At 42.3% G+C, this 144,179-nt stretch overlaps 2 protein-coding genes and 1 pseudogene across 2 annotated transcripts in view; 2 read left to right on the top strand and 1 right to left on the bottom strand.

Moving 5' to 3' along the window:
* The window catches only part of MARCHF3 (membrane associated ring-CH-type finger 3), a 148,548-nt gene extending 107,002 nt beyond the window's left edge, over positions 1–41,546 (top strand). The window contains exons 2-5 of the mRNA XM_059919441.1: positions 3,106–3,349; positions 6,206–6,410; positions 33,330–33,539; positions 40,597–41,546. Coding sequence (XP_059775424.1) covers positions 3,162–3,349; positions 6,206–6,410; positions 33,330–33,539; positions 40,597–40,755 — 762 coding nt within the window. The 5' untranslated portion in view covers positions 3,106–3,161 and the 3' untranslated portion in view covers positions 40,756–41,546. The remainder of the gene's footprint in view (positions 1–3,105; positions 3,350–6,205; positions 6,411–33,329; positions 33,540–40,596) is intronic.
* A 22,152-nt stretch (positions 41,547–63,698) lies between these two features.
* LMNB1 (lamin B1) lies at positions 63,699–131,059 on the bottom strand. The gene is made up of 12 exons (XM_059919440.1): positions 130,892–131,059; positions 130,286–130,788; positions 98,542–98,698; positions 97,774–97,899; positions 94,608–94,778; positions 93,064–93,189; positions 79,013–79,233; positions 77,928–78,153; positions 76,198–76,302; positions 73,354–73,473; positions 67,661–67,768; positions 63,699–64,305 (listed from the first exon to the last, which is right to left on the bottom strand). Exons 2-12 carry the CDS (start codon positions 130,642–130,644, stop codon positions 64,264–64,266), a joined length of 1,761 nt encoding a protein of 586 aa, XP_059775423.1. The 5' UTR covers positions 130,645–130,788; positions 130,892–131,059; the 3' UTR covers positions 63,699–64,263.
* On the top strand, positions 114,378–116,253 carry LOC132362062 (protein S100-A2-like; annotated as a pseudogene).
* Positions 131,060–144,179: the final 13,120 nt, after the last annotated feature.

Here is a 144,179-nt window from a genome sequence, read left to right as displayed (position 1 = left end):
GCAGCATGTGGGATCTTAGTTCCCTGACCAGGGATCGAACCTCTGCCCCCTGCATTGGAAGCACCACGGAGTCTTAACCACTGGATCGCCAGGGAAGTCCCCCTGGGCTTCTTTTGACTGAGGTTGGGAAGGTGTGCTTCCTTCTCTCCTCCTCCACCTGATTTGATTCCCTCTCTAGGGCTGGAACCAACTCAGTGCTTCCCACCAGGATCGAGGTGCCCATCCTCTGTGTAGTTCCTCCCACCCCACTTTCAATTCAAGACATGGTCTTTGAGGAGTGTGCGGACTCACCGTGGCATGCAGGACTTAGTATCTCAGGGTTATTCTGGTGTGTGCTGGTCAGTGGATGTGCTGGCATGTTCTTCAGTGAAGTGCTGGACTCGAGTATCATTTCAATCCTAAGTTGGGTTCAGGGTTCTGCAGAGATGGCACGAGGGAAAGAGCCAGGGCTTGCTTGCAGAAGAAGGCAAGGTAGAGGAGCCTTTTATTTCTTTATGCCCAACTCAATGCCTGGCAATCTCTGTGAATGGAATAAACTGATCAGATGGTGGGTAATATCCCTTTCGCCTTTGAGAAGACAAGTGAAATGAAGAATATCATCCAGAAGTGAAACTACAGTTTTAAGGAAACTCTACTTCCACAACTGTTTTAAGGGCATTTTATTGCAGATTTAGGTCAGACATTTAGAACTACTTCCTTTGGTGAGGACTTAATCTAGTCTAGTTATAAGTGAATGAACTTGGGAACCTTGTGTGTCTGAGTGGCATTCCCCTCACTAAGGGCAGCCTCACCGTTGACCAGCCTGGCCTCCTTTTCTCACTCTGCATCCCTTCTCTGCCTCCTTCCAGCTCCGTGGAGTGGAGGGAGGGAATGCTTGGCCCTCTGAGCTGGAGTTAATGCAAAACCCGAAAATAAACTCTCAGACTGCACCCAGACATAATGATTCCGTGCGGCAAGAAGGTCACTGTGTCTGCTTTTCCTGCCAACACACCCCTGGCTCTTAATCTGTGGTTGCCTTGTGAAGCAAGAGAGCTGTGCCAGGAAGTTACACTTTGTGACTGTGAGGCATTATGAGAATTTAAAATCATGTCAATGGGGATTTATAAGGGCAGGCCAGGGGAGAGGGGTTAGACATAGATTTCGAAGCCGACCTTTGAACATCCTTTTTGTTCTGTGGCCCCAGCTACAAATCAACTCCACCCTGCCAACCCTGCCAAAAATTAAAAAGTTTACTGTGGTTATTCAAGTGGTGGGGTTTTGAGTGATTTTTATTTTCTTTGTGCTGTTCTATACCTTCTGTAACGTATATTCTTGTTTTTGCAACGTGGAAAAAAAAGAAGCAACAAATCCTATTTAACAAGGAAAAGTATACTAGCTAATCATCTCACTGTGTTTCTTGAATGCTTGGTACCCGGGGGTTGAGAAGCCCACCGGAGCCGTGACAATGACATGGAAGGGGCAGCCCTGCCTCTGCCCCACATCAGGCCTAAGACCTGGGCTGGTGTCCACAGCCCTCGCCCCATTGCCAGGTTCCAAAGGGCTCCTGGAAGAGGCCAGACCGCAGACCTGAGAGGGCTAGAGGCAGCCTAGGAGAACAGGAAAGGGAGCCAGCCAGACACCTCGGCAGGAAGGAGGGGATTCCGTTCCCATCCAATGGTCAGGCCTGTGGGATATGTGCTTGTCAGCAGGGACAGTGTCAGCTCAAGTTCATCTGGAAACACTGCATTCTTCTCCTGAGAACATCCAGTTGATGCACATTGTTCTGGAAGTTGGGCAGATCCTATTTTCCAAACCTGTAAGAGTCGAGTAAAATGTAACAAATACGTGGGAGAAAATAACCCTTTGAGGAATTCCAAACATGCTCTTAGGGTTGGGAAGCAAATTTATTTAGACTTGGGGCCTTGACCACCCAGACTGGTTATTGACGGGAACTCAGTCTATCCATCAAGCCTGCCACTGTCCACTGAGTCCAGGCTGTCCCAGGCTCAGGAGCTCCAGGTGAGCAGACCGGGCAGAGATGGTCCGTACGGAACGTGAAACTGTGTCCTCTCACCTTTAGACATAAAGAATTCCTCCTGCAAGTTTCTCTTAAGTCCTCTGTTTCTTACACATCACATGCAGCTCTATTATTGGATGCAGTGGGGTTCCTTACTCCACTGGATCTGAATGCTTTGAACTTGAGGTCAAGTTCAGGCCCACAGCACACAGATTGGGAACAGAATTTCTTGCACTCTATATGGTAGACTATGTGTCAGCGAGGTAAGGCCCTTAATTAAGAATGGATTATTCTTAATAGGTGGTAGAGATCTCATTCATCAGTTTCTTGCATTTGCCTATGTGTTCCCCTATGATAAGGCAGTGTCCCTGGATTTTAAGTGGTACACAAAAAACCAAAAACTTAGTACTAATGTATTTATTGTAATGTCCTTTACAAATATATATAACAAGCTCGTCAAACTTATCATTTCATGAATAACTTTAAGACAAGGCTAACAGGTTAACTTTTTAAAGGAAAGTAATTTTCAAGACACATTGAGCAGATAATTGTGTTATGGAACACAGATATGGGAAAAGTCAGAAAGGTGGTGCATTTTTTTTAATATATATTTATTTATTTTGGCTGCGCCGGGTCTTAGTTGCAGCATGTGGGATCTAGTTCCCCAACCAGGTATCCAAACCCAGGCCCTCTGCGTTGGAAGCGTGGAGTCTTAACCACTGGACCACCAGGGAAGTCCCCCCAAACGGTTTTAATAATGGTTCTAGTAACTTTGAGAGAGTGTTAACAAAGACTTACTGCTTCTCTGGCCCAGAGTGGGGGAAGTGCTTATCTTCTCTTCAGATCTGGCTGCAGGGCCATCGTGCCCTCCCCTCTCTGATCCTCCATGTTTACGGACACCGACACGCTCACCTTCCTGTTCATAACCACGTCCACTGTTTCTTGTGGGCTGAGTGTGCGCACGCGCTTTAAATGGTAGCAAGATAATGTGCCGCGTCTAGGCCACCGCTGTTATTTCTATTAAATAATGACATGATGGTGGTGGCCTGTAATTGTCCATTTTCTATTAACCACCCTGACCAAGTAAACTGTTTTCTGATCTCTCTTAGATGGAAATCCTGTATGAATGTGGAAGCCATTAGCAGAGTAATTGCCGTCCGTTACCATGACAACCAGCCGCTGCAGTCACCTGCCCGAAGTGCTGCCAGACTGCACCAGTTCAGCTGCACCCGTGGTGAAGACCGTGGAGGACTGTGGCAGCCTAGTGAATGGGCAGCCGCAGTATGTCATGCAAGTTTCAGCCAAGGACGGGCAGCTGCTGTCAACAGTAGTGCGGACTCTTGCCACCCAGAGGTAGTACCACAGTTAAAATCAATGAATCAGTAATCAATCCGGAGGGCTGTCAGATGGGAAATGCTAAAGGGAATGTAATTAGTGCTCAGGTCTTTGTGTCAGGTGAGAGGAGGTACTGGGAGAAAAAAAAAAAAAAAACTACACACGTTCTGTCATTGCCGTTTCTATAGCAATGGGGCAAAAAGATAAAACTCATGTTGTGGACTTTTCCGCTTAAAGTCACACTTGCAGAGACCCAGGCAGGGGAGTATCCCACAAGGCACAGGGTAGCTTGCTTAACATTTGTTACGTTGACCTTACTACAGTAATTACATTCTCGTTGTCTCCAGGTGCTAACAAAGGTAGCCCTTTGTTAGAATAGAATGAAGGAGGCACCTGGTTTCAGATGACTGAGCCAAAGTGATTGGATATGTGGGCAAAACTTTTGAAGTGACATTCTGATGTGCATGCTAATCAGCATGCCATGATGGGGGCTGTCCACAGCTACTTCCTGGGGGAGTCACCTCTGGCACATCCCCACGTGGGGGCCTCTTTGGCTGCTTCCTCCTTCACTCTCCCGGCGTCCCAGCCATGATCCTTCATATACACTGTGCCCCGTGAAGTACTATTGTCTCCCCCAAGTGATAAACCGGAGCCAGAAAGAAGGCTCTGAGCAGCCCGGAGACGGCTTATCCAGGCCGGCACTTTGTCCCTGGAGGTCTCCTCTGGTGCTCTTGCTGCCCACTGGCAGGTTGAGAGCCACAGGCTGCCTGGCCTCTAGGTCCTCCTTGGCTTCTCCATTAGTTTCAGAACGGGTAAGTGAGACTGTGACTTACGACTGTAAAATACTGGACTTGCCCGCTGGTTTCAGTGCTGACACTTCTGGCCCTGAGACTTTGGGTCAGTCACTCAGACCTCGACTGCTTACCTTGGTCTGAGCAATTCAGCCAACCCCTCCGGTGCAGATACAGGCCCACCTACGTGCCCCTGCAGCAGAACTCCTAGTGACACCACAACATTCTCTGTCCCCCCGCTCCTAGCCCCGGACGTGGCGGCCACCAGACACGGACTCGCACACCGCCACGTGTTGTAAACATTATCCATGTGCCATCTACTTTCAATCCGTGCGGCTATTGCAAAGGGAAGAAATAGGGGAAAAAAAGGTCAATATATATTTTTCCGCCTCTGGGAAAACTTGTAACAATCAGTTGGGTAGAACTCAGTATACGATGAGGCAGTGAGCATCATTGCTCAGCTGTGAACTGAGACAGACAGTTATCTGTCTGCATATGCCCCCATCACTCTTGAGCCATCAATCACCTCATTTGATCAGGAAAAACAGTCTGCAGAGCTGAAACAACTGAGACCTGTGAGCCAATGTGCGTGTACGTGTGTGTTCTCCTACCACATAGAAATGTAAACCAGAGCTTTTACAGTTTTACACACATTTGGCTCAGTGTGAATGACGGAGACCAGTAATAATGAGAGAAAAAAGTCAACTCTTTAAACTTTCTTTTCCCACCCCTGAGCATGAGGGGGTCTTTTGGCAAGTGGGAAGGAGATCCTTTCCTCTTTTAATCCCCTTTTAGCCTTCACTCATTCCCAGGATCATCCCCAGAAAGGCCTTTCCACAAAGATGGAGTCAAAGAGAGTGGTGGGCATAAGCCTGGAACACTGTCATCTTTGGGGGACAGGAAGAGGCGGGAGAGGGTGGGTAAAGGGTATGGTCCTTGGGTTGGCGCATACAATGATGACATTTTAAAATCTAATACCCAATAAGGACCTCTAGCAATATAAGAAGACATTAATCAGAGAGGGATAGTCCTCCAGTATCCATTGAGAAGTGAGGCCATCTTGGTTTGAGCCTTCCATTGGCCTCTGACTTATGTGATGAGGGCCATGTTTTTTGATTTTCCCCGACCTGAGTTTTTCTACAAGTGAAAATAGTTACCATTAACTAGGCACTTACCACATGCTGGTCCCTCTTCTAAGCTTGTAATCTGGACTATCTTTTCTCATCCTCACAGTCGCCATATGAGGAAGGCACCATGCTTTGTGCCCATTTTACAGATGAGGAAACTAAAGTCCAGAGAGGTGATGTAACTCACCCAAAGTTAGCCAGCTGGTGAGCAGCAGAGCTGGGGTTCGAGCCCAGGCAGCTGTACTCCAGAGCCTGCCTCACAAACCACTACCCTGTGTGTCCTCACAGAATGTGCAGGGGTGGTGTTTCCAAGTTAAAGGCCAAGCTCTGGACTGAGGCCACCTTGGTAGCACGTACCTTTACTCGCTTTCAGCTTACTGTCCTCAGCGTCCCAAAGTGCATCCTAGGAAAGCTCCAAGGACCAAGCTGCCACAGCGTCATGCTCTGGCTCAGACTGCAGTTCTGTGTGGCAGCTTCAGGGTTGGCCACCAGTCCGTTTCCCTTCTCTCACTCGCCCATCCCACTAAAAGAAGAAAGGAAAGGAACCTCTGGGTATTCAAAAGTGTCCCAGCCTGGTTCAAAAGATACAGTTTGTCTAGAAACTACAGTTGGTGTCGTTTCAAAACAACTTCTTAATAGCTAGGGATGATGTTTATTTTTTGATTGGTAGTTTGCCTGAACTACATCGATGTCTAAGGTAAAATTAACACGTTGCTCCTTTTCACTCACTTATGGCCCTGGGCCCACCTGCTCTGGTATTGGTCACCCCCTATTTCTTTGTATTGACAGAAGTAGATGCCCACTACCGAGTGCCAGTGTAGATCTCGGGTTGTAAACCAGGTGTCTGTTCTGAGCAGCTGCCTTGGGGGAGGGTCCGAAGGACACAGAGCCAGAGGACCACAGCATGGTGGTGGTTTCCAGCCCGTGACCAGCAGGTGCCCCTTCCTCTCTTGCAGCCCCTTCAATGACCGGCCAATGTGCAGGATCTGCCACGAGGGCAGCAGCCAAGAGGACTTGCTCTCTCCATGTGAATGTACAGGGACCCTGGGGACAATTCATCGGAGCTGCCTGGAGCACTGGCTGTCATCCTCAAACACCAACTACTGTGAACTCTGCCACTTCAGGTTTGCAGTCGAGCGCAAACCCAGGCCGTTAGTGGAGGTCAGTAATTGGGACACGTCTTGAAAACTTAACTCTAATGAGCAAATGATGTCTGCTTTTATGCCCAGATCACAAACCCTGTGCAGCTTCACTGAAGCACAGTAATAGCTCTGTGTGTGTGCATGTGTGTGAGAGAGAGAGAGAGACAGACAGACAGAGCCAGCACTCAGGAGCCAACAGTAGAAAGGTGACCTCCACGAGGTGGAGACGAGAGAGTGGGAGAAATCAGTGTGAGGAGAAGGGACGTTTAGAGACTTGATCTCCATTTCCCATTCCTGTGACGTGGAGCAAACAGGTCAAACACACTGTTCTCTTTGCACACCATCTCTCACCTTGAAGCAACAGATAAATGGGCATTTGGGTTGCCTAGTCTGAGAAGTCTTTGTGAAAAAAAATAGCTGCATTGTATAATGCATATAGACCTAGACTTCTGGGTCTGAATAGTTCTACGACCTTAGGTAAGTGACTTCACCTATTGGAATTACTATGAGGGTTAAATGAGTTAATATTTATTATACACTTATAATACCAGGTACATAGTCAAGTGTTTGAATAAGAAAAGTCTCAGTCTCTCCTAGGAAATTACATGCAAGCTTTTTTCAGCTAATAACCTGAATCTCTTTTCCTAAAGAGATTCTTAGGATTGGAATCTCTTTTCTTAAAAGTGATGCTGTCAACTCGGCCATTAAAATGTCAGGACATTCCTTTTCCTATTTTAGGGGCCATATGATGCTTCTTTAGACCCAGGGTCTGGTCTTGTATTAACTGGGGAAATTGGAAAAAATGATTAGATTATTTTTGCCTTCTCTCCTACCCCCAACTTCTAGTCAATCAAAACTTGGATATTGGCAACAATAAATATTCTAATACATTATGAAGCACAGCTAGTTGAAAGGGACCAACACATTGTGCCTATAATCCAGTCAGGCTGATAACCTCCTCCTTATTTCAGCAGCTGACCCAGTGGAACTTTGACATTACACTAGAGCTAGAGCTCAAGAAGCCCTTCTTGGAGGCTATTTAAAATGGTGTATTAGCGCCCTGGCACTAAGACTCTAGGGAGCTCTGCTTAAACATTCTTTTGGTTTTGACCTTGAAAATTTAATCAGGACCTGTAACTGGGGCCTGTTTTAACTATGACTTGCTTGCCAAATGGCACAAAATTTATTTGACTTGCCCCAATAAACACTATGCTTCTTTTTAAGATTCTGGATCAAGTGGCCTCTTAATTTAGGCATCTTGCTGCTTGACATCGACTTCCAGAAATTCGTTTTTGTTGAGTGCTGTGAGGGATTTGGCCCAATGCCGCATTCATTGGGATTTGCATTTCGGAACTTCTCTGCAGAAGGGGAAATATAATTAAATAATAAACAAAGGAGGTGAAGATTTCCAAGCCCAATGGCAAACGTTAAAAAGAAGCCTATTTCTCCTTTCTAGAAACTTTTTGGAACCTTCCCAAGTTGATATTGCAGCTTCTTCCAGGGAAGCCGACTTCCCAGAGTAAGGAAACCCTGCTTTGAATGGGCTGCATCCAGTGGTCTTTTTTTTACCGGTCTCTCCCCAGTAAAGAAGACTTTTGCTTGGTAAAAACCCCAGTGTGTGTATGCATAATACAATAGATAACAAAGGAGGGGGTGCATGTGCGTGCGTGTCAGATAACACACACGTGTGAACCCTTTCAGTCTCAGAGAGGGACACGTACCCCAACACAGAGGTTTCTTCAGAGCTGCTGATGTCAGTCTATGGACGGACTCCAGCATCTTAGGCAACTGTCATTAAACAAGGAAACGAGGCAAATGACCTTGAGAATGTGTGAGGTGCTCTGCAAGATTTAGGCCCTCGCCTACAAAAACTTCACCCAAACGGTCACTGGTGGTGAAATTTTCATTGCACAAATGGAATGTGACATTTTTCAGAGTTAATGATGATTGAACAAGTTGAAAGTGAAAGGCAGACCTTCTCAAGCCGGGGAGGCTGGCCATTTGATCATCCCATGGCGAAATGAACTTGCTGTTTGACCACAAGCAATAAAAAGAAATTGTCTTTGGTTTCTCAGCTGGAGGACAAATGAGAACCAGGTGCAGGCAGATTTTTAAACAAATGACATTACTAATTGACTTTTATCCTCTTACCAAAGGGTGGGTTTATTCACAGTGAGCATTGCTTCTCAATATGTTTACCTCTAGATGAACATGAGTCTTTTTAGTAAATCAGCAAAACCTGCCTATTTGGGTTAAGCATTAGGAGTACTGTTACTTTATTTCTCATTTTCACTCTTTTAATTGCTTTAATCATTACTTTATTTACCAGTTGGATCTGCCTTCTCATTAAAGCAAGAAAATTCCGTAACATTTCATTTCAAAATCAATGGGATAATAACAACTCCATTGCTAGAGGAAGTGGTTGAAAAAGTCATTTATAAATTTTATTTGTCAGCATCCGGACGTTACATCAGTCAGAATTGTTGTAACACCTCAGACTCCCATTCTTTAGTAAACTCTCAGTCCTTCATTCACCGTAAGCCTTCGTCTTCCTCAGTATCCTGTTGGGAAGACACTTCCCCTTCCATCCTTTCCTACGCTCTCTGCAGCCAGCAGTTGGATGTTCATTTTTAACATATCAGGAACCCAGAGCCATCTTCTACACAGGCTGCTACATAAAGTCTTTCCTCCCTTTCCCTGCAAAATGGTGAGTTTCTACTCAAAATGGCCAAATCAATGGGCTGGTTACTATTAGCTTCTCCAAATAGGGCATCACCTCTCCACTTACCACTGACCATCTGGGTGGCGTGGCAGTTTCTCTGAGCTGCAGTGTGGAGGGTGAGCCACAGGCTCTCTGTGATCTCTTTGGCCTCTATAAGCCTCAAATTCTTGGGCAAAAAAATATATTCTACACTTAAAATGAGTACATTGTATGGTAAGTAAATTATACTTCAGTAAGTTGCTTGTGTGTGTCTACTTACCGACCTACCTACATGGCGGAACTAAATCTTTTAGTCTTTTAAGTTCATTGCCAGTTTTATACCCTAAATATTTTCTTGGTGCTAAGTAAGCAAGTATAACAAGAGTTAGTTTCAACCCAAGAGAGCTACATTGCGATCATCCGGTTTATTCAATTGTGGATGAATTTCCTCTATTGTCCAGCTAAGGTAAATCTCCTAAGATCTGTACCTACTTGGGCAAAGCTTGAAAGGAAAGCATTCGAACCGTCCATAGCAAAAAGGAGGAGCAGACATAACCCACATACATTTCATACCTACACAGCCAGCACTTCTCTCATGAAAGCTACATATTTTTTGTTGATGATGGAAAATGTACCCAGTGGCGATTTGTCAGATGAATTAGCTCCAAAATATTGACCTGGTATTGGCAGTAAATAGACATCAACTGACCATAAAAGGATTCACGGAATGACCAGCCTGGGTAGTTTCATGGTCTCCTCCCTGCTCATTTTCAATTTTACTCATTTCTCGGTGTAAGTTGAACTCTAATACCATTCTTTTATAAGGGTGAAATACAGCAAACCAATAAAAATATCACAGTTTGTTCCCAGAAATGTGTGCCTTGACTTCAGCCTGTTGCCATGATTGCATATCTGATTGAGCAGTTTGCCAAGGAAGCCCAGGTTGCTATGTGCAAGTAGCGTGCTTGCAACATCAGCTTCCAGTGATGAGAATATCTGCCAGTGGGCTTTCCTAAGACGTGTATCAGTAACACCCACCCTTGCCCGGGAAACTCATGAAGTAATAGGTCAGCTCAACAACGTCGTGATTAAAGTGAAACAGCCAGGAAATGGTGGAAATCTGCAGGAAAGGCTTCCTAGGATCTGATCTTCCTCCAATCAGGGAGACATGGTGATTTTTCTCAGAAGGAGTGATTAGGTTTCCGTATTCCTATTTCCTTTACCCAACCCCAGCTGACTGATAAGAATTGTATGAACAATTTAAAAGCTCTTCCCTGTGAGTCAGAGGTTGAGCTAAATTGAAACAGACTGTTTTCACACATATCAGTTACTCAGAATAATGGGATATAAAGGGAGCTGAGGATTAAGGATTTTTTTTTCAAACTTTTTATTTATAATTTTTTTTTAAGTCACTGGAGGAAAATGGTTTTAAAGTGTGCCCTGGATTCACTGTCATCTCCAGCTATACCACAGGGAGCAGAGTTGAACTGCTGTGAAGAAATGCCTTTGTACCTTGGCGCTTCACTATTTAATAGATTTGAGACTTCACTGAAACCCTCCTACTGTGTTTCTTTCAGACTTAGGTGAGGACGTTGCTCGCTTCGTTGTAGTGGGTTTGGTTTGGTTTTGATTTCCTTTTAATATTTATTTATTTTATTTTATTTTTGGCTGCGTCAGGTCTTAGTCGCAGCATTGCGGGATCTTCATTGCGGCGTGTGGGATCTTTCCTTGCGGCACACGGGCTTCTCTCTAGCTGTAGCGCACGGTTTTCTCTCTAGTTGTGACATGTGGGTTTTCTCTTTCGTTGTGGCGCACGGGCTCCAGAGCGCGTGGGCTCTGTAGTTTGCAGCACGCAGGCTCTCTAGTTGAGGCGTGCGGGCTTAGTTGCCCCACGGCATGTGGGATCTTAGTTCCCCGACTAGGGATCGAACCCACGTCCCCTGCCTTGGAAGGCAGATTCTTTACCACTGGACCACCAGGGAAGTCCCTGGTTTTGATTTTTAATGTATTCTTGTAAGTAAAAACATGAGCTTTGTGTTTCAGAGTATTCATTTTCATCAGCAAACCCTTGTAGCATTGGGATAATTAGGGAATGACACCAGAGGGGATATAAACTGATTGAGAAAGCTTCCCAGGCATGAGGACCACCTACTTCCTCGAAGGAAGGCAGGCAGGCTCCCCTCTTCATTCCAACCCGCAAGCGAAGGGCAGGCCAGTGAGAAAGGTGGCTGGACCATAATCACAGCATGTGATAGGCAATCATGAAGCCTCTGTTCGTTGAATAAACGGATGAATGGAGAACCTTCCTCCCCCAGTTGCAAACCCTGTATCGTATTTGGGGCCTGTGGTTGTAAATCAAAGAAAATGACCCTTTGCCCTTACAGTTCAGGACAGACACAGTTGGACAAGGGCTTATATAACACAAACTAGCACCACTGCTTTGAGCCACACAACAAATGTGATGATTCTCACAAATCCTGGCTTCCGTTTGGTCATCAGTCCTCCATCAGGTTTTCAAGAATGGCAGGTGGCAGGAGCCCTGTACCACTGGTAGCCAATGGGGAGAAAACATGTGCTTCAGGTCTTGGCAGGGAGACGCTGGCCCGAGTTAGAGGAGGGTTTTGGGGGATGGGGAGGATCAGACCATTAGGAAAGATTCAGGCCCAGCTGGCATTTGTCAAGCTTTTCTGAATCCAAACTCTGGGCAAGCAAAGGCTTCACCATAGTATTGGGGGGAAACGATCGTCTTACCCATTTGGTAGATGAAGACACAGGTTTCCGGTGGTTATGTGAGGTCAGGATCCCAACGAGGAGGAAGGAAGGTCTCAGGAGCTGCACTCAGGCCTCGCTCTCTCCTCCTGTGTTCTGGAGGGACGAATGGAAGAGAAGCACCGTGGCAGCATTTGCGCAGTGGGATGGGGGAGGGATTTACCTGAACCCACCAGGAGTTCCCACTTCCCACCTTCCCGTGCACTGAGCACAGGTCCTCAGCTCCCCTGGTGCTGATCAGGCCCCTCCTCTCTGGCTCCGTCTCCCAGAGGCAGCTCTTCCAGCCGCTCCAGGCCGGGCTAAGGCCTCCCAAAGCAGAGTCAGGGCTCGTAGCATGAAGGACAAAGGAAAGATTATGTACCAGAAAGGGGAGCGTGTGGAGGGACTTTGTGTCTGTTTTCTGGACAACACAGCAAAGACCCACTGAGTGACATCTGTGCCGGTGACTTTTCCTAGCAGGGCTTAACATCCTGGCTGGGGCTGCTGTTCTAGAACCGTGAGACAGCCAGCTGGCTGCCCACCACCTCAGTGAGAACCTGAACAAGTCATTTCTCCTCTTAATGCGTCAGCTTCCTCACCAGTGAAACAGAGCAGAACTAGCCAACTGGTGACCTCGTTCACGCACACAGGTGTGCTTTATTGAATTAACACTTTTTTAGTGTGAATGCCTTCAGGTGGGACATGCATGCGCTTTCCAGTTCCCCCAGGCCTTGCCTTTTGCTTACGCCCACCCAGCCCTCTTCACCCTCTTGCATTATGTGCCTACCATTTACATTTGAGATTCCAGAATTGGGTGATGTCTTTCAAACAGTTTAAAAGGGTTCGCTAATGCTGTGTGATTTCTTTCTACCAACATCTTTCTTCCAGGGTAATACAGACTGAACTTAATGATCTCCCTCCTATTGTCCCCACGTTATTAATGAGCTGAAATGGCTGGTTCAACATCACATGATAAATGAACCACTAAGAGACAGGGTACCAGCACCAACAGTGGTGAGAAGTACGTTGCACTGCAGTATCCCTTAGTGTTGGCCAAGCATTTCCTTGACCTCTGATCAGGTTGCTGAGCAAGACACCAGCCTCCCCATCCTTTGTCCAGCAGTTGAGATGACCTGCCTGATGACCGAAGTCCAGCAATGCTTGATCCTGCAGTTGTTCAGTCTTGGATTTTTCTCTTGGTTCTGGTGATTAATTTGGCAGTTGCTTCGTTACTTAAAGCTTAGTTACAAAGAAGCTGTTTTAAGGTACCTATTAAATTCGCAGCTTGCTTCATTAAAAATCACTTCATTAAAAAAGTAAGCCAACTGAAGTGTTCACATGGCCATGCCAGATGGAAGGGAGCTAACTGCCTGGTGCCTGGGTTTTCAGCCCATCCACCACTGGGAAAGGACTAATTTGGGGGTGGGGTGGGAAATCCTGTTCCTTGCACAAAAAGAATTACATGACCAATTCTAGTATTTTAAATTGTATTGATACTTACAGTAAGCTTGGGTTGAAATACAAATTAGAATTCACGTTTTCAAGAGGACCTTTCTTGGTCCTAGTAGCTGCCCTCAACCCCTCCCCATCTGAGGGTTTCCTGCAGCAAGGCACAAAGATGCGAAACACCAAGAATTGTTTCACACAACTTTTTAATTTTAATTATTCTGTGCTTTAACACATGCAGAGGAGGGCAAAGAACAATATATAAACAGGTTTGTATCTACCACCTAGAATTAATAAATGTCACCATTTTGTGAGTGACATACCTTTCAAAGAACAGCCTCTTGAGGGGGCAGGGAGGAAATGTCTAGAGTCGTCACTAATTCATCCTCAGGTAGTCTCAAAGATAGGAGAAAATTCAGCCAGGTTTCCCTGAAGCACATCTGGGCCAAGAACAAGAAGTAAACAGAATGAGAGAGAGAATCCCGAAGGATTCCAGCCCCTTTGAGCTACCTCCAAATGTAAGAACAAATAGTACAGGTAGTGCTGGCCACCAAGGGGACCACTTCTTGGAAAGGCAGACAATTCGAAGTTACTATATGGGAGTTCGGGGGGCAGCGGGTGGAGGGGAAAGTGTCCCTGGGCAGCTGGCGGGAGAGCTTTGTAAAGGCGAGTGTGATCCAGGAGCAGTGAAATGTCACTGAATGACTACATCCAGTAATCATCTCTCTCCTAAGTCCTGCCGAAATAACAAGGCACAATTAGCTCACAGGAGCTGCCCTGTGCAGGTAGAAGGCACCAGGTTGAACTGAAGTGAGACATAAGTTGCATCAGGCCTGGTGCAGATTTCAGGTGCAGAGTTACCAAATATGCATGAAACTCCCCGCTGAGGGCTTCTGCCTGCCCTCCTCTTGCCTTTTCAGTTTTAAGTGCCAACACCTGACACTTTTAACTCCAGAGAAAGAATACACACTTTTAAACACATAATAGTGTGAAATATTGTGAGCAGTACATGATTATGGTTAAATGCTGCCTAATGGGCAATTATATTCGAATGAGCCAAGTGGAGAAGTATCCTCAGTTAGGCAGTGGAAGCTCAGTGGTCATTTATTCACTGAATAACACCCTGCTTTGCCCATTTATGCTAAGATCTTCGTTTTCTAGCACAGGCACAGATCTTGACATGACACTCCAATCCAGTGGCATTCATTAATTTCACTGTGACTCCATCTATTTTTATCCTTAAGATGTTCACACCCCAGAGTTTTCTCTTCTTAAATTATTTAACCATTTCCTAGGCAGAGGGGAAATATTATATGCTGTACACTTTATATAGTCATCTTATTTCAATGTCTCGGGTATCCCTAGAATGGATATTATCCCATTTTGTAGATAAGGAAGCTGAGATTCTGAAATGTTGTCACCCTTCAGAGATCTTAAAGACTTTCAGCCACAGGGCTAGTAAGCAGAGAAGGCAGAAGAAGAATGCAGGTTCCTCTGGCTCCAGAGTCCATGCACTTGCCACCATACCTGGCTTCTTCCTTCCTGGCTCAAGACTACTTTCTTTCACTTGCTTATTGACGCACACAGGTACAAGCACACACAGAAGCGAGGGCTTCTTCACCAACAGCCAGCCTTTCTAAGGGACTAAATGTCCCTTAAAAAGGGGAGAATGCAAAAAGTGATGATTAAAGCCCTGATTTCCTCTTGACGTTGGCTTCGTCCATGAAATCCAGAGCTGTTAGCGGGGAGGGAAGGATGAAGAGGCAGAGCAGAGAGAATTTTTAGGGCAGTGTACACCACCGCAATGGTGGCTGCCTGTCGTTATACATGTGTCCAAACCCATAGAATGTACACCGGGAGTGAACCCTAATGTAAACTGTGGACTTGGGGTGATGATGACGTGTCAATCTAGGGCCATCGATTGTAACAAACGTACCAGTCTTGGGGGGAGGATGTTGATAATGGGGGAGGCTGTACATGTGGGGAGGCACTGGGTATATTGGGCCTCTGTACTTTCCACTCAATTTTGCTGTGAATCTAAAACTACCTCTAAAAAATGAAGTGCATTAAAACAACACAACCACAACGAGCTGTGCCAGACTGTGTGCTGGGACAGTGGAATGGCAGTTCTTCTCTGTGCTCCTGATACCCTGGTCTCGGGGAAACAAAGCTCTTAGGTACACCACCCTGTTAGAAGCCAGAAAACTCATTCTTCATTTCCAAGGGACTTTACACACCCTGTCTTTTTCCCTTTTCATCTAGTTACTTTTTCTCTGCACTTGCGTCTTCATTTCCGAGAGTCATTATGTCACCCATTTCTTCTGAGATCTCTCCTAAGGGAGAGATGTTATTAGAAAGCCTGGTGAACTCAAAATGTTTGAGCCTTTTCCCTCCTTTCAGGAACAGGTTGTGAAGGTTAATCGGTCATAATATGGTTGTACACACACGCGAGGTAAATTTCTTTAAAGACTGTCATCTACATAACTCGGATTGGTGACACTGGTTCTGCAGCTCATGAAGGAGAACCCTGGTTTTTCTCTTGAATTATGTATGTAATTGCCTCGGTTCTTCGCTTCCCTTTCTTGACAGGTGCCGCAGATTTGGGGAAAGATAAGAAAGACCCTGTCAGGTCTTGTCGCTTTGCTTTCCTCCTCCATATTGTTCACTAAACTTACATTCCTGTGCGGTGCCTCATGGCTGCCTGACTTCATTCGTGAAGAGACAGGGACCCCGTGAGATTGTCTGGGATAAAACTGTTTCTTTGCCATCCATTATTACAGAGCTAGAGGGATAGGTTTATGCTGTGATGGATACATGAGAGCAAAGTTATGTTTGTGTGTGTCTAACATGAAAGAGAAAAAAAAAGTCTTTTGAAGCTTTTAGTTTAGAATACTGAAAAGCAGCCTTAATTCTTCGGTGTGCCACCTATTAAAATGTGTAAAACATCTGTTTGTGAAGACTGAGGTCAGATTAAAAGAAGAAAATGAAATATTTTCTACTCATTATTTTATCATCACTTCACCTCCAGCGATCCTATTAGAGACAGAAAGTTGGCATAAATGGTGAAGTTCAAAATCTTTTAGGGCTCTGAGGGAAAATGGCTAGTGTAGTATACGTGAAATGCTGCTGGCAGGTAGGAATAGCAGGAAAGTTGTAAAATAGAGTTTATAGGCATTAAGGACATATCTGTGTAGAATCAATAAAAGCAGAAATCGGCAGATGAAGAGAAAACATTCACCATCCTAGAAAATTATGCAGCCCCTCCTAACACTTTTCTTACTTCCAAAGGCTAGATCTTTGCGTTAAAGCTGGCAGATGATGGGAGACAAGGCCTGAGAGGTGAAAGTAAGAAAAAGGCTCTAATATTTTGCTAAACACTGGCTCATCTGCTTAAAAGCTATGAGTTTAATGTTGAAACCCAGAAATCATTCGTTCATCAAAATATACACATTTTCGGCTGCTTGTAAGATGTACCTGACAGATGCATATGTCTGAAGAATGATCCTGTTGGATGAAGCTATGGCAAGGTGGAAAGAAATATCTACAAAACAGGGTTCATGCAAGAGTTGGGGTGGGGAGTCTGTAGGGAAATCTACAAGACACTTCAAGTCACTTTTACCAAGGCTGTTTTTCGGAATCAGATTTTTAAAACACGGTTTATTCAGATACAATTCATTTACCACATAGTTCACGGATTTGAAGCATACAATTCAGTGACATTCAGTGTATTCACAGAGTTCAGTAACCATCACCACAGTCAATTTTCTTTTTTTAATAAAAAAATTTTTTTTAATTTGCCTACAGAAATTTCACTCCTAGGTATATACTTACAGAAATACATACCTATGTTCACCATGAAACATGTACAGCAGTGTTCAGAGCAACACTACCTATACTTGCCAAAAACTATAAAATTCATGTGTCCATCTCTAGCAGACAGGGCTGGAACCAGAGTGAGGTAAGTGAAGCACTCACCTCAGGAGCAAAATTTAAATGGTACCCAAAAATCTAATACTCAAGATAAATAATATTTTAATGCAATGGCTTTTTTCAATCAAAAGTAATGCAAAAACTCCACAATGAACAAAATATCAAATTTTTAAATAAAAGCAGGATCAGTATTACTGATTTTTCCTCAGGCTCCAGGATGGCTTGGCACAGAAATGACAGTAGAATAGACAAATAAATTATGCTATACACAGTGAGAATAAATGAACTACCACTACAGCAATAGCATAGATGAATCTCACAGATATAATGTTAAGCAAAACGAGCCAGACACTAAAGTGTATGCACTGGTAACTCAAAAACAGGCAAAGTTCTTGTTCAAAAGTAGGTGAAACTAATCTAGGATATTAAAAATCAGGATAGTGATTTCCCTTGGAAGGGGGCATGGGAGGGGGAGGAGGGTTCTGTAACTCTAGGAATATTCTATCTCTTGATCTGTATGTTCCATGGGTTTTAAACTTTGGGAGAATCCATCAACCAGCTTATTAATGATTTGTGTACTTTTTATATGTGCTAAAAAAATTTTAGGAGTTGTCTTACTCTAGACCTAGAGATTATCATACTAAGTAAAGTAAGTCAAAGACAAATATCATATGATATCACTTACATGTGAAATCTTAAAAAATGATACAAATGAACTTATTTACAAAACAGAAGCAGACTCACAGACATAGAAAACAAACTTAGGGTTACCAAAGGGTAAACAGGGGGAGAGATAAATTAGGAGTGTGAGATTAATTTATACACACTACTATATTTGGAATTAACAGATACATACTATTACAGATAAAATAGATAAACAACGAGGACCGCCTGTGTAGCACAGGGAACTGTATTCAATATCTTGTAATAACTGATAATGGAAAAGAATCTGAAAAAGAATATAGGTATACATATATGTGTATATATATATATATATACACACACACTCACATATATGTATAACTGAATCACTTTGCTGTACACCTGAAACATTGTAAATCATCTACAATCCAATTTTTTTTTTTTTTTTTTTTTTATGGCTGCGTTGGGTCTTGGCCGCTGTGCGGGCTTTCTCTAGTTGCGGCGAGCGGGGTCCACTCCTCGCCGCGGTGCGCGGGCCTCTCACCGCGGTGGCCTCTCCCGCTGCGGAGCACGGGCTCCAGGCACGCGGGCTCAGCAGCCCTGGCCCGCGGGCTCCAGAGCACAGGCCCAGCATCTGCAGCACACAGGCCTAGCTGCTCCACGGCACGTGGGATCCTCCCGGACCAGGGCTCGAACCCGCGGCCCCTGCCTTGGCAGGAGACTTCTTAACCACTGCGCCACCAGGGAAGTGTCTATAATTCAATTTTTAAAATGTGTAGGAAAAAGAGAAGTATTACAAAAATAAAATTGAAAAAAGAATTCCCCTACTTAGAAGTGACAATATATACCAGCGACTTCAAGATGAGATGAGCCCCAGGAGGAGGAGACCACAGTCAATTTTAGAACTTTTTCATCACCCTAAAAAGAAACCTTACACACTTCAGCCTTCACTTTCCAGTCCTCACGTCCCTGCCCCCGCCCCCTCCCCCCAGCCCAGTGCAACCAAGAATCTATTTTATACCTCTATGATTTGCCTATTCTGGACATTTCCTATAAATGGAACCCTGCAGTGTGTGGTCCTTTGTGACTACTTTCCTTCACATAGCATAAGGTTTGCAAGGTTCAGTGTCAGATTTTATAGAAAACGTATCTTAACCTTCCTTGCTATCATTTTTATTTGACTCCTTCTCAACATCCTATTTACCTTAATATACTACCATTTACTGAGTCCTTACCCTGTGCCACTGTTCTAGGCACTTTCGTGTTCTACTATTTGTATGTACAACCTTCTCCATTTTAGAAAGGAGGAAACTAGCACAGAGGTATGGATGGTTTATTTCCCTTTTAAAGTTTTGTCTTTTGCCTATCACAATTTATGTGATGAAACCCTGTTTGCTTTTTTTACTCTTTTATTGTGTGGAAATCATCTGTGCATTGATTTTTTTATGTGGTCTGAAGTTTTGCCATCTTTGTCCAGTAAAAGTCCTTTTATTCTTTAAGCCCTTTAATTTAATATGGCTGCTTTCATGATTCTGCTGCCCTACAACTGCACAATTAATTTTTTAAATATTATAGTTTGTGCCCTAGGTTGATTTTTTTCTTAAACCAGGGTCTAAGGAGAGATTATGGATTCTCAGAAGGCAGTCAAATCCTACTGCCCATATTCTTATATTCATCAAAGCTCAGAGAGTTGGATTAGACCAAAGAGTGTCTTAAGACAGTTTAGGAAGATACTCTGGAACAGTGCTTCTTCTCTGCAGATATGTTTGAGAATCAGATCAAAGCTTGAACTCTCTCCCCTGAAATGCACAGACAACCAGTGTTCAAATAAAGTCACAAAGGTTTTCTGAAGCCCTAGGCCCAGGGTCAAAGACCCCTGACCTAGAAGGATAGTTATATAAGCTGCAAGGGAACATGTAGATTTTCCAAAAGTGTCTCTTGCACCCTTAAAATGTTTTAAGCATGAAAAGTAAGGGAAACTTATCAACCCTTCACTGTAAATTCCTTCTTCTGTGAGGAGGCCACATTATAATTCTGGGGCGCCACAACAGCGGATATGACTTGCTAGTCTTGATGGGAGGGCTGCTGATTCAGTTCTGCACATATACAGGACTGGGCTAGTTATTAACTTGGGTTCTTCCATGGTTGGCTTGGTTCTGCCATGAGGGCACATGTCTCAGGATCGCTCAAGCTAAAAATGCATGTGTGTCTCCCGATTGGAGTCGAGCTTTCCCACAGGCAGCAGCTGTGTTCATCCAGCCAGTCTCCTGCTTGCCTGTCTGTAAATGCCAGTCCCTGACGTCATGACCCCTGTCATGGAGCCGTTGCCTCTACCCATTAAGAATGCCTTCCCTGAAGGCAGCTCTGGGAGATTTGTAGCAAAATGGTCTACAAACATTGAACATAATCAAAAGAAGTAATGCCAGCAAAATGGAAACCATCACCCTCCCCTCACGTGACACCGCAGCGTATTTTTACCTGGTGGTCTGATATTCCGGGCCCCATACCTAATGGAGGGTATCTGAAGAGTCCAGGGGAGCAGTAAAAACAGGTGGCTGGGGGCTTCCCTGGTGGCGCAGTGGTTGAGAATCTGACTGCCAATGCAGGGGACACGGGTTCAAGCCCTGGTCTGGGAAGATCCCACATGCCACGGAGCAACTAGGCCCGTGAGCCACAATTACTGAGCCTGCGCATCTGGAGCCTGTGCTCTGCAACAAGAGAGGCCGCGACAGTGAGAGGCCCGCGCACCGCGATGAAGAGTGGCCCCCACTTGCCGCAACTAGAGAAAGCCCTCGCACGGAAACGAAGACCCAACACAGCCAAAAATAAAATAAATAAATAAATTAAATTTTTTTAAAAAACTGCTAAGATTATAAAAACAAAAAACAGGTGGCTGGGGGAGCCTGGACAGAGAGGGGGAGACTCTTTCACCTGGATGTGAGGAGGCTAAGGAAGGGCATGTCTGAAATCTTACAAATCATGAACAACTTAGATAACGTGAGCATGACGTTCGTAGCACGATCCAAATTACATGAATGCTGGTGGGCTCCCCTTGAAATTTGAGGGCAGGAGTGTCAAACAAAAATAAAGAGGTTCCACCAAATACTGCAACTCATGAACTTAAGCCATTGCCTCCGGTGGAGCCTTGAGAGATTCCAGATCCATTCGTTGCTAAGATGGGTCTAACGTCAACAAGGTCAGACAGGCCCTAAATATTTGGGGAACTTTTTGGCAGCAAAACATTGGCCTGTAAGCACTGTGAACGTAAAAGTTCTTCTGTTCTCACAGTCGTCCATCTAGCAGAAAGTTCCTCTTTTCACAGTATTCCCATCCTTGCTGACTTTGGGAATATATGGCCCTGGTGAGAATGTCTCTTCTGTCCTGTATTTTACGCGTGCATCATATTTCATTGAAATCCCTCCACCACACTCTGCTTGGATAGCTTTCATACTCACATTCTTACTACATCTGAGGGACACAGATTTTTTAATGTGGTCCCATTTTGAGGACCTGGTTGTGAATTTGATTTCTCCCTCTCTATTCCTTTAAATATCCCCAATTCTTAAAATAGGGATGTATTATCCTTATTCATGTTATTCATCATATTCTCATCTTCTGTACAGTGTTCCAACTGGGGTTCGTACATGGTACCCTGTCCTGGCACCTTTTACCCCATGATCCTGTCTTTCTGCTGGAAGTAATTATTCGAAGCTCCAGAAACCTGGGCTCCAACCACAGACCAGCAGAAAGGGTGTTAGATGCCAGCAGCTTTACCAGCTGGAGGGCCAGGGGCCCCATAAGAGCCAAGAGGAAGCAGAGCTCCAGGAACTGGGAGCTGCTGTATGTGTCCTGTTTATAGTAGACTGCACGGTGTGATTCCATTGGCTCCCAGAGTAATCATTTTTATTGTTGGCACTATGCGTTTTATTGATTAATTTCTTCTGCAAATTTCTGTTTTCTTTCTCTTCATCCTCTCTTGGTTGTTTATCTCATCTTCTTATGTTTCCGGCTTTACATGGATCACATATGCCACATAATTCTGCAGTGCCTTCTCATATTTTGTTTTTGTTTTTTTTTTTTAAGATTTTTTTGATGTGGACCATTTTTAAAGTCTTTATTGAATTTGTTACAATACTGCTTCTGTTTTATGTTTTGGTTTTTTGGCCGCGAGGCATGTGGGATCTTAGCTCCCCGACCAGAGATGGAACCTGCACCCCCTGCATTGGAAGACGAAGTCTTAACCACTGGACCGCCAGGGAAGTCCCGCTTCTCATATTTTGGATAAGCAATCTCCATTTGGCTGTGATCACACAGTGATGATCTAAACTAATTAGAGCCAAATGATTCGCATTTTACTTATATCTGAAATTGCAAGTGAATATATAAAATTATTTTGCCATCTAATCCTGCTATGCTGCTAATCTTATCATTGGAAAATTTCAAACCATTGGTGTGAGTGTGTGTAGCATTTGTTTAAATAATGCTGAAGCCAAATTATAATGTTCCAGACACAAATATAATAATTATGGAGCATTATATTCCATTAACTGGCTTACCGGCCTGAGGACTCCAGGGAGCGTCACAGATCTCTAGGGTGTCCTTGAATATGATGTACACTTCAGCCAGATCACAGCTGTGAAGGCCCAGAGCAACTGCTAAGCATGTGTCTGTGACAGGAATTACTTTACTGGATTTGATCAGAAGAGTCGGGGAAGTGATTTTATATATGTGTGTATACATTTCAGTTAAACCCATCTGATTTCTACTCAAAGCCATCCCCAGGTTAAGAAGGATTTGTGTATTTCTTCGGCTAGTATTTATCAAGCACAAACTAAATATTTTAGGAAATGGGGATATAACTGTGAATAGGCCAGAAGAACGCTGTGTACTAATAGAGTTTACCTGCTAGGAAGAAAGACAGAATAAGCAAGTAAATAAATAAAAAGATTATCTGTGATGGTGATACAAGTTATAAAGGAAGAAACAAGCTCTTGTGGTAAAGGATGACTGGAGAGAGAGAAGGTAGGGGTTTGTGAAGGCCCCTCTGAAGAGGTGACAAGTGAACCCATGACCCATGAGAAGGAACCAGATGTGGGAAGAGTAGCAGGCAGAAGCAACAGCCACTGCAAAGGCTCTGAGCCAGGCCAGTTCGGTATTTCTGAAACAGGAAAAAACACTGCAAAGGAGCACTGTTTGAGGGGTCAAAGGAGCTAGATTTGAAGGTGCTTCAACTTTTCTGTTGTGGACTCCTTGGCAGACTGTTGAAGCCTACGGATAGATCTCTCCTCATAATCGTGTTTTTCATTACATAAGACAAAAATACATAGGAATGCAAAGAAGACCAATTACATTATAATACAGCTATCAAAATATTTAAAAGACAAAGCTGTGACATAAAATATAAGTGCTGCTTTAACACGTTTTGTAGCAGATCTAATAACTAACTATGAAGAACAATTTGTCTGAAACAGTTGTAATGTGATATGAAATGTCTGTGGTTTCTCTAGGTGACAAAGTCACAGGTACTGCTCATACCACTAAGATTTTCTGCATTACTCAATGAAATACTAAATTTCAATTAGAGGCTGTGAAAATAAAGGTGTGATTTTTTTTTCCCCCCATTGTAAAATCACAGATCCCGTGAATCCTCTCCTTGGACCCCTTGGGGTCTGTGGAGCCCTGGGTACAAACAGCGGGGCTACATCACGCAGGTTTTGTGGGCCACGGCAAGGCGTTAGACTAAGCGCTATGGGGAGCCGCTGGGGAAATCTAAGCAAGAGAAGTGGTGTGATATTGCTGCTTTATATATAGAACCTGGATTCTAGGATAACAGGAGTAGCAGAGTGGGGCGACTATTACATGGTTCAGGTGAAGGACAAGGGTGGCTTGGAAAAGAGTAGTGGCCCTAGAGAGTGAGATGTGAACGTGTTCAAGATGTGTTCCAGAACTGCCAGGACCTGCTGATGGATTGGGTAGAGGAGGCGGAGAATGAGGAAAGGGAGATATGGACTTCACGGAGGTTGCTTACAAGAGCTTTTGGGTGTTGGTGTTGCCGTGTACTGGTGTGGTACCACCTGGGAGAGGAACTGGTTTGTGGGAGAGTTAGGGTGGTGGCGGTGAATCCAGTGTAGCATTGTGGACCTGGTGAAGTGTGAGATGTTTATTACACAAATAGAGAGAGATCTAGTACGCAGCAGGATCCACAAGCCTGGAGCTCGGAAGAGAGTAGGGCCGAAAGATGACATATCCACTCTACAGTTGAACCTGACGTTTTGAACAAAAGTGGGAAGTTAAGATAACCTGAGAGGGGCTTTCACCACTCCCCTCAAAGCTGCACCTTCCCACTCCTTTGAGGGAGACCCCCCCCATTTGTCACTCCCCCCAGAGAGGTGACGGAACTTGATAAAGGTCACACAGCATAAGGGGCAACCAAGAGGGGGCACCTGGAAGCAGTGTCCCGTCTCCTGCTTCCAAGCATGTGTTTTATCTCTGCTCAGTGCTACTTCTCCAACCTTATCCATTGTAAGAGCAAACAAAAATTAGGATCAAGGTTTTATGTAGCACAAAAGTAAGCTGAAGGGAAGATGTGAAAGGACAGTAGGCTGCAGATTTCAAATACTGGTTCCTCCACCATGTAACCTTGAACAAGTCACGTAACCTCACTGAGGCTTAATACCCTAATTCAAAATGGGAATAACACCACCACCTGGTGTGATTAAATTCAGTAAAAACATCTGGCACATAAGAGGCACTCAGTACATATTTTTGGTTGAACTCGAGTTGTATATATTTTTTTAAATTAATTAATTTATTTATTTTTGGCTGCATTGGGTCTTCGTTGCTGTGTGCCGGCTTTCTCTAGTTGCGGCAAGCAGGGGCTACTCTTCGTTGTGGTGCACAGGCTTCTCATTGCGGTGGCCTCTCTTGTTGCGGAGCACGAGCCCTAGGGCGCGTGGGCTTCGGTAGTTGTGGCTTGCGGGCTCTAGAGCGCAGGCTCAGCAGTTGTGGCGCACGGGCTTAGTTACTCCGCGGCATGTGGGATCTTCCTGGACCAGGGCTCGAACCCACGTCCCCTGCGTTGGCAGGCAGATTCTTAACCACTGCACCACCAGGGAAGTCCCAAGTTGTATAATTTTTAAGTGGACACTTGGTATTGTCTTTTTCTCATATATTTCAAGGTAGTTTTTTTCTAGAAAGAAAAAAAGATAGTAATGGTGACGAAAACAGTACAAAGGACCTTGAATAATTTACTGGATTTCTCATGCTATTTCATGACCTATGGAAAAATAGATGGTATTCCACGGTTATTTACATCTTAGGAAAAAAAAGTTTGAACAGAAACTACAGGTTTTTCACCTTGTAGCAACAAAACACTATGTAGGGGCTTCCCTGGTGGCGCAGTGGTTAAGAATCCATCTGCCAACGCAGGGGACACAGGTTCGAGCCCTGGTCCGGGAAGATCCCACATGCCACGAAGCAACTAAGCTCGTGCACCACAACTACTGAGCCTGTGCTCTAGAGCCCACGAGCCACAACTACTGAAGCCCACGCGCCTATAGCCCGTGCTCCGCAACAAGAGAAGACACCACAGTGAGAAGCCCACGCACCGCATCGAAGAGTAGCCCCCGCTTGCTGCAACTAGAGAAAGCCCGCGTGCAGCAATGAAGACCCAACACAGCCAAAAATAAATAAATAAAATAAACAAAATTTTTTTAAAATTTTTAAAAAAATACTATGTAGATATTTCTCTTGGGGACCTAAAAGGAGTGATACATAAAGAATGCTATCTCTAACCTAGAGGGCTAAAAGCAGTGAACTTCAGGACTTAATGTTCACCTGCCAACAAAGTTTCTCCTCACCAATTGATTTGATTAGTCTAACTAATATTGTAAGATCATTTCTGGTCAGGGTTACTGGCATCTCAGATGTTTATTCATTCATTTTCATGAAGCATCTACAATGTTCCAGCACTGTTCTTGGATCGAGGCATCCAAGAATGAACAAAAATGAAGTTCTGCCATCATGGAGCTCTCACTGAAGTGGGGAGCAAAAAATAAACAAGCAATCAGGCAAATAGATAAGCAGCATCATTTCAGAGAGTGTCGTGCGCTCTATAGAAAATATAGCCAGGTAAAAAGAAAAAAAAAAGGAAATGTAGCCAGGTAGTGCTCACAGGTGCAGAGAGCATTTTCAATAAGAAGGTGCCATTGGAGCTGAGACCCAAATGATGAGAAGGAGCCAACCGTGCAAGAATATGGGCAGAGCCCGTTCCCCATGTGAGAACAGCCACGTGTAAAGTTGAAAATGAAGGGGGAGAGGTAGTAGGAGAGACACAGAGGAAGGCAGAGGTGAGGTCAGGTTTTCTTGTAGTCCCAGGTAAACAGTTTGAACTATATTCTAACCACTGGAGAATTTTAAGCGAAGGAGCAACATGGTCTGATTTATATATTTACAAGGTCACTGTGACTGCTGTTTTGGAACTGGACTAGGAGGTGACCAGAGTGGAAGCAGGAAGGCTGTTGCCTCCCAAGTAGGAGGTGATGGTAGCCCCGGGATGGCAGCAGTGGACATGGAGAGAGGTGCACAGATTCCAGATGTATGTCGAAAGAGTGCCGACCAGACTTACAGAAGGGCTGGATGTGCAGGATAAGACACAGAAAGGAAACAGGATGACAGAGTGACTGGGTGTTTGGTGGTGTCATTTACTGATACGGGCTGCAGAAAAGAAAGGTCGTGAGGTCCGTGCTAAATCAAGAGTTTGTTCGTGGACAGATTAAGTTTGAGTTGTCTGTTAGTCACGTAAGTGGAGCTGTTGAGTGGGCTGCTGAATATGCACATCTGGGGCTTTGGAAAGAGGCCGAGGCTGGAGATTGGCATTTAGGGTCATGAGCAAATCATCTGTGAAGTTTTCATTTGAAGTGCGTTGTTTCCAGTCGGGGTTGATGGATGTCTGGAGCGAGCATCTCCTTAGCTCCCCCGGAATCAGAATCTCCTTCTGAGCAGCTTCAGCTGTCCTGGAAATTCACTGACAGACTGCGGAGTTGGGGGGATTTAAAACACTGGCGGGAGTTTGTTTGGTTTTGTTCTCTGCTGTTTCAAGTTAACTGAAATGCATGATTTTCAGGTTTCATCTTCAGTTTTAAATCCTGCAGAGGACCTGTCACATGTCTTCTGATCGTCGCACTGCCCCTTTCACATTGCAGCTCTCCAGGAAAGCAAGACAGCTCAGTGCAGGCTGTGCTGGACTTCAAGAATAAGCCCTGTCCCAAGAAAGGCAAGCGCTTGGTAAATAACTCTGCCAAGTGTCAGATTAACAGGAGAAGCTCAGGCAGATAAACATTCTGAGTAAACATTCTGAGATCTTGCCTTTTTTTTTTTTCTTTTTTTTTCTACTCCATAAATTTGTTATGGTTCTATCACTTTCATCCCTCCTATCAGTTTCTTTCATTCTCATGATGGTTTCTCATTAAGGAGATTCATGGGGAAGGTTGTAATCGATCAGAGCTATTAGCCACCAGAGTGTAATCTGGTTCCAGTACAAACTGACCTGCCCGATGTCCTGTCTGCCTTGGAGATTTAAGCCGATTAATTTAGAGTCTGGGAGGCAGGATCTAATGTCCTGTAGCACTGCACCCTCTCACCCTTACCCACGCGTAAGGGATTTAACAAATTGACACTGTAATTAGAACTGAACCCACAGTTAACCCACCTTGAAAGTAACCACTAGTGCCTGGCTCACCTTGGATGTACATTTACAGCCAGTGAATGATGCTGTGTCCCTGGCAATGGAATGCTGCTTTAATTCCCTCTGCTGTCTCAGGCCCTATACTGCTGATTACGGTGGAGGTTTCTGTTTTGTTTCATTGGTTGGTTGGTTGGTTGGTTGGTTTTTGTACCTATTTCCAAGAGTAGATCAATCTCATGGTTCGGAAACAAGTCAGGTGATTGGCATGAGGTCGCCACAAAAAAGGGCAGCTCACTGCCAGGGCTTTCAGTAGCACAATCTCTGTCTGCTTTATGTTTTTGATGGAATCAGAGAACAAAAGGCAGGAAGGTGCCCTGGGCTGCCCACAGATCCCCTGGCAGCCATATGGGTGGACCTGCCAAGTGAAAGATGCCATGCAAATTAGCATTCTCGATCACAGACCTCTGCTCTTAAAATACAGCTAACCACCAAGTACAAGCTGAGGACTAAGGTCAAACTAAAGACTCTTCAAGAATGATATTTTAGCTGCAAAAGCTGTCCACAAGCAGCAGGATAAATTAATGGGTATTTTGCACCAGGGGAACCATGATAAGTAAATATTCCTTCTTGCACTGATAACACCAGTTAAGGTGCAACCTTCCTCCTCCTCCCCCCTTCATCCACCCGCTCTTCTCCCCCCCCCCTTTTTTTATTGATAATGATGATATAATAGGAGCACAGTCCTTGGAGCTAGACCACATAGATAAAAGCCAAGGCCAAACTTCTACAAGTTTTTTAACTTCTCCGAGCCTCAGTTTCCCTATCTATAAAATGGTGATGATAATAATGATACCTCTTTCAAAGATTACTGAAGAGTAGATCAGTTACTACATGTAGCAGATAAGAGAGTGCTTGGCGTGTTGTAAGGTCTGAGTAAACATGTAAACTTAAGCTACTGTCATTCATTCAACCTTATGAACATTGAATGTGCTATAGATGCCAGTGACATAAAGGTAAGGGCCCACCTCAGGTCAGTGGGAAGACGGACACACCAACAAACCTGCCATTCTGCCTCAGCAGGCTCTTTACTGAATGTGTGGGAGATGAAGATGCTACTAAAGAATAGGTATAATACTCTCTATATAATAAGTATAACTGGTAAGAGAGGCAGAAGACATAGAAAAGCAAGAAATGTAATTGAACAATAATTGAGATCAACCTTTTGCCTATTAAGAATTAAGCTAAGGGCTTCCCTGGTGGTGCAGTGGTTGAGAATCTGCCTGCCAATGCAGGGAACACGGGTTCGAGCCCTGGTCTGGGAAGATCCCACATGCCGCAGAGCAACTGGGCCCGTGAGCCACAATTACTGAGCCTGCGCGTCTGGAGCCTGTGCCCCACAGCAAGAGAGGCCACGATAGTGAGAGGCCCGCGCACCGCGATGAGGAGTGGCCCCCGCTTGCCACAACTAGAGAAAGCCCTCGCACAGAAACGAAGACCCAACACAGCCATAAATCAATAAAAATAAATAAATTAAAAAAAAAAAAAAGATATGGCCTCTACCTACCTTGCTAACTGTGCTTTAGGTCTCCCCCTCTTACTTGCCACGATCAACACTAAAAAATAAACTTTCAGTTTCTGGAACCCACCATTAAAAAAAAAAAAAAGATTTAAGCTAAAATGCATGACAATGTAGCTGAGATTAAACGCCCAGAAATTGGACCTTATTGTGGTTTAGTAAAAGAATTAACATAGAACAGAACAGCAGCCTAAAAATATTTTATAAAGTTACCATGATAACATCCTGGCCAGCCAACCATTCAGTTATCTGATGTACCGATAAAACAGCAGGACTTAACGTATTCCACCAAGCTGAAAATCTGCAAAACATCTAGTGTGTGCATGTGCAGGCATATACACACACACACACACACGCACGCACACATGCAAATGCCATTTGGTGCAGAAAGAAAACATAAATATGGATAGCAAGGAACAGAAGTGAGGCTGGTTTCAATCTCACCTCTAATACCCACTTGCAATCTATCCTTAGGTGAGTTACTAAACTCTGCTCCCCAGTGTTTGCATCTGTAAAATGGGGATAATGTTAGCACCTGCCTCACAGGGTTATTGTGAAGACTCAATGAGACATTGCATAAGACACTCCAAATAGCTAGCAGTGGCTTGCCCCAGCCTTGGCTCAGTAATAGTTTATTTTATTGCTATAGTTTGCTGTGCACTAGACACCTCCCTCCCCTGACTCCCTCCTCTCTCCCTGTCTCTCTCCCTCCCTCCCTCTCTCCCTCTGGATGTATATATATATATTTACACAAGTAATCCATGTTCATTTTAGAAAAACAAGAATATACATACAAAAAGGAAAAAATTAAAGACCATTCTGATTCCACCACCAAGAGTAGCAACTATTTTGCTAGTATCCCTCTGGTCTTTGTCTATGTAAATTCACTACATCTATGTAAATGTCCACGTGTATGTAAATACATCACTACATATACAGGATCATACTCTACATTCTGTCTAATAGAATTCTTTTCCTGTTCAGCAATATATCATGTCAGTAAATATAAAATATACATTACCATTTCAGATTACTTTATAGTAGTCTGTTTTAAGTAAATTCCATATCGTAGTTAGACAATCCCCTATTGCTGGAAACTTGAGGCAAAATCCCATTTTCTCTGTTATAAACTCTGTTTGTATAAACATCCTGTTATCAGCCTATTTGGATACTTCGGCAGAGGTTCTTACCATGGCACAGGGCAAATTTTTCCTCAACAACAGACGTTACCAGTGGTCTTATTCATGGGGCCTGCATTTGTGTAGGAGATAAATTATACTTAGGGTCCTGAAGAAGTCACAGATTTTAACATAGCAGTACCTGTTTGAAGAACCTCATACCTAAGTGTGACCCAGCAGCAAACCATACAAAGAGTAAACTGAGCCAAAGAAGAACATGTATAGTGTTAATAAGGTGCAGAATCCAGGTACTGGTGGTCATGGACATAAAAAGTGGCCTGGAAATTTTTCAGGAATATAGAAGATCAAAGAACAATTAGAAAATAGGAAACTGGGAACAAGCAATAGCAATTTCTAGTTTGCCTTTGCAATTTATTTAACATCAAGCAGAGCTCAGTAGTCATCCACAATTACCTCCTTGCATTCCTGAGTCATTTCATTGAGCAATGTCAAGGGCCACATAAAGTGCTAAGTTAGTTTTAATAAAACGTACTCAGAATTCCCAAGGAACGGAAACTGAGGGGAGTCTTAGCCAATGAGGTAAGCTTGTCTGTGCACATCTGTCGTGTAGTTATTGAGAACCTACTATGTTGCAACAAGTGGGGACACAGAGAAAAGTAGGCCAGGCTCCCAGATCTGCTTCCAGGGAAAATCTAAGCTGTCAGGGGGTGAGGGAGAGAGCACGGGGGGGTCGGGCCGCTGCTAGGTCGGCACTGTTGTTAAAGAATCTGGACTTCTTAATGTCTTGCAATTTCAATTTTCAAATATTTTACTGACAGGACATCTGAATAAGAGTGGAGAGATTCTGATACCCTTCTCAGTATCACCTGGAGCAGTCATTCTCCCTCGCTGAGCCTCCGTAAAGCTGGGATAACAAGGCCTCATTTCTACTCTCCACAGAGATAGTGCCAGTATTTAGATAAGAAAACGTTAATAACTAAGAGCTCTTTGAATTTCTTTGAAGCTGCCCAGATGAGGTAGCACGACAACACGTAGCAGGGTTAATACTGTTTGCACTTGATCATTTTGGTATTGTATTAAATTTTTATAACACTGCGTTTATATTCACAGACCAGTCAACTCCCCATAATCTGTGTTTTAATATGTATTCAGCTCCATTTTTGAGCTGAGGTGACTTCTTTCAGCATCTCAGCCCATTTTTAAAGTGGATTGTCACTGGAAAGGGGTAATTTAGGCATTCGGGGTCATTTACTATTCGCCTCAGGCAAACATTCAAGGGAGGGAACGTTCCAGAAAACTGTCTTCTGTGCCTTTGACCTCCCATCTCTTGTGCTCACTCCTTGAGGCCTTTGTTGGCCCTTACACAGCTCTTGCCTCAACTTGCTCGCCTTCTTCGCAGCTCGTATGTCTCTTGTCTCTGCCCTGAGCTTGGCCTTCCCCCTCTCTCCAGTCAGTTCCATCCACTCTTGCCTCCCCTGTCATGGTCCCTTCCCTCCCACCAGCGGTTTTGTAGGAGACGCTGTGCTGGCCCCTCGGGGTGTCTGCTCGGCAGCCCACAGCGCTGCCAGAGCCCGAGATGAGATGGAAGCCAGCCAGCCAGTGTCTCTCCCACCTCACCCTGTCATCTGTGTGTGACCTCACTCCTTCCCTGGACTCCTTGGCCTCTGTCATGACTACAAGGGATAGTGAGATGGGAATGTCAAATTACTTGGGCACATTTCCATGCTAATCCAAAGGAAAGCCACCTGGCTTCATTACCACTCTGCGCTGACACCAATAGGTAAGCATGCCATTTCCTAGAATGGATTATGGAAAACATCTCAGCAGACATTTAGCAGTCCCCCAAGTGGGAGGACAACAACCCTCCTTCCCGTCCTGCAGGAATGCTCATCTCTAGTCTTTCAACAAGCTGACGTTTTCCCCACCCTTTCTGGAGCTGGTTCAGTCAAGATGGTAGCACAATTAAGATGTCAGAGATGGTCCTACGTAGGAGGTTCAGGGTCCTAAAACATAAGGCAGGGGCATTACAAGACACATGGAGTCAGATGAGTGTCATTCCCCAAGACCACCCTCAGACTCAGTGATTGACTAGAAGGACCCACAAAGCTCTTAGAAAAGCTCTTAGACTCATGGTTACGGTTAATTACAACAGAGGGATACCAGTTAAAACCAGCAAAGGGAGAAAGTGCATGGGGCAACGTCCGAGAGAAACAAGGCACAAGCTCCCAGATGTCCCCTCCAAGTAATATCACACAGATGTGCTTAATTTTTCTAGCAACGATTTGTAACAACGTATGCAAAGCGTTATCTGTCAGGGATGCTCACCCGAGCCTCAGTGTCCAGGGTGTTTACTGGGATCAGTCACAGAAGACATGCGGCACCTGCACGAAAGACCTCAAGCCACTCAGACTCCAGCCCCTACAACAAAAATAGGTGTTCAGCATAAATCACACTGTTGGCATAAACTATCTGCTTACACTGGCACCATGTGGCCCGAGGCCTCAGGCATACAAAAACGCTCTTATGAGGCACATTATTACAAGGACTCAGAGCTCTTCTCTTAGGAGCCACTCTTAAAAAACAGGTCTTTCTTGGGAACGTGCAGGATTTGAGCAACCTGGGCCTGCTGAGTTAACCCTTTCCTGCACACATTCCCAGGGTCAAGACACAGGAAGGCTCTGGCACATGACAGTACCTCCTGCACCTCAGTGACCTTCCAAAAATAAGGTCCTCTCTGCCTTCCACATAGGGTCACTGTGATATCAAAATAATAATCATTGAACTCTTTTCAAAACCAGCAGGACATCTACAGCAAGGATGCTTTTATTATTATTATTACTATTTCTATCATCATAATCACTATTGTCATATTATACTCACATCATAATCACTACTGTTCATGGGACAGGGCATGGGAATGAGCCCTTAATGCTTCTGTGTGATCTCAGAACAGGTCAGAAGTGCCTTTTTCCAGATGCTGAAGACAAGGACAACCTCAGAGTAGTGTGTCTTCACTCCTCCCTGGCATTTAACCCTGTCCTTGCTTTTCTCTGTCTCCCTTCCCTTGGCAGTGGCTCAGAAATCCAGGCCCCCAGCACGAGAAGCGGACTCTGTTTGGAGACATGGTGTGCTTCTTGTTCATCACTCCTCTGGCCACCATCTCGGGCTGGCTCTGCCTACGGGGCGCCGTGGACCACCTGCACTTTAGCAGTCGGCTCGAAGCCGTCGGACTAATTGCACTCACTGTCGCACTCTTCACTATTTACCTCTTTTGGACACTAGTAAGTATGGCCCAGGGCCCGGGAGTTAGGTCGGCGGGAGCTGGCAGCCCCCCAGCTGGCACAGCCTTCCCTCTTGTCTGTAGCTCATCTCCCCCACCCCGGAGCAGACAGACCTTCAAATGCTGGCGAGAGTGTGTGATTCGGTCTACTACCGCACGTGAATGTGTGTGTGTGTGTGTGTGTGTGTGTGTGTGTACGTGTATGTGCACTGCTGGGAAGAGGAGATGAAGTAAAGAAAAAGCCCCAGCTTCTGAGAGTTCCTCAAAGACATGCACCCCAGACATCCCTCTCCTCTCGTAGCCAAGGACTCCATCTGTGAGGAGGCCTGGCCTTTTCTTTCTCTCGTTTATGCTCCTCACTCTTGCCGGGATTGTGATGTATGGTGAATGATGCACTTGGCCACCGTTGCTGTCGCTGCCTGCACAGATCATGAATCCTCCTGCTGGTTATTTTCTTTTTATGTCCTGACACAGCCTAAAGTCCTTGTTGGACGTGGAGCTTCACTTCGTCTGATGATTATTCTGGGTTGGGATATTGACTCTGCTGCCCATAAAAACACTAATTCATCTAGCTGAGAAGCTGTCACTAAAGAAAAACCAATTCCCAATAAGTGTTCCTGCTGTATATGAGGGGAAAATCTTTAACCCTCTCTGGTTCTTTATTGTTTTAACCCCGTGATTGCTCGGGTACCAGTTGGCAGAGCCCACAAAGCACAGCATCTGCCGTCTCTCGATGCTTCCCTCTGAGACCTGCAGGGAAGAATGTCACGATCCTCTAGAAGGTTTTCAGAAACCGGGCCCCGTGCTTCCTGGCATGACTCTCCTGTGCCTGCTCATCTCTAATCCGAGCACATTCCATTGTTATTTAATATGTATTTCCTGTCTAGACTGTCCCATTCCCATGCCCGCAGCACAGTGTCGCATGTAGAAGCTTCTAGTGCTCACACTTGCTCCCTTGCTCTGTCTCCCGAGTCCTGCGCCACCAGCTGCCATTCCTGCCACACTGACCAACCGCAACCCCCTGCTCATCGCGTTTCCCTCTTGTCCAGCTCTTTGCCTCCTCTCAAGGGGGGATTTCAGACAATAAATGGGGGACACATTTCAGTCTCAGTGAGAGGGGCATGACAGGAGCCTTGGTAAACAGGTAGTGTTCCGATGCTTGGAGCTTTATCAGAGGCCTCTGGTTAAGGTAGGCATTCTGTTCCCAGCCTAATGAAGCCCCCAAGCAAAACTATTACTGTCTCCTTTAAATGTCTATGCTTCCAAAGTGTGTCCTGATTCATTGTGAATCAAGCAACCAGGCTGACTCAGAAGCCACAAGGACACGGTGATGGGAAGAGGGTTAAAAATAAGAAATTAGGGAATACCCTGGCTGTCCAGTGGTTAGGACTCAGAGCTTTCATTGCTGAGGGCCCACATTCAATCCCTGGTCGGGGAACTAAGATCCCACAAGCTGTGTGGCATGGCCAACAAAAAAAAAAAGAAAAGAAAGAAAGAAATTGTCTGTCTACTACTGTCTTAACTACTGAACCACCTTGGGAAGTCATTTCACTTCGCTGAGCCTCAATGTCCTCATCTGTAAAGTGGGGATGAGATTAATACCCATCCTGCCAACCTCCCCTGGTCTTACGAGATTGAAGTGAAAGTGTCCATGGGAAAGCTCTTTGGAAAATAATTAAGTGTAAGTTTTTACCATGTTTAGAGGTTTGCTAGTCTCTGATTTTTCTTATACAAGTGCCTAAGATGAAGGACGGATGAAGATATAGACTTAAATGCTGGGCATTCAAACCAACTTAAGGCCTTTTTGAAAATCTGCTTTGTAAAGCACACACCTAACAAGAAAGAAAAAAAGAGGGGGGTGGGCAAAAGAGGGAAAGAAAAAAAGAGATTACCTAGAGAAAAAATGGATGTGATCCTATTTCATCTCTCATCCCAGGTGAAAGGAAAATTTGGGAGGGAAGGGTCCCCAGAGTGGCTCTTTCAGGAGACTGATAACATACGTCGTTCCAGAAATGCTTCCAAAAGGCAGTGCTGCGTGGTAAAAAGCACATCCCTTCAGAATCCAAAGGCTCTGTGTTTAAACCCAAGATTTAGCATCCTGATAGCTGTGTAACTTCAAACAGGTCCCTAACCTTTCTGATCATCCTTCTCCTAATGCAAAAACTTGGGGAAACGACTGCTAACCCCTGGGCCAATGTGCTATTGTGAGGATGAGGTGGGATAACTTCGGGAACATCCATCAGAGCACCTGGCAGAGGACGGGTTTTCTTCCTCTGACTGCTGTGCTCCTACACATCCCGCACTGCCCCCCGGCTCCCTGTAAAATGCCGAGCAGCTGGAGGGAAAGAAGGGCTCTTCTCCCCTTTGGTGTGAAAAATGCGTGGCCATAGCTCAGCAGCAGGTTATCGAATCTAGACTAACTCCTTCCCAGATAAATGCAGAACTGAGCGGCCCTAGCAAGAGCCGTAATTCAGAAGCCGACAGCACTTGGAAACTGCCCTCCAGCAGAAACCCACTGTAAACAAGCTGTCAAGCTTAAGGAGAATATGCTGTGAAAATGTCTTAGATAAACAAACACAGTGTCAGTCCCAGCCCGGCTTCTCGGAGGAGCCCTCCTGGAAGGGCCTCGCCGGGCGCTGTCAGGAGGGACCCGCACCCGTGCTGCTCGCCTACGGGTGCCTTTGGAGCTCCTTGCCTCCACCGGGGCCCAGGCTTGACACAGACTTGGGGAGTTCTGCCTTCTGGAACCTACTGTGCGGAAACACAGGTGTCTGAGACCCAGGAGGCCAAGACCTCGACCACCTCCTCCCTGAGAGCTGGGGGGAGGGAGGGGAAAGGTGCCCCAGAAACATCACTGTGCATGTCACAAACCATTTGAAGCCCGTGGACAGACCCGAGAAGAGTAGGCGAGAACTGAGTCCACATGAAGCATTTAGAAAGTGTTCACATAGGATCTGCATTAGCCCAGTGTAGCGATGCCCACGTGCAGTGAGCCCCAGGAGGTACCACCATCCACCACGTCGCTGATGCAACCAGTGCCCGGCCCAGAAACCAGTTAAATCACAGGATGAAATGAATGATGATCCGGCTCCTCTGGCTGACTCCCAGTCCCACGGGTTAATCATTTAAAATCTCTTTAGGAAGGGGGAAGCTCCCACAGAACACTGACCCGGCAAGGCTCACTGCAGGGCGGGTCTAGACACACCCCGAGGGTGTCCAGCACGACCTGGTGTGGCTGATTCACACCCACGCCTCCCTCTTCTCTTCCACGGTGCCATCACAGGTCAGTGAGCTGGCCCAGTTCTGGGAAGGCAGCTTCCAAAGCCCTGGCCCCATCAATATGCTTCGGTCGCACCATAAACTCCCGAGAGGGCAGAATCAAAATTCGTAAGGAGATTTCCCAAAGCCTGCTGTGACTTTACAGCAAAGCTTCAGTGCAGCCCATCACCTCCCTCAGGGAGAGGTGATGCTAATGTGCTCCAGCCCTCTGTGTGCCATGCACGTGACCGCAACTCTCTGTGCAGACCTTGCCCGTGACAGGAGGTTAATAAATAGCCTTTGGATGAAGACATGAAGACACTTCAAGAAACCCATCCCATGAGGAGTAGTGTTTTTAGAATAGTGGCCCTGTGCTCTTTCTTCACCCTCTTTCTTTAAAACCTCAGAAATTTAAGAAATATCTAAATGAAGTTCCCAGCGTTACTATTGCCATAGCTTCTTCTTCCTTCATGTTGTTTATTTTTTCCTCACTGCCTCTTTATTGCTCTAAATCAAACCTGCTTTATTCCTCTTCTCTTCCACCAAGGGGAGGGAGTGTCTTGGCCCTCCTAGAGACAAAAGCCAGGACTACCCAGGGCGACTGCAAACCCATGGCCCCTCTGCCCTGCACCTACTTTCCTTTATTTTCCCCGATGCAGCGTCATCTTCATGATGCTTTCTTCTTATTGGTTGAATTTGCCTGCAGACATGGTGGTGAACAGCAATCAGGATAGATTAATGCGTAATAAGATCTCGTTCGTTTGTCCGAACGAGCGGGCTGATTTTTGTACTTCCCGGCCAAGGAACCAGGAGACCTGCTAAGTCATGGACTCCCCACGTTCCCCTGTGCTTCACAGGCTTGAACGTACATGCGAATCACCAGGGGATCTTGGTAAAATGCACGCTCTGATTCCTTAAGTCTGGGCGGATCCCACAGGTGCGACATTCTAACAAGCTCCCAGGTGGTACGGCCTCCACGGGCACACTGAGAGCAGAGCTTTCAAGGAAACAGCCCAGCCTCTCTTTTTCTTTTTGCCCCCAGTTTCCTGTATCCAAGAAGGAGTGTCACAAAGTTATCTTCTTTTCCAGATTTAACCCATCAGAAATAACAGGCCAAGAACACTAACGTGTGGCAGTGGCACTGTGCTAAGTGCTTTTTTTTTTTTTTTTTAATAAATTTATTTATTTATTTATTTTGGCTGCGTTGGGTTTTCATGCTGCGCACAGGCTTTCTCTAGTTGCGGCGAGCGGGGGCTACTCTTTGTTGTGGTGTGCAGGCTTCTCATTGCAGTGGCTTCTCTTGTTGCTGAGCACAGGCTCTAGGCGCGTGGGCTTCAGTAGTTGTGTCTCACAGGGTCTAGAGCGCAGGCTCAGTAGTTGTGGCGCATGGGCTTAGTTGCTCCGTGGCATGTGGGATCTTCCCGGACCAGGGCTTGAACCCGCGTCCCTTGCATTGGCAAGCGGATTCTTAACCACTGCGCCACCAGGGAAGTCCCGCTAAGTGCTTTTTATGCATTATCTCTGATATCATTATTCACATTTTACAAACGAGGACACCGGGACTTGGAGGCAGCAAACAACCCTCCCAAAGTCGCGGAGACATCAGTAGAGGATGGGGCTTCAGCCCGGTGCGCCCGCCCGCAGCCCTCGGGCTGCTCCCTACTGCGCACAGCTGCAGCTGCTTCTGCTGCTTACTGAAGACGCCAAGCATGCGCATCCCGGGCGAAGGGACTCTTGATTTCAAATCCAGCTTTCCTGTAATATTTCCAGATTCCAGACTTCTTGTACTGCCTCAGCTCTTCATTAGTACTTGTCTGTTTCCTACCCCTTCCCTGCCCTTGGCCCTGAACAGCACGCTTTCCAGCCTGCCTCTTACATTCATGAGTAGCACCAAGCAGCATCAGGACAGAACAGAACAGATATAAGAGAATCAAGCTTAAAGGAAAAAAAAAAAAGAGAAAAAAACCTCTGTTCCACTTTGGCATGTTCAGAGCCTCTTGGAGAAAAGCACATCTGTGTGAGTTTAAAAGCTTTTATTTTCATACTCAAATGTCTCTGGCATTCAGCCTGTGGCATCTGCTTTCTAGCCTCAGAAATCTAAGTGAGTGGCCTTGGATTTCACGATCCTGCCATGAAGACAAACAAGCGCTTTCTGATCAAGGGCCTGCATTCTCCTCCACTTCCAGCAACACCGAGCTCAAACCACAGGGTCAGCCCGCTCTTTGACCAACGGAGACCCTGTACCAGTGTCAGCATGACCCTCACAACCCAGGTGGTTAAACAGCCCATACCTGGATAATTTGTCACTCTCAGGTCATGGGCACCTTCCTCCCCAACACTTACCTAGTTATCTGGATATTCTCAAACTAGAACCTGCTTCCACTTTTTTTTTTTTAATTTTATTTATGGTTGTGTTGGGTCTTCATTTCTGTGCGAGGGCTTTCTCTAGTTGCGGCAAGTGGGGGCCACTCTTCATCGCAGTGCGCAGACCTCTCACTATGGCAGCCTCTCTTGTTGCGGAGCACAGGCTCCAGATGCGCAGGCTCAGTAACTGTGGCTCACGGGCCTAGTTGCTCCGTGGCATGTGGGATCTTCCCAGACCAGGGCTCGAACCCGTGTCCCCTGCATTGGCAGGCAGATTCTCAACCACTGCGCCACCAGGGAAGCCCTGCTTCCACTTTTAAAGGCAGTTTGTACATCTTCAGAGGAACAGATTATTTGAATTTCCTGGGTGGTTCATCAGTGCTTTGTGCCAGCCTTCTCCAAAGCAAACCACAGATGTAAGCATCTCATTCCAGTATATTTACACAAGAAGCAAGCACTTTGGGGACAAGTTATGTCACAATTGATGGTGAGTTTACTGCTCGTGCTGTCCTGTATCATGTAAGAGAGGCCTAAATCTAAAGCAGTGTTGCAGTTAGAAGGTACGGGATACTTAGTCACTCATCCATTCACTCGGTAAACTTAACTAAGCAGCTTCCTAAGCGCCAGACACTATGATAGGTACACAGCATGCAAAGATGAATACAACACAAGACCTGCCCTCAACATGCTTCTAGTGCAGGGTGAGAGGGAAACAAGTGCCGTGGTGTACAGGGCACTGATGCCACGCTGAGGTGGGCACAGGCACTGGCTCAGGAAGAACTCATCAGCAGAGTTGGTGCCCATGCCGAAGCTTCCCCACTGGACGCCATGGAAGGACTGAGCTGGAGGCAATGGGGATCACCCGCAGGGGCCGCCAAGTACAGTGGTTCAGTTTGTCCACAGCACAGTACGAAGGGTGCCCTTCCTATCATACCGTGAATGGGGTCCTTCGAGTTGTGCAGTGTCCAACCTACAGAAGGGTGCTTGAAGCCCCAGCATCCCTCTCATTTAACAGAGAGAAACTTGACGACCAGAAAGGCACATTGCCTAGTCCCACAGCTGGGCAAGGGCTGGCGCCGTACCTACTCTGCCCACTGCCCCCAGCCAACTTTCTTCCCCACTGATACTTTGGGGCCCAGACCACTATCCTGAAAATAAATCCAAACTCGGGAGGAACCTCATTTCCTATTAATACTCTGATTTTACCCAGTTTGAAGAGGCACGAGGGAGACCTGCCCCTTGTTCACACGTGGGTGCTCTATGGCTGGGGCCAGTCTCCCAGCACTCAGCTGCCTGCTACAGCAGTTTTCCCCCCCGGCTCTTGCCCCGCTGTACTGCTGTTTGGAGCTGTTTTAAATGGCGTGTATGTTGTTTGGATTGATAATCAGCTTCCGCTTACCTGAAACCTTCCCTTATTTTTCCTCTCCTGACCCCAGGTGTCATTTAGGTACCACTGTCGATTGTACAATGAATGGCGTCGGACCAATCAGAGGGTGATTCTCCTCATTCCAAAGTCTGTCAACGTCCCTTCTAACCAGAAGTCCTTGCTGGGCCTCCACTCTGTCAAGAGGAACTCAAAGGAGACGATTGTTTGATGTTCGTGTGTTTGGTTGGTTGCTTTGTCATTTGGGGTTTGGAAGTTTCTGCACTGGGGCCATGCACTGAGCCACCCCGAGACCCTTCCTCGAGCCCGTGGGTCGAAGAACATCTAGAGCCATGTTATCACGTCGCCCTGAGCAACAGACTCTGCCTGAAGAAAGCAAATCGCTCTCTGACTTCAAATCATGGATGCTGCAATCATATGATATTTGCTAAGCTGCCAAACATGTTTATTTAGCAGATACTGTATGGAATTTTCTGAACACCTCTTTAACATATGAGGAAGGTTGTCCTGCTAAGGATGCAATTCAATTCTTCCTTTTTTATTACTATTTCAAATATATATATATAGATATATATATATATTAAACTTAGATGATAATCGAAGTTGAAAAGCCAATGTTAAAACTGATTTCATGGTTGGTTTGGATGGGTTTTGTTTGGGTTCGTTGGTTTGTTTCCCAGTTTCTACTGTAGATTCTTTGGGGTAATTTGATAGCTTGAGTGGTCTTTTCCATCTCTTCCATGTCCCTTACTCAAGGGGACACCGTAACAGCTGCAGGACAAGTCATATTTGAAGGATGTTTTGTACTAAACTTCATTTAATTATTCAGTTTTTAAAGGAAAAACAAGAGTGGCAACTCTCCCCACAGTGAACTGTTTATTTAAATTTCATTAAGGAGAAAAACAATTTATGGTGAGAAGCACGCTCCTTTCAACTTGTTTGGTAATGACAGCTGATAGAAGCTATTTTCTAATAATAAATATCCAGTGTGTGAAAGACAAACCCCCACTGATTGCAATACTATTTTTTTTTTAATCACAAAACCTGTGAAGTTTCCCAAAGTAGATTTGAAAAAGGAAAAAAAAAGCAAAAGCAAGGAGGTTGGTGCTCCTATTCCCATTTCATTTAGCGCATGTCTTAATTCTTCATTCGCATTGAACTGGAGGATCATTAGACATTTCTAGGAACGCTGGACCTGTTTTGCATATCAATTAGCATTCCCATTGCTCTGCCAAATTTCCGGCTCGACAGGTAGATGTGGCCAAAAAAAGCCTGTCCGAGTAGTCTAAGACCCCTTTGTCTGATTTTCCAAAAAAAAAAAAAGCCCCACGCAGTGCCTTCCCCCAACCATGAGCCAATTCTGTCACAGGCTGAAATAGGCTTTTTCCAAGGGCTCCATGTCCCTCGTTTATCCATCGCAGTGTAAAGGGTCTAGACTGCTCCCTGCCTATGTGTGTCCACTGAAGCCAGGGAGCAGACATGCTGTCTGAGGAGAGCACTCGCTCAGATTGGCACTCAGGCTCCCATCCGCCCACCTGCCCACAGCCCTGCAGAGAAGGCGGAGCCCAGCTTTGGGGAATGCTTAAAATATGGATTTCTAGAACATGACCCACATTGCAGCTATCACTCCAGCATCTGCCTCATGCTCCAGGAGGTGCAAAGGAACAGGCAGTGAGGACGGTAACGATTTTTGTCTGCAGATTGATCAAGCTGATGCAGGTGTCGCCTTTGTCTGGTGAGCCCTCCGTTCACAGACCGCTCCCCGCGCTGCCCGGGGGAGAGAAACAGCTGTACTGCTCTCCGCTGCAAAACTCAGATGTGCTTTATGGCCTGTGACAATAGGTTTCCCCCCACCACGCTTCACTTCGACACTTCTATTCCAGTAATATACGTCTCAGCCCTTCTGTTTGCTCGGCCCTGCTCACCCCTCTGGGCTGTCATTAGCTGCACCACCATCAACTGTTTCTTAATTGACCTTTCTAAAATGCTGGACACCACTGGCTGCACGCAGCTGTCACACATTAAATTTCCAGAGCCAAGAGTCCAGCTTGGTCGCGTGTGAATTGCAACCCAGTAATATAGTTGACAAACGATGCCCACCCAGCCTTGGTCCCCGAGCTGTCAGGTCAACCAGCCTCTCAACGGAGTGGTGCAAACATTCATGAGAGAACCATGCCCTTTCTGCTCCCTGTTTTTTCCATGAATTAAGGAAGCAGTAGATTCCCAGGATCATTTCCTGCTGAGGTTGGCTGCAGAAAAACCCTGCTGTCTTGGTTCATGAGATGAGATGTAATGAAGCAAAATATCAAAAGCAGGCAGGGGGCTTCCCTGGTGGCACAGTGGTTGAGAGTCTGCCTGCTAATGCAGGGCACACGGGTTCGAGCCCTGGTCTGGGAAGATCCCACATGCCGCGGAGCAACTAGGCCCGTGAGCCACAATTACTGAGCCTGCGCATCTGGAGCCTGTGCTCTGCAACAAGAGAGGCCGCGATAGTGAGAGGCCCGCGCACCGCGATGAAGAGTGGCCCCCGCTTGCCACAACTAGAGAAGGCCCTCGCACAGAAACGAAGACCCAACACAGCCATAAAATAATAAAATAAAATAATTTTTTAAAAAAAGCAGGCAGGTCCCTCCCCGGCAGCTCGCTGGGGCTTCCGGGCTGGGAAGGTTGGCACGGTAGTGCTGTGACTGGGCCACGCCTCTCTCCCCCCAGTGCACACTCCCACCCTGGGAAATTAAGCAGAGTCCACGCGCAAGGAGTGGGTTGCATGTGGGGTGGTGGGCAGGACACCCTGGCAGCCAAGGGAGGCATCAGTGCCTCCCTGCCCAGTAAGAGACTCTGATCTCCACAGCACCAGGGCCCATCTGGGATTCTGAAAGCTCTTGGAGGACACTTCATCCCCTCTTGGCCCTTTAACCCTGAGGTCATTCAAGGTGGGAGAGGCCGGGAACTGCAGCATAAGCACGAGACACCAGCCAGGAGGACAGAGGCAGCCGGAGCTTCGGTCCAGGCTCTGCGTATGTCAACAAGCCACGCAGCACCTGTCCGAAGGTGGGTGCATTTGCTAACCGGGGTGCTGCACGAGTTACCGGTGGTCCTGCTAGCTTTGTTCTCTCTCGCTCTCTCTGCTTCTTTCTCTTTGAAAGATCCAGAATGAAACAGGAAAAGGAACGAGGAGGGGCAGGTAAATGATCCTACGGGTTCACTGCTTCCCTCCACTGACCCCTTTACACAGTCCTCTCCCCGCGTCCCTCACCGTATCCTGTCTGGACCATTTTTCTTGAGAATATTAGATGGAGACAAACGTGTGTCACAGTGAAGCCAGAGAGGAAAGTAACAACAGGATCAAGTGCAGGGCACTCTCACTGGCCCCTGTGTGTACTCACGTGCCTGCCTGTTTCTCTTCTGGGGAAGGACAGGAACACAGAGCGTTCACACGAATTCTCCAGCTCCTCAGAGAACTGAGCAGAAGCTCAGACGAGCTGTAAAACCCAATTAAGGAAAAATAAATGGCATGACTTTGAAGTTGCGTGTATTTGTCTTTCGTGTCCAGGTCTCCCTCCCTGTGCCCTGAGCACCCAGGGTGGCCACTTGCGTGCGGCTGGGCTGTAGCCACAGTCATTTTATTTTCAGTGAAAGTAACTCATCTGAGGACGTGGAGAAGCCAAAGGAGAAAATGGAAGTGAACCGGCAGGCTGGCTACCTGCACTGGGGCCCCAGGCGGCGGGAGGCTCCCTACCCCGGGGCCTCTCATTCCCCTCTTGGCACTGGCCTGGGCCCGGCCCGGGTCTGCCTCGCCCCAAAGCTTCACGCAGCTTACAGAGAGGCCTGGTGCGCACAAAACCTCTGTCCTCAACCTGCCCTCCCTGGGGGTGTCCTCAGGCCGAAAGGCCCAGAGGAGGAAGCAACCTGGGGAAGGGAATCGGCACATGCTTCCTCTCCGCTTTCATCCAATGTCTTCCCAGAAGCTCCCTGCAGACCAGCCACAGAGCAGGCAGCCCTCGTGCTGGATCAGAATTACAGGTTGTGATTCTGAAGGCTTAAGTGGGATGGGAAGTGGGTCAGTGGGTGGGGACGGGGTTCAGGATTATTTTAGGTAGAGAGGTTGGGACCAGGATTGGACCTGGTTGGATGCCATCCCTCCCAGCCACGCACATGCAGGATCTTGCAGGCTGCCAGCCGGAGGCTTCTTGCCACGGAGGCTACAGTCATGAGAAATCGGCTCTAAATAGCGATGCCCAGGGAACTGCAGACCCTCTCCAAAATGTGTCAGCTCTGAAGAAATACACGGGCTATTAGGTTCCACAGTCCACCTTTTCTGACTTTACAAAAGTCTTAGTGTCTAGGAGTTGGCTTTGGGACATACTGCCTTCCCCTTGCTGTTGAGTTGCTCTGGGGTGAGTCTGGATCTTTGCTTCCCCGTGGGACAGAGTGGGAGAGGACCAGCTGTGAGTCAGGCTACCTGAGTTTGAATCGGGCTCTGCGGTGTCCCAGTTGGCGGTGTCCCACCTATGTAAGCCTCAGTTTCTGCCTCTGTAAAATGGGGACGATACCTACCTCAGACGTTCCCTGTAAGGTTTGTAAGGTGCCCAGTAAGCAGTTCATGCATGAACATCAGAACCCTTCCCACCCCTTCCTTCCACTCGCTGTTGCTAACGTCTGGGCGATTGCCTGGATTTTGACAAACAACTTTGATCAATGATTTGAAGGACCATAAACAGTTTTAAATCCTTTTCAAAAAGAAGAGGGATTAATTTTAAATAACACATATTTATTGAGCACACTGTGTTTGGGAGTAAAAAGAATCGTAAGAGATCCTTCTGGAGGTTGAAATGACTGACTTGATTGAGATCTTTGAATTATGTGTGGATTTCATTTATCCTTGCATTTCCTTATACTGGAGCCTATGGCTAATTGAGAATTCATCACAGATAAAAAATGTGCTCGTTCTGGCTCTAGCGCTACAGAGGAAAACAAATATAGTCCATCAGTTGTCCGTGTTCCCAGAAATGAGGGACTCGTGAGTCACTGAGCTCATATATCTAGTGCCTTCTTGGAGGCTCTGAATTCCGGACACAAAGGCAGCAGAAGAGATGGGCTCAGGGAGGCCTGCTTCGTTTCGAAAAACTTTTTTTTTGGATACACTTTTCACCTCCTGGGCCACAGTTACCCTATCAAGGAAATGAACAGATGGACCTATCGTAGGTTTTAGTTTATCTTATTTGTGGGCACCAGGTGCGAAGAATTGAGTTACTCCTATACTTTAGTCGAGGACACAGTTTCTGTCACCGTCAGCCTCTATGGGTCCCTGTTCTGTTTTATTCCACAAATGTGTACGTGGAGCCAAGTACTTCCCACGAGCCATGCGCTGATCAGCACTTTGAAAACGACCTCCTTTAATCCTTACAATGACCTCATCCATTGTCGCCTAACAGAACACCCCCAAATTTAGTGGTCTCAAACAACCGTTGTATGGCACCTCACTGTTCCATGGGATGGCTAGGGCTCAGCAAGGCAGTCTGTGGGCAGTGCCTTTTCTGGTCGCACTTGTATGTCTCAGACGGTCAGACGGCCCAGGTGCTTCTCCTGTGGTTTCTCTCCACATGGCATCTCAGTTAAAGGGCCCCTCTTTCCACGGCGACTCAGGGCTCCAAGAGGGAAGACGCTTCTCTCCTGCTTCCTGCCTGGGCTTGGAAGTCCCTGAGGATCACTTCCTCTGATCCTACTGGTCAAAGCAGTCACAGGCCTCTCCTCTTGATGCGAGGAGCTGCTTGCACGTGCAGGGAGGGGCAGAATTGTTTGGGGCCATCTTTGGAGATTAGTTACCAGACCCTTGTTACAGATGGAGAAACTTAACCAAAGAGGTTAAGTTATTTGCCCAAAGAAACAGCGCTCGTAAGGGGGAGAGCTGGAGTTCAGACCCAGGCTCCGGAGTCCCTGCTCTTAACCACTGTACTCTGATGCCTCTCAACTTCTAGTTTTATAATAATTTCCTCTTCATTCCTAATCTCCACTTTTATCTCCTTCCTTCATTAGTTACTCATTCTAATACATTTGACATATAAACTGACTATGGACATATCTTTACAAAACATATTGTTTTGTGAGTATATGTCTTAATTTACATAAAAGTGATTATGCTGTAAATCTCCTTCTTCTCCCCCACCCCCCTCCCACCTTAGCACTATGTTTTTAAGATTTGTCTGCATGTGCATCTAGTTTATTGCTTCCAATGACTGCTTGGAATTCCATTTCCTTTTCCATTCCCTTTATGTTACCTCCAACTCCCTGCCGCATCCAACAGTGCTGTGATGGACATCCTCTTCCCTGTCTCCTTTAAAGTCCTGTTGGAGGGTTCCTCTGCTCTGGTCAGTGGGAATACTGGGCTATAGGATGTTGACATGTTTAATTGCACTATTTTTGTATGGTTCTCCAGGACAACTATACCACTTTAGACAGCCCCCAGTAGTGGCTGAGTTTTCCCATTTCTCCACATCCTTTCCTGTACTAGCTATTATTTATTTATTCATTTTTAGCCAATCTGACAATATAAACCTAGGTCTTATTGCTTAAATCTGTCCACATTTACACTTCTCTCTGTTTCCTGTTGGGCTGACTACCTTTTCCTTTTTAGTCTCCCTCGTCAGTTTGATGTGCCACAAATTCTCTCATTTGTTCAACTCTCTCTTAACTTTTCTACGGTATACTTTGTTGAATAGCAATCCTTAACTTTGACACAGTCAAATCTAGTTTCTGTCATGTGTTTTGTACTATAGGTCGTCTTATTTAAATTTTAGAAGTCCTTTCTCATTCCAAAATCACAAAGATAGTCTCTCACATTTTCTTCCTTTATGGTTTTATGTATCACCTTTAGGCCTTCAGTCTCTCTAGAGTTCACCTCTGTATCTGATATAAGGATCCAACTTTATCTCCCTAAGGTAGGCAGTTTGCCATCACCATCTACTAAACAGTCTCCCCTTTCTTCATTCACTTGTGGTGTCACCTGGATCGTGTACCCCGTTCAATATAAACACGATCTGGTTTTCCATACTCAGTCTATGGCTTTAACCCATTTGTCCGTTCCTGAGTTACCTCACTGTTTTTCTCAATATGGCTTCATAATGTGCCTCTTTATCTAGTGGAATGAGCAACTCCTCCCCAGTCCCCCACCAACTTCGCTCTATTCTTCAAAATTGACTTAGTTATTTGTGGACAGGCTTTTTACCCCTGTGTATAAATTTTAGAATAGTTTTGTTAAGTCATTTTAAAAGGCTTGATGGACTTTTGATTGGAATTGTAGTGAATTTACATATTAATTTCATGAAAATTACAATCTTTACAGATCTTCACAATTTTTAGCCAATCTCCTATGACGATCATAGCATAACGCCATTTATTCAGTCATTCTTTGCATCCTGAAATAAGAGTTCTAAACATTGTCAGTAAAATTCTTCTGCGTCCTTTGTTAGTTTAATTTCTAGTTTATAGTTGTGTTGCTATGGTAAAATAAGTGATATCTTATTTTCTATTCTATTTTCTCGTTGGTTAGTGCTGGTGTAGAGGAACTCTTGTCACCCGGCACTTGCACCTTTGCTGAGCTCTGTATTAGTTCTCGCAGTTTGTAGATACCCTTCTAAGCCAGCTCTTTCCTGTCTTAGTGCAGTGGCCAGGCCCTCCAGGACTGGTCTGTTGCAATCGTGCCAGCAGGCTTATTTGCTGGTTTCCCGTCTTAAAGAGTGTTCAGTGTCCCCACCATCGATATTTGCTACACACTTTTCTTATATAATTTTGTTGAGTTATTGTGTTTCCCTTCAATTTCTAGTACTCGGTGAGCTTTTACATCATCATTTTAAATATCATAATTAATTAGTGATAGTAATTAAATATAATTAACAATATAATATTGAGAAATTTGTGTGACTTTCTACTTTATAATCTGTGTAGTAAGATACACTATCGTTGAATTATCCTTTCACTCGTAGATAAACCTTATGTAATATTTTCTGTTCTCTCTCTATATATATATTAAAAATTAAGAGTTCACACCAACACCACCATTTCCAATCCAATACCAGAGCTCAATCTTGTTTTTTCCATTTTCACATTTATAGCTCCCTTTCCAACCATGAGAAATCTGGCTTTCATTGTCTTTATTTATTTACTTATATTTAATTAACCTCTCTGCATGTAGCCAGTCTCTTGTCTCCACAGTCATCCCCTCCCCCATGTAGATGGCCCCCTCACCATCTATCTCCGTCTCTGACACCCCATGCCGGGCCACCCGTCACATCCCAGCCAAACTCTGGTGCAGCCAGTGGACGTTCTTCACCTTCATTCAATCTGTACTTATTTCCTTATTCATTGGTGTCTTATTTTCATCCTGTCTTTTATTCTTTTGTCTAGCCAATCTGCATTAATGGTTTATTTCATTAACCTTTTTGAAGAGTAAGTTCAAAACTTTCTTAATTTTCTCTTTCTCTCATCCTCTTTTGTCCTCTATTTTACTGATTTTTAGCCTTATTTTTCTTATTGCCTTACTTCTTGGGGTTTTTTGTTTGTTTGTTTGTTTTAATTCACTCTTGTGGGAATTCCCTGGTTGTCCAGTGGTTAGGACTCTGAGCTTCCACTGCAGGGGGCCTGGGTTCAACTCCTGGTCAGGGACCTCTTAGTTCTGGTGCAGCATGGCCAGAAAAAAAAAAAAAAAAATCACTCTTGTTTCAGTCTTCCTGTTTGTTTTTGGATAAATGATTTAAAGCTATAAATTTTCCTCTAAGTACTACTTTATCTCCCACAATTGTTGAAAATTTTAATGTTTAAATTTTAGTTCTAAGTGCTTTAAATTTCCCTTTTGTTTCTTTCTTTAACTCAAAAGTCATTTAGCAGTTTGCTGTACACCTAAAACTAACACAACATTATAAATCAACTATACTCCAGTAAAAAATTTTTTTAAAAAGTCATTTAGGAGCAAGTTATTTAGCTTTCAGCAAATGAGCAGGAGGTAGGGAGTGTTATTCTTTTTTTTTGTATTTCAGTTATTATTACATTATGGCCAAAATTATTACATTATGGTCTTGATGATTTGATTCTTTGAAATGCTGGCATTTTTTTGTGGCTTCATACATGGTAGAGGGACTTCCCTGGTGGCATAGTGGTTAAGAATCCGCCTGCCAATGCACGGGACACAGGTTCGAGCCCTGGTATGGGAAGATCCCACATGCTGCAGAGCAACTAAGCCCGTGCACCACAACTACTGAGCCTGTGCTCTAGAGCCCATGAGCCACAACTACTGAGCCCGCATGCCACAACTACTGAAGCCCGCACACCTAGAACCTGTGCTCCGCAACAAGAGAAGCCACCGCAATGAGAAGCCCACGCACCACAAGGAAGAGCAGCCCCCACTAGCTGCAACTAGAGAAAGCCCGTGCGCAGAGACGAAGACCTGACACAGCCAAAGATAAATAAATAAAATAAATAAATAAATTTATTTTTTAAAAAGATACATGGTTGATTTTTACAAATATATATATGAATAAATAAGCTACAGCTTATCAATTGTGTAGTTCATATCTTCCTATCTTTGCTTTTTTTCATGCTTGATCTGTCAGTTTCTGAGAGGGACATATACAATTTCTGATTACATTTGTTGATTTATTTATTTTTCCCTTTAGCCCTGTTGGTAGCTGCTTTATGTATTTGAGGCAATATAGATTTATCTTTATGATTATATCTTCTTGATATATTGCTCCTCTTCTCCAAATATAACATTCTAATATTCTGCTTGTCCATTTTGATGTTTTAAAAAACTTTTTTGTCTGAATTAATATTAAACATTTCTGTATCCTTTTATGTCTCCTGTAGACAGCATACTGCTAAAATATTCTTTTTACAATTTAATCTGAAAATCTCTATCTTTGGATCGGTGAGTTTAATCCATTTACATTTGTTTTACTATTATGTTGGGTCTTAATTCTACCATCTTATTTCATGTCTAGTTTTTTTCCTGTGATCGCATACTCTCCTGGGGATCTTGACTCCCTTGGCTAGTGATGTGTACCTACAACAGGGGAGCTAAACCCCTGGTGGGTCAGCAGAGAGGGTGGGCGATACTCTGTGCTGCCGTTTGGACTGAACCACTCTCCACTTGCCACACCCCAGCAAGTGACTCTGCCCCTCAGGGAAAATCCTCATATCTCTATCCCCATCACATTTTCTAAGTTCCATCTGCCTGGATTGCAATCAGCTTTCCTTTGAAGCATAGGGGGATAGTTGGGGGCCCGGAGGGGTGGGGGAATGGGGGGTGGGGGGGGGCACGCGTTAACTCCATATGGCTGGCAGATCTCCCTGCACATATGCTATATGCACCTACCCCTGCATTGATGAACGCAGCCCTAATGTTACCCCACTGACCTGGTGGCACTGGGCTGGCACTGCTCTCTTCTGTTTCCTGGGATGTGATGAAGCAGGTGATGATCCATCCAAAGGTACTAAACAGGAGAGAGAAAAGGACATGACCGCCTCCCCCTTCCCTCCCATTTCCTGTCCCCTGGGTATGTCACCAAGCATCCATCCCTCCTCCTCACACATCTTCTGTAGCCCAAGTGTTCCTTGGGTTTTATTTTCTTTTCTCACTTCCAGGGTTGATTGTGGGGGGAAGTGAGGGGAGCCAAGACTCAGGATAAGTTTGCCATAGTATCTGCCATGAGCACTTTTCAAAAAGCCCTTCTTGGAGCCCTGAGTTGCTGCGGGGGACAGAGCATGGAAAGAGCCCCCATAACCTTGGCTCTGGTGCTCCAGCCCCTCCCAGCCACTTTACCTCTGCTTCATATACTGGGGATCTGGGCTAGATTTCACCCAAAGGAAAATAATAGTGCTAAAGTCTGTTAGGTCCCTTTTTATTCTAAAATTCTGGGTAACCTCATCTAGCTCCCTGGCTCTTGGGGACCCTGGGTCTGCCAAGGGCAATGGAGTGCTTGGCAGGAAAGGATTTGCACCCGCGTGGGCCCGTCCTGTATAAAAACGGCTGACGGCCGGCTCCTCCTCCCTCCCCATCCCCTCCCAATTCACAGCAAGGAGGCATCTGTGACTTTTAACCCAGCTGCAAATAAATAACACTTAGGAGACAAATGAACTGCATTTTGTTCTCAGATAAGGCTTAAAGGCTGCTGACGTTAGGATTTTTTAACGTCAATCTGGAGATTTGTGGGAGAAAACGTCCGGGAGCGACCGGGAGGGCGACTGTGCAGAACATCCATCACAGACCCGCGTGGAGACCCTTCGAGGCCCGGGAAGCAGCAGACAAGCTTGCGATAAGCGTGTCCCCCACGAGGGGCGAGTTGGCGTCACTTCCACAGTGTAACAACTAGCATTGTTTTCCTGCCCCTTAAACAGGAAGCTCAGACTGGCTTTGGGGAAACTTGCAAATAACTTTGATAATGTAAAAATGTACTCCTACAGAGCTTGAAAATGTCACTGGCTTTTCTCCATCATTTACCTTCCTTCTCACCGCCCCCGCCTAGTAAACGCGGGGCCAGCCACATTTGATGCCTCCAACTCGGCAGCTGAGGGTACCGGGCGGCTTGGTGACATCCACAGGACACTGACTCAGAGCTCACCCTCTACGTGTTCTCTCAGCAGCAAGGGGCTACTGGCAACCTGGCCCCAGACCACGGAGACAGATTAAGGGGGGGGTCTATGGGAAGTGATCTAAGATTCTGCAGTCTCTGTGAGGGTACAGGACCCAAGCCTTGCAGGCAACATCTTACAACGAAATTAGCAATTCTGAGTTAGGAGGTCCGTGTGTGTGAGAACCTCCCTGAAGGCACGCACCATCTGGGAAGGCGTGGGGCAGTCCTGCTGATCTCACAGAGCAGGGCAGCTCTGTCTGAGCAACCTCTAGAGCGCAGAGAATTCTCGACCCGAACCTCCCCTCTCAGAAGCCTGTGCTCACAGGAAGGGTGAAAGAATCTAACGGTTATGGGGAAATTTGCTTCATCCCAGGAGAAGGACTAGGAATCAAACTCAGGCAAGGTCTACAAAAGCACAATCTATTTGAGGAGGTTCAGGTGGGATTTATTTTGTTTAATGCACCTAGTGAAAAATGCAGTGGCCGTCAATCACGCCCTTGTGTACCACCTGGGTCCCCTCTGTATATACAGATCTCTTACAGGCTCATTGCTATTTATGCAGTCTTCAAAAACTGGGCACACCTGGTTGTGGTTTCTAAATACCCTTTTCCTACTAAAAAGAATCAGGTATCCTCCGAGAAATGTCTGAGTCTAGGTCAGGGACAGGGAAAGTGTAAGATGAATCTGGAGCAAGCACCTTGTCATATCAGAAAGCAAGTGGGACCCCTGTGGTCATGTCCAGAGGACACAGGATAAAACCCAAATAGGCTCCCACTGGCCTAAGGTGGACAATAGGGGCATCACAGAGAACAAGACTGTGCTGAATTGTTACACATCATCTATGTTAAAATTCATGAGTTTATAATGATACTAAAAAAAACCCCTCACTGGCCACCTTTGGAGCATGCTAGAGAACCAAATCATTATTCCGATAATGGCTTTTTAAAGTGTCTTGTGTGCACTGTACCTTGGGGTACAAAGGATGAAGGAAAGTTCTTTAGAGAAGACTTGCACCTAAAAAGTGTAGAAATAATGATAGAATCTAAATGAAATCATGGATTTCATGCCTAATGATCATTAGCTAAAACCATTAGCTGATGGGGAACTTTATGATAGAAGTCAGACCCTCAGCACCCAAACCCACAGATCGATCTTAACCTCACAAGAAAGAGAAAATCTGACACTGGGTCCCTCCTGATGTGATGCGGTAGGATGTGCACAGAAACGCTGTGAGATATTCCTGCAAAAAACTGAACCTGCATGTGACCAAGCACTGCTGTCTATTAGTTTACAGGACTGAGAGAGATTGATAGTTTGTTAAATGACACCAACATTTAACAGCACCAGTATTATTGACACTTTGGGGTGGATAATTCATTTAGAAGACTTTTAAAAATGTATCAACAAATATAACATATGGGCCCTGTTTGGACCCTGATTCAGAAAAACCAAATATTAAAAAAAAAAAAAAAATTATGAGACTATCAGGGAACTTCGAGCGCTGGATATTTGATCATATTAAGAAATTATTTGTTTCAGGTATGATAATAGAATGACGGCTATGTTTATAAAACACCCTTGTCTCTTAGAGATACATTCTGAAGAATTTATGAAGAAGCTGTGCAATATCTCAGATTCCACTGGACGGCAGAGCAGAGTCGGGGAGTATGAAAGACACAAGACTGGCCGGATGTGGATCATGGTTGAAACGGGGTGATGGGTACACGGGGTTCATTATACCATCCTCTCCACTTTTATATAGGTTTAAACTTTTCCATTGTAAAAATTTATTAGAAAAAAAAAAAAAGTAGTAGGGCACAACTGCCTGACACAAACTCTAAAAGGCTTCCCGGCTCGGCAGGGAGCAGTGGTCTGGAGCTGGCGCCGCAGGAGTGAGCGGCTCCGCAAGAACAGGAGAGACCAAGGATGGGCCTGAATCAGAGGCTGTAGGGTCAAGGTTGGTCATTTTCCTTAGTGATGTTATACACGCCGAGGTCAACTACTTTGCTGTTTGCCACGCTGGAGTGAAACTCTGCCGGACGGCGCAGTGATACTCAGAGGAGGCGGCATGGGGGAGAAGCAGCCTCAGGTTCTGTGCCACGAACGATGCTTTCGGGCACAGATAGAAGGCCGACCGTCCTCGGCGCGTCTGTTTAAAAACCCCACGCCCAGTTGAGACTGGGAGGCGCCGGTGAGCTGTCACCCATCAGCCAGGCCTACGGCTGCAGAGGCCTCCACGCCCCGGAGACAGGACGCAAGCGCCCCGGAAGCCTGGCACGCGCCCAGCTGGGTTTGGGGGCCGGGGGTGGGGTTCGTGGTGAGAGAGTGATTTTCACGAGCTGGTTCTCGGCGTTCTCTCCGCGTCCCCACGTCAAGGCGGGCAGTGCGGGGCGCTCCGAGGGCCGGAAGCAGGTGCAAGGGCAGGCGGGCGGGTCTGCCCCGACCCCTGCCAGGCTTCCCAGGTGGACAGAAAAGCCCAGCCCCTGTGAGGGCACATCTTATTGATCCCTCCCCACAGGGGACAAGGAGGATGTGTCTGGTGGGCCCCGGGGCATAAGAGAGACTTGCCATCCAAAGGACAAAATGAGGAGAAAGCTTTGTGAATCGAACGCCCTCTGTGGTCCAAAATGAGTTAACAACATCTAGACAGAGGACCAAAACTGGGGTACTTCTCCTAGAGGAAAACTTAGCAGTTTAAGAAGTAATTGTGAACCAGAAAATACGCTCCCACAGACACACACATGCGTGCACAGGCGCACATTAAAAACCCCTGTCACACAGAGAAAGACAAATATCATATGATATCACTTATATGTGGAATCTTTAGAAAATGGTACAAATGAACTTATTTACAAAACAGAAATAGAGTCACAGTTGTAGAAAATAAACTTATGGTTACCAGGGGGGTAAAGGGTGAGGGATAAATTGGGAGATTGGGAATGACATATACACACTACTATATATAATATCGATAACTAATAAGGACCTGCTGTATAGCACAGGGAACTCTACTCAGTACTCTGTAATGGCCTGTATGGGAAAAGAATCTAAAAAAGATATATGGCTATATGTATATGTATAACTGATTCACTTTGCTGTACACCTGAAACTAACATAACATTGTAAATCAGCTGTACTCCAATAAAAATTTAAAAAAACAAAAAAACCCTGTCTCACACACACAGCATTAAGAGAATCCTGGGACAGGCCAACTCTTTCCGTTGTCAGTATCAGTGTGTCTCAAGGTGACATCCTCTGAAACCCCCTCCTCCCTCTCCGTCCCCCGCCCCACTCCTGAGTTCAGCACCACTCAGGGAAGAAGTGCCTGGAACACAGTGATCTGAGGAGGAAAAAGAACGAGGCAGCAGCTCTGAGAAGCAAAAGTCGACCCTGGAAGACTCAGGAAAGAAGTGGCCGTATGTCCGCCCAGGTCAGGGCATTAGAGAGGAGGGGAGGACACATCTGTCTCCACAACTTCCCGGTAGCTCTTCTGACATAACAGGGGTCACAGGCCCCAGATGGGGACAATTCCCGTGTGAGTCCATGAATGGGTAGTAAACACCTTCACATTTCTTGCTCCTCCCCTGTATTCTTGGAACTGAACGAGCCTCTTCAAACAACAGCCTTCCGGAATCCTGTCCATTTCCTCATTTCCCGCCGAGACAGCATGGGTGAGCATTGACTTGTTTCCCAGTTATAACCACCCAGAGTCACTCACAGGTCAGCTCCTGCCTCCTGAGTCTGTTGATGAGAACACACTGAAAAAAACTTGCTGAAGAATCGCAAGGCAGCCTGTGATACACCATCACAAGGCTGAGCTCATAACTAACTTAGGATGTATGAGCCAAGGATGACAGAAGCACGCCGACTGCCTTCCTTTATTTCATAATTCAGTGTTTCCCAACCTTCATCATGCACTTTGGGAAAGAGCTGCCAAAGACCCATAGTTACTTCTCCCAGCACCCTGGGCGGGGAGGCGGGGGAAGTCCCCCTGGCTGGTCACGTGCTGCTTTAGCAGCCAGAGGCCTTGCCCTGCGATGTAGCAACCCCTTTCCCAGCTGAAGGCTTGAATTATTTATTTAAATGGAAGTCTGAAATCAACCCACAGACACCACATCAAGGACAAGCGAGATCCTGTCTCCTCAGTTCCGTGGATCAACCACAGCAAGTCGGTGCGCAGCGCGCATTCGAGGGCAGCTGGGAGCACAGCGCGGCTTCGGCGGCGCGCAGGCCCTGCGCCAGGAGAGCGCTCCGAGAAGGGCGGCCAACTGGAGCGAGCCAGAAGATTTTCTCAGCGTTCGGGTCTCGGTGGAGAACCGGGAAGTGATTGCAAAAACGTTCCAGAAATCCTCTCCATTTCCCATGAGCCCTGAGCACAGGGGGCCCCTTGACAGTCACGGGCATCTTTGTCAATCTGTGACGTGTTGGCCACATTGGCACCTCCGCCCCTGTTGTTTAAAACCAGAGTTCCCAAGTGCCTCCTTCCTACCTCCTCTTATGGGGGACCAGTTGCTCCTGGTCTCTTACGGGAAACCTGCTGTGTGTGGTGCTTTCCTTCTAGAAGAGCACTTACCACAGCTGTGGTTTTCCACCTTTGTGTGATTATTTGATTGAGGCCCACACTGAGCTGTAAGCTCCATCAGGGTCAGGACAAGATTTCCTTTTACTCAGCGTTGCACTTGCCAGTGCCTAGTACACAGCATGGCACTTGGTAAGTGCTGAATAAATGTTTGTTGAAATTAATATTTATTCATGAGATGAATAAAATGTGGCGCCTCCAGTATTCTCAATGGCTTTCCTTGTTTAACCACTCAATTGACCACAAGTGTTAGCTCTAACACCATCTTCACTTGTAGACTTACGTACACTAAGAACAATGAACAACCTCCCATTTCAAAACCAAAGTCTCACCTTACTTCCCAATTCCCCTAATCAAAATATTTGAAGTAATCATTAGTTTAAAATTCCTATGTATTTTAGACCTACCACATTGGTATGCTCTTTCTACGTGCTCTAATATAATTCTCCCATCAACTCTCTAATAGGACTTTTTTTTTTCTTTTAGTCTTAATTTACAGACAAGGAAATTGAGAAACAGGAATGTTAGCTTTTTCAGGATCACACCATTAAGTGCCAGCAACTTAGTGTCACTAATGCCGCTCCTATCGGGGGTTTTCCATTCACAGAGATAGTTCAAAGGCAGAAACAATGCTGTTCTTTCTTCTATTTACAGCCTGTCTGTGGAGAAGGACCATCCATGTGGGAAAGTACAAATTTGGGACATAACCCATGACGACACTTGGCATGTTTTAAATAAGAGTTAATTCTCTATCGTTAAAAAAAAATTTTTTTACCTCCTCTGCAATCAGAGCTGAATCACAGTTCTAGTAATTCAAGTCATTCACAGCCCCTACTGCCCACTAGGATAAATGGGGGGTGTGTGCACACTCTCTGGGCCACTTTCAACAACTCCCAGATCTGTCACTAACATGTTGCTTCCCTGAGGCCCAGCCTGCTTTCAACTACTCGTTAAGCCCCTTACCACCCCGGCTTAGCTTACCTAAGGGTGACCCCACAGGAGACTTGAAACCAGAACAATTAATCAGCTCCCTGATGTCAGGAAAAACACATCTTAAAACGTAGCCAGTTCAGGAAAGGGCAGTCCACCCAGGCTGTAACCTGCAGTTTCATGGGAGAGGGTAAATGCAGCGCAGAGTGAGGAAGACAGAATGAGCACAAGCTTGAGCTCTGGAAAGAAAGCAGAATCCCCCGCCCACTCCTGACTAAGGCACATCAGCTAATCTACATGAAAGCATTTTCTAAACTGCAGCAGGCAAGTAATATTTATTAACCTTGACATTAATTTGAAGAACATCAGAAACAACAGAGATTTAAAATAGGGATTTGGGAGTCACCTGACAGCTGGAATTGTTCCCATTCATTGTTGACAATGAGTAGTACCATTGTCAATGGTATACTAGCTATGTACATTATTTCCTAACAGCTGCCTGGGACAGTAGAATAGGCAGAGCTGCTGAAGTTGGTAGCCTGGGGAATCCCCTGGCAGTCCAGTGGTTAAGACTCAGCGCTTCCACTGCAGGGGGCTCGGGTTCGATCCCTAGTGGGAGAACTAGGATCCCACAAGCCGTGCAGACAAAAAAAAAAAAAAGATGATGGTGGCCTGGGCAATCAGACTGAGTTCCCAAGAAAACCACAGGATCTCTCATCTTGGTATTCCAGCTGCTGGCTAGGCAATGCCTGGCAAAACTAAATCCCCCAGTGAACAGTCGTTGAAAGAATGAATGAATGAGTTAACCTCTGGGAGAGTTGCCCGATCTGCAGAACAAGGATAACACCACTTGCCCAGTGTGGTACTACGAGCTTCAAGTGAGTTAACGTTTGGTGTGACGACCCTGAGCAGAGTGCCTGGCTGTGTGAACGTTCAACAAACGTCTAATCCTTCCACTTTCTCCCTCCTTCCTCTTTACGGGTCGTTCCTCCTCCCGTATGAGATTGAAACTATTCCATGTGTAAGCAAGAGACCAACACGTCATATCCTGTGCCCCCCACACAGCGCGAGAGCAGCACTGCACAGCCAGGACCTGGCCCTGCCCATTCCTCTCGGTTGGGTTCCCAAAGTTCCCCAGGTGCCCGACACAACTAAAGGCCCTGCTTCAGGTTCCTACAGGAGCTTCTGGTATGAGGCACCCTGAGTCATCCCCCCTCTGATGCCCAAACCCTTCCTTCTCCACAAAAGGATCCCGCCCAGATTTGTAAACATAAGCACTGAGTCCTGGTGACCCCATGGCCGCACCTCTCAGAGTTCAGTCCAGGCTCACTATTTCTTTCATGACATAGAATAATGAAAACTAGGCAACAGGCACTCAGTGAATGTTTTCAGCTCGTTTTTCCAAAGTTCAAACTTCCTAACAATTTTTCTCTTAGCAGGACAAAAACTTAAAGAGAAATCGGCACCTGGGAAAATGGTTCAGAGAAAAATTCTGGCCCCAGAAAGAGCTTGGGTTCAGTCCTCTTGACACGGGTTGGAAGGCAGCATAACAAAGGAGTGGGGAGCTGGCAGCGAAGAGCAAGGCTGGGTCACGATCCCAGGCTTCAGAAGAGAATGGACCAGCTGCCAGGGCCTAAGTCAAAAAGCAGTGCTTGTTAAAGGCGGGGGTGAGCTGGGAGGCTCCCTGGCTCACGAACAGAGAATGGAGAGAGAACGAGAAGGACGAGGGGAACAAGTGACCTGGGACTTGGGAGTTTGGAAACCACAACAATGATCTAAGATCATTGTCTCTAAGACCGCTCTTGGCCACTAAGCTAGAAAGCCGGTTTCTGCCAGAGTGAGACCTGCTATCTGGAGACATGTGCCTCTGGTGTGGTCACACAATGGACACTTAGCTAACACTCGTGGCTAACTTACGTCATAGGACACAGGATTATATGCAGGGGGTTGTGGAAATACCCAAGCGTATTTAACAGGCCAAACCAGACAGTCTGAAAATAATTATCCACATTGAGTCACAAAGCACTGAAGAAAAACAAAGACTAGGGAAGGTACCCGCCCCCAACTATCACAGCTGTATGGCGAGGTCTGCCGTAAGCCGGACGCATGGAGAAGGTCAGAAGGCTGGCAGATGCTAGTGGCAAAGGGCATTAGGGCACACAAGCTGCGGGAAAGAAGGCTTAAAAGGCAGGTGAGGATGATGTTTTAAACCACAGAAATCAACACCAATATCAAGAAAATGGTACACAAAATGCAGAGAAATCATTAAGGTACACAGACTGGGGCACTCACATAATAAATCCACATGAATATGTGTTTTATTGTTATAAGTAATCAAGCTACTGAACAAGCTGTCTCCTTAAACTGAGAGGTGCATTTTGTCTCTTGAGGAACATCAGCAGAAGACAGGATTTACTGTGCTGTTAAAGTAAAGGAAACATACGTACGGTGAAAGCGAGGATAGGAGGTAGGGAGTGAGGTGACTCCCCGCTGTCGGGTGCATGTCTCCAGGGCAAACTGGCTCCCAGGGGACTTCTGTGATTGTCCTCCGCCCGCGATCTAACCTTCCAGAACAGCAAAGCCACATCCACTCCCAGTCCTGTCTGCATTAATTCACTGTTCTTCCCATTCAGCATGTTAATGTGAAGCTCCCTCTCCAACTTGAACTGTGACCTCTGTGAGCTTTACATGTATTTTGCCTAAATAGTTCCCTCATTCCCATCAACTTTGTTCTGAATGTCCCTTTAGTAAGGTAGACAAATGGCAGAGAAACCGAATCCTAAATACCACCTCTTTCAGTGCCTTTTTTTGGTAGGAAGGGAAGGAGTCAGTCCCAATTTCAGAATTCTGGGTTTTGCCAGGTAAATATCATGGAAATTCCAGAACTTTGCTTCAGGGGCTCAAAAGTTTGAACCCTAAGAGTCATTCTCCTCTGGTGCTACCTCCTAAAATTCACATCCATGCCGCTACTTCATGCAGTGGAACTAAAAAGATCTGCATTTTGTTCAGAAGCCAATGATCCAGAAGCGTGGATCAAAGCATCTCTTCAATTTCTCACTTTGTGTTAAACATGTGATTTGGCCAGGAATAGAAGGGGCATTCAAATAAATTTCTTTGTAATTTAAGATTTGGTAAAAGGGATGATGGGTAAGAAACTGAAACCCAAAGGAACATGATTTAGCATAACTGTATCTCCTAAAACTACACACATATGAAAATAAATGTGCATTTATTTGTATGTGTGTATGATGGTGGAATGAACTGGCCAAGATGACCCCTTCCTTCCACTATAAAATTGATAAACTAGAACTAATCTTTGTTTTAATCTAGGACTAAGCCTAAAAAAAACAAGAAATGCCCAGGTGCCATAAGGGAACAAAGAACTCAAAGTCTTAAGGAGAAGCCTCGGGGGCTGGAGATGGGGACAGGAAACGTGGCTTTAAGTCCATGCAAGGAAGAGGGCCCGGTGCACAAAGCACAGAACCGCGCCGTGCAGCCCACAGCCAAGGCAAGCAGAACACGGACCGCCTGCCGGCCCAGAGCAAATCCCAGCTCCTGCTGGGGCCGGGGAACTGCACGTGGAAGTCACCTGCAAGAACCAGCGAACACTCGGCACAACTGTCCTAGTGGACCTTCACCACCACAAGGTGAGAAACAGCAACGGAGGTCCAGACCACTACACCACCTCATCACTGGGGAGACAGCACAGGAAACCTCCAAGTTACTCTGTAGCAAAACCCTGGGACAGGGACAACTCATAAAATAAACAGCCCTTACTGGAGATAAGTTCACAATCCTAAAAACTCCACGAGGAAGCAAACCACCAATAATTTTTCTGCAGCTGAGAGAAAAAAAATGAGCATACTCAAGAACACAGACTAGAGACTATAAGTATGATGAAAATGACCTTGTTAAAAGATGAGAACTATAGTAAAAAAAAAAAAAAAAAAAGTTGAAAAGAGGACAGGCAAATTTTGAAAAAGAATCAAGCACAATTTCAGAAATGAAAAGTACAGTTAATGAAACTAGAAGCTACAACAAATGGGATAAACAGATTAGACAGGGCTGAGAACATAATTAGTGAGATAAATACTAAGTAACTGAGAATACAGCACAAAGATGAAAAGAGGACAGGCACATATGAAAAAGAATCAAGCACAATTTCAGAAATGAAAAGTACAGTTAACAAAACTGGAAGCTACAACAAATGGGATAAACAGATTAGATAGGGCTGAGAACATAATTAGTGAGATAAATACTAAGTAACCGAGAATACAGCACAAAGAAACCTAAAACATATGAAAGAGGATAGGTTCAATGTAAGGCTAAAAGAAATCCCAGAAGAGAAGAACAGCGAACAGGGATGAGCTAATATTCAACAAAATACGAACATCCAGAATTCTCTTAGTCAAAAACCCTGAGGTGAGAGCTGAACAAGAGGAAAATCAATCTGTATCTAAACACAGTGGTGAAACTAGACCACTGCAGATGAAATAAGGGGGGAAATTTTCACGCTTGTTATGAAACAGTTCAATAATGCAGATACGCAGCCGTAGCCTCCACTGATGGGGAGATGCACTTACTACAGAGAGGCAGCCTTTGAGCCTCTGCCTCCCAGATGCTCTGTGGGAACAGGTGTAGGTGCAGCTCCCTTTCAGAAAACTTCTATTTAGTGTAAAGTCTGTCAGCTTAAATCGACTCAACAATCTCCTGCCACATATTCAGAGGCACCCAGCTATGTATTAACTGAGTCCTGGGTTCTTACTCTAAATTTCACTAGAGTATATAATATTCCTCTGTATTAAAACTGCCAAAGTTTCTTAATGCCTAACTAATTAAAGTGATTCCTATAACCCAATTTATCTGGCAATAAAGTACCTAGAATGAATTTTGATGGCAAGAACCCTATCTTGTGGCAACACTTTTCACAACCTAGTTGGGCCACACCCTGCACTGCCATTCTCATTCTGAAGATAAATCTGTGTGGAGAAGTTATCATTTTATCTGCTTCACAGAATAAACAGAATTTCTAACCCAGCATTTATCTTGTGTCTCCGGCGGCATCAGAGAATGCAGTAAATCTGCAGAGCACAGTAATTCTGGGACTTTGTGAGTTATTTTCAAGTAAGTTGCTAGTCTTTGTGCAGCTTACTGCAGGAATATTTTAAGAGAAAAGCAAACACTGACTCTGGATTGGCTTCTGAATTGTTATCAACGGTTCATTCTAGGGATGGTTTGGATATTCTACTTTCTACAAGATGAACTAACTCACTTAGCTAAAGCAATCACAAGATAAATTCTCCAAATGCGTAAAAAATGACACCCTAGTTACCACCATACATAACTACTCCACACAGCACACACCTATTTTCTATCATTCATACTGTACTCCTTTTAATCAGTGTCTCTTCTGTATTTTAAAAGACAGTAAAACTAGATTCTAGAAGTATTACCTCCATTTTTTTTCCTTTAAAAGGAGTGTCTTCCCCAATTTCTCCCACTGTCCCTAATGTTCCCAAATGGCTTTCTTAAAGAGATTTTGAAAGGTCTTATTGTTAATAAGCTAAAAAATATAAAGCACTGAGCATGGTGTCTGGCTCCAAAAAATTAGCATTATTATTGCTTTTATTAGTGCTATTATTAATGACAACAGAGTACTGAAAACAGGGGAGACCCCAAAATAGTTTGTGTGTTTATATTCCCCATTGTCAGAGCCTTAAAGAAAAATCTAGTTCAAACAAGAAGCCAAATTATTTTTATCAAAAGTAAAACTGAAACAACGCTTTTCTCCCCCAAAACATTTCTAAAGTTAAAAGACAGCAGATTAATATTAAAAACAGCTTTTTATTTGTTAATGTCACATAAGAAATTTAAGCAAGTTACACTATCTTAAAAAACACAACTAATGCGTTTTAGGAGAAACCCTTCCCTCCCCCCTCACCCCCCTCCCCCCATTCCCCTTGCAAATTAAGAATCTAAGAGAAGAAGTAACCATAAAACAAAGTTTTGTGGAATCCTTCATCCAGAGTGCTTACATGATGATTAGATTAATATTGCCTTCTTACAAAATTTCTCTTTTCTATTTAAAAAAAATTTTTGTAGCCTTGATAGTTTATTACAAAAAAATTCAGTACAAAAGTTCAATATATTGAAAAATGCTTTTCCCTTCCCTCACAGCACCGTTATATATAGCAGAGAATAATCAAGAGCAGATTGCTAATCTAGATGGAGCAATCTTCAAATTAAACCCAGACACACAGTGGTTTATTTACCCTCCCCTCCTCATTAGAACTTAAAAAAAAACACACACATACAAAAAAAATGTCAAAAAATTTGAGGGACCCTTTTCAAACAGTACACAGTTCAGTGTCAATAATTCACATCTTGCAACAAAGTGTATGGATATGATTTCTTTTACAAAACGTTCAGTGTCAAAAAAGGAAATTAAGGCCATCAGATTCGCAGCTTAAAAATTCACATAAAGGAAATATAAAAATATTCTGTGCTTCTGAGAAGGCTCTGCACTGCATGTAGGTAAGGATTACCATATTTCTTTATTTTGAGGAAGACAGTTGACGTGAGAAGTTTACATAATTGCACAGCTTCTATTGGAACCTCTTGGGGCTCCCTGATGAGGAAAACAGAAAAAAGAATTAGTGCTAAGAAAATGGATCACGGTATTTTAAAATAAGGCAGAGATACTACAAATTCATTATTACCTAACTTCAAATGGATGTTTATTACTTCTCACTTATCCTTTTTAACCTTCTCTTATGGACTTCTCCCCTAGAATACTCCAACAAATTCCAGAACAGTGATTCTCAACTCTAGCTGCACATTCAGATCCTGAGGAGTTCTTAAAACAAAATTCTGATCTAGGTCCCTAGATCAATTAAATGAGAATTTCTGATTTCGGACTTCTCTTGTGGCACAGTGGTGAAGAATCCACCTGCCAATGCAGGGGACAGGTTTGAGCCCTGGTCCGGGAAGATCCCACATGCCACCGAGCAGCTAAGCCCGTGTGCCACAACTACTGAGCCTGTGCTCTAGAGCCCACAAGCCACAACTGCTGAGCCCGCATGCCACAACTACTGAAGCCCTCGCACCTAGAGCCTGTGCTCCGCAACAAGAGAAGCCACTGCAATGAGAAGCCCGCACACCGCAACCAAGAGCAGCCCCCGCTCGCTTTAACTAGAGAAAACCCGCACGCAGCAACAAAGACCCAACGCAGCCATAAATAAATAAATAAATAAATCTTAAAAAATAAATGAGAATTTCTCATTTAACTGGGGAAGAGTATTTATACGTAATTTTAAAACTCCCTAAGAAATTCTAATAAGCAGCTGAAGTTGAAAACTCCTATTCACTAACACCGTTTGGTAACTTAGGAAACAGGAGCTCAGTGGACGGCATTCTGAGCAACCACATCAGGGAGTACGGCTTGCTGGATCCTCAGCTTTCATATCCTGAAGCATCTGCACTGGGTTCGTCTTCAAATGTGAAGTCAAAATGGCTCCCTCTACCCATTTCTTTATCACTCACTAATTCCTTAAAATCTCACAACACGACTGTGAAACACCACTTGACTAAACTGAAATTGGTTTCTTGAAGGTCAACCAGAAAGACTTCTAATCAACTCGAGAGGCCACTGGATTCATTCTCTAATATGAAGTCAAAATAGCTGATCCATCCTTCCACCGTCCCTCTTTTGAACTTTGATATCATTATTTCTTCTGATCACAAAAGCTAAAAACCTCGTACATCTTTGATTTTTTTTCTTCTCCCCCTCAAGTTCGGTCACTATGCCTTAATTAATGAATCTCTATTTGCATAGTCTCTCAGTGTGTCTGCAATCTCCCTTCTACAGTCATCCCTCTGATACTGTCTCAACTTCTCCTTGTTCCAAAGTGTGGAGAAGCTCCTTCCCTAGACATTCCAGACTATGCTGATTTAACACCAACCTCCCCACTTCACTTATCTCTCACTCACACCCTACAAACACAACTGGATGGACAGATATACTTGGTGCTCAAGTCTTGACATATACCCTGTGATGAATTAAAGATCATGATAAATTCTTTGCCACTCCTCCCATTATGAGGTGGAGACTATTTACCCTCCCCTGGAATTGAAGCTGGCCTATGACCTACCTTGACTAAGAGACTATGGGCCTTTAAGAAATCTAATGCTTTCCGTTTTCACTCTCTTGGAAGCCAGCTGCCATGTTGTAAAGAAGGTTGGGCTAAACCACCAAGTGATAAGAAACCACATAGAAAAAGACATGGAGAACATTCCAGCCCCAGCCAAGCTTCCAGCTGAATGCAACTGCATGACTGACTTCACTCTCCATCGTGCGGAACAAATGAACTGCCCAGTTGAGCCCAGTCAAACCACAGAGTCATAGGAATTAAGAAATCAGTTTTAAGTCACTGAGTTTTAATTTAAGGTGGCCTCCTAATGTAGCAACAGATAATTCAAACAACCACAGAACACTACCGTCTGCCTTCTAATACTCAAATAATTGCCCATCCTTCAAAATACTGGACAAGCCTATTTTCCAGAGATCTTCTCAACTGTTCTGGTGGCCTAAAGAGGCTTCTCCAGCATCTGACGTGCTACAACCCATGCTCTGAACCACTAGTCTGGCACCCTGAGATATCTCTTATGTTGTTATTTTACTTCCAGTCATCATAATGTTTCAAATAAGGGCAGGAAATGGATCTTGTACCTGTTTCTTGTTAAAGCCAAGGATAAAACACCTGTTCTTAAATATTCCTCCAAAATTTATGAGGAAGTATCCATGCCAAATATTCATTCTACCATAACCCACCTCAAGTGGTTCTCAACTCTGGAGGCTGAACACATAAGAGAATGTTTATTTGGAGTAGGATTGGGGCTAATTAAGCAAAACAAACAGATTTATAAATCTGGAGACATGGTGACGACGTCTTATAAGGATAAGGGTAGGAATTTTGATGAATGATCAGACTTGAACAGCTTGAGAATATAAACTGAAGGCTCATTACTTATTAATAATTCCAATTTAATTAATTAAAATCAAATTTGGAGTTTCTTTATTTCAAGGACTCTCAAAAGTCCAAGCATCAGCTAAAATCTATCTTGCAATTAAATGATTAAAAACTTAAAACAGCAAGAATTTTGCTTCACACTGAAGTTGAACATTACTCTTTTTTTTTTTTTAAAATCAGGTAATGATTTTTTTTTTAATTTAATTTTATTTATTTATTTTTTGGCTGTGTTGGGTCTTTGTTGCTGCACATGGGCTTTTCTCTCTAGTTGCAGCAAGCAGGGGCTACTCTTGGTTGCGGTGCATGGGCTTCTCATTGCGGTGGCTTCTCTTGTTGCAGAGCACGGGCTCTAGGCACGTGGGCTTCAGTAGTTGCAGCGTGCGGGCTCAGTAGTTGTGGCTGGCGGGCTCTAGAGCACAGGCTCAGTAGTTGTGGCTCACAGGCTTAGTTGCTCTGTAGCATGTGGGATCTTCCCTGATCAGGGCTCAAACCCATGTCCCCAGCATTGGCAGGTGGATTCTTAACCACTGTGCCACCAGGGAAGTCCCTACTCTTTGTTTTTTTTAAGTTTATATGCAGATACCTGCTCCAATTTAGTCATCTAAACTCAATCAAAGAACCCTTCAATAAATAATTCTTAGCATGCATTCCAATCCATACATACTTATTTATGTGGCATACATGTCCTACCATAACATATTACATACATTATAAAACAAAAGACAAAACTGAAATTTGATATGAGAAATAAGTTTTAAAAAGGAAGTGCTAACATTTTCTTCCAGTACCCGAATGTACTGTATCTTGAAGATCCCCTCAGGAAAAACAAACCCCACTTGGTAGATCACTGACTTAGTTTATCAAGTAATAGGGAAAAAAACAAGCTCCACTATTGGTTTTGGTTTTCATGTAATTCTGTTAATAAAATTTAAAAGACATGTATTAAAGTAATACCTGCTGGTGGAAAAGTTCTTCCTCGACAGCCACTTCAGCTGTTTCTTCCTCCTCCTCTTCCTCTTCAGGTATGGTTGTTTTGAAGACTGTACTTCTTTGAGCAACCTCCTAAACACAAGAGTTTGATTTAAGTTAAAACACTATACTTTGGGATTTCCCTGGTTGTGCAGTAGTTAAGAATCCGCCTGCCAATGTGGGGGACACGGGTTCGATCCCTGGTCCCGGAAGATCCCACATGCCGTGGAGCAGCTAAGCCCGTGCGCCACAACAAGGGAAGCCACCACAATGAGAAGCCCGCGCGCTGCAACGAAGAGTAGCCCCCGCTCACCACAACTAGAGGAAGCCGGCGCGCAGCAACAAAGACCAACGCAGCCAAAAATAAAAAATAAATTAATTAATTTAAAAAAACCCACTATACTTAAAAATCATGAAGACTGTGGGAGGGCGACATCTTTTCTTTGCGTAAATTTAAGAAACAGCATTCTTACATCAGGGACTTTTTTTTTTTTAAGTGGCTCATCAGTAGCTTCAGCTACTGAACAGGAATCTTTGCATAATTAGTAGCAGTTCTTAGATTTTCAATATTCCCTGCAGGGAAGCTACTGGTATCCAATTTGAAATACCTGCTGAGAAGTTTCCACTGCTTTTTATCCCATTCTGTTACTAAGAATTCTGTAAATGATTTGCCACACTAAATTCTTCATAACACTCAACATGAATTCAGCTTAAAGATCTTGGCTCCTAGCAAAGAGAAGGTGCTAAATAAATGCTGAATAAAATGAAGTCAGAGGCTAAATGCTGTGCTCTCAGGGACCTCGGTGGCAAGAGGACCACCTGATGAGAGAGATGAAAAGGACAAACTTTCATTCCTTCAGCAGCTAGTTCCTCTTGAATGAAACAATCAAGACACAGGAACACTATTTACTAATAACATACTAGTGAAGTTCCAATGTACTCTGCACAAAAAAACAGATCTCCTATTATTCACTGGAGGCATAACAGAAAGTAACCATTTCCACTTTCTACTGAAAGGCGCAAATACAAATGACTTTCCTCTAGAGAATGCTGACTCGCACAAATGCAGCAGTGTTTCTGTTCAAGCACAAGGCTAACTTGATGATCCAGCAGCAAGTAAATGAGTGTGTCCTAGAGTGCTGCAGAGCATCTAATTGTACTCTGTACCATGCATGTCCTAAGGTTACTCAAAAAAGATAACTCCAGATGAAGACACTAAAATCATGTCAGTAAAAGCTTACCTGAAATTTAACACAGACCAGCTAGTTTAAAATGGCAGAGGAAGAAAACCAGAGAACAGTGACAGAGAAATGAGAGTTCTATTTACAACGTGTCCACATATATATTTTATAAATGAAGTAAGGTAGTACAGTAGTATTTTGTAGGGAATTTTGATTATTGTTGCACGGCCGAGGAAGATGGACCATTTTGAGTCTGAATTAGCCAGAAACTTCAATTCTGTGAGATCAGTCTGTGTTTATACACACAAATAGTCTTTTCACAAATAACATTTGCTTTAACCAAATTAGTACTAATAAAAAAGCATGTGAATCCTTAGATCAATCACAACTCTTTGAACTAAGATATCCATCGGGGGATGATGGCATACAAAACAGAAAAAAGATTCCCAAAAAGTTTTCGGAGTACCTAACTTCCCTCAACTCATCTTAAAATGAGGAAAGAAAAGTCAAATAAAATCTGTTATAGAATTCTCACATTTCAGCTTCTAGCAACTCATGACAGTGTATACATCCCACATGGAAACACTGGCTCTTAGAGCTCGTGATGAAACACCAGACTATGAGCCTCAAATGAGCTTAGAAAACAGCAACTTGCCCAACTTCATTAATTATGAATTACTTCAGCATAACTGACTTTAATGTAAGCCTGGTGTTAAGCACTTTTCATTTGACAACATTTAAAAATCAGTTAATCTAATGCAGAAAGCCTGTATGGAATATAAGTGAGCTAAATAAATGTCGACAAATTTAAATAGAAAAATAATAAAACAAATTTAGAACCAAAAGTTGCTGGGAGGTTTAGGCCCAGGAAATTATTAGTCAAGGTGCTAAAAGACAAACGTCTTTACCAAAAAAACTCCTCTCAGCAAGACACCCAACACTATCAAGTGCCCTGGAAGGCACACATAAATGGTCTTTATCAACATGCCATGGGTCTGCCTGGGTAAAGCCCTGGGCACATAAAGGTACACCCATCTCCCCAGCAGTGCAGCAGGGCCAGCTAGCGCCAGCTCACGTGCTGCCTCTTCAACTCTGTGCTCAGTCACATCGTGTGGGTAGCCTGAAATCACCACAGTTCAGCAAATACTAAAAATCAAGGCAGTTTTTGTTGATGAAGGAGCTGACTGTTAAACTAGAATATCTCTGTATACATAAGTGATCATCTCCATATACAAAAATTTCAGTGATGCCTATATTCTAGAAGGTACAGAGAGACTGCTTTATTTTTTATTTCCCTCATTAAAAAAAATTTTATTTTTCCATGGTGACATTTGCTGTTTTTCATCCCTAGGACCACCCCTCCCCGGCCATTTCTCAGTAAGAGCCCCCACTGTTACCTGGGTACCCTCTCTCCCATGGAGATGTGACATGTGTGTCACAAGCTGAGTGTGATCTAGCCATGGAGAAGGCTCAAGCTCTAACTCTGTTCTCTTGACTCCAGGAACTGGCTCAGAGGTGGGCACGTGACCCAGGCTGGTACTACGAGAGCAAAGCCCAGACGAGGACCGGACTAGGCACAATGCTCTTGCCCACGACAAGTAAACCCAGAATGATGCACCTCCGAGAGCAGCCAGCAGCTACCTTGCATCCGTGAGGGAGACACTCAGGAAACAGACAACAGAAAGATCCTTGGGGACACTGGGTGAGCCAATGGATCAAGTCCACTATCTCTGGATGGTTGGTTTTGTGAACTCATATATTCCCATTATTTTAAAGCCAGTTTAATTGGATTTCCTGATATCGCCAATGTCTCAGCCAGAAAATATATGTAAAAAAATTAAACTGACTTAAGCCAATTACCTACAGTCTTACAGGAAAGTGGTCTTTATGGTGGTAATTATGAATTATTATAAATATGGTCTGGGACCTATTAATAAACATGGTCTCACAAAATTAAATGAATAAATGCCAAAAGTACTTGCCTGACAATCACAGAAATAAGAACTGTATTCATAATACTTTCCTCATTTCTGACAGAGGTCACTTCATAGAGCCTAACAAGTAGAATGCAGAAGTTTATTAAAAGAACAGGAAAACAAACCAACCAAATAATCCATTATAGAATTCAGTGGTTTGAATTATGAAGGGAAACCTGAGCTTCATTCAGCTTAATTGAAACATCACTGGTAATACGACCTCCAGACATATCCCATGTCATGGCATCTACTTTTTCACTTGTATCTATTTTGTGCACTTTTAAACTCGCTGTATTCCAAATATCCTCCTATAAGATCGTTTCTAACTTGGAACATATTTTCACACAGAAAAAGGTGGTGACAAGATTCCATGGTTCACGAAAACCTATTTCATCTACCATGGCCCCTTAAAACCATGCTTTTCAATCTGGGCAAATCGCCACTCGTAACACTGTTTTGAAAGAGACATGTATTCTGCCAGTTTCAGATGTCGAAGGAACTACCAGCATAGGAGCTGCAGTAATTTCAGCACTTGGGCAGCAGCACCGGTGACAACTGGGAAGAATTCCAAAGTGCCGAAGGCAAAAAGCAAGCAGGGCTCCACACAGAGAACAGGAGGAGATTCGGCTCCTCGAAGTCTGTGAATTCTGGAAGGCATCTGTAAACGCCCACACCCTGAGAACCTAGCAAGTATTTGGAGGTGAACTGTACTGAGGTTTACAGTGGAAAACATCAGATGCCCTTTCATTTTCAGCCTCAGTCTGAGATCAAGGGCATTCTTCATTCAGCAGACAGTGAATTCCTTACTAAGAGCAGTCTAAACACCAGCAGATGGCTGGGCAGAGGACTTCTCGTATGCAAACACCTCGGACCCCCAGAATGAATGCTATTAATTACACTTTATTTCTCTGAACTTAAGGTCCATGTTTGATTTTCCTAAAATTTTATCCAGTAATTTCTCATTAAGTGCCTATTATGTGCCAGGAAAAATCAGAACAGGTCCTTGCCCTTGACATGCTTATTACCCTAGTGAGAGAGGACAACGTGACAAGCTAGACAAGGTCTGTGCCTGGCACTATGGGAGCAGAGAAGGAACCCCCAAGGAGATGCTGTACTTTGACCTGAAACCACGCCATCCTTTGAAGACACTTTCATCTCTTGGTATGTGTGCGTGGCTGGGGGAATCTGGGAGTGTCTTTATGTGACAGTGGGGGTAGGTAAGGTTCTCTGACAAGAGTTCTAGGACTGACGTGTTGAAAATATACACATCAAGCAAATGTACACTCCACAATCCTTAAACTCAGTTTCAAGAGCATGTTGAAAGCCAGTAACGAGGTTAATAACATAAGCATTTACTAGTGGCCAGATACTATTCTGACCATTTCCCAAGGATTGTCTCATTTATATTATTCTCATTATATTATTATCTTATTATTATTATCTCCATTTTAAAATGATGAAACTAAGAGAGGTGAAGGAACTTACCCAAAGTCACAAAGTCACTGGGCAGTGAAGACAGAAACAGGACACAGACTGACTCTGGAACCTGTGCTAACAACCAGAACTACAAGACACTCATAGTTCATTCCTAAAACCTGGAGTTAGCATCACTTTCATTGACTCAGCAGCCTTGGTCTGATTTAAGCAATCAGTTACTTCACATTTAAATTTGATTTTTGAAAAGAAATCACACTTGCATGATGAACTCTCAGGTGAAACTGACACTGTGGTACGAACATAGAGAAGAGTCTGGTGGTTGCCAAGGGGGTGGGGGTTGGGGGAGGGATGGAGTGGGAGGGTGGGATGAGCAGATGCAAACTATTATATATAAAACAGATAAACAACAAGGTCCTATTGCATAGCACAGGGAACTATATTCAATATCCTATGATAAACCATAATGGAAAAGTATTTTAAAAAAAGAATGTACACAGGAATTCCCCGGCAGGCCAGTGGTTAGGACTCCGCGTTCTCACTGCCAGTGGCCGGGTTCAATCCCTGGTTGGGGAACTAAGATCCCACAGGCTGGGCTTCCCTGGTGGCGCAGTGGTTGAGAATCTGCCTGCCAATGCAGGGGACACGGGTTCGAGCCCTGGTCTGGGAAGATCCCACATGCCGCGGAGCAACTAAGCCCGTGAGCCACAACTACTGAGCCTGCGCGTCTGAAGCCTGTGCTCCACAACAAGAGAGGCCGCGACAGTGAGAGGCCCGCACACAGCGATGAGGAGTGGCCCCCGCTCGCCGCAACTGGAGAAAGCCCTTGCACAGAAACGAAGACCCAACACAGCCATAAATAAATAAATAAATAAATAAATAAATAAATAAATTTATAAAAAAAAAAAAAAAAAAAAAAAAAAGATCCCACAGGCTGTGTGGCGTGGCCAAAAAAAAAAAATGTACATCTATGTATAACTGAATCACTCTGCCGTACAGCAGTAATTAACACAACATTGTAAGTCAACTATACTTCAATGAAGAAAAAAAAACTGACACTGTGGTGGTACCGATAAAATGACCATACCTCTCCCTGAGAATTTTTCAATATAACCTTCACATCTTCGCCAGTGCCCCAAGAGTTCTGGTTCTTCCAGATGAGGTCGGTGGGAGGACTGGCTGTGACACCGGCATTTGCAGCCCAGATCTAGAAAGAAAAAAGGAAATCAGTCTACACAGAGCCCAGCTCTCCCATGTGCCAATAACAACATAATGATGAGACTTTAACACCTTGTAAGAGGACTGATTCTAAAAGTTCCAGAATTATGGCCTAGCTTTAGACTTGCCATATTAACTAGCTGTATATCCCATAGAGCTTAGCTAGGCCTCAGCTTCCCAGTCTGATAAATAAAAATGTTGACACACAGGACTCTGAAGTGAAGTTGCCTAGATTCACATCCTAGCTCGCCTACATGCCAGCTCACCTTGAGCAAGCTACCTTACTTACCCTCCAATGGGACAGAAATGGTACTGATAATACACGGGACTGTTGTGAAGAAAAATGATTACCCACATGGAGGAGATGGCTGACTCAATGAATATAAGCTCTCACTGTTAGCATTCTATTATTCTACGGGTTTCATGAGCCATCCTTCCTTCCATCCTTCATGAGCCTTCTACCCCTTCCAATGGTATCCTCCAGCTGCCTATAGCAGGAATTGAGATGACTAACTTCTCTCAAAAGCTCTGCAGCAGACAGCCTATCTAGAATATTCTAATGGAAAGTGGTATACATCCAACCAGAGACAGTGTCATGATACCCCAGTGTCTGAGTCTGAATTCCAAAAAGAATTCAGGAAACAGACAAATAACCCATTATTCAATGGAAAATATGACTACTACAGAAATAGGCAAAAGAAACAGAAAGAGTTCCCTTTTCATAAGCAGGGAAATTCTGCAACATTTTTTATGTATTTACTGGCAGAAGAGCATTGGTAGAACAGAGAACACTTGAGAGTTAGAAAACCTGGGTTTGTATCATGGACGTAACACTACACCTCTACAAACCTCTATGTCCTCACCTGTAGGGACACTACTACCAGTCCTGATCTTTCTAAAAGACCATATGAAAAGAGACAGCAAAGTTTTGTACTCCATAAATTGTCTTGCAATATAAAGGGCCATATGATGGCAGAATGAAGACTGGAGATAGTATAAGCAGGTGTTTTTTTAAATGGGGAGAAAACCTTATCAATTACTAATAAGGAGAGACCCCTTCCTCTTAAAGTGCTCACTTGAAGCTTCCAGATCTTCCATCACCATTATAAATGGAAAGGGGCAAGGAGCATTACTAGGATAAAACTGAAAAGAGAACTGGATCTGGGCTGACTTTCAGGTTATGTGGAATGTTAATCTAACCTCAAGCTATACTTTTCACTAGTCCATATGGAAATCATACAGTTGGTTTAGTGTTTAATAATAATCGTAACACGTCAGTAACCTTACTGGGTAATTTAACCTAAAACTAATATGTCCTAGAGCTGTGTCGTTCAATATGGTAGCCACATGTGGCTTGTGAGCACTTGAAACACGGCTAGTCCCAACTGAGGTGTGCTGTAAGGGTATCTCGAAGTGTCAAGATTTAGTTTAAAAAAAAAAAAGGGACTTCCCTGGTGGTCCAGTGGTTTAGACTCCACGCTCCCAAAGCAGGGGGCCCGGGTTCGATCCCTGGTCAGGGAACTAGATCCCGCATGCCGCAACTAAATATCCCGCATGCTGCAACGAAGATCCAGTGGGCCGCAACTAAGACCCAGTGCAGCCAAATAAATAAATAAATAGATTTTTTTTTAAAGTGATCTAATAACTTTTATATTCATCAGATGTTGAAATGATAATATTTTAGATACATTGGGTTAAATTTAAAACATAGTTCTAAAGTTAATTTCACATTTTTCTTTTTCACTTGTTTTTAATGTGGCTACAAGAAAATTTAAAATTACATAGTAGTTCCCTTACTTCTGTTCTGGAGTTTTAAACTGATCTTTGCTATTGCCCTGCCTTGTACAATTTTACAGAAATATCACTTATGATTACCACATTCCAAAGAGCTTCTTAACACATTTATGCCAGCTACCAAAGGAAAAAAAAATGCCTTGCATTTTTTTATGTGAAAATTGAGTTCTCCACTAGACCTATAGAATATATATATCTATTTAGTCACTGAGGAACTGTATCCAGTGGAAAAAGCAGATGATTGGCATAGTGGTTTTATACTTTTAAAGAGATAAAGGGCACGCTCAAATCTGAATCTTCTGAATTAAAAATGTCAGATTCTTTCCATCACATTATGCAGCTTCTGTAAGACACATAATAGGACTGAGCAATTTTCTCTCACTACAATAATTACTAAAGAGAAGAAAAGATAGCATGGTTAGGATATCTGTTCCAATTTTTACCCGTTATTACAAAATTAGCATCTGATATTTTCACAATGTGGTGGCAAGTTCTATGAATACACTTTTTAAAAGAGAAGTTCTAACCTGTTTGAGCCTTTGATCTTAAACACTTAGTAAGGTCTGTATCAATCATAGAATCTTCAACATGAATTTAATATTTTTAAAAAGGAATTGACAAAAGGAGATAGTCACCTCAACTTCTTTAGGGATGGGGGGGTGTCAGCTGTTAATTTCTACTGGAGTAGATAAAATAAAAATAATTCAAAGGTCAATTCTTTCACTTTTAATAGTCAATTACCACTCTCAATAACAAAGAATTTTTAAAATCTTTAATAGCACTTTAATTCCCTAATAATGTCAAAAACATTTTAATGCACATTTTTAAAATGCTTCTCTTTAAGCCAAAATGGTTTTAATTACTTTAACTTTTGGTTAAGACAATGAAGTTAAATTAAATGATGACTAAATTAACTTACTGTAACAGTCTGGCCTGCCTTCAGCACATATCTTGAGGTATATTTGTAACTGACTGATGTGTCTCCAATTTTTCTGATCATCTCCCAGCCTCCCATTGGTTGATCCTATTGAAAGAACAAAATAAAACAAGGTCACTTCAAATATACAAAAAGTTATGGAGTAATCAAATAAATCAATCCATAGGCAGTTAAACTAAGACAACTTTACGACTGTCTTCCCATGGTTCATATTTTCCTACTATGAAAAGAAAACATGGTTTTGTCATTCAGCAAAACAGAAACTTTGACAATGCTGCAGTTTTAATTATTAAGGTGTTTAATTTTAAAGAGGACAAAACTGCAAGAAAAGGGATGTGAACCAAATTAAATGGTGATATTCAATGCTAGAACAGGTACATAATTTAAATTTACAATATAATCTAGCTTCATAACCACCATTATAAACATCTAATTTTTGATTGCTTTAAGCTTTTAAAATATACACACATAAAGCTTGGAAAGAGAAGGAAGAAAATATGCCTTTTTTCTTCTCCATCTGTACCACTTCTGCCCATATTTAACTCCTACCTTAAAGCATAAGGGGCTCAAAAATGGTCAGTGACATAATGAGCCAGTCCCAAGCGCTGGCTCTCAACGCTGGCCCGCAGGCTGCCCAGAGCTGCCTGACTCTCCTGAGGAACCGTGCAGGTTATTAAAACAATTAGCTGAATTAATTTATTTATATCCATCTCTAACTCAAAGACAGGAGTAAACAAGGCTGAGAGCCAGCTCCAGAATAGCTCCACAAAGCACAGCAACGCCTTTTGAAAAACAGCCAAACTACTGCAATGGAGTAGCAGAGGCTACTCTGTTCTTTAGCTTCTAAAGTCGTGACTAAGAGGGCTTAGAACCTATTGTCTTCCATATCAGAACTGCTAAAGCTCCTTTGCCCATCCAAAGTATTTATTCATCCACATGCAAGATAGTTTCAATAGCTTTGGTGAGAAAAGGAGTGATTTTACAAACATTTTACAAATCCTGAACATGCTTCTGGAAGTGACATCCACCCCACTGCATCCCCACTACACCCCAGACCTGCCTTCCTCTGGCATCACCTGATACCCCTTCACGACCCCAGCTCAATGATGCCTAGCCAGGGTCTTCCCAAGACCTCCACTACTGAGCTCTCGAAAGCCCCAGCGCAAAAGTTCAGGATTCCCTGCTATGAATATTTTATGTTTACTTTTAAACAAATAATTTCAATATAGGGCTTCATACTAGTCTTGATATAAATTAAATCAGTACTATTCATTCATTTATTTAGAGAGAAAAACACTCCCTACACGTGTCCGACTCTGGGCTCATACTTCCTTCCTTCCATAAAATTAACAGCTGGGAAAGAATATCTACCATCTATACCCATAATCTAACTTCTTCACAAATCTGGCTAGGACAGGGAATATTAATAATTCATCCTTAGGAAGGCCACGGTGACAAAATGACCAGATGTGAAAAAAAGCCCTCGCTCTCTAAAGAAGAGCTAAAGAATAAAATCTTCAAACTACTAAGCGCACCATCCCTCTTCCTCCTCCTATTTAAATTTATACTTCACTTCATGAATTTAGGTTAAAAAGGAGAGGGAAACTCTTATTCCACGAAGACTGAATCCAAATAAAGGCTGAGGAGTTATTACAATTGCAAGACACCAATCAGCAAAGCCACGCTGGACAAAAAGGGGTCTGTGTTTCCACCTGTTCGGAAGTGTTCTTCAAGCGGATAAATTTCCCATCAACATCTATCTCTTCAATGCAGACATTCCCAGTGGCTGAGGCAGAATGAGAGATGCTGACACTACTGCTGGCCTCGGATTCTTCCACGTCCACTCTCTTCCGCTTCCCTCTGGTTGTACGCACGCTGCGACTCGAGGATGCGCGTGATACTGTCACACGGGAAGAAGGGCTCGGAGAGAGCTTCAATCTACATGGAGGAATAAAACACTCCAATTATGAAACGCATATGCCCTTCCTACCTTAAAAAAAAGGCTATTAATATCCTGCACATGCATTACTAAAGCAAAACATTAATGACAATCTGTTAGACAAAGCCAACATACATCTTAACGAAGAGAAACTTATTTGTGCTACAATGCCTACTGTCGTAATACTTTTTTTTCTCTTTAAAAAAGTATTATTTGAATGTTTGAGGTAGGAATAGACTATAACCATAATGCAGGAAGTTTGGAAAACCAGGGGGTGGGGAGATGAGGGGAGGACATTGGGGTGAACATGTCATCTACCACCACCCTACCACAACCCGTTACATTCAGTATACTTTCCTTAAGTTTTTCATACCTGCATTTTCTTTTTACAAAATTACAATCACAATGTATACAATACTGAAATTAAATGGCTTTTATTCTAAATCAGACACTTTCCCTTTGGAACTTTTTTCTCAGAAAAGGTATAAAAGGATTAATACACTAACCAGATTTGAAAAATAAGTATAAAGTCTCTTTCAGCAAATCTGATATTTTGCAACATATTAAAATTATCATTTTAAATCTCAAAGGAAAGACTCTATCCTGACACAGTTCAACTCTATCCTGACAGAGTTCAGCATTTAAAATAATAAGACTGCTTGAACATCTTCTATTGTTGAGGTAAAAGTATGATCTATTACTACCTATCTCTACAGCTAGGTATTAAAAGAAACAAGAAAATATTTAAAGTTGCCTTAATTGTTAAAAAAAACCAAAAAACCTATTTACTTTTCTTTAAATAGAAAGGGTGGGGGCAAAAAGCAGACTATGAGGTAGGGTGACAACTAAGTTACTCACCTCTCTTCTTCGCCTTCTAAGAGCTTCCTGTACGCACTGATTTCCATGTCCAGGGCCAACTTTACATCAAGAAGTTGTTCATAATCGTTCAGCTGTTGCTGCATCTGATCCCGGATTTCCGCCATCTCTCTCTCTTTGTCAGACAGCATGCGGCGAGAGTTGTCTCTTTCTTTAGCAAGCAAGTCCTCCAACTCTTGAATCCTCTCCAAACATGCTCTAGACTTAAGATTCAAGGGAACACATTTACTTTCTAGGAACATTCCAACATTAGCACAAGGCAGCTATTCTAAACTATTTCCTGGACTGGAACAAATCCAATCTCTGACACCAGAATCCAAGAAAATTTTTATTTTAAGAAATTAAAAACCAAAATTTCTCCAATACAAGATACAGCCCTCAGGAAAGTTTTATCTTATAAAAAGGCTAGAAAAAGATATATTCATCAAATGTGTCATAAATGTACATAAAATTTTTCTTTACTTGACCAAATAAAACAAAATTGTAAGCTGTGGTTTTAGTAAAAGTCAAGTCTGGCTCCCCTACAAACCGTTTGGCTCAAAAGTATAAAGTAACAAAAGTAAAGAATTAAAAGATAGAAAACTCATTGACAAAAGAAACCTAGTATCTTATGGAGAATTGCTGCAACTATTCAGAAACTGAAGAAAAGTGATTCCGGTTACCACTTTAGAACTGTTGTTCTTTCCCACGCTCAATCAGCATGCAAAGACTATATGATATACGGTAGTCTGGAAATATTATTGTAAACATAGACACTTCATATTTGGTATTAAAAAAATGAAAAATCACACATCCTATACCAGAAGGTTCATCTTAGAAACGCTGTGGTTCACTAGGTATTATTCATCTGTATTTCTCCAAGACAGAATTCATCTCCATAACCTCAGAAAATTACAAAGGTAATCAACTCAGAAAGACTGATGTATAGCTTAGGCCCTTAAATCACAAGTACCTGCGCATCAAAGCAGGAGAGAAAGGGCACATACTGTGCAAAAGTTAAATCGAGAAGGCTAAAGATAAAAAGGAGCTCTATGTTATGCAGAAACACTACACTCCAGGTTAGTGAATTTATTTCTCACAGGGGTACAGATTAAAAAATTTGAAACTGCTTTGCATGTATACTGGGGCTGGACGAATAGGTAAACGGGATGGCAGAAACCAGGTTTCTTACTCTCAGAGAGCAGTTACAGGTAAGCAAGGAAGGAAGCCTAAAGTGAACCCAGTGGTACAGGGTTAGAGTCAGAGACATATGTATAAACTCTTGGTTACCTTACTATAAACACAAGTGGACACAGATACAATTACAGATAAATGTGTAAACATGGGTTAGCATATACACATTTATTACCTAGCTCTGCCCACAAGCAGGCCTAGAAGCAATGACACCCCAATACCAATGAGCATACTCAGTGCCCAGATCTTAATTTCTAGATGCCACTCTCCAATAAAAAGAACGAGGGCCACTTGCAGAAATAGCTGATTCTACTGCTGGAGCAGGGAAAATACAAGATGAGCCTAGAGCATCTTATAGAACCAGAAAGTAAAGAAGTGCTCAAAAAAAGGGGGAACATGGTAGCCAATCTGACAGAACTCCTTATAGCCAAAGCTAGAACAATCTGAGCCAATAAAACAATGTAGTATTTGATTACAGCCCATAATTATTATAAAAACATTTCCATGAGTCCATACTGATATAAACAAATGAATGAATAAATAAATATACAAATAGGGGGAAAAAAAGATGAATCTTTACAAAAGAATTCCATTTAACAAAGGTAAATACTTTCTTCAGGATGTGGAGCTAAATTCCTGCCCTTTACCCTTGAGAGTGGGATGGACTTAGTGACTTGCTTCCCAAGAACAGAGTATGGAAAGGCAAAAATAGAAACTTAACAGTGGAGAAACCTGGCAAACACCGTCTTAATCAATGATGAGGGTTAACATCACCAGTGACATTGTGTGTATGTCACGTAATCCCTGATATGATGTAACAAGAAGGGCACTTAAAATCCGTAACCCCAGGCTGATCATGAGAAAAGCACCAGACAAACTTAGATTGGGGGACAGTCTACAGGACACCTGGCCAGTTCTTCTCAAGACTGTCAAGGTCATGAAAAACAAAGAAAGCCTAAGAAACTGTCACAGACCACAGGAGACTTACAGAGACCTGTGGTATCCTAAAACACAAAAACTACAGTAATAGAAAATCTGGTAAAATCCAAACAGCCTAGAGTCTAGTTGATAGTAACGTACCAACGTCAGTGTCTTAGTTTTGACAAATGAACCACAGTCACCTAAGATGCTAACAATGGGGGAAAACTCAGGGAGGGAGATAGGGGAACTGTCTGTACCAGCTTTCTAACTTTTCTGTAAATCTACAATTATGCCAAAATAAAAAGGTTATTTAAAAAATAATCAACCAGGGACTTCCCTGGTGGCTCAGTGGTTAAAAATCCGCCTGCCAATGCAGGGGGCTTCAATCCCTGGTCGGGGAAGATCCCACATGCCACGGAGCAACTAAGCCCGTGCACCACAACTACTGAGCCTGTGCTCTAGAGCCCGCGCACCACAACTACTGAAGCCGGTGCACCCTAGAACCTGCACGCCGCAACTACTGAGCCCACGCGCCACAACTACTGAAGACAGCACGCTCTAGGGTCCGCATGCTGCAACTACTGAAGCCCACGTGCCTAGAAACCATGCTCCGCAACAAGAGAAGCCACCACATTGGCAAGCCTGCACACTGCAACGAAGAGTAGCCGCCGCTCACTGCAACTAGAGAAAGCCCGCGCAGCAACGAAGACCCAACACAGCCAAAAACTTTTTTTAATTAAAAAAAATTCAACCAATCAATTTATTAAAATCCAGAGACATTCTATATCAGAAGCAGGCATTCATCTCAAGAGTAATACTAAACAAAATCCTGCCTCAGAGAACTTGCATTTAACTGCATTTGCAAAAAAACTGGCTATAAACTGAGAAATCCATTTTTTCTCCCTCTCAGGCTTATTATTTTTTTGGAGGAAGAAAATATAAGAAGTGTAAAATGTGTCCTCTTTGGGAACTCCCTGGCGGTCCAATGGTTAGGATTCCTCACTTCCACTGCAGGGGGCATGGGTTTGATCCCTGGTCGGGGAACTAACATCCCGCAGGCCACGCAGTGTGGCCAAAAAAATAAATAAAACGTCTCCTCTTCAATCAATCTCTTCACTTTTATCTCCCATGTGGGAGAAAGACAGATGGGCAACAAGGTGGAATCTAAAGGGACATAAACCACCCAAGATTCAGACTTAACTTCTGAGCCTCAATTTGTAAACACCAAAATGTCTCTATTTGTCCGCCTTTGATGTTATAGAGTTCTTTAAGAAGGAAAAATCACAATCTAGGTATAAATAAGTTTTAAAGTTACTCTGAGTCGTTTTGTATTTTAAATAGAAATAGTTAAATGTAGTTTAAATAGCTGCTCTACACCTGCTTTGTAGTGAAATACAAAGAACACAACATGAGAGATAGACCTAGATTCTTCTTCCTGATTCTGCCATTAACTGTAACATACCTCACTAAACTGGTATCCACGTTAGGAAAATGAAGAGGTCTAACTAAACTATCTGTTAAGATTCTGCCTGTAACTCTACAGGCAGATACAGTTAATATTTTACTAACTGGTTTCTAATGGTCTTGGGTTTTCTTTGTTTTAAAGTATGTAACATACTTGTACCAGTTTATTATGATCTAGCTGCAACAGAAGTTTCCAGAGTTCGGGTGTTAGAAAAACAAAAAGTAGAGGTGCTTTCAAGTGCCACTGGAGACTCTTTTGCCACTCAGTCTCTGACCAATCAATTAATTTGGCCAAAGTCAAACATCTAGATAGAAATGAAAGAAATGCTATAAGCAATGTATGAAACTCCTAATTCCAAAACATAATACCACTATCATATATATATCTTAAAAAATATTTTCTAAGTCAGCATTTTAAAGGCTATGTCAGGAAGATCTTCAAGATGGCAGAGGAGTAAGACATGGAGATCACCTTCCTCCCCACAAATACATCAGAAATACATCTACACGTGGAACAACTCCTACAGAACACCTACTGAACAATGGCAGAAGACCTCAGACTTCCGAAAAGGCAAGAAATTCCCCACATACCTGGGTAGGGCAAAAGAAAACAGAAAAAACAGAGACAAAAGAATACGGACAGGACCTGCACCTCTGGGAGGGAGCTGTGAAGGAGGAAAAGTTTCCACACACTAGGAAGCCCCTTCACTGGGGGAGTCAGGGAGGTGGGTCAGGGGGGAAGCTTTGGAGCCACAGAGAAGAGCACGGCAACAGGGGTGCAGAGGGCAAAGCAGAGAGATTCCTGCACAGAGAATCAGTGCCGACCAGCACTCACCAGCCCGAGAGGCTTGTCTGCTCACCCCCCGGGGCAGGTGGGGTCTGGGAGCTGAGGATAGGGCTTCAGAGGTCAGACCCCAGGGAGAGGACTGGGGTTGGCTGCGTGAACGCAGCCTGAAGGGGGCTAGCGCACCACAGCTAGCTGGGAGGGAGTCCGGGAAAAAGTCTGGACCTGCCTAAGAGGCAAGGGACCACTGTTTCAGAGTGCGTGAGGAGAGGGGATTCAGGGCACCACCTAAACGAGCTCCAGAGACGGGCGCGAGCCGTGGCGATCAGCGCGGACACCAGAGACGGGCATGAGATGCTAAGGCTGCTGCTGCAGCCACCAAGAAGCCTGTGTGCAAGCACAGGACACTAACCATACCGCCCCTCCCGGGAGCCTGTGCAGCCTGCCAATGCCAGGGTCCCGAGATCCAGGGACAACTTCCCCGGGAGAACACACGGCACGTCTCAGGCTGTTGCAATGTCACGCTGGCCTCTGCCGCCGCAGGCTCGCCCCGCATCCGTACCCCTCCCTCCCCCCGGCCTGAGTGACCCAGAGCCCCCGAATCAGCTGCTACTTTAACCCTGTCCTGTCTGAGCAAAGAACAGACACCTTCAGGCGACCTACACGCAGAGGCAGGGCCAACTCCAAAGCTGAACCCCAGGAGCTGTGCAAACAAAGAAAAGAAAGCGAAATTTCCCCCAGAAGCGTCATGAGCAGCGGATTAAATCTCCACAATCAACTTGTTGTACCCTGCATCTGTGGAATACCTGAATAGACGACGAATCATCCCAAAATTGAGGCAGTGGACATCAGGAGCAACTGTAGACTTGGGGTATGCTTTCTACATCTAATTTTTTTTCTGGTTTTACATTTATCTTAGTTTACTATTTAGAGTTTATTATCATTGGTAGATTTGTTTACTGATTTGGTTGCTCTCTTCCTTTTTTTTTAATATATAGATATATACAATATTTTCCTTTTTATCTTTTTCTGTGTATGTGTATGCTTCTTCGTGAGATTTTGTCTGTACAGCTTTGCTTTTACCATTTGTCCTAGGATTCTGTCTGTCTGTTTTTTCTTTTTTTTTGTTTTTTTTATTAGTATAGTTTTTAACACGTGTTATCATTGGTGGATTTGTTTTTTGGTTTGGTTGCTCTCTTCTTTCTTTCTTTTTTTAAAATTTTATGTTATTTTTAATAATTTCTTTATTTTTTATTTTAATAACTTTATTTTATTTTTTTCCTTTTTTTTGAATTTTTGAATTTTATTTTATTTATTTTTTTATACAGCAGGTTCGTCTTAGTTATCCATTTTATACATATTAGTGTATATATGTCAATCCCAATCTCCCAATTGATCACACCACCACCACCACCCCCCACCACTTTCTCTTTCTTTCCTTTTTCCTCCCTTTTCCTCTGAGCTGTGTGGCTGACAGGGTCTTGGTGCTCCAGCCGGGTGTCAGGCCTTTGCCTCTGAGGTGGGAGAGCCAAGTTCAGGACATTGGTCCACCAGAGACCTCCTGGCTCCACGTATTATCAAACAGCAAAAGCTCTCCCAGAGATCACCATCTCAACGCTAAGACCCAGCTCCACTCAACGACCAGCAAGCTCCAGTGCTGGACACCCTATGCCAAACAACTAGCAAGACAGGAACACAGCCCCATCCATTAGCAGAGAGGTTGCCTAAAATCATAATAAGTTCACAGACACCCCAAAACACACCACCGGATGCGGTCCTGCCCACCAGAAAGACAAAATCCAGCCTCATCCACCAGAACACAGGCACTAATCCCCTCCACCAGGAAGCCTGCACAACCCACTGAACCAACCTTAGCCACTGGGAGCAGACACCAAAAACAACGGGAACTACGAGCCTGCAGCCTGTGAAAAGGAGACCCCAAACACAGTAAGTTAAGCAAAATGAGAAGACAGAAAACCACACAGCAGATGAAGGAGCAAGGTGAAAACCCACCAGACCAAACAAATGAAGAGGAAATAGGCAGTCTACCTGAAAACGAATTCAGAGGAATGATAGTAAAGATGATCCAAAATCTTAGAAACGGAATGGAGAAAATACAAAAAATGTTTAACAAAGACCTAGAAAAACTAAAGAGCAAAACAAACAATGATGAACAACACAATAAATGAAATTTAAAATTCTCTAGAAGGAATCAATAGCAGAATAACTGAGGGAGAAGAACGGATAAGGGACCTGGAAGATAAAATAGTGGAAATAACTATCACAGAGCAGAATAAAGAAAAAAGAATGAAAAGAATTGAGGACGGTCTTAGAGACCTCTGGGACAACATAAAACGCACCAACATTCGAATTACAGGGGTCCCAGAAGAAGAAGAGAAAAAGAAAGGGACTGAGAAAATATTTGAAGAGATTAGAGTTGAAAACTTCCCTAACATGGGAAAGGAAATAGTGAATCAAGTCCAGGAAGCACAGAGAGTCCCATACAGGATAAATCCAAGGAGAAACACGTCAAGACACATGTTAATCAAATTATCAAAAATTAAATACAAAGAAAAAATATTAAAAGCAGCAAGGGGAAAGCAACAAATAGCATACAAGGGAATCCCCATAAGGTTAACAGCTGATCTTTCAGCAGAAACTCTGCAACCCAGAAGGGAGTGGCAGCACATATTTAAAGAGATGAAAGGGAAAAACCTACAACCAAGATTACTCTACCCAGCAAGGATCTCATTCAGATTCGACAGACAAATTAAAATCTTTACAGACAAGCAAAAGCTAAGAGAATTCAGCACCACCAAACCAGCTTTACAACAAATGCTAAAGGAACTTCTCTAGGCAGGAAATACAAGAGAAGGAAAAGACCTACAATAACAAACCCAAAACAGTTAAGAAAATGGTAATAGGAACATACATATTGATAATTACCTTAAATGTAAATGGATTAAATGCTACAACCAAAAGACATAGACTGGCTGAATGGATACAAAAACAAGACCCATATATATGCTGTCTACAAGAGACCCACTTCAGACCTAGTTACACATACAGACTGAAAGTGAGGGGATGGAAAAAGATATTCCATGCAAATGGAAATCAAAAGAAAGCTGGAGTAGCAATTCTCATATCAGACAAAATAGACTTTAAAATAAAGACTATTACAAGAGACAAAGAAGGACACTACATAATGATCAAGGGATGGATCCAAGAAGATATAACAATTGTAAATATTTATGCACTCAACATAGGAGCACCTCAGTACATAAGGCAAATGCTAACAGCCATAAAAGGGGAAACTGACAGTAACACCATCATAGTAGGGGACTTCAACACCCCACTTTCACCAATGGACAGATCATCCAAAATGAAAATAAATAAGGAAACACAAGCTTTAAATGATACATTAAACAAGATGGACTTAACTGATATTTATAGGACATGCCATCCAAAAACAACAGAAAACACTTTCTTCTCAAGTGCTCATGGAACATTCTCCAGGATAGATCATATCTTAGGTCACAAATCAAGCGTTGGTAGATTAAGAAAATTGAAATTGTATCAAGTATCTTCTCCGACCACAACGCTATGAGACTAGACATCAATCACAGGAAAAAAATCTGTAAAAAATACAAACACATGGAGGCTAAACAATACACTACTACCTAACCAAGAGATCACTGATGAATTCAAAGAGAAAATCAAAAAATACCTAGAAACAAATGACAATGAAAACACAACAATCCAAAACCTATGGGATGCAGCAAAAGCAGTTCTAAGAGGGAAGTTTATAGCAATACAATCCTACCTCAAGAAACAACAAACATCTCAAATACACAACCTAACCTTACACCTAAAGCAATTAGAGAAAGAAGAACAAAAAAAACCCCAAAGTTAGCAGAAGGAAAGAAATCATAAAGATCAGATCAGAAATAAATGAAAAAGAAATGAAGGAAACGATAGCAAAGATCAATAAAACTATAAGCTGGTTCTCTGAGAAGATAAACAAAATTGATAAACCATTAGCCACAGTCATCAAGAAAAAAAGGGAGAAGACTCAAATCAATAGAATTAGAAATGAAAAAGGAGAAGTAAGAATGGACACTGCAGAAATACAAAGGATCATGATAGATTACTACAAGCAACTATATGCCAATAAAATGGACAACCTGGAAGAAATGGAGGAATTCTTAGAAAAGCCCAACCTTCCAAGACTGAACCAGGAAGAAATAGAAAATATGAACAGACCAATCACAAGCACTGAAATTGAGACTGTGATTAAAAATCTTCCAACAAACAAAAGCCCAGGACCAGATGGCTTCACAGGCAAATTCTATCAAACATTTAGAGAAGAGCTAATACCTATCCTTCTCAAACTCTTCCAAAATAGAGCAGAGGGAGGAACACTCCCAAGTTCATTCTATGAGGCCACCATTACCCTGATACCAAAACCAGACAAAGATGTCACAAAGAAAGAAAACTACAGGCCAATATCACTGATGAACATAGATGCAAAAATCCTCAACAAAATACCAGCAAACGGAATCCAACAGCACATTAAAAGGATCATACAGCATGATCAAGTGGGGTTTATCCCAGGAATGCAAGGATTCTTCAATATATGCAAATCAATCAATGTGATAAGCCATATTAACAAACTGAAGGAGAAAAACCATATGATCATCTCAATAGATGCAGAAAAAGCTTTCGACAAAATTCAACACCCATTTATGACAAAAACCCTCCAAAAAGTAGGCATAGAGGGAACTTACCTCAACATAATAAAGGCCATATACGACAAACCCACAGCCAGCATCGTTCTCAATGGTGAAAAACTGAAACCATTTCCTCTAAGATCAGGAACAAGACAAGGTTGTCCAGTCTCACCACTATTATTCAACATAGTTTTGGAAGTTTTACCCACAGCAATCAGAGAAGAAAAAGAAATAAAAGGAATCGAAATCGGAAAAGAAGTAAAGCTGTCACTGTTTGCAGATGACATGATACTATACATACAGAAGAATCCTAAAGACGATACCAGAAAACTACTAGAGCTAATCAATGAATTTGGTAAAGTAGCAGGACACAAAATTAATGCACAGAAATCTCTTGCATTCCTATACACTAATGATGAAAAATCTGAAAGAGAAATTAAGGAAACACTCCCATTTACCACTGCAACAAAAAGAATAAAATACCTAGGAATTAACCTACCTAAGGAGACAAAAGACCTAAATGCAGAAAATTATAAGACACTGATGAAAGAAATTAAAGATGATACAAATAGATGGAGAGATATACCATGTTCTCGGATTGGAAGGATCAACATTGTGAAAATGACTCTACTACCCAAAGCAATCTACAGATTCAATGCAATCCCTATCAAACTACCAATGGCATTTTTCACAGAACTAGGACAAAAAATTTCACAATTTGTTTGGAAACACTAAAGACCCCAAATAGCCAAAGCAATCTTGAGAAAGAAAAACAGAGGTGGAGGAATCAGGCTCCCAGACTTCAGACTATACTACAAAGCTACAGTAATCAAGACAGTATGGTACTGGCACAAAAACAGAAATACAGATCAATGGAACAGGATAGAAAGCCCAGAGATAAACCCACGCACATATGGTTACCTTATTTTTGATAAAGGAGGCAAGAATATACAATGGAGAAAAGACAGCCTGTTCAATAAGTGGTGCTGGGAAAACTGGACAGCTACATGTAAAAGAATGAAATTAGAACACTCCCTAACACCATACACAAAAATAAACTCAAAATGGATTAAAGACCTAAATGTAAGGCCAGACACTATCAAACTCTTAGAGGAAAACATAGGCAGAACACTCTATGACATCAATCACAGCAAGATCCTTTTTGACCCACCTCCTAGAGAAATGGAAATAAAAACAAAAATAAACAAATGGGACCTAATGAAACTTAAAGCTTTTGCACAGCAAAGGAAACCATAAACAAGATGAAAAGACAACCCTCAGAATGGGAGAAAATATTTGCAAATGAAGCAACTGACAAAGGATTAATCTCCAAAACTTACAAGCAGCTCAATATCAGATAACAAACAACCCAATCCAAAAATGGGCAGAAGAGAGAAATAGACATTTCTCCAAAGAAGATATAAAGATTGGCAACAAACACAGGAAAGGATGCTCGACATCACTCATCATTAGAGAAATGCAAATCAAAACTACAATGAGGTATCACCTCACACCCGTCAGAATGGCCATAATCAAAAAAATCTAGAAACAATAAATGCTGGAGAGGGTGTGGAGAAAAGGGAACCCTCCTGCAGTGTTGGTGGAATGTAAAATGATACAGCCACTATGGAGAATAGTATGGAGGTTCCTTAAAAAACTAAAAATAGAACTACCATACGACCCAGCAATCCCACTACTGGGCATATATCCTGAGAAAACCATAGTTCAAAAAGAGTCATGTACCACAATGTTCATTGCAGCTCTATTTACAATAGCCAGGACATGGAAGCAACCTAAGTGTCCACTGACAGATGAATGGATAAAGGAGATGTGGCACATATATACAATGGAATATTACTCAGCCATAAAAAGAAACAAAACTGAGTTATTTGTAGAGAGGTGGATGGACCTAGAGTCTGCCATACAGAGTGAAGTAAGTCAGAAAGAGAAAAACAAATACCGTATGCTAATACATATATGGAATCTGAAAAGAAAAAATAGTTCTCAAGAACCTAGGGGCAGGACAGGAACAAAGACGCAGACATAGCGAATGGACTTGAGGACACGGGGAGGGGGAAGGGTAAGCTGGGATGAAGTGAGAGAGTGGCATGAACTTATATACACTACCAAATGTAAAATAGATAACTAGTGGGAAGCAGCCGCATAGCACAGGGAGATGAGCTCAGTGCTTTGTGACCACCTAGAGGGGTGGGTTAGGGAGGGTGGGAGGGAGACGCAAGAGGGAGGGGATATGGGGATATATGTATATGTATAGCTGATTCTCTTTGTTATAAAGCAGAAACTAACACACCATCGTAAAGCAATTATACTCCAATAAAAATGTTAAAAAAATTTTTTTAAATAAAAAATAAAGGCTATGTCAATTTTAAGTAAAACTAAAGAAGTAGTTCACTAACATGAGTCACTTAACCAAAAAGTAAGTTCTATGGCGTAACATGCAGCATGACGAAACTAAGACTCCACAACAAATACAATCAAGATCTACAGTACAAAAAATATATGGCTTTTTTCTTTTTGGTGATCTTTTTAAGGTTAAAATTTATCAACCAAAGAAGATATCCCTCAAGGTATATTATTTATCATAAAATCTGATACCAGTAATGAATAGATGAAAGGATCATTCCCCATCCCCCTGAAATTTAGAGAGAAATTTAAAACTATTCTGGCTGAAGGAGGTGCTTCTCTCCTATTTCCTAAGGAGTGAGCTCCTCAAAACCCCCAGGGCCCTGCCTAACATTTTTTTAAAACCACTAACCCGAAGTTAACCAAAAAACTTGCAAAGATGGGAACATAATTACCAGGCAAAGAGGGAAACAGCCCTGGACCTGAGTCAGAAGACGTAGCTACCGGGCTTCCCTGGTGGCGCAGTGGTTGAGAGTCTGCCTGCCAATGCAGGGGACACGGGTTCGAGCCCTGGTCTGGGAAGATCCCACATGCCGCGGAGCAACTCGGCCCGTGAGCCACAATTACTGAGCCTGCGCGTCTGGAGCCTGTGCTCCGCAACAAGAGAGGCCACGATAGTGAGAGGCCCGCGCACCGCGATGAAGAGTGGCCCCCCACTTGCCACAACTAGAGAAAGCCCTCGCACAGAAACGAAGACCCAACACAGCCATACATACATACATACATACATAAATAAAAAGAAAGTAAGCAGACAAGAATAACATTAAAAAAAAAAAAAAAAAAACTTTAAAAAAAAAAAAAAAAGAAGACGTAGCTACCAAATTTCAGAGCCTACCACTATTTAACCACAGGCAAGTCTTAGTCTCTTCAACTGTAAAACATCCATACCTAGCATAATCAAGTGGATTAAGCACCAGCCACATCCCCCCACCCCCCCCCAAAAAGACAGGGAATTGTAAAATTGAAGAAGAGGAGATAATTAGAATATGATTTATTAGATGGATAAAAGTAGTAAATGTCAACTCAGAGTAAAAACAAGACAGGCCTATTTTTGGAAAGGTACCTATTAAATGGTGCAGTGGAAAAGAGATTGTTAAATTCTTTTCTTTTTTTCTAGAATGCAATTATTCTCACAGGCATTCTCTGAAAGGCCAAATTCTTTTTTTTTTTTAACATCTTTATTGGAGTATAATTGCTTTACAATGGTGTGTTAGTTTCTGCTTTATAACAAAGTGAATCAGCTATACATATACATATATCCCCATATCTCCTCCCTCTTGCGTTTCCCTCCCACCCTCCCTATCCCACCCCTCTAGGTGGTGAGATTGTTAAGTTTTTAAAAGAAAATCTTTGAAGAGAGTGAGGTGTAAAGAGAAAAACTGGGAACTATGAAAGAAACCCATTTATCAGCCTACATTCTCTGGGCCGGTCATTAAACTCACCCAGGTCTGTGGTCAGACTGAATGAACTCAAAGATCCTTGTCCTTCCAGCTCTACGGTTACATGAAAACTTCAAAATACTATCAGGACAAAATAGGTCCAAAATAATTTTTAAATTTATGTTGTGAGTAATAAAGTAAGTACACATGACAGGCATTGTAAGAACTTCTGTTTTTTAATAACTTTTTTTACATCACCCTGTTTTACATAACTCATTGCTTTCTAAATTCCTACAATAAATGTCTTCAGTTTTACAATCAGAAAAGGACATTACTAAAAACAAAAGAAAAAGAAAGCTTAATCAAGAATAAAAAAGTTTACTCGTGGAAAATTTAAAACAACAGAATTTCCTCCCTTAAGGAAAACAGAAGCTGAAGTTACTTCCCAAGTAATTAAGGTGAGTAGACTATCAAAACGTTCTGCGTACTTATATGGTTGTATATGTACTTTGTGTGCACATCGACATCACCCTTAGACTAAAAACCAGATTTCAGGCAGTGTCCACACCTGCTTACGCTGCACCCAGAGTGCACCATCACATACTGACAGGCACCCATCAACACAACTAGTAACAGTCATTCAACAGTTAGGCGTGCCAATGAATCAATGAGTCACTAAATTCTTAACTAAGACGCAAATTGATGCTACTTCCCAAGACACTAACTATTGGGTATTCTAAGCACTGAAAGAATTTGTCTAGAAACACGAAGCATTTACCACCCACACAGAATTTCTGCAGGTTTTTCTTCATTATGGTTTCTAAATGTGATGAAAAAGAGTACGTTGGAAAGAGCACTACGTGGAGATCAGGCTGCTGGATGGGTCAGAAAACCTGGGCCCTGGGGTAAACCCAAGGAATAAGCCAGCAGGTTGCACCCTCAAGGGCAGCTCTGAGTAATCTATTAATTAGGTCAGGAACAACAGTCTCTGCTCAGAGGATGCTTATGAAATGACGAATAGAAAAAAATCTGGACAGCACTGTGAAACCAGAATTCAGGAAAATACTATCCTCTCTGAAAAGTGATTTCAGGGAGAGCTGAGCAGGTAGACTACCGTGGTGGAGGTGGCCTTCAAGTACAACTCCCGTACTTACTTACCTCTTTCTGTAGATTAGAAAGCTGAGATGAGAGGCTCTCAATTCTCATACGACTTTCCATCAGTTCTTCCCTGGCACTATTGACAGTAGATGTATTCATCTCTGACGACAGTCTGGCATTCTCAAGCTAAAAAAGAAGAAGACCATAGCCAGTTTTATCTAGTGAATTAGAACAAACAAATGAGGAACCATGACTCATCTCAAAGCATCTCATTTCAAACCTAAACCCTGCCAGTAACTAGTTGATGAAACAGGAAAAGCATCATGAAGTTTGCTGATGTGCTATGAATTACCTTAAAAGTCTTTCTGCCTTTTCGGCTCAATTCCCAATATAGGAGCTTAACAATGCTGATATACCTGGGTCTTTACCCAAAATTTAGTGCTTCAATATTTCATCCATTATATCTCTAATGTCTCAGATAACACTGCTAATAAGGAGACTGGACAGGAGCAATTTAACTGTGGTGGCATTTGTAGGAAAATAAGCATCATATACCCCTAACCCACCAAATCTGATACAGAATATAAAGCAATAAGCAGAAAGTACTAATTTAGAGATTATTTCAAACCAAATAGACAAACTTCCTTTCAGAAGCAAAAAACAGCTCCTCTGGTAGAAACAATATCCCGCTCCTCCAAATGCCCACAGCATTCTGTTCTGCATGTGTCTCAGGCACGTTTTTTATGTGTGTCTCCTCCCTGGCTCCCTTTGAGGCCACAGTCTCTTTGACCGACTGATCCTTACTTTAGCTCCGTCACTGCCCAGCACAATGCCAGCACTGAGTAAGTGCAGAACAACTAAATGTAGGGATTAAAAGATCTCTCCCTCTCACCAGGCAATTACGACTTCATAACGTGGATTAAAAGCAACATGAACAATTTGAGGCCATGCAATGGAAATTATTTTCAACACCTCTATGACCCTAATTTTCTAAGTCCTCCACTAATAACTCTTTTTAATCAAATCATGTAACATTTAACACATTGGGGTAAAATTATTTACTATGAAAGCCCGTACTCAGTGATTTAATAAATTTTTGCATGGCCTCCTAATACAAGACAGAAGTTTCTATAGTCTTTTTTTAATGAATAATTAGTGCCAGAGGAAACTGCAGACACTGTCCATTTGGCCTTTGTTCAAAAAAGCCCAAAGTGTGGTGGTCACAACCTATGTACAATGATGACATGGAAGTCAGAACTAGATGCAGTCCAACAAGATTAGTACTTGTTACTGAAGGAAAAGCTATTTTCAGATGGCTGGAGTTTAACTAATATGACTTGACATGAATGGTCAATTGGACAAAGAGAAAAACCTTACCTTTGATAAAAGTGGAATAACCCTACTTTCTTTGAATAATCTCTAATAACATTTACTTTATAAAAAACTGCTTTCTTAAAAAAAAAAAAATCCATTTTTTATATTCATGGAGACTAAGGGAATTCATTTAGGAAAACTAGAACAAACCAAACATCAAGTCATGTTCTCAGGGAGACTATGAAACAAAGGCTTCAAGTGTGTAAAGCTGTCCCCGGAAGTCTGCTCACTTTGGTGTGGTAAGTCTGCTCCAGCTCTTCCTTGTACAGCTTGACTTGGGCATCGTGTTGCTCTCTCATCTCATGAAGGGCTTGAGCCAGCTTGTACTCATACTCAATCTGACGCCCAGAATCCACCTCTACCAAGCGAGTTTCATGCTTCCTTCTGGTCTCATTAATCTCCTAGGGGGGAAAAAAATGACATAAAACCAAGTTACTTACCATGGCTGCACTGGTACAAGTCTGAGTGACATCAAGGCCATCTGAGGTATTACACACCAAGCTCCTCATGTTTTGTCCAAGGGCAGGTATGTGAATAGATACCTTTTTGCCTTCATTTTCAAGTGAGAAGATTTTTGAGCTGGAACTAATGACAGAAATGGTAGCATCTCAAGCCCTAGGAATTTTATGTTTCTTTTCAGTAGCATACCTATTTATTTCTCTAAAGGCAAGGAATGGCTGGAAGACTTACTAAAGTGCCATGCAATCGTGGATAACTAGGTACACTGAATAGCACGTAATTATTTTTCTAAATTGTACTGATGATACTAAGGACAACTCTGGAAAAAATCTACACGATAAGTTAGAAACTTATCAGCAAAACTTCAACTAGAAGATTTATACATAATAAAACTTTTCTTAGGAATACTAAGATGCAATAGACAGAGCAAGCTAATTTACATGACTTATCCTAACAGCTGGTAGTGCTAAGGTATCAACATTGATACAGAATCTTATTGACAATATTACGTTGCTATCTCAAGTACATACGACAATTCACTATTAAAGAATAGAAATAATAGACATAATCCTTCACATTATGTTTTAAGGAGCTATCCAAACTAGAATGGCTAGGAACACAAGTCCAAGAATAAAATTTTCATTCTAGCTTCTAGCTCTAAAAATACAACAGATCTGTCTTTAATGGCAATAATTAAAGAGGCCACAAGAGGGGGATATAAGAAGAACATGTTTCTGTATCATCTTACAGCATGCAGTTTTTCTTTGCATTTCCTCATTTTTCTCTTAACCAGAGGAAGATGCACTTGATAGAATCAGAAAACCAGGGTTCAAATTCCAGTTCTGCCATTAATCTCCCAAGGCTCACATCTATTTGATGACGTGAATGATACTTAAATCATGAAAATATGCAAATGAAAGGTTTAGTTCAACAAATATTGAGTACCTACTAATCATTTTGCCCTTTGTCTGCCTCCTTTCCTCTTCTTCCTGTTTTTCTCCTTCCTCTTTCTTACCCCTAAACTGTTCATAATAAGGAATTTAGGTATATTTATTGCATAGAATTTTATTCTCCATGCAAAAAAAAGAAATGAGGAATATTTTAAATTCATTCTCAAAAAGGCAAAACCCCAAAATTCAAAGCTGCTACCCAAACATTCTAAAAATACTAAATTACTTTTTACTGACACCATTTTTTACTAATATTTTATGTAGAATCAGTGACTTACAAAGAAAAAAATACTCAACTCCTGGTTTAAAGATGCAGGAGTCCACACAGCGTCAAAAGTAAGAAATAATAGATCACGGACAATTTTAACAAAACGAAACAAAAATGTAGGTCAACTTAATATAAAGATACTTCAATTTATAAGCAAAACTGTAGTTAATAATTATATGACAGGGACTTCCCTGGTGGTGCTGTGGTTAAGAATCCACCTGCCAATGCAGGGGGACACAGGTTCGAGCCCTGGTCTAGGAAGATCCCACATGCCGCGGAGCAACTAAGCCCGTGCACCACAACTACTGAAGCCTGAGTGCCTAGAGCCCATGCCTGGCAACAAGAGAAGCCACTGCAATGAGAAGCCCGCACACCACAACAAAGAGTAGCCCCCGCTCGCCGCAACTAGAGAAAGCCCGCGTGCGGCAACGAAGACCCAATGCAGCCAAAAATAAACAATAAATAAATAGATTTATTTAAAATAATAATAATGATAATAATAATAATTATACGACAGCATTCACTATAGTTTACAAGAAGCTTTCACACACAATATTCCACTTTGATCCTCACCACACCTTGAAGAAAAAATAGCAGGTAATGATATTTCACTTTTAAATAGGAAACTGACTCAAGAACTGTCCAAAGTCTGGCTGCTTATCCAGTGAGTGCACTTTGCCCCTACAATACCTAGTTTAATACTGTATTGTCATAAAAATGGTCAGATTTTTATTATATTATTTTTTCTCCAAATAAAAAAAATTATTTAACTTCTACAATAAATTTCTATTTTAAAAGCATTGTTAGTCACCATTTTCAAAATTACATTACTTTTAAAAACATTATGTATTTAACTGCATGTTCTCTAACCTGGGTGAATTCCAACCCTCTTCAATTTTGAGAAAATATATATTCCCCTTTCTTCAACTGTATTACAGTATATTCCTTTTTTGGCAAAAGTTGCTACCTTCACCCCTCAAGGCTTAACCAGAGAAGTTACGGCTTATAAATGAAACTGTTAGATATACATATATAACTATAAATGCTCTGGGTAACCAGCCCCCAGTGGTTGCTGCCTCCCGGTATTCACCGGCTGTGTGATCCCCCTTCCATAGTGCATCTTGGTTGGTCTGTGTGATGGGGAGCGAGGGTATATCACTTTGGGATTATTTTATAGAAGTTAATGTGGCCTGTCTTGCTCTCTCTCTCTCATCACTCACTCTTGAAGAGTCCTATCATGAGCAGCCCTATAGAGAAGCCCATGCTGAACTGATACCTCTGGCCAACAACCTATGAATGAACTCCAAAGCGGTTCCTGCAGCCCAGGCTGAAAGCCTGACTACAACCTCATGAGAGACCCTGAAACAACCATCCAGTTAAGCAGCTCTCAGATCCCTGACCTTCAGAAACTGTGAGATAATAAAAGTCTGTGGTTTAAGTTACTAAGTTTTGAAGTAATTTGTTAGGCAAAATATATAAATAATACAAATGCAGAGGTTGATAGTAATTAACAGCTGTGGCCAAGCCTTTTTAAGTTAGATGGCAATAAAAGCTTTTAAGTTTACCATAGCACCCTGAGTTCTTCCTCACAGTCTTTTAGCAGCAGTGCCTTAAATAATTTGCCTACAAAACTCTTCCCATTTTTCATACGTATAGCTTATAACAAAGCCTTTTGGGATCCCTCCATTCCTTAAAAAAAATAAAATTATATATAATTACCTCCTCATACATGTTTTTACGAAACTCCAAGTCCTCAGTAAGGCTCTGACAGCGATTCTCCAAATCCACTTTAAGTAAAGTTTCATCTGCTAACTGTTTTTTCGCAGCAGCTAAAGAGGCTTCCAACTAATATAAGGAAAAAGAATTAATGAAAATTATACAGCAACCATTTAGCAATGAATTTAATAGATACCTACAGATTGAATCAAATCAAGTATTACAATTTCTATATATTTGTTAATGTATGAGGGTCCCTCATGATAACATTTATCACAGAACTGTGGGTTCAACTGCTGGTCCCACCCACAGAGTGTCACATCAAAACACCTCTCAAATTTGGTAAACGGCAACAGGGAATGAACAGAAACCTATGACTTATATTTCAAAACTCAAACCAACGCTTTTAGCTACCACTTTCATTTTTTCCTGTGTGCAGAGCACCATTATGACACCTTCTCTCTTCTTACCTCGCATTTTGGTACAATAATGAAATAGGCTGTGAGAGCAAGAAACAGAATGAGCATAAGCACAAGAGAGAGGACGAAGAGCAGCAACAAGATCTGCATAATCCAGACACAAGGACTGAGAAGGGGAGGGTGCTTTACATGCTAGCTAGTTCAAGGCTATCCTTGCAGGTGAACCACCCACCAAAATAACTTAATAAATTTTTAAAAATAAAAAGCATAAAATAAATTTTACAATCAATCAATCAAGACAGATGGGGCAATTAACCTGCCAAATACGGCTCAAGAGCAGAGTTTACCTTACCTGGGCAATCTGATCCTTCAGATCCTCCAAATCGCTCTCTAAACTTTTTTTATCACCAAGTGCAGTAGCCAGAGCTGCATCTTTCGAATTCAGCGCTGCTTCGTATTCCCGAAGCTTGATCTGGGCTCCACTGAGATCAGATTCTTTCTTAGCATAACTGCAAGACATTTGAAAAAGTGCAAGAAATCAAATTATACCTCTGACTTGAAGCCTTCTCCCTCCCTGCTTAAGGGGGAAATAAAAGAAGAGGCAATTTAAATAAAGGCTGCCATAACCTACTAAAATTACAGGAGCAATTCAGGAGAACTATATCTAGAGTTTTTGGTGAATAATAACTTTCTCTTTCAATGATTTCCCTTCCCTGATTAGGAATGACTCTAGGTCTAAAATGTCCATAGGCCCAACGTACCAGAATCCTGGTTGTCTCTGACGGAGAACACAAGTCTTCCTTTTTCTATAAAGAGGCATCTATATGCTTCACTAAAACATTTTTGAAGAAATGGAAATTTACTATTTTTAAATAAAATGAGTATTATAAAACAAGATATACAGGAGATATAAATCAAGATAAACGATGAGATTAAATAAGTGAAAATGAAAAGTTACTTTAAAAAATAATTTTATGACTTGATGATATATAGAAACTCCTTTGACATTACCTAAGAATTAACTGACCCCAAGCTTGCAAGTAGTTTCCATTTCTTACATAAGAGGTGATTTTAAAATTTCCTTAACTACAAATAAGGGGCTTCCTAGTATTTTGAAGAAAAGTTAATTTTTTCTGTTTATACTATTAACTCCCCAAGAATGAAACTCAAATTAAGGTTTCTTTTACTTCTAAATATCACTTTTTAATTCAATGGAATTCTACATTATAAAATTAAGGTTCCTTAGGATATATTTTGTCAAATAATTATATTTTAAAGATCAGTATTTTTTAATCCAAATAAGTCCATTATCATTAATTAGTCATATGGGAAAAGCCTTAATAACATAAAAATTCTTGATAGCTGTTCTTAATTAAAACATATTATAGACAAGTATTTCTACTACTGATGTTTGAGAGTGGGCTTAACAGAGGAATCTTTAGTTAACAGAACTTTTTAAAAATATTGTAATATAATAAAATGAAGAAAAGAACTATCCAAAGGATAAGCAAAGGCAGTTGAAGAGAAGATTTAATAGTACTCATTTTGGTATTATACAACAACTACGTACACACATAAAATCTCAGCAGTCATATCACAATAATTTCTTTCTTAAATCCTGTATTTTTAAAAACCACAAGATGGCAGCCTTTCCCTGAAGACTTTGTGTAGGAAGGCGGGGGATGGGGGGGGTGGGAATATCAACTGTTGGGGAAAAAAAAATTCCATACAGTCATTACTTTGTAACAAAAATGCCTAGTTCATACAAGTGCTGGGTCTGAAAGCTAGGAACACCAAAGAAAAGAATCAGTGCTTGTGGAGGAGCTATTACTTTACCTCACTATATAAATGACCAGAGCTGGCAGGGAAAAATACCATAATACATTGTTTTAAAACAAAATCATATTTTATAGAGAATTACACAATATTTACAAAAGCTACTTATTCAAAATTACTTACTTAACAGTTACAAAAATCCTACTGCACCACTCACTGTCTAATATTTAAGTCTCAGACCATAATGTGGTGCTTCTCAACATGGTGCCTCAAGGCAGGAGAGTGAACCTGTGCTTCCCAGAAACCAAAATGGCCCACCAAGGATACTGAATTTAAAAAAAAAAAAAAATTCACACCAATTTTACTGGCTACTGCATGTTCTGTCTGTTTGATTTCATTGGCTTAATAGATAATAATACATGTCATGATTCCAAATTCAGAATGTCGTAGCACAAGTGAAATTACTGCGCAATGGTCTTGTGGAGTGTAGGAAATTTGAGAAGCCAAAAATTAGGACAGTACACCTAAATGGCTAGAATATGGTGATTTCTTCAACAAAAATCAAGACCAGGTAAGACAAGGAGTGGTGGACTAAGGGGATGAGTAGGATATGCTATTATCCTATTGTGAAAGGTACCCTCCAGCCCTGCAATGGTACCAGCTGAAATCTAATGTCAAGTTCTTAGTCACTTATACCACTGTTACTCTGTAAAAATATAAATTGTTCCATTATAAATTCTTTCTTAAAGTTGTAACTTTTACATTACTGAACAAATTAAGCAGATATACATCAGAAGTTGGAAATGTGCTTAAAATTACAAATAAAAGCTAACCCCTTATATGCCCTGGCTTGAGGGAAGAGTCGAAAACTATTTCTGTACCTTGCACATACTTATATTACACTTACCATACTGATCCTATCTATTTGTGGATATACTTAGCTACCTTGAGAGACTGGGAACTCTTTGAGGGCAATGGCCATGACATATTATTCCTCTGTCTTCTGTATAGACAACCTGTAGACAATGAGTGTTTTCGTAATTGTTAAATGAAAATCCCCCATACACTCCCCCCAAAAATTCACTCTGCTTTTTTTATGCGATGTAAAATATCACGTCTTTTCCCACAAGAAAAAATAACTGTGACACTTCTATAATCTCTAAAATTCACATTCCTAGATGTCCTCCCTATTACCTTGCCAATTTCCAAAGCTAGATGGGTCATGAAAAAAATTTTTGCTTACACTCAAGTCTCCATCTGCTAAGAAGCCAAAAATCAGTAAGTTTTATATGCCATATAAGCACAACAAGGACAAACATGGGCCAAGCAGCAAGTTAACATCTTGAACATAACTGTTGTCATAGTTTTCTAGTTGTATTATTATTTTTCATTCATTAAAAATGATGCAAGTAGATTGGTTCAAAATAGCGGAGTAGAAGGACGTGCTCTCACTCTCTCTTGCAAGAGCACCAGAATCACAACTGCTGAAAAATCATCGACAGGAAGACACTGGAACTCACAAAAAAAGATACCCTACATCCAAAGACAAAGGAGACGCCACAATGAGAAAGTAGGAGGGGCGCAATCACAATAAAATAAAATCCCACAACTGCTGGGTGTGTGACTCACAAACTGGAGAACACTTATACCACAGAAGTCCACCCACTGGAGTGAAGGTTCTGAGCCCCATGTCAGGCTTCCCAACCTGAGGGTCAGGCAACGGGAGGAGGAATTCCTAGAGAATCAGACTTTGAAGGCTAGTGGGATTTGATTGCAGGACTTCGACGGGATTGGGGGAAACAGAGACTCCATTCTTGGAGGGCACACACAAAGTAGTGTGCTCATCGGGACCCAGGGGAAGGAGCAGTGACCCCCATAGGAGACTGAACCAGACCTACTTGCTAGTGTTGGAGGGTCTCCCGCAGAGGCGGGGGGTGGCTCTGTTTCACCGTGGGGACAAGGACACTGGCAGCAGAAGTTTTGGGAAGTACTCCTTGGTGTGAGCCCTCCCAGAGTCTGCCACTAGCCCCACCAAAGAGCCCGAGTAGGCTCCAGTGTTGGGTCGCCTCAGGCCAAACAACCAACAGGGAGGGAACCCAGCCCCACCCATCAGCAGACAAGCAGATTAAAGTTTTACTGAGCTCTGCCCACCAGAGCAAGAGCCAGCTCTACCCACCACCAGTCCCTCCCATAAGGAAACTTGCACAAGCCTCGTAGATAGCCTCATCCACCAGAGGGCAGACAGCAGAAGCAAGAAGAACTACAATCCTGCAGCCTGTGGAACAAAAAACACATTCACAGAAAGACAGACAAGGTGAAAAGGCAGAGGGCTATGTACCAGATGAAGGAACAAGATAAACCCCAGAAAAACAACTAAATGAAGTGGAGATAGGCAACCTTCCAGAAAAAGAATTCAGAATAATGATAGTGAAGATGATCCAGGACCTCGGAAAAAGAATGGAGGCAAAGAGTGAGAAGATGCAAGAAATGTTTAACAAAGACCTAGAAGAATTAAAGAACAAACAAACAGAGATGACCAATACAATAACTGAAATGAAAACTACATTAGAAGGAATCAATAGCAGAATAACTGAGGCAGAAGAACAGATAAGTGACCTGGAAGACAGAATGGTGGAATTCACTGCTGCGGAACAGAATAAAGAAAAAAGAATGAAAAGAAATGAAGTCAGCCTAAGAGACCTCTGGTACAACATTAAACACAACAACATTCGCATTAGAGGGTCCCAGAAGGAGAAGAGAGAGAGAAAGGACCCGAGAAAATATTTGGAGATTATAGTCGAAAACTTCCCTAACATGGGAAAGGAAATAGCCACCCAAGTCCAGAAGGCACAGAGTCCCATACAGGATAAACCCAAGGAGAAACACGCCGAGACACATAGTAATCAAAGTGGCAAAAATTAAAGACAAAGAAAAATCACTGAAAGCAGCAAGGGAAAAACAACAAATAACATACAAGGGAACTCCCATAAGGTAAACAGCTGATTTCTCAACAGAAACTCTACAAGCCAGAAAGGAGTGGCAGGACATATTTAAAGTGATGAAAGGGAACAATCTACAACCAAGATTACTCTACCCGGCAAGGATCTCATTCAGATTCAGCGGAGAAATCAGAAGCTATACAGACAAGCAAAAGCTAAGAGAATTCAGCACCACCAAACCAGCTCTACACAAATGCTAAAGGAACTTCTCTAAGTGGGAAACACAAGAGAAGAAAAGGACCTACAAAAACAAACCCAAAACAATTAAGAAAATAATAGGAACATACATATGGATAATTATCTTAAACGTGAATTGATTAAATGCTCCAACCAAAAGACACAGGGTTGCTGAATGGATACAAAAACAAGACCCATATATATGCTGTCTACAAGAGACCCACTTCAGACCTAGGGACACATACAGACTGAAAGTGAGGGGACGGAAAAGGATATTCCATGCAAATGGAAATCAAAAGAAAGCTGGAGTAGCAATACTCGTATCAGATAAAATAGACTTTAAAATAAAGAACGTTACAAGAGACAAGGAAGGACACTACATAATGATCAAGGGATCAATCCAAGAAGATATAACAATTATAAATATATATGCACCCAACATAGGAGCACCTCAATACATAAGGCAACTGCCAACAGCTATAAAAGAAGAAATCGACAGTAACACAATTAATAGTGGGGGACTTTAACACCTCACTTACACCAATGGACAGAGCATCCAAACAGAAAAGTAATAAGGAAACACAAGCTTTAAATGACACAATAGACAAGATAGATTTAATTGAGATTTATAGGACATTCCATCCAAAAACAGATTACACTTTCTTCTCAAGTGCGCACAGAACATTCTCCAGGATAGATCACATCTTGGGTCACAAATCAAGCCTCAGTAAATTTAAGAAAATTGAAATCTTATCAAGCATCTTTTCTGACCACAATGCTATGACATTAGAAATCAATTACAGGGAAAAAAACGTAAAAAACACAAAAACATGGAGGCTAAACAATACGTTACTAAATAACCAAGAGATCACTGAAGAAATCAAGGAGGAAATCAAAAAATACCTAGAGACAAATGACAATGAAAACACGATGATCCAAAACCTATGGGATGCAGCAAAAGCAGTTCTAAGAAGGAAGCTTATAGCAATACAATCCTACCTCAAGAAACAACAAACATCTCAAATAAACAACCTAACCTTACACCTAAAGGAACTAGAGAAAGAAGAACAAACAAAACCCAAAGTTAGTAGAAGGAAAGAAATAATAAAAATCAGAGCAGAAATAAATGAAATAGAAACAAAGAAACAATAGCAAAGATCAATAAAACTAAAAGCTGGTTCTTTGAGAAGATAAACAAAATTGATAAACCATTAGCCAGACTCATCAAGAAAAAGAGGGAGAGGACTCAAATCAATAAAATTAGAAATGAAAAAGGAGAAGTTACAACAGACACCGCAGAAATACAAAGCATCCTAAGAGACTATTACAAGCAGCTCTATGTCAATAAAATGGACAACCTGGAAGAAATGGACAAATTCTTAGAAAGGTATAACCTTCCAAGACTGAACCAGGAAGAAATAGAAAATATGAACAGACCAATCACAAGCAATGAAATTGAAACTGTGATTAAAAATCTTCCAACAAACAAAAGTCCAGGACCAGATGGCTTCACAGGTGAATTCTATCAAACATTTAGAGAAGAGCTAACACCCATTCTTCTCAAACTCTTCCAAAAAATTACAGAGAAAGAAACACTCCCAAACTCATTTTATAAGGCCACCATCACCCTGATACCAAAACCAGACAAAGATACTACAAGAAAAGAAAACTACAGACCAATGTCACTGGTGAACATACATGCAAAAGTCCTCAACAAATTACTAGCAAATAGAATCCAACAGCACATTAAAAGGATCATACAGCATGATCAAGTGGGATTTATCACAGTGATGCAAGGATTCTTCAATATATGCATATCAATCAATGTGATACACCATACTAACAAACTGAAGAATAAAAACCATATGATCATCTCAATAGATGCAGAAAAAGCTTCTCACAAAATTCAACACCCACTTATGATAAAAACTCTCCAGAAAGTGGGCATAGGGGGAACCCACCTCAACATAATAAAGGCCATATACGACAAACCCACAGCAAACATCATTCTCAATGGTGAAAAACTGAAACCATTTCCTCTAAGATCAGGAACAAGACAAGGATGTCCACTCTCACCACTATTATTCAACATAGTTCTGGAAGTCCTAGCCACGGCAATCAGAGAAGAAAAAGAAATAAAAGGAATACAAATTGGAAAAGAAGAAGTAAAACTGTCACTGTTTGCAGATGACATGATACTATACATAGAGAATCCTAAAGATGCCACCAGAAAACTACTAGAGCTAATCAATGAATTTGGTAAAGTTGCAGGATACAAAATTAATGCACAGAAATCTCTTGCATTCCTATTCACTAATGATGAAAAATCTGAAAGAGAAATTAAGGAAACACTCCCATTTACCACTGCAACAAAAAGAATAAAATACCTAGGAAAAAACCACCTAAGGAGACGAAAGACCTGTATGCAGAAAACTATAAGACACTGATGAAAGAAATCACAGATGATACAAACAGATGGAGAGATATACCATGTTCTTGGATTGGAAGAATCAATATTGTCAAAATGACTCTACTACCCAAAGCAATCTACAGATTCAATGCAATCCCTATCAAATTACCAATGGCATTTTTTACATAACTAGAACAAAAAATCTTAAAATTTGTATGGAGACACAAAAGACCCTGAATAGCCAAAGCAGTCTTGAGGGGAAAAAATGGAGCTGGAGGAATCAGGCTCCCTGACTTCAGACTATACTACAAAGTTACAGTAATCAAGACAGTATGGTACTGGACAAAAACAGAAATATAGATCAATGGAACAGGATAGAAAGCCCAGAGATAAACCCATGCAACTATGGTCACCTTAGCTTTGAAAAAGGAGGCAAGAATATTCAATGGAGAAAAGACAGCATCTTCAGTAAGTGGTGCTGGGAAAACTGGACAGCTACATGTAAAACAATGAAATTAGAACACTCCTTAACACCATACACAAAAATAAACTCAAACTGGATTAGAGACCTAAATGTAAGACCAGACACTATAAAACTCTTAGAGAAAAACATAGGGAGAACACTCTGACATAAATCACAGCAAGATCTTTTTTGATCCATCTCCTAGAGTAATGGAAATAAAAACAAAAATAAACAAAGGGGACCTAATGAAACTTCAAAGCTTTTGCACAGCAAAGGCAACTACAACGAAAAGACAACCCTCAGAATGGGAGAAAATATTTGCAAATGAATCAACGGACAAACGATTAATCTCCAAAATATATAAACAGCTCATGCAGCTCAATATTTAAAAAACAAACAACCCAATCCAAAAATAGGCAGAAGACCTAGATAGACATTTCTCCAAAGAAGACATACAGATGGCCAAGAGGCACATGAAAAGCTGCTCAACATCACTAATTATTAAGAGAAATGCAAATGAAAACTACAATGAGGTATCACCTCACACTAGTTAGAATGGGCATCATTAGAAAATCTACAAACAACAAATGCTGGAGAGGGTGTGGAGAAAAGGGAACCCTCTTGCACTGTTGGTGGGAATGTAAACTGATACAGCCACTATGGAGAACAGTATAGAGGTTCCTTAAAAAAACTAAAAATAGAGCTACCATATGACCCAGCAATCCCACTGCTGGGCATATACCCAGAGAAAACCATAATTCAAAAAGACACATGCACCCCAATGTTCACTGCAGCACTATTTACAATAGCCAGGACACAGAAGCAACCTAAATGCCCACTGACAGACAAATGAATAAAGAAGATGTGGCACATATATACAATGGAATATTACTCAGCCATAAAAAGGAACGAAATTGGGTCATTTGTAGAGACATGGATGGATCTAGAGACTGTCATACAGAGTGAAGTAAGTCAGAAAGAGAAAAACAAATATCATATATTAAGGCATATATGTGGAACCTAGAAAAATGGTACAGGTGAACCAGTTTGCAGGGCAGAAACTGAGACACAGATGTAGAGAACAAACGTATGGACACCAAGGGGGGAAAGTGGCAGGGTGGTGGTGGTGGTGGTGGTGTGATGAATTGGGAGATTGGGATTGCCATATATACATTAATATGTGTAAAATGGATAACTAATAAGAACCTGTGGCATAAAAAAATAAAATAAAATTCAAAAATAAATAAATATACTTACACAAAAATAAATAAATAAAAGCCTGCCCTGCTGAACTCCAGAGTAGCTACGGGCTCACTTGGCCAATGAAAAGTGGGCAGAAGTGACACTAAGAACATAGTTTCACATCTTTCTTTCCCTCTGTCTCAATGACAGGAAATGTTCCCAGGAGAGGCTACTCCATCAGCGTGGCTTCAGTATGGAGATATGGAACGGAGTGGCAGCTGAGCCTTTATGGGACATAGGAGTGAGAAATAAACCCTTATTATCATAAAAAAAAAAAAAAACCCTTATTATCTTAAAAAAAAAAAAAAAGATGCAGGAGGGCTTCGCTGGTGGTGCAGTGGTTAAGAATCCGCCTGCCAATGCCAGGGACACGGGTTCGAGCCCTGGTCCGGGAAGATCCCACATGCCGCGGAGCAACAAAGCCCATGCGCCACAACTACTGAGGCTGCGCTCTAGAGCCCACGAGCCACAACTACTGAGCCCACGTGCCTAGAGCCCGTGCTCCGCAAGAAGAGAAGCCACTGCAATGAGAAGCCCGCCCACTGCAACGAAGAGTAGCCCCCGCTCGCCACAACTAGAGAAAGCCCACGTGGAGCAATGAAGTCCCAATGCAGCCAAAAATAAATAAATAAAATAAATGTATTTTTAAAAAAATGATGCAGGAAGTCTTGAGCTAATTACCAGCACACGGTCAAAGTGCAGAAACTTGCAAAACTGACATCATAAAACATTCGCACATGAATAGAAAAATACACATCACCTAAGCACAGAGTAACATCTGACAATGCTCTGGAACAAAGAGTAATTTAGACAGGAATCCAAAGTTATCAGAAAGTATCACTGAAGAGACTGGCATTTTTCTTTGACTATATTTCCTAACTGGATTTGTTCACTTACTGACTTGCCTATTCCAACCTCCAGATAAGGAGACGTTCTCATGTATGCACACTGCTGAGTGTAAGTCAGAAAACATACCGATTTACTGTAGATGTTTACGTGAGAACCAAAACTTTAATTGCAGCTAGGAAAAAAGTTTTTAAAAATGTAGTTAACACTCTATTCTAATTAAGAATTTCCTTCCTTAATAAACAAAATTAGGGCTTCCCTGGTGGCGCAGTGGTTAAGAATCTGCCTGCCAACGCAGGGGACACAGGTTCAAGCCCTGGTCCGGGAAGATCCCACATGCCACGGAGCAATTAAGCCTGTGCGCCACAACTACTGAGCCTGCACTCTAGAGCCCATGAGCCACAACTACTGAAGCCCACGTGCCTAGAGCCCATACTCCGCAACAAGAGAAGCCACTGCAATGAGAAGCCCGCACACCCCAATGAAGAGTAGCCCCCGCTCGCCACAAATAGAGAAAGCCCGCGTGCAGCAACGAAGACCCAACGCAGCCAAAAATAAATGATAATAAAATAAATATTTTAAAAATCTTATCTATAAACAAAAATAAATAAAATTAGCTTTCATTTCAAGTAAGCTTGACTGCCAGTCATAGCAAGCAACCAGGTCTAATCAAATATCTGACCATTAAAAAAAATAATCAGCTGGAAAGGATACATTTACATTCCTGTTAACATTCTATAGCAGTGAGTCAAGAGTAACAGACATAGCCTCAGTGATGTACTTCCCCAACAGAACCTGGTTCTAATTAACAATCTGAGACCTGTCTTTATAATCTCCTGAGGCCTGTAGGATTAACCTAAATGCAAGTCGTTACTTGCTACTTTCTGAATTACTCCTGACCACCTCTGACTACCAGCAATACCACTGTACTTCACTGCTTTAATCATCTTGGTTTTTCAACTTACCAACTCTCTGAACTTGACTTGTTTTAGGATCAGCATTTCAACCCTGGCTTCTGCACTGAACCACCGGGCTCTGGAACTCAGTGTCTGCTCGCTTAGGACTCTGTACTACCCTTTCTGTTTGGATGACTCAAGTCTCCCACTCCCTCAGGGGTATCCTTTATTTGTCTAAGGGTACCCCATTCCAGACTACTCCCACCAATAAGGAAGTGGAGATTAGAAAATGCAACCGGGACTTCCCTGGTGGTCCAGTGGGTACGACTTCGCACTCCCAATGCAGGGGGCCCGGGTTCAATCCCTGGTTGAGGAACTAGATCCCACATGCATGCCATAACTAAGAAGCCTGCATGCTGCAACTAAGAAGTCCACGTGCCACAACTAAAGATCCTGCATGCCAGAATGAAGATCCCACGTGCTGCAACTAAGACCCAGCACAGCCAAAATAAATAAATATTTTTTTTAAAAAGAAAGAAAGAAAATGCAACCAATTACAGAATTGCTGGAAAATGAATGAGGGTAAATGCATCATTGTTAGGTAGTAACTGTAGAGCATTTAAATAAAGTCATACCACATATATATAAGACACAAAAAATAACTTAAGACCTAGTAAGTATATAATAACTACTTTAATCATACTGTAATTTTAACACTTGAAAAATTAGACTGACCACTTAAACAGGGAAGAATTAGTGTGAAACAAAAATTAAGAAGCAGAACTGGAGGGACAAACACATACTTAGGACATAATCTGAAACTCATTACAGAACAGTTTTAATGAATCAGGTATTGGCAAATTATTGCCTTCCTGTTAATATTTCACTGGTCAGTTTATACCATACAAGTCAGTATATATCACAGACGCTCAGCTGAATGAATTCTCTAGTTTGACTAGTAACACAGCCACAGAAGTCCCTGAACTCAGCTTCTCTAAATCACCTATTATGTACCCGTGAACAAAGAATCCATGTTCATTTTCAGTATGGGATCTATACACATGCTTGGGTTTGGCTTCCTTCTTTTACAAGTGCCATTAATTTTCACTTTTTTCTCAAGTACTTTTGTCCTTGTTCATTGATTCTCATATACAGAAATATAAGAACAAAGTGTTACATTAAGCAATTCAAAATGAGACCTAAATTATTAGATGGTCTCTTAGAGATAGAATAATTACATACCTAGAAAAAGGTATACAAAATTAGTTTTTGGATATTAAATGGCATTTCCATGAAACCCACCAAAGATTATTACACTGCATATATACAAGAATAGATAAGGGCAAGAATTTGTGTTCACCAAATGCTTGCTAAATGAATAAATTCTGTTGGAGATGTGTATTCTTATGGAAAAATTCACCCGAAGTATAATATTGATAGACTTAAGAATGCAGACTTTTAAAAGCTACACATCTGAAAAAAACAGACAAGAAACATTCATGTTTCTAAAGATAAAAAATAGAAATTCAAATATCTGGATTTTTTAAATGACTGCCTTCACATGTCAGATAAAACAACAGCTTACAGAAACCAAAACTGACTCTGAGGTCAGTTTTAAATCCCATTCATAATATTCTATAGCAAAATACTAGGCAACTCTCTGGTTGCTTAGATAACTTCTTAGCAATTTTGAGAAGCTATTATAGATTGTCAGGTTTATCTTATATAAGAGTAGCTACTCAATAAATTCAGACTGATAATTTTTCCTAATTTATAATCTCCTAGATGGAAATGAGACTACAAAGGAAGATGAAAGACCAACAAGAAGAACTCATGCCAATGATTTCAAGGCCTGTGTCCAGCTACCTTTCTTAACTCAGCACTCATCTCTGACATTCACCTCAGGACCATTCTTATTTAGAAAAACAAACAAATTACAGGGAATGAAAGGGAAAAGCCATTTAGTTTTTTACCTGCAATCAGATAACAGGAACCATTCTTAATAAAATTATTTCTAATCATATCCACAAAACAAAGATTTTTAAATCCTTCAAAACAGATCCACTCTACATGGAGAGCCAGGCCAGTTAGGCCCAGCTGTTTGAGCTCTGTGTTAATATACTGCAAGGTTCTTCTGAACAGCTGTCTGGTGGCAGTTGAACACCACTCAACACTAGTGCAGTTATTCAAGTGACTATCAAATAATCCCATTTCTGAGGCTCTCTTCATACCTAGAGTTCAGAATCAACATGCCATTTTTATTATCTAGCCATGGTCCAGACTTTTAGAGGAAAAATAAACTTTATTTGGGCTCAAGGTAAAGGTTATTAATATGCCCAAACAAAAACCTTCTGTCCTGAAACTAAGTAATCTATCTCAAAATAATAGACTCAAGCTGCATATTAAATGTGCTTGCCCTAACATTCATTTATCAGCTTCAATACTGTCCTCAAAGTATCTTCCCTTCCAAAGGGAGAAGGAATGTGAGCCACAATATTTCTACTATGGAAAATTAATGAACTTCTCTACAATTAAGATAAATGTAATTTAATACACAAAATCTCCAGAAAGTCGTGTTATCACAATTCCATTAACAAGGGTCTCCTCTGACACAAGCAAAAGACTAAGATGCTTCTGAACAAACTCAGAAGGTGCAATGGATAATTTCTGGTGGTAATAAAATTCTACTACTCATTCAATAAACTGAGCAGTCAACACATTAGCAACAACCCAATCAAAATCAGGCAAACCCTAATTGCAATCAGATTAAAATTAGGAAAAATATTAAATAAGACCAACACTGGACCACAGACCATTTCTCTGAACAAAAGAAATCCACTGACATAACAGACAAAAGAGTGGGGAGCGGACACATACAGTTTAAGTCCTAACAAAAAATGACTTATTGGGGAAAAACAGAACCAACAATCGCAACTTTGTTATATATGCCAGGCCACTGATCTGGGTGAGTGGAAATCAGCAACGAACAAAATATACCATCTGATCTTATGGAAGGTATCTTACACTGGGGAGAAGCAAACAATAAACAAATACCTATACAGTAGGGGTAAACAGTATTTTGAAGAAAAATAAATCAGAATAAAGAGTTAGAGAGGGACTTCCCTGGTGGCGCAGTGGTTAAGAATCCACCTGCCAATGCAGGGGACACGGGTTCAACCCCTGGTCCACGGAGATCCCACAGGCTGCAGCGCAACTAAGCCCGTGCGCCACAACTACCGAGCCTGCACTCTAGAGCCCGCGAGCCACAACTACTGAGCCCGCGTGCCACAACTACTGAAGCCCACACACCTAGAGCCTGTGCTCTGCAACAGGAGAAGCCACCGCAATGAGAAGCCCGCGCACTGCAACGAAGAGTAGCCCTGCTCGCCGCAACTAGAGAAAGCCCGCGCACAGCAACGAAGACCCAACACAGCCTAAAATAAATAAATAAAATAAATAAATTTATTTTTAAAAGAGAGAGAGAGAGAGAAGAGGGGAGGGTGATCATTTTATATAGTGTGGTCAGAAAGAGACTGATTTTATGCCAATAGCCATTTTTCACATCAGAAAATCACTTTTCAAACCCAGATTTTATCCAACAATACAGTTACTAATATCGTTAGTTATTTCACTGCTCCTCTATGGGTTATATGCAACCCAATCTTATAGGAAAATAGTCTCCTACAAAAATGGTTATTACTAAGTCAATAATTATTTTGGGGGGGCCTAGAGAGTGCAGGAAATGTGCTGATACAAGAAGAAGCAACATCAGACACTAGCCCTGTCCACAGAGAGTTCCACTCTAATAAGGGAATCAATCAATCACACAAAATTGTCTTAACAAATCAAACTTGTCAGCAACTTTCTTGTCTAAGAAAGACAAAAAAGTACACAGTGCTGCAAGAACACCTGATGTAACTTCTGGGTAAAGATGGCACATTAGACATTACTCCACTATTACCCCTTCCAGAAACGCAACTAAACAACTGAGGAACAAATTCACAATGAAAACAACTGACGAGGAAAGAACAAAATTTTAGAAGCTGAAATTAGATGAGTGAAAACGAGCTTAGTCCACCCAAGAGTGCTGAATCCCAAAGCCAGACACAGGGCTATGTGAGAAGTAACCTAATTTATACTGCAGATACTGCTGATAGCAAGAGATACCCTGGTACTCTGAAGTAGGACTAGATGAAAATCTATTTAAGAAGCAAAGCAGATCGCACTCCAAGTTCCTGGGCCAATGGCCCCTCATTCACCAGGATAAAAGAGGAAAGGTTTATTCTCTAAGGAGTAAAACAGAATCTCAGACCTGGCGTCACCTGGTACAGCCAAAGGCAGCACTACCATACTGAAAAGGCAGGAGAATTCCAGTGGACTTTTACAGATGCTGATGTCGCCTCTCAATCTCCCTCAGCTTAAAGCACGCTGTGCAGCCAAAGCCCAAGAGAGAAGACCTGAAGACACTGATACTGGGTGTTCCCAATGAAATGATTCCACTGTTACACAATGAAGCTTAGTTAAGAAGCCCCACTCATGCGTAGAGCTTCCCATCAGATTTTTAGAGCCCTACTTCTAAATACAGAGGACATACAATAGTCATCAGACCTCTGAGAAAAACTCTGTGAATGGACTCACTCAATGGCCATTCCACCCTCCCAGTTGTGCTTTCTTAAACTAGAAAACTAAAAACTACATTTGCCAGAATCTCTTGCAGCTAGGCTTCTGGATGCAAATTACGTACTCTAATACATCCATAAGTGATATGAAAGAAAGCAGTATCATGGGGCCACCGTCCTGGTCTTTGTGGCAATTTTGTTGCTGATAAGCAGGGTCATTAAAACCTGAAGTTCTTTTGTCCTGTGTCAATACCACACACATTACTGCAGTAAACTGTGGAATCAGGAACTGACTCCTTCAGTTTTTGAGATTGCTTTGGCTATTCTGGATACCATGCGTTTCCATTTAAATTTTAGCTCAGCTTGTCAATTTACAAACGAGGCAGCTGTGACTCTGACAGAAACTGCACTGAATCTGTGGGTCAATATGGGGAGAATTGCCATCTTAACAATATTAAGGTGTCTAGACACGGCTGTGGGCTCGGGAAGTCTTAGGGCAGCCTCTCTGCTGATGGGTGGGGCTGTGTTCCCACCTGGTTGGCGGCCTGGCCTGAGGCGTCCCAGCACTGGAGCCTACAGACTGTTGGGTGGGGCCAGGTCTCAGTGCTGGTTACCTGGGCAAGATGTCCGCCTCGAGGAGAGTTCATGCAGATGGATACTCCCCAAAATGTCCGCCACAAGCTTTCATGGCCCCAGAAGAACCACAGCCAACCTCCACCTCCCCAGGAGACCCTCCAAGACCAGCAGCCCCAGATCCAAGATGTCCAGTCCCTTGAAGCAGGTTCTGGCTGTGATGGTCACCACCTTCCACAAGTACTCCAACCAAGAGGGCAACAAGTTCAAGCTGACTAAGGGGGAGATGAAGGAATTCTGCACAAGGAGCTGCCCAGCTTTGTGGGGGAGAAGGTGGATGAGGAGGGCCTGAAGCTGATGGGTGATCTGGCTGAGGACAGCAACCAGCAGGTGGGCTTCCAGCAGTGCACTGCTCTTCTACCCCTCATCACTACCGTGTGCAATGGCGTCTTCCAGGGCTCCCCAGAGCAGCCCGGATGCAGAACTCCTGGCTCCCTGCCATGGGTCTTTTGGGCCCAGGAGGACTCTGTCTTTTTTAGTTTTATATTCAGTAGACGTTTTTGCTTCTTGACAACCCCCTGCCAAAAAAAAAAAATATATATATATATATATATATACCAATATTAAGTCTTCTAATCCATCAATATAGGATGTCCTTCCACTTATTTAGGTCTTCTTTAATTTCTTTCAACAATGTTTTGTGATTCTCAGTGTACAAGTCTTGTACTTCTTCTGTTCAATTTATTCATAAGTACTTCATCTCTTTGATGCTACGGAAAATGAAGTTTTCTTAATTCCATTTTTGGAGTGTTCACTGCTAGTTTACAGAAATACAGCTGAGTTTTGTACATTGTTTTCATACCCTGAAATCTTGCTGAACTTGTTTATTAGCTTTCAAGAGTTTTTAGTTTTTGTTTTTTACAGATTCCTTAGGATTTTCTTAGAATCATTTCATCTGCAAATAGAGACACAGGTGACCCTTGAACATCAAAGGTTTTAACTACAAGGGTCCACTTACGTGCAGATTTTTTTCAATAGTAAAAACTATAGTACTACATGATCTGCAGTTGTTTGGCTACAGAGGGCTGCCTATAAGTTATACATGGATTTTTGCCTTGCAAAAGTCACCCCCCCAACCCCCGTGCTGTTCAAGCGTCAACTGTGTAGTTGTTTTACTACTTCTTTTCTGATCTGAATGCCTTTTATTTCTTTTTCTTCCTTAACTGCCCTGGCTAGAACCTCCAATACAATGTTGTATATAAGTGGTAAGAGTGGGCAACCCTGTCTTATTCCTGACCTTAGGGAGAAAGCAGTCAGTCTTTACCATTAAATATGATGTTAGCTATAGGTTTTTCACAGATACCTTTACCCAGTTAAGAAGTTCCCTTTTATCCCTCATTTGAATATTTTTATCATGAAAGACTGGTACATTTTGTCAAATGCTTTTTCTTCCTCTATTGAGATGATCATATAGTTTTGGTCCTTCGTTCTATTAATATGGTATATTACACTGTTTACTTTCACAGACTGAACCAACCTTGCATTCCCAGGATAAATCCCACTTGGTGATGGTGTATAATCCTTTTACATGTTGGTGGGTTTGGTTTGCCAGTATTTTTGCACCTATATTCATAAGGGATATCGGTCTGTAAAGTTTTTCTGAAATAACGTCCATTCTAAGTCCATTCTCCAGTTTGCTTGGTGTCATGAGGCAGTTGTTCTTACAGCAACAGCAGTGACAGCTTCCTGGTACTGAAGTATAGCTATACACTGTTTTTTCAATTCACTGGTTTCAGTGGTGACCTCAGACATAAAAGCTCCCAAAGAAGATCCGTTCTACAGTGTTTGAGGTATTGTTCCTGCTTCTCTGACCCTTCTAATAATTTTTTATAAGCATCTACCGTCCATATTGTTTTCCTTTCTGATTAAGATATCTATTTGTTTCCTGACAGATACAAAGACCTAAACAATTAGAAAAAGCAATTAACTTGGAACAAACAGGAACTATGAAGGAAAAGAGACTTCTGAAAAGAGAAACCACTGCATCCATGAAACTGAAATGAGATCTGTATGCTATAAAGAACCACTGAGAATAAAAAGAAGCTATCGGAAATTTAGAATATGACAGCAAAAATTGGAAGATAAAATTAAGAACATCTAGCAGAGAAAAAAAGATTTTTTAAGATAAGAAAACTAAAGGATCAATTTAAGAGGTCCAACATCTGAATAACAGGAGTCTCCAAAAGTAATAAAAGGAAGAAATCATCAATAAAATAATTTAAGAATGTTTCCAAGAACTGAAGACATGAATTTCCAGACTGAAGAATTCTCACCAAATGACCAGCACAATGGATGAAAAAGATCCACACCAAGGAACATCCTTGTGAAATTTAAGAACTAGACCACAAAGATGATACAAGCTTTTTAATTTTTCACTCATTAGTACTTCTTAGCAACAACAAAAGCTAGAAAATTGTAGAGCATGCCTTCAAAATCCTGAGGTAATATTCTTTACAACTTAGAATTCTATACCAAAACTATCAATGCTTATATGAAACACAACTAGACTAGAAAAGAGCACAGACTCCAAATGATACTTCTTTAATAAGATAAAACTGGGACTTCCCTGGTGGTCCCGTGGTTAAGAATGCTCCTTCCAAAGCAGAGGACGCAGGTTTGATTCCTGGTTGAGGAACTAAGATCCCACATGCCGCAGGGCAACTAAGCCCACACTCCGCAACTACTAAGCCTGCCCGCCACAACTAGAGAGCCCGCGTGCTGCAACTAGAGAGCCCACGTGCTGCAACTACTGAGCTCACGTGCCACAGCTAGAGAGAAGCCCGTGCGCCACAACGAAAAATCCCACATGCCACAACGAAGATCCCGCGTGCCACAACTAAGACCCAACGCAGCCAAATAAATAAATAAATATTTTCTTTTAAATAAGATAAAACTAATAGAAAGCCTCCTGATTCTGAATGACTTGATGTTTTAACAACTGGTATCATCTTTCTTTATAGTTAGACAAAACTAAGTAAGTGGGAAAAATGCTATTTTTACAGGCAATCAAAAGGTGGTACCTGGAAGGGAAACTAAGTATAGTACACTGTTGAGTTCTGCTGGGGACTATGTTCATAGAGTATAGGTATTTTTGCTATAACACAATATATGTGTTCCTGAAAACTCTTACATTCTGCACATATTAAAATTAACAAAGAATGGGAAAAATAAGGTTGGAACAAACCACTAAAAACCTATGCAACCTTGTAACCAGAGCACCAGCAGTAACATAATTAGTACCCCAGGGACTTCCCTGGTGGTGCAGTGGTTAAGAATCCACCTGCCAGTGCAGGGGACACGCGTTCGAGCCCTGGTCTGGGAAGATCCCACATGCCACGGAACTACTGAGCCTGCGTGCCACAACTACTGAAGCCTGAGCACCTAGAGCCCATGCTCCGCAAAACAAGAGAAGCCACCAGTGAGAAGCCCATGCACAACGAAGAGTAGCCCCCGCTCACCGCAACTAGAGAAAGCCCACGTGCAGCAACAAAGACCCAACGCAGCCAAAAACAAATTTAAAAAATAAAAATAAAAATAAATAAACTTTAAAAAATAATAATGATGATAATTAGTACTCCAGGAGATGACTTGGACAATGCAAGCAGTCAGTTTAGTGTGGCTAGAGCTGCCTCAAGAGATGCTCAGAGATGCCCAACATCAGAGTGGCCATGCTGGCTTGCAGGAACTGAGACATTAGAGATAGAAATAGACTCTGAACACAACCCCGGCTATAAGAACAAAGGTGGTGCACACCTCTCTGGGGGAGGGAATCCTGGGTGCAGGCACTCCTTTAACTTTCTTAAAATAGAGTTGAAATCAGAGCTTTCTTTCCCTCTGAACTCTACTCTTGATATTCTGACTCTCCTATACTAGGAAAAGTCATATATAAGTCAATACAACCTCTAATTACAATAATATCATTTCTCTATTTACCAGTCACATATGAGCCAATTGGTGCTACAGAAGCATTTACAGAACACAGTGAAATAATATTTTATATACCAAAACTGATCTAAACTAATCTCAACTAAAATGTAATGTATGACTATTGGGAGGATAAGAGGAAGAAAAATTTGTTATGAAGAACAAAATGAAAAACTCAATTCCTCATCGTCCATGGCAAAAAGTCAACAATGCCATTTAGATATCGAGAAAAATATCAAAGGAGCAGTTAAAATAGTTGAAGGTAATTTTTTCATAAGAAGTCTTGGAGATCTCTGAATCCTTAAATTATGTACACACATACATGTTTGTTGGATAGTCACAGGTTTTGTTTTTTTTTTTTTCAAAGCTCACATTTAAAAAACCGGATAGGGAAGATTTCCCTAAGAAATGAATTAAACAGAGATCTGAGGTTTAAGGAGGAGTTAACCCAATGATGAGAGAAGTCCAGACAAAGGAAACTGCATATGCAAAGGCCCTATTAAGAGAGAGGGTGGTAAACAGGACTGAATAAAAAATATCATGGTTGGAGAGGAGAGAGCAAGACCAAGTATGGTGTGAGTTGAAGCCACAGTCATTCAGGAGCCAGCTCATGAAGAGAAGAACTTTTAGGTATGTCCAAGTTTGTCTAGGGCAATTTCCATTGATGCCAGTGTCCCAGCATAATTATCAATAGCTCCCTCTCTCACACCAAGAAGGAAGTAACCCTGTTTGAATGCTAAATTATACGGTCACCCTAGTATTAGGTAATACTGAGGCTTTTACGCTTTATCCTAGAAGCTACTATCCTGGAAGCCACTTAAAGTGTTTTAAGCAAAGGTGGTGAAGCAATCATTTTTTTAGTGCAGAATGTTAGAGGGGTAAGTGTTCTGGTACCCTATCCAATGTTGTGTTATATAAACATTGAGTAAGAATCTACTTTAAATCGACCTTTAAGAATGTCTTCTTTCTTTCACATCAAACACTCTTTATGACCTAAACTCATGACCTTTAGTCCCATTTCTTCCTTAATTATGGTCAGTGGCTTTGACCCTACTGCTCTTCTCTAGCATTAGATGCTCCTCACAGTCAACAATAAGTTCCCACGAACCAAAGTCAATGGATACTTTTTAGGCCTTATCACACCAAAACCGTACTACCATTCCTTTGTAAATCTCCTTGTTCCATAACTCAATTCTTGTCCTTCCTCTCTGGCCATTACTTATCATCTTCATTGTGGGTTTTCTATCCCCTACCTAGTCCTCACACGTAGATGTTTTCCATGTCTCTGACTTCGCCCCTCTTCTTTTCTCTCTCTACCCCCAAATATCACCATGCTCCAAAAACTGTATCTCCAATCAAGTATCTCCTCGGAGCTCCAGAGAAGTACTCCAAATTGCCAGCTGACATCTCCATCTAGAAATCCAGCAACTCACTAACTCACTAACACCACTAACTCTGAGTAGGGTCCTCCAAATCTGTTCCTGCCCTACCAGTCTCTGTTAAGAGCAACACTATCTCCCCAGGTGCCCAGGCATGGAAGCAGTCACCCTAGACTCCATTCTCCCTAATCTCCCATGCTCAGTATCTCTTAAATCCACCTTCTGCCTTTTCCCACTTCCTACCTCAGTTCAGGAGCCATCTCATTACTCCCCACATGTCCGTACTAGTGTTTTTACCTCTACTCTTCTTTTCCTCCATGCAAAAGCCAGACTGACGATGCCACTCTTCTGCCTGAAATCCTTGAGGCTCCTGATTACCCAAAATCTAACCATCCCTCACACCAAGTATTTATATAGATATATACAGCTCTAGTTAGATGCACTATTTGCCTTTCAGGACAACACCTCTACTAATGTTTTCCATTTAGAAGCCAACCCTACTTATCTCTCAACACTCAGATTTCACTGCCTCCCCAATTCCTCTGGGATGTCTCTCAAAACTTTACGAAGCTCCTACTCTGCCTTATGTGGTATGTAGCCCCTCTCTCCATAGCAAGATGTGGCTACTGCTATCATAGCACTTATTACACTGTACTAGCATATTGCAGTTACAGTATCACAATACTCTAGTGCTTTTTATGTCTTCCTCACTACATTGTAAGCAACTTGTTAACAGGCACTAAGTGTCCCATCTCCCTGTTACCAGCATCTGATTCAAGGCCTGGCATGTAGTACTTGTAATAGGGAAGAACAAATCTGACTCCATATTGGATCTGTTTCTTCTACGTTAACCTTTGCATTCTATTACTTTTGCTGTAAGTTAATCATTAAAGGGATGTTGCCTACAGCTTAAAGTATACATAATGAGCCATCTCCAGGAACCCTGTCTCCCAGTTAAGCTAAAATACCTTGGTTTAGTTCACTAGGAATACCCTAACCAGGCCCACCTGGGAATGGATGCAGGAAAGAAGAAATTAACACATCCCCTCCCATTCTGGCCTGAACCAGGAAATATTAGCAACAACGTATCACCTTTTTTACTTTACCCCTCACCTCCCCCTCTTTGTTCTAAAAGAAACTAGCACCCAAACCCAGGCAAGATGGTTCTTTGGGACACTAGTCCACCATCTTCTTGGTGTGCTGGCCTTCCAAATAAAGTCACTATTCCTTGCCCCAACAACTTGTTTCTCGATTTACTGGCCTTCTGTGTGGGGAGCAGTACAAGCTTGGACTTTGTAACAGTACCTGTTCCACAAATGTGTGCTGAATAAAAAATGAAAAGAATATTTCTGCCATGAGTATTCAAGACTTATTTAGAGATTTTAGTTTATTTTGAAGTTATTATTAAGGCATGGAGTAAAGTAGGAGTTTTTCAACAAGGAAGAAAAGACAAAAGAGGTCTCTTTCAGTAATTCATTTTTACCCTTTCCTTATTAGCAAATGAAGCCCTCAGTATTTCAAACAGCTGCCTCAGTTACTGCACCCTCCTGACAAATCCAAAATTATCTCAAATATCACTGTGAAAAACTCACATCTACTACCATTTCCAAAAGTAGCACCCAAACCTGAAAGTCAACTGTCTTACGTAAGACTTCAAGTCCAAGCACAGATGACAGTGCTCCATGAGCCTGCTTCAGGTCGGTATTAAATGGCGTGATCCATGTAAAACCCCTATAACAATGCTAGAAGACAGAGCTAGGATCTATTCTAGCTCTGCCATTTATCTGCTAAGTTATCCCAGGCAAAATACCTAACCTCTCTGAGCCTCAAGTTTCCTCACCCATCAAACAGGGTTATCATAACACTTAAAAGACAGTGTCTGTAAAGCATCTAGCATAGTACCTGGCAAACACAATAAGCAGAAGATAAATGTTAGCTCTTTTTGTCCCACATCTTGCACCAGTATTCTAATCTCTCTAGGTCTCAATTTCTGAACCTACACAGTGGGCTGGATAGATCAGATGATCCAAGTCCCCTCCTAGCTGTAAAAGTGCTATAATCCTATGATCAATAAACACAAATGCAATAAAGGCAAAAAATTAAATTTAAAAAGGACCAAGCAAACATATTAGCTAGGGAAAGTCTCACTTATCATCTAGGTCTACAGCAAAGATATCAGCAGAAACCTAAGATTATGACCCAAATGTGGATCTTTTTACTCCTTTATGTTCGCAACATGAGCATAACAATAAAAACGATCGAGAACTAAAAAGAACCTGCAGAAATTAAAAATAAATTCCCCCAAATGGACACCCATATGCTGTTACTGGCATCAAAAATTGGCAAAGTTGTAATTACTTTATCCAATGGTTAACATTTCACCAGTAAATTAGTTTAACATTTAACCATTTTTATCAATATGTTAACCAGGAGAAAAAATTTGATATTGTCAGAAAGTGGGAAGAGGATAATCATGGCCCTCTATGGCCTCTGAGAAATTAGGTAGTCACTGCAAAGCCGACATCTCTGGTCACGGTAAACTAATCCTACCCATTAAAAGCTGCTGACGTATCTTCAAAATGATGATATAGCACATTTACTGACATGTAAAGAAGTTCACAAAGCAGTGTAGCATGAAAGAAGGTTACGCATCAATATTTATCATGAACCCATTTTTCATTAATAATGTGGATATAAAAAGAAAAACTTCAGAGCTCTTATTTATGGAACTAAGGGTGACTTTTACTTTCTTCTTGGTGTTTATTTGTATTTTCTAATTTTCCATAATGAATATATAATTTTTGTGTGACAAAAAAATTAGTTTTTTAAAATTTCTCAAGTATAACAGCCAAAACACAATCCCTTTTATCAGAGAGATATACTGGAAAAAAAAAAGAATTTAAAAACTCTAATTAGGAAACTTCCCTGGATCCCAGAAATAATTGGGAACTTCAGTTAGACAGGGTCTCGTCACCCAATTAACACTTCAGGGTCATTCTCACTGTTTGTGCATGAAATAGACCCACAGTGATGATATAAAGTCTAAAGATCTCTAGCTCAGAAATATCTGAGGTGATGTCATCTGGACAAATGAAAAGAACAAGCATAATGGAGTATATGGAGTATATGGAGAAAAAAAAAAAACATTCAGTAGCGTATTTTTATAGTGCTTTATCTTTCATTCTGTGCGTTTACTTCCTTGAGTCTGGGTACACCAAAAGATTACCTAGTCTAACCTCCTAGTTTAAATAAACAACTCCAAAAGATATCATGCTCTACCAAACATCCTTTGAAAGCATGGGAAGGAAGCATCATGATGGTTTCATTACTTAGGACCTGTCTCCTAGACTTTAACACCAATTCTAGGGGTCTATCCTTCCTGTTCTTCCCTTGAAAATTAAAGTAATATTTACCATGGAGTTTTATACCTCTCATATTAAGGCAAGGGTGTTACTGGCAACTTGCTTCTACCAGGGCAAAATAAGGACATAAACAAAAGACCAAGTAATACATGGGATCAAGATTTTTGTTTTTCAATTAATTATCCTACCTACAAAGCAAAGTCCCTAGAGCAGATTAGCATTTATTAGTTTAGATTTGAAAACTGAAAAATGAATGTTAAAACAACCCTGCAGATACTGTTTAGCCCTGCACCTAAATTTCATTCTGTGACCAAAATATGTAGAAAGTCAACAGAGTAAACATATACAATAAGTCCAAATATACAGTAAATCCCCAGCACCCCCTTCTCCCCAAAGACAGAGAAAAAAAATAGTTTATCTGATTTACTTTCATTTCCATATACTTCCTAATTTCTTCAAATAGCCAATTCTGATAAAAATCCATCCGTTACTATGAAGACAAGTAAATGACAGGCTAGAAAAAGATCTGGGTTTCTTAATTCTTCCTGAGATTCAGAAAACTACTAGTTATGCCTTATCCCAATTACACAGATGAGGCATGAAAGCTCAAAGAATTAAAGTATTAATACCTGCCCCAAGTCACAAAATGTAGGAAGGTGCAACTTCATGTAGTGCTCTTGCTTAACACTACTGTACCTCAGGCTACTGTGACTGACAAGTGTCCCAATTATACATGCGAGTAGCACGTGAACATCTGTACACATTTTTTAACGAAAACACACAAATACAAATTTCCCAACAGGAGTTTCCTTACTAACGTACTGACAAAGTAAAATCAGAGGAATGTCGTTTTCCCAAAGGAATATACTATGTAGGCTTGATCCCCTCAACTTCAAACCTATCCTATTCAAAACTTGCTTGAGGATGGAGGTAGGAAGCCTACAAATCTCCAGGTGCATATATACTGTGAAAAAAATACAAGCAACATTACACTTTATTCTATTTTGAGAAAAACTTTTCTTTTCATAAAATTATATTTAAAAAGAAGCACCATCTGTTTTGAAAATATATGAAATTCTGCTTTAAATAACAGATTTTTTGTCCAGTATCTCAAAGATTAATTTGAAAACACTGGCTTTGAGGTCTAATACCTATAATACACTAAACTGTGTTTCTTGGGACATCCTTTTATTTTTTTTTAAGATTTAATTTTAGTTTTATTTTTTTGGCTGCACTGGGTCTTTGTTGCTGCGCGCAGGCTTTCTCTAGTGGCGAGCGGGGGCTACTCTTTGTTGACGTGCACGGGCTTCTCATTGCATCGTGGTGGCTTCTCCTGTTGTGGAGCACGGGCTCCAGTAGTTGCAGCATGTGGGTTCAGCAGTTGTGGCGCACAGGCTTAGCCGCTCCATGGCATATGAGATCCTCCCAGACCAGGGATCAAACCTGTGTCCCCTGCATTGGCAGGTGGATTCTTATCCACTATGCCACCAGGGAAGTCCCGGGACATCCTTTTTAAAAAAATTTTTTTAATGAAGGGACAGTAAATTGACTTGCTCAGCATCTCAAACAATCCTACAGCATCCATTATATTAGTTATATTCCAGTGAGCCCCCATCTCCAGTTTCCTAATTAATTCATACTTCTCAAAAAAGAGAAAATGGCTTTAGAGTTAATTTTGCATCCTTTCAAGCTTGAATATCTACTGTGAACCAATCAATCAATCAAATTTATTTGTGTTTGAAGAATAAAGCACAACTTCTAGAACCTGATGAGTCAAGCGAAGTTACTAAGAAGCAGTCAATTAAAAAACATGAATCATTACTCTCTTATATGTAATCCCAGAGCTCTAAAACTTAAATTTTAATTAATTCATTTGGTGACAAAACTGCACCTGAATGGACATGAGGCTATTTTTAGTTGTCTTTCTCCATTTACTGTGACTATTAATCTTTCCCTGCAGAAATCCCTGTTTCACATAGAGTGCTACCCCAGACCCCACTGGGGTGTCATATACAGTATACGCATCATACTACCTTCTTAAAGTTGGAACTGCTTTTAATTCCAAACACTTGTGGCTATAAGGGTTTTACATAAAAGACTATGGACCTGTACCACACTAAAGAAAAAAAAAAAAAATGTATGCATCCACAAAATTAGTTACTGAAAAACTGTTCAACATAACTTGCTCTTACATTTAGTTTTCCTGCAGAATTAGTTAATACTGAAATTCTCAATTAAGTCAATTTTTCTTTGCTTTTACGTTTGAAGTGTTGACTGATGGTATTCATCCTCATTCTTGGCAAGTATTCCGCAAAAAAGCTTCCAATGAAATATAATTAGGCTTGGAATGAACTGGAGTAGCTATATCTTAGATCTGAGATCAGTTTCCCTGTAAGAGACCACCTGCACAGAAGCCGTTGTCAAATTCCTTCTAGCAGGACAAGTGCCTCCTAGAATTCTTCTGTCTTTGAGGTATGTTGTATGCTAAAGAACCAAAAAGGGACTAAGTAATTTTGGAACCTATAATTCTCTCAAGACTTGCTTTCTTAATCTAAATCCACCTAAATAACAGACTAATTACAAAGACTCTAACTCCAAATAAGTTACAGAAAATTATTCTTAAACAAAAGAGCTCAATGGACCCAAACAGATAATAAAACATTTCTTCCTTTTCATCTTACAAATTATACTTCAATTATTGTTCAAAATTAAATTATTTCCAAGATTTCCAAGGATTACTATGCACAGGCACTGACCTCCCCACTAGACCCCAATAAAAAAGCAGTATGGACTTCCCTGGTGGCACAGTGGTTAAGAATCCGCCTGCCAACACAGGGGACACGGGTTCGATCCCTGGTCTGAGAAGATCCCACATGCCACAGAGCAACTAAGCCCGTGCACCACAACTACTGAGCCTGCTCTCTAGACCCCGTGAGCCACAACTACTGAGCCCACATGCCGCAACTGCTGAAGCCTGTGTGCCTAGAGCCCGTGCTCCGCAACAAGAGAAGCCACCACAAATGAGAAGCCCGCGCACCGCAATCAAGAGTAGCCCCTGCTCGCCGCAACTAGAGAAAGCCCACATGCAGGAACGGAGACCCAACACAGCCAAAAATAAACAAATAAATATTAAGAAAAAAAAGCAGTAAACAACGAATAAACCCATAGCAAGAAAGTGAACAGAAAAAGGATCATTAGCAAACATTTCAACAAATTTCTAGTAGATAAAATGTAGGATGTCCCTGGTGACACAGTGGTTAAGAATCTGCTTACTGATGCAGGGGACATGGGTTTGAGCCCCGGTCCAGGAAGATCCCACATTCCGCAGAGCAACTAAGCCCGTGAGCCACAACTACTGAAGCCCACGCGCCTAGGGCCCACGCTCTGCAACAAGAGAAGCCACTGCAATGAGAAGCCGGCGCACCGCAAGGAAGAGTAGCCCCCACTCGCCGCAACTAGAGAAAGCCCGCATGCAGCAATGAAGACCCAACGCAGCCAAAGATAAATAAATAAACAAATTTTTAAAAAATAAAATAAAAACTTAGTGCCTTAAAAAAAATGTAGATAGATGCAAGAGGGAAGAGATATGGGAACATACGTATATGTATAACTGATTCACTTTGTTATAAAGCAGAAACTAACACACCGTTGTAAAGCAATTATACTTCAATAAACATGTTTAAAAAAAAAATGTAGATAAAAGTACCTATCACAGAACGTGCACACAGGGGTTACAGGAGAAAGTGAGGCAGACTTAAAATGAGGGATTAACTCATGAAACAGCTTTGCACCTCGCCCTCCTGGGCACCCCTTAACATAACTGCAGGTTTCCCAACAAGTTGGCCAAGAATACATCCCATTCCTACATAAAGAGATCCTAATTTGCTCTTACAATCAGAAAAGTGGGAAGGAGCTACCTAAATAACCCGGCAGTAATATTCAAGCATTAACTAGTCCTTCATTTGAAAATGTAGACAACCAAGGATCAGCAATTGACAAAAATGAGTAGGAAGGTACAAAGCAAACCAAACAAAAAGAACAAGTGACCAGGGAGGGAAAAGAGATAATCCAATTAACAGAAGAGAATTTAAAAAGAAAACCCTAAATATTACCCTCAGACAAATTAAAGAAAATAATGCATCCTTAAAAATAAACACAAGCGGAAAAAAAGAGAAATACCTCTACAAAAAGATTTCTTAGAATTAAAAGTACGACTTGTGCCTTTAAAATGTCACTATTGAGCTGGAGAAGAGCAAAGTAATTTCCCAGGATGAAAAAAAGAATTATAAGAAAACAAGAAACCCAAGAGTTCAACATTCCAACAAGAGAGAACAGAGAAAATGGAGCACAGAAAATGTACGGAATAAAGTAAATTTCCCAGAGCTAAACAAAGACCAAGCCTTTAAATGGAAAGGACCTGCTTATAACAACTACGATGCATAAGAGAATATCCATACCTAGACCTATCACCATGCAATCCCAGAAAACCAGGAGAAAAGAAAATTCCAAAGCTTCCTGAGAGGCAAAGCAATTACCAAAAGAAAGTAACTGTGACTGGCATTAGGTAGACATGAACAACAACTGGCTACTAGAAGACAATGGGGCAATATGATACTTTCCAAGCTGTGAGGAAAAATGTTGAACCAGTATTCTATACCTAGCCCAACTATTAATCAAGCATGAGACAAAAATCAAAATTACTTTCAGACACACGAGCCTTGGCAAGTCTACCTCCTGCCATCTTTTCTGAATAAGTAACTTAAGGATGTTCTCCAATAAAATGAAGGAAGAAACCAAGGAACCGAAAATATGTGATACAGGAGGAAACTGGGTCTAAATCAGGTAAATTCCTAGGACGTCAACTACACATCATGTCTTAAGAGCAGAGAGCTTAAGGGAAGAAAGTAGCCTAATATAATAGATATTATAATTAGATATCTTTTAAAAGTTTAAAGGTATGCTAAAGGCAAATTTTTCTTTAATCAGCAAGAAAAATGGAAGGCTATTTAGGAACAAAATTGTACAAAGAAAGTCAGGATTGAAATATGAAAGTAAAATGTGGTATGTTTTGAGGAATTGATGGAACATCAGAAAAGAAAATACATCCAATCCTAATAATAGATATATATGTTCAGACTCTCTATATATAGATATAGATATCTATCTATCTATCTATAAAATCCCAGTATACTACCTGACATCTCAAAGAAATTGTTTTCAATTGTCAAGCCCTCAGACAGGCCTTCCTTAACTACACCATCCCTTCACCCTGCTCTATTTTTATTCCCCTAGCATCTGTTATCCTAACACTATATCACATACACAGATTTCATTGATTCTAACACATATATTCTTCACTTTTTAATCTTGATGAAACCAGCATGCATTTTACAATCCATGCAGAGCATTTTACAACTACAGTCAGCCAGGTGGCAGTCTTGTTACTGTGTGAAAAACCTTCAGTGGATACCTTCTGAAAAGATTATAAAAGCACCAGCATCAAAATGTTTCAGATTAGATGAAATACAATTTTTACTTGCTTGCTGGGTATCTCCCCTATCATCAACGTAAGGGAAGTAACTTATTTTTTTCAAATCTCTGTATCCTCCACATAAAACAGCAACTGGCAGGTAACAGATAGATACTTAATCTGTGTCACACTTTAACATCTCTGAAAACAGGGTGGGTCCAACAGGATGGATCCTACATAGTTGGCCCTGAAGTTTTTCTTCTTAGGGGTACACGTGATAATGGTGAATCATATAAGCAATGGCATCCAAGATATGAAGAAATTCAGTAATGAAAAATTTGGAGGAAGATGGAGACAGTAGTGAGCGAACTGACCCATTTCAAAAGACGACTCCAAACATTAGAAAATCCAGGAAAAAGAAACATAAGCTTATTATTATTTTTATTTTGTGGAACTAAATACTCAAAGAAATAAAAACAAAAAGGGCTAAATGTGATTGTCTCCTGGAAAGAGGCAAGAGACATCGTTTTTCACTATAAGCCCCTCTATAGCTTTTTTTTTTTTTTACCAAGTGCACATATTCTTTATGAACCGTTTGTCAAGTATTTAACAAGATGGGGAAGTTGAGATTCACATACTGAAAATCACAGAGACCGAGACAGGAACATTTACACGGAGACAGAAAGACATTCAAGGGAACACAAAGTCAAAGTCAGAATCAGGTATCTCCAGAGATCTCAACTGGCAAGAGGGGATGAAGACGACCGGAATTCTGGAGGCAAACCGAGCAATATTCTAAAGCGTGACATCAACACTAGCTGCCTACTGAGGATAACTATGCCATTTTGCTCATCAGAAAGTCAAGGTAGGATCCGCAAAGGTTTGCTAGTTTATCCGTGTGCCCTGGACTGAAAAATTCAGACCCTCTTATGTGAAAAACTTACAAGCTCTCCCTCGCCACAACTCTCCACATTTACACAACACCCTTTCACCTGCCCTGGCCTGTCAACACAATGACAGATGCGGGGACTGAGCTGGGTCTCCCCTACACCCGAAAAACCAAGTGACTATGTCTTGGCGGTACAAAAGCTAGGGGAGAGGACTGCTGCGGGAGGGCAGGCGGTTCGCCGATCCGAGAACGGTGGCCAAGACGTGAAAAAACCCAGCTTGCGGAGTCCGGTGCAGAGAAATACCCAAAGACCCGCGCCTGTCTCCGCAGAAAGAAAGGACACCTTTCCCCAGAGAAAGCTAACCAGCTTGAAAACCCAACTTGCCCAGAGCCGACAGTGGCGCGCAGTTCAGACTCCGCCCCACCCTCTTCGCCCAAGGCAGGCGCAGAAAGATCGCAAAATGTCACAGGGCCAAGACTGAGCGCGCCAAAGCGGGACCCACCCCCGGGAGACCGGGACGCCCGAGGCAGGTCCCTCCCCTTCCTCTCTCCGCCCGCGCAGAGCTCATTCATTCTCCAGGCGGGCAGCCGGTCCTCCCCGGCCGGCCATTCCTGCACCGCAAACCCACCAGACGCTTTGTCTCAGGCCTGGCCGGAAACCCGGGCGCGCATTCGAGCGCGCGCCCAGACGCCACTTACCCGCACCTGGCGCCCGCCCGATCTCCGCGCGTTTAAAGCCTTCTGGATCCCGGGGTCCGAGGCCCGAAGCCGGTCGCCTGTCGTTGGCGGCCCCAGGCGCGCACTTCGCCGAGTCCCACTGGGTATCCAGGATCGGGAAATGCGCATCCCGGTCCCACCATCACTACAGCTTGAGACCCCCGCGCGATCCCCGCCCTCGCTGAAAAACACTAGATTCTTTCTCCTTCTTGGAGACCGAGACGCTGCCCCTTCCGAAGCACGTGAGCACCCCGGCCCTCGCCCTCCCGCCCGAGCTGCGCCCCCGGCACTCACTTGAGGAGCAGCTGGTCGTGCTCGGCCTTGAACTTGCCCAGCTCGATCTGCAGCTTGGCGCGCTCGCGGGCCGTGTCGTCGAGCGCGCGTCGCGCGTCGGCCAGCTCGGTCTCGTAGAGTGCCTTGAGGCCGGTGAGCTCGCGGCCGCGCACCTCCTCACGCTCCGTCACCTGCAGCTGCAGCGCGCTGTTCTCCGTCTCCAGGCTGCGCACCTTGTCGATGTACACGGCCAGCCGGTCGTTGAGCTCGCGCAGCTCCTCCTTCTCTTGCAGCCGCGACAGCCGCGTGGGGCTCAGTGGCGTGGCGGGGCCGCCGGCGCGGCTGCCCGTCCGCGGCGGCACGGGGGTCGCTGTCGCCATGGCGATCGGCGAGGAGAGCTGAGCGCGGAGGCCGCGGGCAGCGCCGGAACACGGAGGGGGCGGCAGGCGGAGAAGCCTGAGGGAAGGCACGAACCGACGATCCGCGCTCGCTGAAAGGCCGACGTCGGGGGAAGGACGAAGCACCTGGGATGGCGGGAGAGGGGTTACAGCACAAAGGGCAAAGGGGGAGGACAACGAATCAATTAAATGTAAAACGCCCTTTGTAAGAAAACATGCACACACTCACACACGCGCGCACACACGCTCGGGAAATATGGGGTGAGGGTGGCCGGGAGAGCCGAGCAGAGTCCGCGCGCCGCCGCCGCCGCCGCCGAGTCTCCCGCCCGCAGCACTTTGTTTCCTCTCAGGCGGCGCTGAGCCGCGGGCGGGGGGAGGAGGGCGGAGGGGCGGGCTGGCTGCGAGCCGCTGGGGGCGGAGGTGGCGCGGGCCGCGGCGCCGCGCTCCCCAAGATGGCCGGCGCGCTCCGGCGTCTCCACGTGACCGTCGCTGGCCAATGGGGGCCGGCAACGCGGGGGCCGGGCCTGTAAATTCAAAATCTGGCCCGCAGGCAACCGTCGGCTCGGCGCGCCCGGCTGGGCGTGGCGGGGGACGGGGGGGGCGGAAAGGACTGAGGGCTGTGGGGAGGGGTGCCGGGGAGTGCTCGCGCGGCGGCTTTGGGTCCCGCGCCGGCCGGGCCTTCCCACCAGCCCGCGGGGACCGCTTGTCGGGTCCGGTTGGCGGATGGCGGGAAGGGGCCCAGAGGTTTCCGGGGCGGGTCCGCGCCGCCGCCCACACCCGGCGGTTCAGGGAAATTCAAATGTAAACGTCTCTAACTGACACACGCAAAACTCGTAGAGCCCGGGACGACCGCGGGCGTTGTAACCTTATCCCCGCCCCGCGGTGAGGGTTCGGAAAACAGCCTGGAGGCCCGGCCGCTGTGGAGTTACGTAATGAGCGCTGGTGTCCGAGGTTCAAGACCAACTGCGTGCGGGTTCCAAATGCAAGCCTTTATTTTTCTCTCAGGTGGAAAACGGTGTAGCAAAACACCTCCTCCCATCAAATTGACGCACGCGTGTCTAGAAGCGGATGGATAAAGACCACAGAACAGCCAGTGATGATGGGCGGTCCCCGATCCGTTTATTTCTTAACAATTTAGGGCTTTATAAAGTCAAAACCACCTCACAAGTGATATGATAAACATGTTACTAAGTAAATAGCACAAGCTATTCATGGTCATGCTTCACTAAAATCCCATGTATCAAAATCTATACTTGCGAAAACTTAAGTAGAAATGCTTTTTGCTTTGAAAAGGGATTCGCCTGAAAAGTAATTGACCACAGTTCTAATAGAATGTCCATCAATCCCTTTGAAAAGTTGTAAACTTTTAGACTTAACATTTATTGAAGTTTACTATGTGCCCTGCCCTGGGCTTTTCGTGGATTATCCATCCACACATTCTGTGGTGTGGGAACCAGATTCCTTCCATTTGAAAATGTACCCACGTAATAGATGAATTTCCTTACAGCCGCCGGCAGGCGACAGGACTGCATTTGAACCCAGGCGGTTTCAATCGCCTCCAGAGCCTCGCCCTCAACTATAACCTGGAAGGCCAACTCATAACCCTTTAGGGACGCATCGGTAGAGTACTTACAGGTTAGTTACCTTAATAATGGCAGGAATGAAGACTAGAATGTTCTTTAAATATTAATCATGCACATAAGAATTAGTGAAGGGCACCGGTTGAATATCATCCTCCTTGAATTTCCAGGCACTCTATGAGTGATGATACTCTTCTTATTAACGGTTCTATTTCCTGCCCTGTTTGTTATCTAAAATACCTCCTTCCTTAACGTCCTTGACAGTTAAAAAGTTGAAAAGGTTCTTTTTTGAAGTTGGTGTTAGGAGTTCATAAGTATTCAAGTAAAGTTTTAATAACTTAAAAGGACCTTGAAAATCTAAATTACTTACAAAGAAATGAGGCCTAAAGAAGGTGAGTGCTGTGTCCAAGGTGGTAGAATCCGGATTGCAATGTAATTCCAGTCTTCTTGAGGCCCTTTCCACTACACTGACAGCTTGGCTTTCACTCCATACCCTCCTTTTACCTTAGACGTTAAAAAAAATATTTGGAAATATTTGAAAATTATTTTCTCTCCATTTTTGAAGACTGTATGTGAAGTGATTTCAGGCATGATCTCTACTGCTCTCAACCCCACTAAGCTTTCTCTTGAAAGCTTGAGAATCCCTCAATCTCATTGTTTTAGGAAACTCAGATTATATCCTATTAGCTGAAACAACAAATACACTGGAGTCAGACAGTTGGGGATTTGCTGTTGATAGCAATGTAACTTTATGGAAGTTACTCCTTGGTTTCCTCATAGGAAATGGGGATGATTCCTACCTTGCAGGGGTTTGCAATAATTAAAGTAATATGTGTAGTGTTTAGACATAATATGGGATGGCTAAATAGTAATCCTTACTAATAGTAATCCTGTGTCTCCGATCAAAAGCAATGAAAAAAGATGGAAAATCTCTTAGCCTTAGAATTAGGTACTTGTGCAAACATTTGGTCAGGCACTTTACTAAATGTACACTTCTCTTATTCTCTTGGCTTTTCCCAAGCCTAACTCCGTACCTGGAATAAGGCCTGTTTCATCCCTGCTCTTTCATACTGAATGTGTCCAGCCCTCTTCATTTAAAGAATTCCTGCAATCCCATTACCACCACCATTTTCCCCAATAAATGAGAAGTAGCAAATACTATAGGAGTATGGTGACAATGCTCCTGCATTTACAAGGACAATTATGATTTCAAATATTCTGCCTGATTTTTTTCTATAAACCTTCACTTACTTGTCAGTGCACGTGTTCTGATTAGTGGTTAGGCCATGCATATGGCCACCAAGCTTCAGCTTCCCATGGCATCACTTACCTCTTTAAAACTCCTCCCAAAACACACAGCTGCCTCACTACATGCAGAGAATTTATTTGACATTTGCCCTACTTTCTGTATGTCTTATGGATCTGGGACAGAAAAACACAGGATACCTATCAGGTCTGGGCAGAAGGGACCCAGACTAGGATGGGGGTAGGTAGGAAGGGAGAAGAGAAGGAGAGACTGAAAGCTAGCAAGTAACCCAATTTTGTCCCAGGAGAGGGGGGAGACAGCTGGCAGTTAGCTGAGTATACAGTGTAAACAAATGGGGAAGCTAGGGATGCCGTACAAAATGAAGAAGAGTATTGCTAAGCACTGTCTCTTTTTTTAACTGGTATCTCTTCAGTATATGTTTTCTGAATATTTGAATGATGAAGTAAATTAATACATGGTCTTCCACTAGACCAGATTGTTTCTATTTAATATACTTTGCAAAGTTAATACTTTTTCTAGATATCATAAAAACATAAGAATAAATCATGTTTTAGAAGGTTGAGTGACTATCCAGAATCCATTCCAACTCTGATAAAATAATATTTGTGTTTTAAAAAGAGCTTAAGAGTTTTAAAGGGTATTTATCACCTTCAATAGAATTCTCTTAGCATAGCCCCATGAAGTTTATATACTGCTCAAAATTGTTTTCCACATTGCTTGTTAAAATCTGGATACATGGCAAGAGTAGGATTGGCAGGATTATTTTAACTCAGTGGTTCCATCTGACTGATTGCTTGTGATTTAGTCAAAAAGAAAAACCAATTTGCACTTTTGTATTTTAGTTTTATTTTATGCCAAAATATGCTCATAAACCTACAACATTTTATTTAAATTATTTTTAAAAGATATCTTTAAAGCATTTGTTAAACTAAACTATGCATCTGATTTTTAACAGCTTTTTTTTAGTCGTACAAAAGTATGCCCCTTCACCCTATATTCTGCATCTTTGCCTTTAGAATGGTAAAAATAACAAAAAAGACTGGAGTCTGAGTGTAGGGTTTACATGTAATTCAGCTGTTTCTGCTCTGATTGGAACTGACCCCACTCAAAGTGTTTTTCATGAAAAAACAAAGTCTTTAGTCACTTTGTCTGGATGTATGGTTTATCCCTCCCAATAACACTTTAATTTATTCATTTAGTTCTTAGATTATTGAGGTGAGACTTTCCTTGCCTAAAATATCTTCCCCACCAGTCTTCCTCTGTCGCTTTGCCTGAAATTTCCCCATAAACCTTAGTCTTTCAGGTCAATCTAGAAAAGTAAGGGCACTGTTTCCAGACCCCACAGCTGAGTTCAGGAATGCAGAGGAAAAAGGAAGTTACAATATTTGCATAGTTGATATGGTAAAGTAGAAGAATGAAGTTTCAACCAGCTGTCAGGATGTTCTTTTCTTCTTCCTCATTACCACAATTTTGGGGTGCCATTCTTCCCAGAATGGCATGGTTAAACCAGAACTAAAGATAATCACACCATTCTCAGCTTTTAAGTTCAATAGCTTTGATATTGGTATAAGAAAAGATTTGAAAAGAAGTGTAATCTGGCTAAACCAGTCCACTCCACCCCATTTCCCATCCCTACCACCACCAGTGAATGCCTCCTGGCTGGGACAGGAAGGAGAGTTTAAAGCCAGATGCACTGTGGGAGTCATGGTCCCTTGTCCCATTCCTGAGCTGAGTTGAGGATAGGGGTGAAGGATCCAAGAGTAGAGATGGTTTGTGCCTCACAACAAAGTCTCTTGTTTCCTTCTGTCTTGAGGCAATGGAACAGAAGCCAAGAACAGCCTTCCTTGGAACCATTGTAGACAGCAGCCTCAAAAAAATGGCAACAAAGGGTATGAAGAGCAACAAGGGAAGTGCAGAACAGCCTAACCTTCTGTGATTGTTAATGTTATGTGTTAATTTAGCTGGGCCACAGTGCCCAGATATGTGGTCAAGTATTATCTGGATATTTCTGTGAGGGTGTTTTAGGTGAAATTAACATTTGAATCAATGGACTTTGAGTAAAGCAGATTGCCCTCCATGCTGTGGGTGGGCCTCATCCAATCAGTTGAAGGCCTGAAAAGAGCAAAAGACTGATACCCCCAAGCAAGACAAAATTTTTATAGCGTACAGCCTTCAGACTTGAATTGCAACATTGGCTCCTCCTGTATCTCCAGCCTTCCAGCCTATCCTGTAGATTTTGGACTTGCTAACCTCCTTAATCACACAATCCAATTCCTTAAAATAAATCTGTCTATATATACACCTCCTACTGGATCTGTTTCTTTGGAGAACCCTTACGTACACCTTTCCTATGGCCATAAGAAGGATGTGGAGGAGCTAAGGAAAGCCAACAGATTGAACTGAGTGAATTGCACAGGGAAGCTACAGACTGAGCTGGGTGAACTGGCCACTCAAGGCATGGTGGAACTGCAGACAATTCAGCAGAAGCATTGAAGACAGACGTGACAGAGGCCAACGTACTCAGGAACTAAAAGAAGTCACATATAGAAAAGGCCAGCACAGAATGGAGACAGAGCAAAACCAAGAGGCAGATGGCTCTCCCTACAGTTGGTAAGAATCTCCTTGGACTTAAAATCAATCTAAGGACAGAAAGGATGAGGTGAAAAATCTTTGGAGTATTAAACTCGAATATAATTAATATATAAACCTCAACTGGTCCATGCCACTGGGAGATTGCAATCCCATCATCAGAATGGTCTCCTTCTAGATCTCTTCACACTGCTTTTCCTCCCAAGTAGGCTTTATTCTAACATGAGCTCTCTCCACAAGGTTGAAAACCTGGCTTCTAAACACCGAAGCCAAAGTTCTACTAACTCACAATATAACAAATCTCAGGAAAACTGATTTGCCTCTTTGGGTCACATGCCCAGCCTTGAATGGACTGCTGTGTCCAGAGCTAGGATGTACTCTGGTTAACCAAGTCCAAGCCCAAAATCACCTGTTTGACAGTCAGGGGTGGGAGAGAGTCAGGAGTCAAGGCTGGCCTCACCAGACCATATAGGATGGGATTCCATCAGCAATGAAGAGTTCATCCTAAAAAGAAATGAAGGGGGCTTCCCTGGTGGTGCAGTGGTTGAGAATCTGCCTGCCAATGCAGGGCACACGGGTTCGAGCCCTGGTCTGGGAAGATCCCACATGCCGCCGAGCGACTAGGCCCGTGAGCCACAACTACTGAGCCTGTGCGTCTGGAGCCTGTGCTCCACAACGAGAGGCCGCGATAGTGAGAGGCCCGCGCACTGTGATGAAGAGTAGACCCTGCTTGCTGCAACTAGAGAAAGCCCTCGCACAGAAACAAAGACCCAACACAGCCAAAAATATAAATTAATTAATTAATTAATTTTTAAAAAAATCTTTAAAAAAAAGAAATGAAGGGATGCTGGACAAAAAAAACCCAGCATATATCTACCTCATGGAAGGAGAGTAAGAGAAATAACATAAATAGTGCTTTTCTGGCCTAAAATTCTCCATAAATTTGCATATTAAAAAAACATTAAAGTAGAAACTCTTAAAGGTTCAGGATACCTAAAAAGTCATGCCCATTTGCTCACTCATTAATCCATGCATTTATTCATCAAACACTTGTGGAGGACTTACTACATGCAGAGCAAGGATGACTGAAGTCCACGCATGATCCCTGCTTTGAGGAGCTTGCCAGTCCAGTGGTGGACAGGCAAACATTCATGTAAATAAATTCTGCCTCACAGTGCCCGGTACTAAAAATAAGGCATGAACAAGGTAGTGTAGGGTCAACAAGGACCAGACAGGCCTCTGAGTTGGGAGGAGGAAACCACTCACAGACAGATGGTCCCTGAACTGGGCTGGTAAGAATGTCAGTCTCCAGGGACTGGCAAATGGATCGGGTACTTAGTGGAGACCTGTAAATGGCAACCCACATCTCCAGGGAGAATTAGAGGGAAACCCCAGATGGAATCCCTAACCTCCTTGTGGTGTGCTTTTTATTTCAAACCACACTGCGTAGGGGTTGCTTTAAACTAGGAATTAGTAAGGTGGTAAGGGAAGCAGATTTTAGTCAACAATCTTAACTTCTTTTGTTTGTTTTTATTTTTTATTATTTTTAAAATTTATTTATTTTTTATTTATTTTTGGCTGTGTTGGGTCTTCGCTGCTGCATGCGGGCTTTCTCTAGTTGTGGCGAGCGGAACTACTCTTCATTGAGACTGCACTCTAGAGCCCGTGAGCCACAACTACTGAAGCCCGCACGCCTAGAGTCCGTGCTCTGCAATGAGAAGGCCATGCACTGCAATGAAGAGTAGACCCCGCTCGCCACAACTAGAGAAAGCCCGTGCACAGCAACGAAGACCCAACGCAGCCAAAAATTTTTAAAAAATAAATAAATAAAAGATGTATTTGAGTAATGAAGCCAGGTGTTAAGAAGGGTGAAACTGGTGACTTGAAGAGAGCTACTACCATTTTTGTCTTGAAAAGGTTGGAATATGAATACTACAAAACTGAGAACTTAATAAAGTTCTAAAGAAAGAAATACACCTAAAACAGTAGTTTCTACCTATGAAATTCTGTTTTCCACTACTATGTTTGTTTTATAAGCTGACATATTTGGACACTGATCATTCTATTGATCAGATACAAATACTGATTTCTAGTAATCCAAGGACCTAAATTCTTTTATTAATGTAACAACTTTCTAAACAAAAATGACACACCACAAGTTTCATTAAACAAGGATAGAGAAGAAATTTTCAAAGGGGATAAGGATAAGGAAGAAAGGAAGAAAAAAGGGAGTTATCAAAATCTAGGATAGCAAAAAAAATTACCTATTGTTTTAATAAACATATTTAAAAGTTTGACTAAATCTTCTTGGCCAGACAGGCTTTGTAAAAGCTGTGATTCTCAACTGAAGGTGGGGAAGGACAGAAGGCACCCTGTTTATATGAGGCTTTCTCAGGTTTGGGGGGGCAGATGAGATTTTTATGCTTATCAAAAGAGATCGTGGAATGATAAAGTTATGAGACACTGCAGTGGAGAACGTAGAGGAAGTATAGCACATAGCTCCTGCCGTTGGTCTCACTGGGGCTCTTGAGTTACATCCAGAACCATACAAGCCTGTATACCATTACATACCTGAAGTAACTAAGTCAGACAACCATGACTGCAGAAAAGTTCCGTCACTGTGACTTTCATTTGGAAAAATCACCCTGTGGTAACTTGAATCAACTCCTTCACAAGGTTTTCAGAAATGTGTTGTCATTTAAAAGAAACTGGTTTCATTTCTCTAATCTTAACGTCTTAGTTCTTTTCATTTACTATATACTTCCTTTAAGGGATTTAAGTTGGGTTGATCTCAAAGTGAGGAATGTAGAAACAAGATCTCAACTGTCATAGGGAAAAGAGAAGTTACAGCGATGAGCCCAGCATCGTTATTTTTAAAGGTAAAGTGAATCCAAAATGTCTGCTTCACCCCAAAATAATTAAAATGTCATTCCTCCTATGAACCCCCATGGCATGATCATCTACAGCAGTCACTCGGAACCAAGCATATTGCTTTTTGGTCCATTATTTTGACCAAATCATAAGATTCTTTAAGGTAGGAGAATTTCCCTGGGGGACAGTGCAAATGATGAAATGTTGTCACTTTTCTGTCCACAACTCCCAAATGGGAGTAGAGCAATATACAACAATGGATAATCTAAGTATCCTGGCCTTTCACCAATCTCTCATTTCTCATAATGAGTCTACCTCATCTAAGAGGAAGTGAGCAAAAACCTCTAATAGGCATGAGTCAAGAGACACTCTTAAAACTTCCCAAAACAATTATTTAAAGACTTTGTAAGAATTTCATTTGGAAAACTTCTTATTTTCTATAACTTTTGCCTGAAAATAAGAGTCTGATCTATAATGTTTATTTCTGTGATTATCTATTATTGATAAAATAGTACCAAATATAGTAAATAACAATATGTAATATAAGACTTTTTCTCCTTAAATATGAACAGCCTATTTCAGTTTCAGGTTTACTATGTCATCTCAAATGCTTCCAGGAAACTTCATCATGAAGAAATTGGAGGAAATCAACCACCTAACCCTTGATTTTTTTTTTTTTTTTTGGCCACACTGCACAGCTTGTGGGATCTCAGTTCCCCAACCAGGAATTGAACCTGGGCCCTCAGCAGTGAAAGCACAGAGTCCTAACCACTGGACAGCCAGGGAATTCCTTAAAATGTATATTTAAAAAATTGAGTGTGGTATGCTAAGCAATGAGAAAGAGAACCAAAGATGTATCACCTGCCCAAATGGAATCTAGCTAACTTCCAACACATTGCTAGATCTAAAACATGTTCAGCCCATAGGATAAATATCAAATACAAGAATAAGATACATGTATCACATATTAGCAAGTACAAGGTGAATGTGAAGGTTGAAAATTTGGTAGAAGGGAATTGCAGAATTGTACATTAGGATCAAATTAATGCTGTGTTCTGGATTACCAGCAATATACTATTTCACTTCCCATTTGTCTTTTAAAGCTTTAAAAATGATTTAGTGCGAGAGAGTTAAGCAGTTGAAGACCTGGATGCCAGATCTCTTTCTGCCATTGGGGTGGGGGAAAGAAAGAACGTGGAGACTACTTTAGAGGTAGAGTAGGCTGATTCAACCAATCACTGGACAAATAAAACTGAGAATATTGGGGGGACCAATGGAGATACGGGGGTTCAGGTAGAATAAAGGCAGGACAGTAGAGTCAGGCATATCCAAGTGTGTATTCTGCTCAGTCACTATGTGACCTCTAGCAATTAACTTAACATCTGTGAACTTCCATTTCCTCATCTGTAAAAAGCAGAGAAAGAACTACCATGTAGGGATGTTGAAAGAATTGAATATGTTAATGTATGTAAATTATATCTGTTACATAGTCAGTGCTTAGTAAATATTTATTCCTTTCCCTTCCTCAAAAACAGGTATCAGGATCTTTACTTCCCAATTTTGAAAGCTATTTAATTTAGCATATAAAGCCCTATACCAGCGCTGAGAAAAATCCACGCCTGTTACACCACGTTTTCAAAATGTTAACTGTTTAACTTTGTCATGCTCACTAATATTTATCTTGCATAAAGTCAATAATTATACAAATATTGAACAGTACATATAGTAGTGGTTGACTTACTATAACTTCATTCCATTTAATAAACTTTCAGTGAATATCATTATGGCCAGCTCCAGAGAAATTGTGAAATGATCAAGCCACAATCCCTGCTGTACAGAAACTGCTGGTGTCCAAGGAGAGAAGTCAATGTTAGTACCTCTGACACGTGATCTGCTGAATCTTCTTACAGTTGTCTATAAGCCAACCTCTCTCCAAACACAAGATGCTATGGGATTGAGTTTGAACTTCACAGCCGGTTTTATCATTTTATCGATTATCTTTTAGATATCCAGACACAGTTTGATTAGTTTGGATTGATTTTTTTTTTAATATTTATTTATTTGGCTGCGCCGGGTCTTAGTTGCGGCATGTGGGACCTAGTTCCCCGACCAGGGATCGAAGCCGGGCCCCCTGCATTGGGAGCGTGCAGTCTTAGCCACTGGACCACCACCAGGGAAGTCCCTTGGACTGATTTTGTAATAGAAAGAACAAAGCACTCTCAATTGTTGTCAGAATATGAATGCACATATACTTATTGCAAAAGATGGAAGGAGATACGATCTATTTTTCTTAGATACATATAACATTTAAATCTAGATTTTCCCTTTGTATGCTTCTCCGCCACTTCCACATTTTTCTTTTTAACATCTTTATTGGAGTATAATTGCTTTACAATGGTGTGTTAGTTTCTGCTTTATAACAAAGTGAATCAGTTATACATATACATATGTTCCCATATCTCTTCCCTCTTGCATCTGCCTCCCTCCCACCCTCCCTATCCCACCCCTCTAGGTGGTCACAAAGCACCGAGCTGATCTCCCTGTGCTATGCGGCTGCTTCCCACTAGCTATCTATTTTACATTTGGTAGTGTATATATGTCCATGCCACTCTCTCACCCTGTCACATCTTACCCTTCCCCCTCCCCATATCCTCAAGTCCATCCTCTAGTAGGTCTGTGTCTTTATTCCTGTCTTGCCACTAGGTTCTTCATGACCTTTTTTAATTTTTTTCCTTAGATTCCATATATATGTGTTAGCATACTGTATTTGTTTTTCTCTTTCTGACTTACTTCACTCTGTATGACAGACTCTAACTCCATCCACCTCACTACAAATACCTCCATTTCGTTTCTTTTTATGGCTGAGTAATATTCCATTGTATATATGTGCCACATCTTCTTTATCCATTCATCTGTTGATGGACACTGAGGTTGCTACCATGTCCTGGCTATTGTAAATAGAGCTGCAATGAACATTTTGGTACATGACTCTTTTTGAATTATGGTTTTCTCAGGGTATATGCCCAGTAGTGGGATTGCTGGGTCGTATGGTAGTTCTATTTTTAGTTTTTTAAGGAACCTCCATACTGTTCTCCATAGTGGCTGTATCAATTTACATTCCCACCAACAGTGCAAGAGGGTTCCTTTTTCTCCACACCCTCTCCAGCATTTATTGTTTCTAGATTTTTTGATGATGGCCGTTCTGACCGGTGTGAGATGATATCTCATTGTAGTTTTGATTTGCATTTCTCTAATGATTAATGATGTTGAGCATTCTTTCATGTGTCTGTTGGCAATCTGTATATCTTCTTTGGAGAAATGTCCACTTAGGTCTTCTGCCCACTTTTGGATTGGGTTGTTTGTTTTTTTGTTATTGAGCTTCATGAGCTGCTTGTAAATCTTGGAGATTAATCCTTTGTCAGTTGCTTCATTTGCAAATATTTTCTCCCATTCTGAGGGTTGTCTTTTGGTCTTGTTTACGGTTTCCTTTGCTGTGCAAAAGCTTTTAAGTTTCATTAAGTCCCATTTGTTTATTTTTATTTTTATTTCCATTTCTCTAGGAGCTGGGTCAAAAAGGATCTTACTGTGATTTATGTCATAGAGTGTTCTGCCTATGTTTTCCTCTAAGAGTTTTATAGTGTCTGGCCTTACATTTAGGTCTTTAATCCATTTTGAGTTTATTTTTGTGCCACTTCCACATTTTGAAGAGGAAAATAAAAGTGCATGCTTTCTGCCTGACCACAAGATTCAACCACTACTGCCTGCTGGACAAAAAAAAAGGATGGTATTAAGGGTGCAGCCATCTGCTTGACACTGGCTCTGGGTGAGCCAAGGAAAGCTAATTAACACCTCTACCCTCCCTCCTCTCCTCCCCCCTACCCTTCTCTCCATGCCTCCACCATCTGGCTGACCTTCCCTTCCCTCTCACACCAGCTTCTTTCTGCATCCTCTGGCTTGGGGAGGTCAGAGACATTTGCCCGTCCCAGGAAGAGACAAGAATGGACTTCAGCAGCATCCTGGACCATGAATTTCTAAAATTTGAAAGGAAATTATGCAAACTACCTCCCCCACTCCCACCAATGATGTTGTCTTTCACTGATGAAATCTTACTTGAAACATCTTTTCTTCCCTGTTCAAGGAAATTGGTAGGTCTGGAATCCAATCCACTTTGTAATGGACAATAGTCTGATAGGCATGTACCTAATTCATACATTGAGTCTCTCGTCAGTTTCTTTAGGGGCAATTAGTTTTAGGGGCAGAGATGGAATATGAAATCACTAAGTAAATATAGTATCTTTCACCATAAAGCCACAGGAAATGATGAGAGGGTACATTCAATGTGAAAGGGCAGGTACGGCTCAAATGTCATTACTCATTAAAAAGATATCAGATAAATAGGACATCAATGAAGCAGACTAAGATTCTGAGACCTTAAAGAATAAATAGTCTTTGAACTAGTAAACAAACACAGACTAGCTATTAAAACACAAGAAATATGATTCTATTTACCTGAGAAATAATGCAATCTGGATAAACTGATGTTTCACTAACAAAAATCCTTGTTAACCTTGGATTTGGTTACAAAAATAACAGTATTTTTTTTCCTGTACTTCACTCTTGTTCTGCCTTATTTTTTCTCTTTTTCTACCTTGTAGTAATACAAGCTATGTGCTTTTTTTTTTTTTTTAAAGAAAATCTAACTGTTCCAGTTTAAAAGAAGAAAGACAATAGAAAACAAACTCTGAAAATTACAAAACTGTAAATATTGGGTCAGAATAAGAACCTGATTAGAATCTTGAAGATAAGCTATAGTTAAGTTGACTATAAAAAGACTTGCTCCATAGTTATATTTCAACACAATAATGTAAACTTGAAAAAGACAAAAATACTGTGAGGTTTTGATGTCAGAATTTTTACATTTCTAAAAGAACTTGCTAAAATAAATTGCCCAAGTGTATCTTTTTAAGAACAGAAAGGGAGGCCAACAAACCAGTTTAGAGTATTTTTCAAACACAGATAAAATTAAGCTGTGACTCAGATCTGTACAGAACACCAGATGCTTCCTACCTGTAGAGGACATCTGTAACTTTTTTGGTTGCTCACTCTGAACTGTCTTCCTATGTTTGGGGAATTCCTCACCATTTGAGTCTTAGCAAGAGACAGGGTCTACCTCCCACTCTAGATACTGAAAAAGCCAGCCAGCCAGCCGT

The sequence above is a fragment of the Balaenoptera ricei genome, chromosome 3, assembly GCF_028023285.1.
Source record: "Balaenoptera ricei isolate mBalRic1 chromosome 3, mBalRic1.hap2, whole genome shotgun sequence".
In the NCBI taxonomy this organism is placed as follows: domain Eukaryota; kingdom Metazoa; phylum Chordata; class Mammalia; order Artiodactyla; family Balaenopteridae; genus Balaenoptera; species Balaenoptera ricei.
This window is presented reverse-complemented; position numbering and strand designations above follow the sequence as displayed.

Excerpts from the sequence above, each read along its gene's own strand:
- LMNB1 (XM_059919440.1), bottom strand. The coding sequence starts at position 130,644 with ATGGCGACAGCGACCCCCGTGCCGCCGCGGACGGGCAGCCGCGCCGGC. Across the intron at positions 98,699-130,285 it reads CACGACCAGCTGCTCCTCAA|TTATGCTAAGAAAGAATCTG; the intron begins GTGAGTGCCGGG and ends AATGTCTTGCAG. Across the intron at positions 73,474-76,197 it reads AGGCAGGCCAGACTGTTACA|ATCTGGGCTGCAAATGCCGG; the intron begins GTAAGTTAATTT and ends TTTTCTTTCTAG.